Source organism: Ananas comosus, linkage group 2, assembly GCF_001540865.1.
Source record: "Ananas comosus cultivar F153 linkage group 2, ASM154086v1, whole genome shotgun sequence".
NCBI lineage: Eukaryota > Viridiplantae > Streptophyta > Magnoliopsida > Poales > Bromeliaceae > Ananas > Ananas comosus.
The window spans coordinates 763,797-907,975 of NC_033622.1; the positions used below are offsets into that span (position 1 = coordinate 763,797).

The 144,179-nt window shown below is 34.4% G+C and overlaps 16 protein-coding genes and 2 pseudogenes across 17 annotated transcripts in view; 11 read left to right on the forward strand and 7 right to left on the reverse strand.

Moving 5' to 3' along the window:
* LOC109706927 lies at positions 6,524-7,282 on the forward strand. The gene is made up of 2 exons (XM_020227949.1): positions 6,524-6,910; positions 7,061-7,282. The coding sequence occupies exons 1-2, from the start codon at positions 6,621-6,623 to the stop codon at positions 7,230-7,232; spliced, it is 462 nt and encodes a 153-aa protein (XP_020083538.1). The 5' UTR covers positions 6,524-6,620; the 3' UTR covers positions 7,233-7,282.
* Positions 9,958-10,974, forward strand: LOC109706928. The gene is made up of 3 exons (XM_020227950.1): positions 9,958-10,377; positions 10,473-10,594; positions 10,666-10,974. Exons 1-3 carry the CDS (start codon positions 10,231-10,233, stop codon positions 10,760-10,762), a joined length of 366 nt encoding a protein of 121 aa, XP_020083539.1. The 5' UTR covers positions 9,958-10,230; the 3' UTR covers positions 10,763-10,974.
* On the forward strand, positions 10,837-11,896 carry LOC109706926 (putative invertase inhibitor). Its single transcript, XM_020227948.1, has 2 exons — positions 10,837-10,914; positions 11,311-11,896. Exons 1-2 carry the CDS (start codon positions 10,902-10,904, stop codon positions 11,808-11,810), a joined length of 513 nt encoding a protein of 170 aa, XP_020083537.1. The 5' UTR covers positions 10,837-10,901; the 3' UTR covers positions 11,811-11,896.
* LOC109706828 (probable pectinesterase/pectinesterase inhibitor 12) lies at positions 12,598-16,131 on the reverse strand. Its single transcript, XM_020227836.1, has 3 exons — positions 15,702-16,131; positions 14,663-15,016; positions 12,598-13,286 (listed from the first exon to the last, which is right to left on the reverse strand). The coding sequence occupies exons 1-3, from the start codon at positions 16,129-16,131 to the stop codon at positions 12,598-12,600; spliced, it is 1,473 nt and encodes a 490-aa protein (XP_020083425.1).
* On the forward strand, positions 23,963-24,553 carry LOC109706750 (putative invertase inhibitor). The gene has a single exon (XM_020227721.1). The coding sequence runs from the start codon at positions 23,966-23,968 to the stop codon at positions 24,497-24,499; it is 534 nt and encodes a 177-aa protein (XP_020083310.1). The 5' UTR covers positions 23,963-23,965; the 3' UTR covers positions 24,500-24,553.
* On the forward strand, positions 27,030-27,614 carry LOC109706830 (putative invertase inhibitor). Its single transcript, XM_020227838.1, has one exon. It carries the CDS (start codon positions 27,066-27,068, stop codon positions 27,612-27,614), a length of 549 nt encoding a protein of 182 aa, XP_020083427.1. The 5' UTR covers positions 27,030-27,065.
* On the reverse strand, positions 47,274-49,792 carry LOC109724100 (pectinesterase/pectinesterase inhibitor PPE8B-like). Its single transcript, XM_020252783.1, has 2 exons — positions 49,279-49,792; positions 47,274-48,131 (listed from the first exon to the last, which is right to left on the reverse strand). Exons 1-2 carry the CDS (start codon positions 49,775-49,777, stop codon positions 47,416-47,418), a joined length of 1,215 nt encoding a protein of 404 aa, XP_020108372.1. The 5' UTR covers positions 49,778-49,792; the 3' UTR covers positions 47,274-47,415.
* On the forward strand, positions 59,841-64,844 carry LOC109704695 (ubiquitin-conjugating enzyme E2 34-like). 2 transcript variants are annotated; one of them, XM_020225462.1, is made up of 10 exons: positions 59,841-60,000; positions 60,309-60,449; positions 60,925-60,979; positions 61,345-61,383; positions 61,923-61,986; positions 62,083-62,144; positions 62,228-62,267; positions 62,380-62,407; positions 63,076-63,167; positions 64,156-64,844. In XM_020225462.1, exons 2-10 carry the CDS (start codon positions 60,393-60,395, stop codon positions 64,445-64,447), a joined length of 729 nt encoding a protein of 242 aa, XP_020081051.1. In that variant the 5' UTR covers positions 59,841-60,000; positions 60,309-60,392; the 3' UTR covers positions 64,448-64,844. The 2 variants fall into 2 exon arrangements, with proteins under 2 accessions (XP_020081051.1, XP_020081057.1); XM_020225468.1 differs by having other exon boundaries at positions 59,842-60,055; positions 64,156-64,447.
* On the reverse strand, positions 65,097-66,704 carry LOC109704687 (annotated as a pseudogene).
* On the reverse strand, positions 71,284-75,846 carry LOC109706464 (annotated as a pseudogene).
* LOC109706465 (1-(5-phosphoribosyl)-5-[(5-phosphoribosylamino)methylideneamino] imidazole-4-carboxamide isomerase, chloroplastic-like) lies at positions 76,306-80,103 on the reverse strand. Its single transcript, XM_020227285.1, has 7 exons — positions 79,828-80,103; positions 79,535-79,742; positions 78,473-78,558; positions 77,913-78,014; positions 77,603-77,736; positions 77,306-77,354; positions 76,306-76,911 (listed from the first exon to the last, which is right to left on the reverse strand). Exons 1-7 carry the CDS (start codon positions 80,011-80,013, stop codon positions 76,732-76,734), a joined length of 945 nt encoding a protein of 314 aa, XP_020082874.1. The 5' UTR covers positions 80,014-80,103; the 3' UTR covers positions 76,306-76,731.
* Positions 83,424-84,230, reverse strand: LOC109706929 (histone H4). The gene has a single exon (XM_020227951.1). It carries the CDS (start codon positions 84,120-84,122, stop codon positions 83,811-83,813), a length of 312 nt encoding a protein of 103 aa, XP_020083540.1. The 5' UTR covers positions 84,123-84,230; the 3' UTR covers positions 83,424-83,810.
* Positions 84,627-93,325, forward strand: LOC109725634 (DNA repair protein XRCC3 homolog). Its single transcript, XM_020254882.1, is given in 3 exon segments — positions 84,627-85,426; positions 85,428-85,664; positions 93,251-93,325. Coding segments are annotated over 3 exon segments (846 nt in total). The 5' UTR covers positions 84,627-84,866; the 3' UTR covers positions 93,300-93,325.
* Positions 93,328-95,021, forward strand: LOC109725625 (beta-1,3-galactosyltransferase pvg3-like). Its single transcript, XM_020254870.1, has 2 exons — positions 93,328-94,006; positions 94,582-95,021. Exons 1-2 carry the CDS (start codon positions 93,360-93,362, stop codon positions 94,880-94,882), a joined length of 948 nt encoding a protein of 315 aa, XP_020110459.1. The 5' UTR covers positions 93,328-93,359; the 3' UTR covers positions 94,883-95,021.
* LOC109706838 (beta-1,3-galactosyltransferase pvg3-like) lies at positions 101,503-102,884 on the forward strand. Its single transcript, XM_020227849.1, has 2 exons — positions 101,503-101,954; positions 102,196-102,884. The coding sequence occupies exons 1-2, from the start codon at positions 101,503-101,505 to the stop codon at positions 102,788-102,790; spliced, it is 1,047 nt and encodes a 348-aa protein (XP_020083438.1). The 3' UTR covers positions 102,791-102,884.
* On the forward strand, positions 104,527-112,203 carry LOC109724661 (AAA-ATPase At5g57480). The gene is given in 4 exon segments (XM_020253552.1): positions 104,527-104,660; positions 110,383-110,609; positions 110,612-111,707; positions 111,709-112,203. Coding segments are annotated over 3 exon segments (1,509 nt in total). The 5' UTR covers positions 104,527-104,660; positions 110,383-110,389; the 3' UTR covers positions 111,902-112,203.
* LOC109706616 lies at positions 123,845-124,641 on the reverse strand. Its single transcript, XM_020227560.1, has one exon. The coding sequence runs from the start codon at positions 124,509-124,511 to the stop codon at positions 124,104-124,106; it is 408 nt and encodes a 135-aa protein (XP_020083149.1). The 5' UTR covers positions 124,512-124,641; the 3' UTR covers positions 123,845-124,103.
* LOC109706874 (zinc finger protein 2-like) overlaps positions 144,161-144,179 on the forward strand; it is a 687-nt gene continuing 668 nt past the window's right edge. The window contains exon 1 of the mRNA XM_020227889.1: positions 144,161-144,179. This exon is cut by the window's right edge and continues 668 nt beyond it. The gene's annotated coding sequence lies outside the window, so the exon portion shown is untranslated.

Consider the following 144,179-nt stretch of genomic DNA (forward strand, 5'->3'; position numbering starts at 1 on the left):
TTCGCCCCTTATTTCAAAAGGTATGTACAAAAATTGCAACATTTTTTAAGAGAAAAATAGTTTGCTATCCGCTTCGTATATTTGTTTTTAGAACTGAATTTAGCTGAAAATGTAAAGCAATTAGGCTATAAACTTAAGGTCTCGGATACCAACCATGAAACCTTTTTGCCGCTTGCGCTAGGAAAGGCTAGTGAAATGCTAAAATTTATAGTCAATTATATTTGGGTTTAGGTTAAATAAATACAATTTGGAACAAATTAAGATGGTCAAAAAGAGCTAAAAGTGAAAAAGCATGGGGAAATATATGAAATTTCAATGATGCCTCCTCCCTCCTTGGAAACAAGAAGTGACACAGTAGTGATGAATAGGAATAATTCTACTAGTTTTTTACTTTTGAAGAGTGAAATTGCTCTCTTTGACTGAGGCATGATGTGTTCCATGCCTTTGAAAAACAAAAAGAAAATAGAATTTGGGCCTTTGGCATCTCTTTCTTCTCTTTTTTTTCTCTAATTATATTAAGTAAGTTGCTTTTGTAATTCCATTTATTGTTTTAATATATATTTTGGTTCAATTTTCTTTCTAGTTTGCGAATCTGAGAACTAAAAAACTTAAATTAGTCAAATTATAATAGTTGGATACATCATAAAAAGTTACTTATTGATGAAAAAACCATCCCCAAGCGCATTATTTTTGTGCGTGAATTGCAAAACTATGTTTATGAAAACAAACAGAATCGATTAGTGCTAACCTCATGATCTTATATGCAATATAAAATAAAGGTGCTTTAAATTCGGAGCAACCTAAATAAGGCTTAATTTTTAATTAGGCACGCGCATCGGTAGAAAAATAAAGAAGAGTATCAAATAATGCCACGTTTCTCTATACTTATGCTCCCTTCTCTTGTAAGCCCTTTTAGCATTTTAGCTTTTGGAAAAATGAATCTTTAGCTAGGCCACCTCACCTCTCTTCTTTGCTTGTATGTGTTAATTAATTTGATTCTCTAGGCTCAAAGGTTTGGTATGCATGCATCAATAAAGGTTAACAAAGCCCATATATGTCAGTTTTAAGTGGCTCCTAAATTTATTCTATTATATATATATACTATCGATAGCACCAAGCACTTGGTGCTATCGAATTTTTCGCCGTTAGATTTAACCTTTTGATTATTTTCATCCGTTCGATTATACTATTCAACCAACAACTCACTCAACCCTGGAGGGCCTACATCATCCTAACCGTACATTTCTTCATCCAATGGCCGAAAAATTAATAGCACCAACAGCTTGGTGCTATTGATAGCATTCCAGCCTAGTTCTATATATACAGAGAGAGTCCGATTATTATATTCTTATGAGTACGATTATTCTCGTACTCATAAGTCGTTTTCGATGATAGAACTTCCGAATCGACCATCTATACCGTTAAATATTATTTAGAGTATTTAAAACTTCTAAAAATCAAATTTTATTATTTTTCGATATCATTTACTTTACGATCAAAAGCTCATAAAATTGATAATTTTTAACGGCCCGGTATGAAATACTTGCTAGTTTAATGGTGTAAAAAAATCAGAATACGTTGATTTTTTGATAGAAAATTCTATTTACTACCTAAATAAAGAACAATAACTCTAATCTTAAATTGAATGATCCGATCATCCATTTTTAGGATGTTATTCGATTTTGACCGTTCATTTTATGCCTTCTTGATAGACTTTACTATGATTTCGAAAAATTATGAAATTTATTTTTCAGAAGTTTCAAGTGCTTTAAGTCATATTTAATGGAGTAGATCGTCGATTCGGAATCTCCATTATAAAAAATAACTTATGAGTACGAAGGGCTCTATACTCATAAGAGTATAGTAGTCCTACTCTCTCTCTCTCTCTTTTTCTCTCTCTTTCTATATATATATATATATATATATATATATATATATATATATATATATATATATATATGCTGGNATATATATATATATATATATATATATAGTTGAGCTGGAATGCTATCGGTAGCAAACGGACTTTGTTGTCATCGATTTATTTTTTATGATGGAACCTTCAAATCGACGAACGACACCGTTGAACATGATCTATACCATTTGAAGTATTTAGAAATCAAATTTTAAATCTTTTCGACATTATTGACCTACTGGTAAAAGGGTTTTAAAATTTATAATTTTAATAATCGATATGAGGCGCTTTTTCGTTTAACGATGTAAAGCTATCCAAATCAATTGAATTTTGGTTAGAAACTTCTTTAAACTATTTAGAACAAGATCTATACTTTCGATCTTGATTACAAAATTTCTATCATCACTTTTTAGAGGATATTCATTTTCAGTCGTTCATTTTTACACCCACTTGATGAACAAGAAAACAATATTGGAAAAGCGTGAAATTTGATTTTTAGATACTTCCATTGATATAAATTATTTTCAATGATGCCAATCGTCGATTTGGAGGCTCCATCATCAAAAACAAATTGGTGGCAACGGAGCCCGTTTGCTACCGATAGTATTCCAGCTCAACTATATATATATATATATATATATATATAGAGAGTGAGGCTACTATGCTTCTGGAAGCACGGAGCCTTCCGTGCTTCCCAAGCTCCGTTTTCAATGTTTGCGACTATTCCGAATCCTCGACTCCGTCGGGGGGCTCGCCCCGGGTTAAACTTTGATCTAGAGTGAGTTGTGAAGTCCGGCGCGAGACAATCAATTGTCTCATGATTTTCGATACTCATTTTGCCCTAGTGATTGAAGAGGCTGCAAAATCAATAATTCTGTAATGGCCGTAGAATGGCCTTTGCAAGTTTAACGGGTGTAGAAAATCCAATCACATGAAATTGTTTGGAGCTATGAAACTTCTTTAACGATAGTAGAAAGCAAGATCAAATCTCTTTTGATCAGAAAATTTTAATGTTATAATGCTTATCCTGTTTTGTAAGATTTTTATTTCCCAGCCATGACTTTGACATCTTCGTTTTATCGGCAAATAATCATCGAGAAAATCGCAACGCGCATTTATTTTCTAGTACTTCAATATCCTATCATCAACGTTAATGAAGCGATCGACCCGCTTCGTAAAGTCGGCAAACACTGAACACGATCTGGAAGCACATCACAGGTTCGCGTGCTTCTAGACAGTAATATACCGCCCTCACTCTACGTGAGAGAGATGCGAGAGAGAGAGAGAGAGCGAGAACGCCAGCCTTACATCACTGCTAATTAAGAGCATCATATATATATATAATATATAGAGACGAGAGAGACGAGAGAGAGAGAGAAAAGAGAGAGAAGAGAGAGAGAGAGACGAGCACGAGACGAGAGAGGCAGGCTACCTATGCGTCGTGAACATCGGCGCTTCCGATGCTGTGCAGTCTCTTTTCAATGTTGCGAGCTTTCGAATCGTCGATCCGTTCTCCGTTAGAACCCTTGCATCTAGAGTATTGAAAACGTTAGCCTAGAAATAAATTTATGCATTTTCGATAATCTCATTTGCCCTTACGGATGCGAAAGCAGCTCAACAATCAATAATTTTACATGGTCCGTAGTACCGTTTGCAAATTTAACGGTGAGAAATATCCGCAAATCGACATGAATATTTGATCAGACCAAATTGTTACTACTAATAGAAACAAGAATCAAATCTTGCTCTAAAGTTTCTAATTATACATATCTATGTTTTGCTAAGATTTTTATTCAGCCATCTAATTTGAGCCCCTTCGCTTACCTAGCAACATAAATATCGAAAATCGCATAACTTTTTTTCTAGCTAGCTACTCAATACTTCTAGGACAAGTTATGAACTGCGATCGACGATCTCGACAAGTCGCACAATGAACAAACGATCTGGAACGCACATAAGTTCCGTGCTTCTAGAATATATTTAGCCTCACTCCTAGAAGAGAGAGAGAAGAGAAACAGAAGAGAAAGAGGCTTCATGTCTATAAGTAGCATAATATATAGATAGATATATATATATCAGAGAAGACGACGAGAAGAGAGAGAGAGACGAGACGACCGAGACGAACCGAAGAGAGAGACCGCAGGCTACATGCTTCTCGGACAGCACGAGCCTAGTCCGGTGCTTCCGTGCGTTTTCAAATGTTGCACTGGTTCGAATCGTCGCACCTCCGTCTCCGTTCAAACTTGATCTAGAGTATTTGAAGTACCTAGAGAAATAAATTCTATGATTTCGATATCATTGGCCTTAGTGATCGAAGAGGCTCAACATCAATAATTTTAATGGCCCGTAGTTGGCCGTTCGCAATCGTTACACGTGAGAAATATCCAAATCACATGAAATTTTGATAGAAAATTCTTTATACTATATAAAACAAGATCAATATCTTTGATCTAAAATTTTAATGTTATATTATCATGTTTTGTAAGATTTTTATTTTCAGCCATTGATTTTGAGCCCCTTCGTTTACTAGGCAAATAATATCGAAAAATCGCATAATTTATTTTCTAGCTAGGTACTTCAAATATTCTAGATCAAGTTTAATGAAGCGATCGACGATTCGAAAGTCGCAACATGAAAAACGATCTGGAAGCACATAAGGTTCCGTGCTTCTAGAAGTATAGTAGCCTCACTCTAGAGAGAGAGAGAGAGAGAGAGAGAGAGAGAGAGAGGCTACTGTGCTATTAAGAGCATATATATATATATATATATATATATATATATAGAGAGAGAGAGAGAGAGAGAGAGAGAGAGAGAGAGAGAGAGAGAGAGAGAGGGGGTTACTGTGCTATTAAGAGCACAGCAGCTCATATGCTCCTAAATTTCTAACCATCCAACAATTTTGATGGATAGTTATGATGAGAGAAAGATGAAAAATTAACTAAAAATTGGGTGTCTTAATTTTGAGAAAAGAAGTAATAGATAGAACATGTGAAATTGACAGAAAAAAAGAGATGAGAATTGAACCCATTAGTTAGAACATAACATTCGTGAAATAGCAAAAACTTAGCATTAGTTCTGATGCTTGTGTTATCACGAGATCAATCTGATAAAAAATAATCTAAAAATATATTTTTTACACTGGTGAACTAATTTTTGAAATAAAGAAGTGATTTAAAAGCCAGCTCAGTCCACGGAGCGACGCATGTACCTGCTCTGCCTTTTGGGGCATCTCTATTTATAATTGAGGTTCCCTCTTTTCAACACCTTTACATGTGGTGGGTTTTAGTGTTTGGGTAGTACAAAAAATATTCCACTATATATTTGGAAGATGCTCCCCACTCTCAGTGTCCTTTTGTCACTGTCACAATCTTTTCAATCTTAATTAGAGTTTGGAGCCATCTCTGTATATAAGAATAGTGGAGAATAGGGTGATCAATATTGTCCCCTCAACCTATTTATGTATGTAGCATGATCCACCCCATGATAAAAATCTCAAATTTTAACTCAAAATTTTAATTTGTTATAAATTTTTTACTGAAATTTACTAAATTATTACAATTAAGTTCAATAGTCTAGTTTAATTGACTGGATATCGATATTTTAATTATTATGCCATCAATAGCACTACATTAATATATATTATCGCATCGGAGACAATTATTATTTAACCAATTCAATTGGACTATGAGACTTAGTGGTAATATTTTAAAAATTTTAGAAGTGTTTTTGAGGACCAGTAATTAAATTAAGTAAAAAAAATTTCTTTTGCTATTAATTTTATCCTCCTACTTTTGTATCTTATTTACTTTCTTTCTTTCTTTTCTTTTTTTTTTTGAAAAGAAAATATCTCTCTGGCTTTAATGTAATTTCCTTATGTTTGGATTGGGCTAAGCTCAAGCTAAGTCTAGCTAGGTTTTAAATTGTGCTTGACTTGGCCTCAAATAAACCTAAATTCCTTGGATCATAGACTTTTTCATTGCAAACATAAAAGATGTTTGATGCCACTTAAATGAGTGCCTCTCACATAGGCCACAGTAAGTGGTAGCTTCTTGTTGGGAAAAAAAGAAAAAAAAAAGAAAAATATAAAATAATGAGGTGTCACCTTACAGTGAGACGGAGATCACCATTGTCCTTTTACTTTAAAATTTGAGCTGAATGATCGAACTATTTAGGGTTGTGATTTTCCAGCCGTCTCACCGACAGGGCGCTTCATGACGTAAAACTTTTACTTACATAACCTACAACAAATATGATTTATCTGTGCAATCAACTCAGCGCCTAGTCAACATGACGTTATCGTGACTTCTCTGCTCTGAAAAATAAAAGACTGTTTAGCGGACAAAAGACCAAAAACTTTTGATTACCATGTAAATAGACCTTGAAATTTGAAGTATTCTTTAAAACTTTTTTCTCTTATATTATAAATGTAAAACTATTACAAAATTTTTAACAAACAAAAAAAAATTATTAATGCTTTTTCAAATATCTATATATCAAGGTGAGGCCATCAAACATGGCCTACTGGGTCATGCCACATTAAAAAGAAAGATTCTATTAATGTCATGTGTCAATGAAGTGATGGATCCTTTGTGGACACCAAGGGGCTTCAAATATCCATCACTGCTTCACCCTCCACTACTCCACCCTCTATCTCCTTTGCTTTAACTGACTATCCCCACCCCTCTTGACCAATTCCCTCTCTAAGATGCTTCCAAGACCCAAGAGCATCTTCCATCTAGGGGAGGAGGGTGGTGGTGAACATCAGGAACAAAACAAGGGTGGAGTAGTAGCCACTAAAGGGTCGATGAGCCCGTCGAAAGCCTCGAGAGGGCTCGAGGGCCTTCGAATCCTTATACAACATCACGGGCAACGATCGAACATCGTCATAAAGCCGATGTTGAAGTCGCCTAAGGGTTTTCAGGAGCTTGGCTTCCTAAAAGCATGTTTTTGGTGCAAGAAGGAGCTAAGCCCTCATGAGGATGTATACATGTATAGGTATATTTCCTTTAAAGCCCTCTACTAATCTCTCTATATAAGTTATGGCTAGTATTGTGAGTTCTAGTGTACATGGAAATAGTTTTAAGGGTATTGGTAAACATACTGATCACAAGTTGTACTTGATCATTTGTGTGATGTTAAATATAGAGGTGATCAAGGATTTTGTAGCGAGGAGTGTCGGCATCAGCAAATTTCGATAGACGAGAGAAAAGAGTTTGAGGCAACTAAAAAAGATCGGTTAGGGTTGTCTCATCATCGCCGTGTGAGCACGAAGATTCGAGCGGCGGATCGGCCAAAAAAACTACTAGCTGCAGCATAAGAGTCTTCATGCATGATGGAGATAAAAAATATACATATTATATATATATAAATCGAATTTAAATAAGAATTCAAATTCAAATTTGAATTTCCCTAATTCAAAAGTCTCGGATATTACATCTCAACTNTATATTTCTTTTTTTTTTGTTTGTTCATGAAATGTAATATATAGGTATATATATATATGCTGTTTAAAGGTAATGAAATGGTTGAACTTCCTCACAAAGGAAAGTTCATCTTTGAGTTTCTGTTCCTTTCAACTCTTTCTGAAATTTAATTGCTGAAGAAGCCAAAAGCAAATATAAAACAATAGAACAAACTCCACAAGGCACATGCTAAATAGCCCAGCTGATTACATATTCTAAAATAAGACACCAAATTAATTACCTAAAATAGGTTTAATTGATTGCAAAGAACAATTATAGCTCCCTGATACTCCCTACTGATAAACTTCAGTAGATCCATTGCTACATATTAGTTTTGCCTCCATTCAAGAATTCGTCGGGAGTTTTTTTTATTACTAAAATCCAAAAAAAAAAAACAAATTTGAGGGAAAAATTATAATTTTTGGATAGAGGCAAAACTGACACATAATAGCAGATCGGGAATTTCTCAACGAGACGTTGTAGGGAAGCTTCCCACTGAAGTGTGTTCATCCTACATATTTGTGGATTGAATTTAATTTCCTCATTTTAATCATCTTCATATTCCAACTCAATATAAAAAAAAAAGAGTAAAAAAGATAGTCATTTGTACTTGTGATAGCGCATTATTAACCATTAGAAACTTTGGAAATACCCACAAAACATAACATCTCAGCACAAATATCTTCAAATTTCAGTTACATCTATCAGCATGTTACATATTATACTATTGGCTAAATTATATAAAATTTTCGTGTCAAAATTCGATTTTTTATTTTTCCTCCTGTCATTTAAAAATCTACACTTTGTCTCCTTATAAAATAAAAAATGGTCACAGAAAGTACGGTGTAAACTATGATGACAAAATAATTACTTTGAGCATTTTTAGCAACAGAAGAGAAGGTTGAGAGTATTTCTGACATAAAAAAATAATAATAATATTTTATAAACAAAACCCTAACAGATCACTAACGGCTGGGACGAAGTGATTATTTTTCATTTTAAAAGGGGGGCAAAGTGTAGGTATTTAAATGACATGGAGGGAAAAATAAAAAATCAGATTTTGACAAAAAAGTTATCTATAATTTAGCCTATACTATCTCGAGACATTCGAACGGGAGCAATGTAAACTGTTGCAGCTCCTCGTATTGTTACGGTATCTAAGAACCCTTATTAATCGAGGAAATAGTACTTTACATAATTAATCCAAATCGACAAGAATTAAGGAACCATTGGATCAGTTCTCCTGCTATATTAATTCCAAAAACAGAAAAGGAAAAGGGGAAAATGTAGAATCAATATGATCTCGTCACTGTGATTCTTATACTCTTTTTATCAACTAAAAATTTGGCATGCATTTATTTTGAGCACCCAAAAATTAAATGGTGAATATTTTTAAAACCTTGAATCCTATCAAACACACATAACCATTTGACCACTCAATTCACCTTAATAGGCTCACTTTGTAAACTCGTAGTCCTAGCCAAATTTACCTTCTTAATTACTTGATTCATCCTACTTGATCATCTAGTCAACTAAACAATATATTTAGCTCATCTTAGAATTTGTGAATAATGTACCTATGGCTAATTTAAAATTATATACATACAAATTAAATTGCCCCAACTCATGGAAATGCCAAACAAAGCAACTAATGCACCATGTTATCATCATCAATGGTCAAAATTACAATGATCTAAAGATCTAAATCAACCACCCACCTATAAATAAATGTTGAAAAAAGATCCAACCATGTGTCATAATCAAGTTGCATCATAATATACTTTTAATCGAAGCCATTTGTGCACGATACCTACAAGTTATATCTATCCACACAAAAAAGAAAATGAAGGATTTGTCATAAAATATCTAAGTTGATTTGGTCGATCATTTTTAGCTCTTCCTCTTTACATGAAATATTTCAAAGGAATTGCAATCTATATGTTTATTTAGAAAAAAAAAACATTTTCAAAATGATAAATCTTCTAGCTTGATCATAATTAATGAAAAATCACCAATGAATCTTACACCAAGCGACAACTTTCTATTTTTAAATATTTTTCATGTACTAAAATACAACATTTCTTTTTCAGATGGCCCAGCAGTACATAGATTAATATTCCTAAACCATTTTTTTTCGAAATTCTAGTAGGAGAGAAGGTACGAATAATTGTAAACTTCTATACATTGAAATGATCATCAGATAATTAGATAAGTCAGGGTGGTAGGACCGTTATAACTAATCATTAATTCTAAAAACTCGAACTATTAAAAAGATGTAATTAGCTTGCTTAACACATGCAGGCGGAGTGCCCAGCGGATTTCGACTGCCGCATGCCCACAAGCTTTATTGTGACTTGGCTCACCTGACCTCGTAAATAGTAAATTAGCAATAGAACTATGATAGGTCGAAAATAATATAACGAGGTCGTTTGTTGTGACTCGATTCACCTGATCTCGTGAATGATAGGTGGGAAATAATATAATGAGGTGATGCGATAGACTCGCCACCAAATTAACCCAACAGGATGAGACAGTTTAAGTAGACATGCATATCCTTAGGGATTTTAATATGATATCCTCTTTATGGAACCAATAAACAAATAGCTTCATGATTATTTATATTACTCAAAAGTCAAGACACTTTGTCTCTTAATATAATCCTTCCACCATTATATGGCTTGGCTTTGCAACAAGAAAAGAGAGGAGAGAATAAAATACATACAATAAGCAATTCTCTCCTTCAACCCTCATCAGTTCCTCCGGAGCCTCATACATCTCCTCCTCTATCCCTCAATCTTTATCTTCAAGGCCAAAAATAGCTACAAAGTTGCAGAAAATAAAAGGATCAAGTTCATGGCTATCTCATGTTATTCTCCTGTTATCATCATTCCAAAAGTTCACACCAGGAGTTCAATGGCAAGAGCTACCATGCTTCACAATAGCCGCATACAAGTCACGGGATCGTCGATTCCTCTAAGAAAATCCTGCATGATGAACAAGGTCAGATTCTTCTGCATTTCCTATGTATTCTACTATCAATACTGTTTCTGTTGCTTTGGTTTTGGCCAATTTCTTGTCAATGCCCTGTTTCTCAGGTTTCTGAAGATCAGCTGAGGGGAATAGTGTGCTACGAAGACGAAAAGGGAGAAGTCATCTGTGAAGGATACGACGAAGGACCGCGATTTGGTCAGCAATCTCCAGAAACTTATGTTCAAAGGTACACGATCGAATAATATGTTAGTACCTTTATATATTCGCACCATTTATTTCCCTACCATGCATGTGCAGGTGCAGGGAACTTAGCACCACCGATTTCGTCGAGCTAATGAGGCTTCAAGTTGACGAAGATCACGACTTCCACCAATTCATATGGGAGAAGAACTAGAACATGAATACGAATTTTCGTCCCTCCGCGAGCATCAAAGCTGAATGATGATGTCCTTTGCAAAGTTATGTTGTTTGATCTTGTTTGAGTGATAATGAGTAAATAGAAGCTCTACCACATCATAGAGAAGTTCATCTGCATGTGTTCATGTTGTAAGTAAGATGATTAAGATGTATCATATTACTTTTTATGTGGTTTTCCAAAATAGCTTAGGCACATTGTACACAAAACTTCGATATTTATTAGCATCCATTTTGTTTAAAAAAATCTTGGAAATATTAACGAGATAATATACAAAGATCTTTGAACAAACAGGGAAAGAAAAGGGTGCCCTGTATATGGTCACATGACATAGAGGAAACTCATAATTTACTCATTAAAAACAATATCAACCCCTGATATTGCATATATTTTGATTATTCCCTTCCAAATCATCTTCTCTGCGCATATAAATTCATGTCACGCAATTCATAAGAACACAACAATCAAATAGGCCAATTACAGAACAAAGACAATGAAGAGCATAATTCTTTTCGCTTCTGCTCTAGTCCTGATCCTCGGAAACTCCGCTTTCACATCCGGTTCCTTAGAAGACACATGCAAGAAGGTGCAAGCAGGAGACCCCGACTCCAAATACGAATTCTGCGTCACGTCCCTGCAAGTCGTTCCCGAGAGTCGCACCGCCAACCTCTCGCAGCTCACGATCATCACGACGCAGCTGTCGATAAAGAACTTCACGCACGCGCTGGGCGTGATAGCGCAGCTGCTGAAGAACCATAGCCTCTCGCATTTGCAGAGAGAGGTGTTGGAGACTTGCCAAGAGGTGTATAACTATGGGGTGGACGCCAACAAACAAGCCATCGAAGATGTCAAAGCTGGTGATATCTTCAGCGCTTCGTCGAACCTGTCTGCTGCTGCTGACGCGCCTGTCAACTGCGAGGACGCATTTAGCGAGGCCAAGGAGGCATCTTTGCTACCCAGAGAGGATGATTTAGCGTCTAAGATTAGTAATCTTGCGTTAGGTATCTTAGCTTTGTTAAAGTCTTAAGTCATCTACTCCGTGAGGTATTAGCATGTAATGCAAACTGTTTACCTGGTAGTTGGAATGCAGCAATAATTTACCCATTTATCTAATTTTTTTTTGTGATGCGGTCAGGTTTGAAACCAGGCCTGACAATTTCTACCCATGGCTTTTAAATAATTAAAGCCGAAAAATGTGTTACATGACTTTTAAAAGTATAAGTCATTGGTACTAGATTTTTGGTTCTTAGATTAAGAAATATGCGGTTAGAATTATAGCAATTTTTTAAAATTGAATGGGTGGTTAGTTGAATGGTATGATCTAACATGCAGAAATGATCAAAGATGTAGATCTAATGGCGAATTATTTATAAGCAAAAAATGCTTGGTGTTTTCAGCAGCATAGCCAGAGTATAAATATATTCTCAATGCATTCGTTTTGATTTTTTCTGTCTATGCAAACAGTACATTCCAGGTAAATAAATGAAGATTATGCATAAAGCAGGATAGTGATCACTTGCTGAATACTGAGTTACCGCGTTACTTCTTTTGCATGAATATTATTGTGATCTGTACTCCCCTTTTAATCTTTTGTCTCCTTTGCATGAATGGAATTGTATTCTGAAATTTCCTTTTAATCTTACCCAATAGCTAATCATTTATCTAATAAGGAAATCATTTATCTAATAAGAAAACTATGCCAATTTATTTAATTGTTACTCCACATCATATATGACACAAAGCTTCTGTTTTTAATGACAACTCTGGGTCCTGAATAGATATTCTGTAATTCTTATCAACAGACCAAGTACAAATCAAATATTTTTATCATACGGAAAGGATGTCGAATTCAGCCACTCGTCGTCGCGTATGAAATTCGAAACGGAAAAATTCGTGGCATCGCGGTAGTCCATCACATGATGACCAGGCCAAGTGACCCGGGCACCCACCCTTGAGCCTGGGCCTCTATTCTTGTATTCGCCGTAGTACAACTTATCCAGGATCTGGCTCCCAGGCCACTCGGTCCACCCCGCCGGGTCCACGATGTCATCCATGTACGATTTGATGTACACCGTCCTCGAATACGGCTTCCACGGCCTCCCGAGATAGGTTTTGACGCTCAAATTGCTAGAACGTAGCTCATCTGATGCGACGATCGAACAATTCTGAATCGAGATCCCGGTGTCGCGATGCGGATCTTCCCGCGATTGGGCCGTGATGACATTCGACTGGCCCGGGATGGGCTTTCGGACAATGATCCTGCAGCCCTGAAAGACGACCGCCGCATCTCCGAATATAAAGTCGATGGTACCGTAAATATCACACTCGCGGTAGAACTGACGGCCCGAGTGGACATAGAGCGTGTCTTGATACCCTTCGATGACGCAATGGTAGACGGCGACGAGGTCGGCGTTCACTCGGAGGGCCACGGCCTGGCCCTTTGCTGGCCCAGCTGTGTTCCGAAAGGTCATGTCGCGTGCTAAGAAGCCTTGCCCAGAAACCGCTGCAGAATAATTTGGAAAGTATTGTGTAAAAGTATTGTAAAATAAAGTTAGATGTGCGTAATTTCCCTTATAAGAGGTTTACGGTTTACGTGACTAAACCAAGACAAATATAATTCAATTTGACGCAATTTATATATCCACAACTATGTTCCTATTTCGTGTGCATATATTTTTGGATAAAATCGATTAATATAGTATCATCATAATCGCATTTAGCACATAAAGTAAAGTTTATTAAAGTTGATCAAATTTAATTCGTAAATAATTTTTTGGATAATATAGTGTCAAAATTAATTCTAAATCTTTTTAATTATAAAAAAAATCTTGAGCACTTAAACAGAAATAATAAGACTAATCTTCTTAAATTATTTCCTACTAATCAATTTTTTAGATAACATTTTTTGAAATAAAGGGGGTCTCAAAGTTTATATTTTGTTGAAAAGAAATAATAAAATTTCACCTCAAGTTATTTCTTTGCGGAAAGAAATAAAATTGCAATATACGAAAACAATTACATAACTTTATACAAAGAGCAAATATGCTAATTGGAGCAATTAATTCAAATTAGATTAGGACAGTTATTAATTTCTACTAAATGAACACTTGCCAAATTATTAATTATAAAAGAATTATACAGAATTATACAAATTCGTTTACATGTAAATGCTTCTTTTTTTTTTTTGAAAGATAGATAGCACTCTACCCACTTCGTTTATTTCATTTAGAAATAAACTTAGCTAGAAATGTAAATCAACTAGGATTCGAACTTGGGTCTCGGGTACCAACCACCAAGCTCTTTGCCACTTGCTCTAGGGGCGGCCAGTGTTTACACGTAAATGTTTATTTAGTTTTATACAACTTTTTCTTTGGTGATAATTAATGATAGGTGCATATAACAAAATATATGTTATATATATTTATCTATATAGATCGGGTAATCACCTGTTGATCCATAGAGCTAATATTAGCAGTTTCAACGTACAAATCAGTCTCAATGTTTAGTCGATAATTTAAATAACAATATTTGTAATATTTATATTTAAAATATTGTACAATTTTTAGAATATAGTGGGGTTCAGTTCACACGCAAAGCGTACTAGGTTACAAATTAACTACTCCCTACGGATTTTATCTTAATCGTAAATGTCACTTTAAATAAAATTTTTAACCAACTTTACGATAAATAAATTTCCTAATTAATACTTAAGGCTTAGTTTTTTATATTGCTAGTATATATTCTTCTTATTATTTTTTAACCGTGACATTAGCGCAAGCATATATTGCTACCATCTGGTTCACGTAAATCTATGCTGCATGATGCTATATATGTAAACTAATTAGTTAGCCTAAAAATTTAAGCTGCTGAAAAACTGACCTAAGGTGGCTGATCTGAAGGTGGTCCAGTTTTCGCTAGCGCTCCTCTTCCCGGAGATCACCGTCGTGCTGTCTCCGGCCCCGATTAGCATTATATTCGGCTTGTAGCTCGCGACCTCGACGTTCTCCTCGTACACCCCGGCAGCCACCGATATGATCACCCGCTCCTTGCTGTTGTTCGGCGCGAAGGCGATGGCGTTCGCTATCGTCGAAAAGTTCCCGGTCCCATCCTTCGCCACGGTGATCACCTTGTAATCACTGTCATCATTGTTGTTGTTGTTGCCGTTGTCATCGTGGCCGCCGCTCTGCAATAGTAGCCTCCAGTCGCACCGCAGGAGCCACTTTGGAAAACTACCTGCAGGGTGTTAATGTGTATATTTATATATATGTACAGTAATATATATTAATATACGTACGTACCCTCTATATATATATATATATATATAAAGGAAACTAATCTAAGTAATATTATTCTTTTTAGACTAGGATTTTTTTTCTATTAATCCTGTTATGGTATCAGAGCAAACTTGCATTTGCAGTGTTAGCACGCGCATGGCTAATTGTACATGCACCCATGTACTCGCCTAAATTGTTTCACATCAGCTCAAAATAAAAGATTCCGTGTTCCAATCTTATATTGAGAATAAATTAAAAAATTTAAAAACTCAAATGCAACAAAAAATGCCTACGGTAGGAGTTGAGTTTATATGCTTTTAAAAATATAAGAGTATTCCTAATTGCAACTTTCTAGCCACTGAATCATCTTAAAATTCGTACATCACTATTATATTCTCTAAATTTTGGATGGTTCAAAATTATATGCCAAAATATTTTTGTACTTCTAAAAGTACACGGAAGTTTCTGAAAAAAAAAAAAATACGAAAGTTCACTCCTGAAAGAACATACTTTTACTGCAAAAATGATTATTTTGTAAGGCGTTTTGACGATCAATTTATGTACTCTGGTTTGCTGACGGATGCACAAATTAAAGAATCACTGAAATTTCAAAAGAGAGAGGGAAAAAAGAAAAAACTATCTACTTTGGTGCGGTGCTGCGGCGGCGGGGGTGGTGCGGGGGAGGAGGGCGAGGGAGTTGGCGACGAGGGCGTAGGCGGAGGAGAAGGCGTCAGCGAGGACAGGGGCCAGGGGGCCGCGGGCGCCAGCGAGGCCGTCGAGGCAGGTGGCGCGGTTGGCGAGCGCGGCGGCGAGGTGGGCGCGCCCGGTGGGGAGCGCTGACGCGGCGCCGCCGCTGAGGAGGGCGGCGGAGAGGGAGAGGGAGGAGATGGTGGCGGCGTGGAGTTCGGCGCAGTCGGCTAGGGCGCCGCGCTGCGGGGCGGCGACGAGAGCGGGGTTGGCCGAGGCGTAGGCGAGGAGGGAGGAGAGGTCGGCCGCGGCGGAGGCAGCGGCCGAGAGCGAGCGGAGTGCGAGGGAGAAGAGCGCGTGCTGGGGAGCTTTAAGGAGTCGACGCATGGTCCCGGGAATGGGGTGCGTTCGCATATGGTTTCGATAGAGGAGAGGTTGTGTAGTACTACTGCTGCTGTAGTTGTAGTTGTAGTTGTAGTTGCACTACTCGTGGTGGTGGTGGTGGTGGTGGTGGTGTTGTTTGGAGAGGAGGAGGATGTGGGGGTGAGGAAGAAGAAGAGAAGGAGAAGGAGAAGAAGAGATAATGGGGCGAGGAGAGGAGAGAGAGGCGCCATTGTTGTACTCATGTGGAGAGTAGTAATCAAGGAAGAGAGAGAGATGTTGTACATTCTCAATGAATATATATAGAAGAGCACGACTTGGTCCAGGAACGCCTCACTAAAGTTTCATTGAGATCAGTTTGATGAATTTTATGATTCATCAAACACAAAAGTCAAAAAAAAGTTTCTTTTCTTTTTGTACGAATAACGAATTTTTCCTCCAAATCCAAAAAAAAGAGTATTATGCATGGCAGTTTGACTCACGTACGCTTGGCAATACTCAGATATTATATTATATTTTTTACTGAAAATATTTGAATAATTACTATTCAAATCATAGATAGAGAGTTATCACAGAGTATCACAGATTATGAGGTATTTTCATTATAATTAAAAATTATTAGTAGTCTATTAATAAAAATGTATTAATTTTTAACAATTTTTCACCTAAGTGACTAAATAAATTAGTAAGATGTTTGCCATTCCTAATGTAAAATATAAAATATTTTGAAAATATTACAAATGTTGAATCAAACATATTAATATTATTTGTTTTAGGAGTGTAGAGATATTACTTCTTACAATTAACTTGATCCTCCCCTTCTATTTTTTTGAGAAATATTTTAATACACCGGCTCAATTAAACTTAACCATTCATATTTTAAGGGTCAGATTGATTTTACGCAATACTAACTTGCTCAACAGGTTACCAATCAAGATCAATAGTACGTAAGAGTAATATTGAAAAATGAATACTAGCCAATTACCAAATTTGATAAACCCTAAATAAATATTTTTTTATTTAATTTTGTTACTTATCGAATTAAATAGTGACTAATTTTGTGGCTAATATGATAAGTAACAGACCTTCATAAAAAGAATGAACATAGGTTTGGACGAAGATGGAATGCGGTAGATGAAAAATTTACAAAAATGGAAGGAAAAGAAAGAATATTCTATATTTTCAAAAAAAATGTTATGGGAATGAAAATAAAAATTTACAAAAGTGCCCTTAGTGCTGGCTCTAGATGATGAGAAAACTTTTTACTTTTGCTCATAAGGTGACCCGTACCAAAGGCAACAAATGACACCAAAGTCAACAAATGACAGGCACTCTCTGAAATAAAATGCATCCATATCATCTATTTTAGAAAATTTAAGAGTTGAGATTTGTTGGTGTATAGGAGCATTGCGGTTTATAAGAGTTGAGATTTATAGTTATTTATCTAAATGTTAAAATTTAATATTAAAAAAATAATTGATAAGCTAGACTAGTAAAAATATGTCGGTCCTTAATTAGATGGATAAAGTGTAATATTTATATTCTCTTTTTAATATACTAATAGTACTGCTCAATATGTAATAGAAAATATTTTAGTTTGTTCATTTATGATCTCAAAATATTAGTAGTAATGGGATAAGATAAGGTGAAAGAGAGACTAGTGTAGTATTCAACGTATGAATAAGTGGAGGTGGTGGTGTTATTTCTTCTCGGAATTTTTTTTTTCTTTAGTATGGTTAATTTAATGTATGTATAAATGAAGGAGATGGTGTTATTTTTCTCTTGGAATTTTTTTCTTTAATATGGTTAATTTTATTGCACCATTGTCTCTCAACTTTCTCCTGCTTTTCGCTTTTTTCCCATTAGATTTGTAATTTCAACGACTTATTTCGATAAAGTTTTTTTTTAAAATTTTTTTAATATTCAATTTGGACAATTAATAATTTTTATCAAGTATGAAAATGAGAATATCTCATAATTTATGATAATTTAGTATTTGTATTATTTAAAAATTTATACTAATTTTATTGCATCAGTCATATGTTTTACAATGAGTATAGCTACTATACTTTCGAAAGAATAATGTAGTTGATGCTTCTAACTTTTTTGGCCTTTAGATCAATCCCTTTCACCATTTTTGACCTTTCGATTAATTTTATTATCTTAGAGGGATTATTCAATCCTAAGAGGAATTACTATCATCCTCACCCTGTAGTCCTTGATTCAAGGGCCAAAAAGTCACCAACTCTGTTATAGTTTCGATAGCATATATAGTAGTTCTACAATTTACAATTACCCGATTTAAATTGAATTTTAATAATTTAAATATTTTTAATAAAAAATAAAAAATTATCGAAATACTACAAGCTGTCAACCAAACGGACCCCTAAATATAATATAATATAAAAATAGTTAATTTGATTCTATATATAGTTTAAAATTATATATATGTGTCTAATTTGGAGGAATTTTCCCACTTTTATCGAGTGCTCCCCAAAGAGAATTGAAGACCACGTTAATATTAGCTCGGATTGGTATTTGACACGTCAGTAAAGTGTTCTTCCAAACCCCAGGAATTAATGCATTCTATACAACCCGGGCTGAAAGAATCTCGACATTGGGATTATTAACGGCGAAATTAATCTGTACTATATATTATAATATATATATATATATATATATATATATATATATATATATATATATATATTTAGGCTACTATACTATCGGTAGCACGGACGCTCCGTGCTACCAAGTTGTTTTCGATGATGCGGCTTCCAAATTGACGATCGGCTCCGTTAGACTTGATCTACACTATTGAAAGTATTTAGAAACTAAATTCATAATTTTTCAATATCATTTACCTATCAAACAAGTAGTCTAAAATGAACGGCTGAAAATGAAAATCTCATAAAAAATGATGATTAAAGATTTAAATTCAAGATCAAATATACTGATCTTACTCTAAATAGTGAAAAAAATTTTCTATATTTTCATCGCATTTGATTGTTTTACACCGTTAAACTCACAAATACACCACATCGGCCATTAAAATTGTCAATTTTGAGATCTTTTGATCACTAGTCAAATGATATCGAAAAAATCTAAAATTTAGTCCAAATACTTTCAATAGTGTAGATCAAGTTTAACGGAGCCGATCGTCGATTTGGAAGCCACATCATCGAGAACAACTTGGTAGCACGGAGCGCTCCGTGCTACCGATAGCATAGTAGCCGACTCTATATATTATATATAATATATATATATATATAGAGCTAGGTTGGTATACTATGGATAGCACGGAGCCTCCGGGCTACCAAGTTGTTTTCAATGATGCAGCTTTCAAATCGACGATCGGCTCCGTTAGACTTTATCTACACTATTAAAGTATTTGGAAACTAAATTTCATAATTTTTCGACATCATTTGGCTAGTGATCAAAAAGTTCCAAAATTAACAATTTTAATAATAGATATATATGATGCGTTTTTAAGTTCAACGGTGTAGAAATATCCAAATTAGATGAAAATTTATAGAAAATTCTACTTAACATCAATAGCAATACCAATACTTCCGATTTGAAATTTGAATTTTATTCATTATTTTTTATGAGATTTTTATTTTCAGCTGTTCATTTTTAGACTACTCGTTTGATAGGTAAATAATCCGAAAAATTATGAATTTAGTTTTCAAATACTTTCAATAGTGTAAATCAAGTCTAACGGAGCTGATCGTCAATTTAGAAGCCGCATCATTGAAAACAATTTGGTAGCACGGAGGCCTCCGTGCTACCGATAGTATACCAGCCTAGCTCCATATATATATATATATATATATATATATATATATATAATATATATATAATATATATATATATATAAATAGTAGGACTACTATATTTTTATGAGTGTAGAATTTTTCATATTTATAAGATATTTTCAATGATGACTTTTTCAAAACGACAATTTACATTGTTAAATATGATCTAAAACTTTTAGAAATAAATTTTACAATTTTTTAAGATTATAATAAAAGCTATTAAATGGATATAAAATAAACGGTTAAAATCGAACGACATTTTAAAAATAGATGATGATACGTGTAGGTATTATATAAACCTCATAGTATGTTTTTAAAAATTTTATATTGGACAATTACTAATTAATTATAAGTATTCTATTACTAAAGCAAAATATAAAATTATTGGCTATTTCCCAATTTTGATCTCCTCTGCAAATTTCGATCATCCACATGCATGCTAGCTTAGTAAGTAGCATACTAGCATGATCCAAATATAACTTTTCTATTTTAATTGAGAGAGACATCATACTTTACATAGAGTTTTCTATTGACTAACAACAACAACAACAACAATAACAACACCAAAAAAAAAAAAAAAAAAAAAAAAAAAAAAAAAAGGCCGACCGTCCTTAGCACAAGTCGTAAAGGGCTTGATGGTTGGTATCCAAGATCTCTTGTTCGAATTATAATTGATTCACATTTTTAACTGAATTTATTCTAAAAAAATAAATGAAGCATAAATTAAGGTAGCTTCAGTTATGGCCTTGTTTGAAAAAGATCATGCATTTTTTTGAAACCATGCAATAAATGATGAGTGAGATTAAGTGCACGCATCAGCTCTACACAAAAGTTAAAAGGGAAAACTTAAAATACTTCTTTTGTGGTTTCACTTTTTTTTATTTTACTACCTTGTGATTTAAAATGTATCAATTTAGTATTCTGTGCTGCTTTCGCACTTTCTCACTTTATAGTACCATATGATTTAAAGTGTATCAAGTTAGTATCCTGTGGTTTAATATTTTATTAAGAAAAAAATAAAACCATATGATACTAACTTGATACGAAAATAAAATCACAGAGTACTAACTTGATACAAAAATAAAACGACAGAATACTAACTTGATATACTTTAAACCACATGATACTAAAATGAGAAAGTGCGAAAATACAGGATACTAATTTGATATAATTTAAACCATAGGGTACTATAATGAAAAAGTGCAAAACTACAGGAGCGATTTTTGAAGTTTTTCCAAAGTTAAATCCAATGATAGAAGTGAAAATTAATTCTTCAGTGGGAAGCTTTCTAAAAAAGGTCTCGTTCAGGACCCTTGGATTTATTGTTAAGTGTTAGTTTTTTTTTCATATACAAAAATTATAATTTTTTATTTATTTTTTAATTTTAGTATTAAAAAATATTTAATAATTTTTTAATGAATTACAAAATTGACACGTGATAGCACATTAGAAACTCTAGAATAAGATGTTATTTGAAAACTCCCCACCGAAATTTTATCCTATACAGATGGTGATACATTTATGAGGGGATGAAGAATTTAAAATAATAAAAATAAAATCAGAAAAAGTCTACATGTACACCCCGTCTTAGGATATATACAATATACACCCATTCATTGGATGGATAAAATTCTTTTATTTATCACATAATGTGACAAGTAAAAGAATTCCATCTATTGAATAAATGAGTGTAAATCATTCAACACTGGTATATAAATAGTACTGCTCTAAAATCAGATAGTTTTATTTATTTATTTATTTAATCAATTAAAATTTATATTTTTCTTACTTTTAGCATCTAGTAACATGACGAGACAAAAATATTGCACTTGACTTTGATCTCCTCCTCGCACGTACGCGTGTCGAGCTCCAGCAGACTAAATAAATTAAAGGAGAAAAAAAAACAAAAATATTCAAAGACTCCATTAACTTTCGCTCTTTTACAATTTGGCCTTCACACATTTAATTTTAGTAATTAATTTTTAAAATTTTATCAAATAGATTTTTTTTCTAGAGAAAATTTACTAATTGAATGATATTTTGACCGTATGTCTTACGAATAATTTTATATAACTTCAAAATATAAAAGCTTAATTTTTAGTTATAATAATTAAATATCAGGATTGAAGATATTATGAATCTATCTTTAGTTTTATTTTTTATATATTGATATAAAAAAATAATTTTTTATGTTTCGAAAACTTTATACATTTATATGCAATACAACCAACTAAAATAATTGTATAATTGATAATTCCGATGAGAAGAGCAACTTATTGAACTACTTTAAAACGTCCTAAAGTTCAGGAGTTTTTATTTTTTTTATATATATTCTAAATTAATTACTTGAGTTGGATTAGTTTCTTTCCCATTTTAACTCTGCAAAATGGATCACGATATGATTTGTTGGAGGACACGTGGCGTTTAAAGAGATGGTCCTTGGTTCAATGCATGCACTTTTGTCATTGTGCCTGGGTGATAATTAATGGTGGTGTTTATATTGTTAATAAATGATTAAAAATATTTAAGTCAAATGAAGGTAAATATAAATTTAATTTATCACATAAATTAAATTTATACTAGTGCGACGGGTAGATATATTATAATGTTTTACAATTTAAACCCTAAATTTTAGATCTTTATATTTCAATAAATTATTTTGTAGAGAGTAGAATATATTTATTTTAATAATTTTAATAATTTTAAAGTGTATTTAAAAGTATGAAAAATAATTTTTTTTGAATATTTTAATTTTTAACACTGAAGTATCATGATAGATATCAAACTACATTTATTTCCGACAACTTTATACTGATGTCTTATTATATAGGTAATGATGTGTAGATTTAATCATAAATAATAGAAAATAGCTACAAAGTTGCAGAAAATAAAAGGATCCAGTTCATGGCTATCTTATGTTATTCTCCTGTTATCATCATTCCAAAAGTTCACACCAGGAGTTCAATGGCAAGAGCTACCATGCTTCACAATAGCCGCATACAAGTCACGGGATCGTCGATTCCTCTAAGAAAATCCTGCATGATGAACAAGGTCAGATTCTTCTGCATTTCCTATGTATTCCTCTAAGAAAACCTGCAAGATGAACAAGGTCAGATTCTTCTGCATTTCCTATGTATTCTACTATCAATACTGTTTTAGTTGCTTTAGTTGGCCAATTTCTTGTCAATGCCCTGTTTCTCAGGTTTCTAAAGATCAGCTGAGAGGAACAGTGTGCCACGAAGACGAAAAGGGAGAGATCATCTGTGAAGGATACAACGAAGGACCGCCATTCGGTCAACAATCTCCAGAAACTTATGTTCAAAGGTACACGATTGAATAATATGTTAGTAACATTTATATATTCGCCCCATTTATTTCCCTACCATGCATGTGCAGGTGAAGGGACTTAGCACCACCGATTTCATCGAACTAATGAGGCTTCAAGTTGACGAAGATCACGACTTCCACCAATTCATATGGGAGAAGAACTAGAACACAAGCATGAATACGAATTTTCGCCCCACCGCAAGCATCAAGGCTAAATGATGATGTCCTTTGCAAAGCTATGTTGTTTGATCTTGTTTGAGTGATAGTGAGTAAATAGAAGCTCTACCACAACATTGAGAAGTTCATCTGCATGTATTCAAGCTGTAGCAAGTAAGGTGATTAAGATGTACCATATTACTTAACTTTTATTATGTATTTGAAAATAGCTTGAGCACATTGTGCACAAAACTTCGATATTTATTAGCATTCATCTTGTTTATAAAAAAATACTTGGAAATATTATCGAGATAATATACAAAGATCTTTGAACAAACAGGGAAAGAAAAGGGTGGCCTGTACATGGTCACATGACAAAGAGGAAACTCACAATTTACTCATTAAAAACAATATCAACAACCCGATATGCATATATTTTGATTATTCCCTTCCAAATCATCTTCTCTGCGCATATAAATTCATGTCACGCAATTCATAAGAACACAACAATCAACTAGGCCAATTACAGAACAAAGACAATGAAGAGCATAATTCTTTTCGCTTCCGCTCTAGTCCTGATCCTCGGAAACTCCGCTTTCGCATCTGCTTCCTTAGAAGACACATGCAAGAAGGTGCAAGCAGAAGACCCCGACGCCAAATACGAATTCTGCGTCACGTCCCTGCAAGTCGTTCCCGAGAGTCGCACCGCCAACCTCTCGCAGCTCACGATCATCACGACGCAGCTGTCGATAAAGAACTACACGCACGCACTGGGCGTGATAGCGCAGCTGCTGAAGAACCACAGCCTCTCGCATTTGCAGAGAGAGGTGTTGGAGACTTGCCAAGAGGAGTATAACTTGGGGGTGGACGCCAACAAACAAGCAATCGAAGATGTCAAAGCTGGTGATATCTTCAGCGCTTTGTCTAGCCTCTCTGCTGCTTCTGTCGCGCCTGTCGACTGCGAGGACGCGTTTAGCGAGGGCAAGGAGGCATCTTTGCTACCCAGAGAGGATGATTTAGCGTCTAAGATTAGTAATCTTGCGTTAGGTATCTTAGCTTTGTTAAAGTCTTAAGTCATCTATTCCGTGAGGTATTAGCATGTAATGCAAACAGTTCCAATCCCTTTAGTTGGTAAATGCTTATTTAGTTATGTACAACTTTTTCAGGGTAATGGAATGTACATAGAATGAAAATACATGCTATGTATAAATAGATATCTGGTATTTAAATGTTGATCTATAGACCTGTGCCGGCCGGGAGGGCGCGCGGACTCGCACAGGTCTGGCAGCGTATGGCGCGCGTCCCCGCGCCAGCCGGGGAAGGCCCAGCGCCCGCGCTGCGGTACGCAGGCCAGTGCAGGCCGGACCGCGTCCAGCGAGACGCGGGTCGTAGGCCCGGAACAGCGGGGCTGGGCCCTGCCGGCACGCCCACCAGCGACGGGCTGGTCCACCCCCGCGCTCGCAACGGGTTGGGCTGGGCCCGCCTGCCCAACCGCGGTGCGCAGGTCCACCCGCGCGCGCGCGGCGGGTTGGGCCTCACACGGCCGCCCCTGTCAGCAATATGTCATTATTTATTTATTTATTTATTTTATTTATTTGTTTGACCAATTTTCATAAAAAATTCACTAGTTTTGAATTTTGCAAAAATAATCCACATTTCGAATTTTGCAGATTCGGACTAGAGTTTCAAAAAATCTACCAAAATATTCTTATTGCCTTTCCAATTTTTCTTTTTTTTCTCGCTTTTTTTCCTTTCTCTTCCCAGAGGGCAGCAGCGGCGGAGGCGGAGGCCACCAGCGACCGCTCACTCCTCGTCTTCCCTACCTTTCTCGTCTTCGACCCTGCACACCCACCAGCGATGCGCAAGTCCACCTCTGCGCTCGCGGTGGGTTGGGCCGAGCCCGCCTGCCCACCCACAGCGCGAGGGTCCACCCGGGCGCTCGCCGCGGGCTTAGCCTCGCATGGCCGCACCTCGCCGCAATATATTATTCATTTATTTATTATTATGCACGAAGCAAAAAAAATGCAACCTATTTTAAAAAAAATTTCACATATTTTATGATCAACTTATGAGAAAATAAAACTAATTTAGTTTTTTTCTTTTTTTTAATCGATTTCATATAGAAAACGAAAAAATTGTAAAACTAATCTACATAAAAAAATTGATTAACGAAGTATGCGATAAAAAAGAAAAAATTGCATCACAGGCATGATTAATTATAAGGCGAAAACAAGCATAAAGGTATGGTACCAATTATTGAAATTAGAGGGTAGTGGAAATATACAAACTGAATAGCCAATATATCCAGGAACAAATTAAATTTGTATTTTAAATTTAAATATTAAAATGGATAAAAATTAAATTTTAATTTTTAAATTAAACATTAATTTTATTGTGAAAATGTCTCTCTCTTTTTAATTAATTTTTTCATATTCAGAAATTTTGAACCACTCATCTCAAATAATCTATTAAATTTTGAATTCGTCAGAAACATATAATATCTCCACTACCCTCGCATTTGAATTTAAATTTTAAAGTGGATTAAAATTAAATTTTGAATTTTAAATTAAACATAAATTTTTTTCGAAAATGTCTCTATCTTTTTTTACTAATTTTTTCATGGCCAGAAATTTTGAACTATTCATTTTAAATAATTCATTAATTTTTTGATTTCTCAAAAATATATAATATCTTCACTCTTTTTATAATTTTTCACCTAAGTGACTGGATAAATTAGTAAGATGTTTGCTATTCCTAATATAAAGTATAAAATATTTTGGAAATATTACAAATGTTGAACCAAACACATTAATATTATTTGTTTTTGGAGCTTAGAGATATATATTACTTCTTACAACTTGATCCTCCCCTTCTTTTCTTTTCTTTTTTTTACTTTAGTATAATTCTTTAAAAATATAATTGACAAGAGTAATAAAACATCAGTCTTTAATTAGATGGATAAATTGTAATATTTATATTCTCTTTTTAATATACTATATGTTGAATTATGTAAAATCATGTTCTGAGTCAATATGTAGAGTTTGACTCTAATTGAATCTAATCTTCTTCCAAAAAATTAGGAATAGTCCAAAATTGCTTTAAAGAATATTGCTAAAAGAATATTGATAACTATATGTGAATTAGAGTTGGCTGAAAGGCGAAAATTATTTTCTATAAGATGCAACTAGCTTACTAAAAACATACAGATTTAGCGCCCAGCGGGTTTTGACTGTGATTCTACCCACCTCGACCTTCACCATGCAACCTGCAGTCTTTTATTATGCCTTGGCACCACCAATTTTGTCGAGCTGATTAATGAGGCTTCAAGTTGACGAAGATCACGACTTCCACCAATTCATATGGGAGAAGAACTAGAACACAAGCATGAATACTTGGAACTATCAATGAGATAATATACAAAGATCTTTGAACAAAGAGGGAAAGAAAATGGTGCCCTGTACATGGTCACATGACATAGAGGAAACTTATAATTTTCGCATTAAAAACAATATAAACAACCTGATATGCAAATATTCTTATTATTCCCTTCCAATAAGCTTCACTGCTGCACATATAAATTCATGTCACGCAATTCATAAGAACACAACAATCAACTAGGCCAATTACAAAACGAAAACAATGAAGAGCATAATTCTTTTCGCTTCTGCTCTGGTCCTGATCCTCCGAAACTCCGCTTTCGCATCCGCTTCCTTAGAAGACACATGCAAGAAGGTGCAAGCGTCTGACCCCAACGACAAATACGAATTCTGCATCACGTCCCTGCAAGTCGTTCCCGAGAGTCGCACCGCCAACCTCTCGCAGCTCACCATCATCGCGACACAACTGTCGATCAAGAACTACACGCACACGTTGGGCGTGATAGCGCAGCTGCTGAAGAACCATAGCCTCTCGCATTGGCAGAAAGAGGCGTTGGAGACCTGCCAAGAGTCGTATAACTCGGGGGTGGACGACAGCAAAGACGCAATCAAAGATGTCAAAGCTGGTGATATCTTCGGCGCTTCGGCTAGCCTCTCTGCTGCTGCTGGCGCGCCTGGCGACTGTGAGGACGCGTTTAGCGAGGGAGAAGAGGCATCTTTGCTACCCAGAGAGGATGATTTAGCGTCTAAGATTAGTGCTCTTGCCATTGATATCGTTGCTTTGTTAAAGTCTAAGTCATCTATTCCGTGAGCAATAGCATGTAATGCAAACTGTTTAGCTGGGGGTTGGAATGCAGTAATAATTTTCTTTTTTCTTTTTGTGATATGGTCACGTTTGAAAGTAGACCTGACAATCTCCATCCGTATTAAAGTCGAAAATATGTTACCAAACTTGAATAATCTTAGTGTCTAATCCTATAATTTATATATATCTTTTTAAGGCATCTTTTGATTATGCATTGTCACAGATCAGCTTTTTTGCCTTGAAAAATTCCCGCACAGCGCTCAAGTATCGCACACCTAATTAAGCTAGCCTTCCCGAGTCCTTAACACAGATGCGTCTTAAAACTTCACAGCGAAATACCAATTCAAGCATTCTGCCAAGCTTACTTCTCTGCAAGCATTACAGTCTAACGTCACGCTTACAATCAAACCCCTCGTCGGACTCTCAAGTTCCCAACGAGAAACCCCAGTATCGAGGTTGGTCACCAAGCTAGGTGTATCCCGTTTCGTCAAACAAACTCTCCTCAAGAATGCTCCGTAGCCGAATGCCTTGTTGCCTTCACCGCTAGTCACGAGGACACCACAAATTCTCTCCCAACTTAGTCCAATATGACTTTAGCCAAGCGTTCACTTCTGCGGCTTGACCCGCACGCCACTGCTGTCGAGGCCCGGGCTTCGCAACATCGCATGCCACGAAGGGTACTCAGGATACTAACTGAATACACTGACACTGGGTCATCAATTATTTGAATGGGTTGCTTCTTTTGCATTAATGTTTTTGTGATCTGTACTTCCTTTTTAATCTTTTGTCTCTTTTGCATGAATGGAATTGTGATCTTTTTAATCTTTTGTCTCTTTTGCATGAATGGAATTGTGTGATCTGTAGTTTCCTTCTAATCTTACCCAACCAAATTTTTTGATACCTAGCTAATAATTTGCCTAATGAGGAAACTATGTCAGTTTATCTAATTGTTATTCCACATCATATATGGCACAAAGCTTTGGTTTTTGAATGATAAGCAAAATGAGTAAATAGTATTTTAATTTTTTACTGAAAATGACTAACACTGGGTCCTGAATGAGATACCGTATTAATTCTCAGCAACTACATCTAGGTTAAACAAACAACAATATAACCAAGTCGAGATCAAATATCATCATCATACGGCAACGAAGTCAAATCCAGCCACTTATCGCCATATATGAAGTTCGAAACAGAAAATTTCGTCGCATCGTGGTAGTCCATCACATGTTAACCAGGCCAAGTGACCCGGGTACCCACCCCTGAGCCTGGGCCACTATCATGTACTCGCCGTAGTACAGCGTATCTTGGCCCTAGTTCCCGAGCCACTCGGTCCACCAGGCCGGATCCACGAGGCTATCGATGTATGATTCAATGTACACCATCCTCGAATATGGTCCCTACGGCCTTTCGAGATAAGTCCTGGTGCTCACATTGCTCGAACGTAGGTCATCTGATACAATTTGTCTTGACTTTTGAGTAATTTAATTAATCATGAAGCTATTTGTTTATATTAAAATCCTTAAGAATATGCATGTCTACTTAAACTGTCTCATCATGTTGTGTTAATTGGGTGGTGAGTCTATTGCATCACTTCATTATATTTTTCCCTTCTATCATAATTCTATTTCTATTCACCCTTCTTATCCTAGAAAAACAAGCATCGTGCCCTGTGGAGGAGGTCAGGATGGGCCAGGTCATAATAAAAAACTGCAGACTGTGTGGCGAAGGTCGAGGTAGGTAGAATCACAGCCAAAACCCGTTGGGCACTATATATGTATGTTTTAAGTAAGTTAGTTGCATCTTATTAACAGTTCGAGTTTTTGAAATTAATGATTAGTTACAATGATCCTACAACCCTGGCTTATATAATTATTTGATGATCGTCTCAATAGATGGATGTTTTCAATTAGTCACACCTTCTCTCCTACTAGAATTTTGAAAACAATGGTTTGGAAATTTTAATCTCTGTACAGCTGTGGCACCTGAAAAGAAATGTTCTGATTTAGTGCATGAAAAATATCTAAAAATAGAAAGTGGTCTCTAGGTGTAACATTCATTGGTGATTTTTCATTAATAATGATCATGTTAGAAGATTTATCATGTTGAAAATGTTTTTTTTTTTAATGCACATAAAGATTGCAACTCCTTTGAAATATTAATTTCATGCAAAGAGAAAGAGCTAAAAATCATTAACCAAATCAAATTAGAAATTTCATGACAAATCCTTCATTTTCTTTTTTGTGTGGATATATGTAACTTGCAGGTATCGCGCACAAATGGCTTCGATTGAAAGTATATTATGATGCAACTTGATTATGACACATGGTTGGATCTTTTTTCAACATGTATATATAGGTGGGTGGTGGATTTAGATCTTTAGATCATTGTAATCTTGACCTAGATGATGATAATATGGTGCATTAGTTGCTTTGTTTGGCATTTCCATGACTTGGAGCTATTTAATTTGTATGTAGATAATTTTAAATTAGCCGTATGTTATTTACAAATATTAAAAACATTCACCATATAATTTTTGGGTGCTCAAAATAAACACATGCCAAATTTCTAGTTAATTGTGACAAGATCATATTGACTCTTTATACTTTCCCATTCTCTTTTTCTGTTGTTGGAATCAGTATAGTAGTATGGTTTCTTAATTTTATTTTAAAATATAAAACATAAAATTAAAGATAGATTTGTAATATTTTTTAATCCTGATACTTAATTATCATAACTAAAGAAAATAATTTTTTATATTTTTTCAGTTATATAAATAAATTATGTCGGGCCATAATTTGCATGAAAAAATTCGTACAAAAAATAAAATTATTTTAAATTTTTATCTCAAATAAAAAAAAAAAAACATGTACCACCTCCTTCATTTATTCATACATTGAATACTACACAATTCTCTCCTTCTCCTTATCTAATTCCATTACTACTATAATATTTTGAGATAATAAATGAATAAGTTAAAATAAATTTTTATTACATATTGAGCAGTACTATTTGCACATTAAAAAATATATAAATATTATACCTTGACCAACATGCTTACATTAGTCTTATCAATTATTTTTTTAGCATTAATATTTAAATTTTTAGATAAATGAATATAAGATTTATATTAAAAGAAAAAAAAAGTTGAGGATTAAATTGTAAGAAATAATATTGTCTCCATTCTCCAAAAACAAATAATACTTAGAAGCAGTTTGATTCAAAGTTTGTAATATTTCAAACATATTATATATTTTGTTATTAGGAATGAAACAAATTTTACTAATTTATACAAACATTTAAGTTAATTTTTTTAAAAAAATTATTATATTTTTTTATAAATAGATGACTAATAACTTTTATAATGAGAACGTTTTAAAACTATAATAATTTAATATTTCTATCACTACAAAATTAAAAACGATTCTGCTATTTTTTTAATACTTTTTACAATTCGATCTAACGTTGAATATTGTAAATTGTAAATCAAATGGGCCATAATTTGTATGAAAAAATTCGTACAAAAAAATGAATCTATTTAAATTTTTTGTGTCAAATCCAAAAAAAAATAACACCACCTCCATTTATTCATACATTGATTACTACACTACTCTTTCTTTCTCCTTATTTTATTTCATTACTGTGATAATATTTTATGATCACAAATGAATAAGTTAAAATAATTTTTTATTACATATTGAGCACTACTATTTGTACATTAAAAAAATTATAAATATTATACATTGACCAACATATTATTACATTAGTCTTATCAATTATTTTTTTAACATTAATATTTAAATTTTTGGATAATAAATATAAATTTTATATTAAAATAAAAAAAGAAAAAGTTGCTGATAAAGTTGTAAAAAGTAATGTCTCCACGCTCCAAAAACAAGTAATACTTAGAAGCAGTTGGATTCAAAGTCTGTAATATTTCAAACATATTATATATTTTTTTATTAGGAATGACACGTATTTTACTAATTTATTCAAACATTTGAGTGATTTTTTTAAAAAAATTATTATATTTTTTATAAATAAATAACTAATGATTTTTATAATGAGAATATTTTAAAACTATAATAATTTAGTATTTTTATCGCTAAAAAATTTAAAGTAATTATGTAATTTGTTTAACACTTTTTACAATTCTAATGTTGAATATTGCAAATTGTCAATCAAATAGGTCATAATTTGCACGAAAAAATTCGTACAAAAAAAAACTATTTTGAATTTTTATTTCAAATAAAAAAAAATATAACACCACCACATTCATTTATTCATACATTTGAATACTACACTATTCTCTCTTCCATTACTGCTATAATATTTTGAGATAATAAATGAATAAATTAAAATAATTTTTTATTACCTATTGAGCAGTAATATTTGTACATTAAAAAATATAAATATTATATCTTGACCAACATATTTACATTAGTTTTATCAATTATTTTTTTAGCAATAATATTTAAATTTTTGGATAAATAAATATAATATTTATATCAAAATAAAAAAAGAAAATGTTGAGAATCAAGTTGTAAGAAATAATGTTTCCACGCTCCAAAAATAAATAATACTGATAAATAAAAAATAAATAATACTGATAAATAATACTGAAGAATAGTTTGATTCAAAGTTTGTAATATTTCAAACATATTATATATTTTGTTATTAGGAATGACACGTATTTTACTAATTTATCCAAACATATGAGTGAATTTTTTTAAAAAAATTATTATATTTTTTTATGAATAGATGACTAATGATTTTTATAATGAGAATATTTTAAAACTATAATAATTTAATATTTTTATCACTATAAAATTTAAAGTGGATTATGCTATTTTTTTAACACTTTTTATAATTGCAACATTAAATATTGCAAATTGTGAATCAAACGGGTCATAATTTGCGCAAAAAAATTTGTGCAAAAAAATAAAGCTATTTTTAATTTTTGTGTACTATGAATCATAAAGTCTCTTAAACTAGTCTCAATTAGTTTTGGCACTCTTCTTCGTATATATTATATATCTCAATTGAGGAATATCATCATCATACTTAACGAGGTTGAATCCAATCACTCATCGCCATATATGAAGTTCGAAACCGAAAAATTCGTCGCGTCGTTGTAGCCCATCACATGATAACCATGCCAAGTGACCCGGGCACCTACCCCTGAGCCTGGACCACTATTCATGTACTCGCGGTAGTACAGCGTATCCTGGCCCTGGTTCCTGGGCCACTCGGTCCACCCGGCCGGGTCCACGAGGCTATCGATGTATGATTCGATGTACACCGTCCTCGAATACGGCCTCCACGGCCTCCCGAGATAAGTCCTGGTGCTCACATTGCTCGAACGTAGGTCATCTGATGCGATGATCGAACAATTTTGAATTGATATCCCGGTGTCCTCACTCGGGTCGTCCCGCGATTGGGTTGTGACGACACTCGACTGGCCCGGGATGGGTTTTCGGGCTATGATGCTGCAGCCCTGGAAGAGAACCGCTGCATTTCCAAATATAAAGTCAATGGTACCATAAATGTCGCACTCGTGGAAGAACTGACGAAACGAGTGGACATAGAGTGTGTCCTGATAACCGTCGATGATGCAACCGTAGACGGCGACGTGGTCAGCGTTCACTCAGAGAGCCACGGCCTGGCCCTTTGCTGGCCCAGCTGTGTTTCGAAAGGTTATGTCGCGCCCTAAAAAGCCTTGCCCAGAAACAGCTGCGGAATAGTTTGTAAAGTATTGTAAAATAAAGTTAGATGTAATTTACATTTTATTTTTGATTACACAAAATTTAATTAGCCAAATAGCAAAAGATACTCACAAGCAGCTACCCCTTCCTGTTCCCAACTACACGAATTTTTATTTCATATGTATATATTTTTAGGTAAAGTCGATAATATAATATAATCATAATTGTATTTAGCACATAAAGTTTATTAAATTTAATCTAATTTAATTAGTAAATAGTTAAAGCCTATTAATTTGTTTGTATCAGAATTAATTTTAAATTTTTTAATTTTAAAATATCCTGAGCACTTAAACAAAAATAATAAGACTAATCATAGATTATTTCCTACAAATCGATTTTTTACGTAACATTTATTCTTGGATCTGTACTATAGATTTTTATAAAAAATGATTAAATTTCACTTCACAAGTTGAGTTATTTCTTTGTGATAAAAAATAAATTGTGATATACCAAAAAGTTTACAAAACTTTATAAAAACACAAATTATGCTAATTGGAGCAATTCAAATTAGATTAGGATAGTTATTCCTACTAAATAAATTAATTAATAAGATACAACACTTAATTGCCAAATTACCCGTTATAAAAGAGTTATATAACTTCATATATATGTAAGCGTAATTTAGTTATACACAACTTCTTCTGGGTGATAATGGTATGTCCATAGAACAAAATATATGCTGTATATGCATAGATCTGGTACTTACATATTGATCTATATAGCTAATATTAAGACTTAATTTGGACTGTCAAATTGATCCAAATACCATATTTAGTCGACAATTGACGGTGTTGTGGATAAAGGATCAAAACATATCTATACAATACATGAATTCTCTACCTAAAAGAACGCTTCTCCTTATTTTGGGGGACCGTGGGATCTACAAATATTTTTTATTAGGAATCTATATCTATATGGATTTTCAATCTAAAAGAACCCTTCTCCTTATTTTGTAGGGATTGTGGGGCCCACAAATATTTTTTATTATGGATTAATTGCATACATGAATTCTCTATCTAAAAGAACGCTTCTCCTTATTTTGGGGGACCGTGGGATCTACAAATATTTTTTATTAGGAATCTATATCTATATTGATTTTCAATCTAAAAGAACCCTTCTCCTTATTTTGTAGGGATTGTGGGGCCCACAAATATTTTTTATTATGGATTAATTGCACCATTGCTCATCAAGCCTTACACCATCTTTCACGTTTGTCCCTAACATTTTTTTTTTTACAATTAAGTTTCCACCTCTTGATTTTATTATGATTATATCCCAACTGTTAAAACAAGATGTTAAAATTAACGAAATTATCATATCAGTATCTGCTTAGATTTTTTTTTTCATGTCAATTTTGGCTTCCAAACTTTGTATGTTTTTTACTTTAATTTTCAAAAATAAAAACTTAAATTTTTAAAATTAAATTTGGAATTAAAAGTTTAAATTTGAATTGAAATTCAAATTTTAAATTGAATCTAAAGTTTAATGCAGTTGGATCTAAAGTCTAAAATTAAATCGAAATTAAATTTTGAATTTGAATTTAAAGTTTAAATTTGAATTGAAATTCAAATTTTAAATTGAATCTAACTTTTGATTTCAAACTTAAATTTTTTATTTTGAGCTATCAAGTTGCTTTATTATTTTTTAAATCATCTCAGAAAGTTTTGCTCCATAGAGAAAATGTAAGATAATGAGCCACAAATTAGTTGCATCTAATACATATATTCTTCTACTTTTAATAAGAATTATAATAAGACCTTTAGCAATATAATTATATTTTGTATATTAAAATGTTCATTCATAGAAATGATATACAAATATGAATTAAGATTTTTAAAATAGTGACTATTGATGAATGGTGCTTGATTGATAATGTGAATAGTTTTTTTAAAAAAATTTTGAAATTAACAAATTGCTATCATGGAATGAAAAATATTCAACTTTTAGATTTCTTTTTCTCTTGGATGATTTTTTTCATATTAGTTTTTCCTCTAGTTAAATAATACTAGTGAAGGCACCCGCACGTTGCGGCGGGTCGATTTCACAAAAATAAATAAATAACTCTAAAGCAAGAAATAGCAGCAAAAGAAAAAAAAAAAAGTCAAAAAGTAAAAAAGAATAAAAACAAAAAAAACTGAAAAAGAAGCAGCAGCCGATGCAGTAGAAGCATAAGAATAAAAATATAAAAAAAATAAAAAAGAAATAAGAATAAACCATAAGAATAATAAATTATATTTATAGTATCAGTAAATGTTGAAAACTAAAATGTCACATTTCTCATACAACTTTTTTTAAACAATGAACCATTTTGAATTAGCTATCCAACCTTTCAAAATTCATTTTTACTATTCAATCTTTCAATATGTTAAATTTGAATCACTAAATGATATTGTGACGTCAAAATTCGAATGCGTCGTTTAATTTTACAAATTTAATTAGTATACTTTCTACAATTTTCACATACAATTTTACAAAATTCGAATGCAGTAGGTTTTCCCTTTTCTTGTAATAGCGAAGAGAGGTGTAGAGAGGGTTGGAGAAGGAGCTCTCTTGTTCTTCTTGCTTGATTCAAAACCTTCCAAGGTAGATTGGAGAAATTCTAAAAGGTATTCCGAAACGGGATTCGCGGAATCGGAAGGTGCTTCAAAGAAGGTGTAGCAAGAAGGGATTTCTATTGGAAGATTGTAAGCTCATTAAAATAGAGTGGTAATCTCTAACTAAATCTTGTAATCTCCTTATTTGATAGTGGATTTGATCTCTCCGTGCCCATGGATGTAGCCCGGTTTGGATGAACTACGTAAATCTTGTGTTGTTGTTGTGGTTGTGCTTGGATTTTTCTCTTTCAACTTCATTTACTCCAATCTTGCATATCTTGGTTGTGAATAATTTAGATACATCACATTTGTTTACTAATGTGATTAGTATCTTGATAGTGAGGGTTCCGTCATTAGCTCACTACAGGGCGGCGGAGAGGGAGAGGGAGGAGATGGTGGCGGCGTGGAGTTCGACGCAGTCGACTAGGGCGCCGCGCTGCGGGGCGGCGACGAGAGTGGGGTTGGCCGAGACGTAGGCAAGGAGGGAGGAGAGGTCGGCCGCTGCGGAGGCGGTGGAGGAGAGCGAGCATTCGCATATGCTTGCGAAGGAGGAGAGGTTTGCAGTAGTTGCACTACTCGTGGTGGTGGTGGTGGTGGTGTTTGGGGAGGAGGAGGAGGAGGAGGTTGTGGGGATGAGGAAGAAGAAGAGGAGGAGAAGGGTGAGGAGATGCGCCATTGGAGTAATGAAGAGTGGGATTATGTTATACAGTCTCAATGGATCGATACATATATATAGACTGGAGCTGTTAGACTCTTTCATGTGTACGCACTTCATGGATATCTATACAATACACTATTTGACACTCCTAAAAGTGCCACGTGGCGCGTTGAGGATAATTCTCTCTCTACCCTACTCTCCATGCTTCTCTCACTACCCTTTCTCTCTCTAAGTGCCACGAGAAGCGCTGAGCACAATCCTCTCTCTACCTCTACTCTCCATGCTCTCTCTCACTACCCTTCTCTATCTCCTTCATCTCTGTACCCCAAGCCCCTTCTCCCTCCTCTCTCTACCTTTTCTCTCTCTCTCTCTCTCCTCCCCTTCTTTATCTCCTTCATCTCTGTACCCCCTTCCCCTTCTCCCTCCTCTCTCTACCTTTTCTCTCTCTCCTCCCCTTCTCTATCTTTTTTCTATCTCTACCCCTCTCTCTTCCCTCAATGGCAATAAAAAACAAGTAGGACAAAATCAAGGGATCCCGAAAAATCCGGAATCACAATCTGTTGGTCATCTCTCTACCCCCTTCCCCCTCTCCCTCCTCTCTCTACCCTTTCTCTCTCTCTCCTCCCCTTCTCTATCTCTCTCCTATCTCTACCCCTCTCTCACCCCTCAATGGCAAAATCAAGGGATCCCGAAAAATCCGGGATCACAATCTGTTGGTGATTTTTTTTTTAAAAGGCCTTTGGATTCATGAAGAGCCAGGGGCTCTATAAATAGAGCATTTGAATTGCGGGTATGCACTGGGTGTGTACGCCGCCCTCCCGTCATACGATGCCTCCGCGGTATATCCCATACTCTGTTAAATAAAAAAAATAAAAAAAAAGAAATAGATTGCACTAAGAGGAGAAAGTTAAAAAAAAAAAAGAAGGGTGTGAAGGAGAAGAAGAAATGGGTTTTCAAAAACAATATATATATATATATATATATATATATATATATATATATATATATATATATATATATATATATATATATATATAATATATGCTAGTAAAATGTACGTGCAAATGCACGTAATAACTATTAGAAAAAGTTATAATTTTTTAAATTATTTTCATTTTAGCCATATTTTATATGATTGCCAAATATGTATCTAAAAATTTAAAATAATAAATCACGCTATTAAGAAAGATATACTTTAAATGATAAATAATTAACAATAATCTCTAATGCAAAAATTACTTTTGAAATTTAATAGAAAAATAACAATCTGTTAGAAAATAAATTTTTGAAATTAAATAGAAAAATAAAATCCGTTATCTTAAAAAGAAAATATATTTTGAAATTAAATAGATAATATCTAAAAAAGATATTTTAAAATAAAATAGGAAAATATCTTTTATAGGATTTTCACACCCGTAATCTGTTATAGAAACTTACTTTTGAAATTAAATAGAAAAATTTATATTTTAGGATTTTCACATCAGTAATCTGTTATAGAGAACTTACGTATTCATTGCTGTTTCTATTTCTATTTTTATTCTTATATTTAAAATTTTTCGTGCGGAAAGAGAAAAATTGGCGCTAATTTTTCGTTGAAAAATGGGTCTGTCAACAGATCCAAATTTGAATATACATGCTTATATATACGTGCTTATATATATATATATACTAGTTAAGTGCACGTGCAATGCACGTCACACAAATACTAAAAAAAAAATTTATAAATAAATATTATAGATTCCATAAATAATATTTAATCATTACTAAAATAAAATGATAGAAATAAAAAATAGAATTATAATATCATAAAAGAAAGAACACAAAATCTATCATGGTATCATTAAAAAAAAATACAAAATTCGTCACTAAACTAATTGAAAATGTCACCATTAGTTCCCCTTCCGTACAAATTGCATTGTAAGTAAGAAAAACAATAAAATAAATATTAGTAAATCATCAGAATAGATAAAATTAAAAAAAATGTAAATTTAATAAGAATTCATATAAGTAAAAAATTTAGCTTAATTTTATTTCTTGAGTTTTTGGAATAGGTGGATTAAGCACAATTTTACTTATAAAATTTTGCTAAATTGATCCTGATAAATAAATTTAAAATACCACAAAAAAATAAAATATTAAAAAGTACATTTATCCTAATTATCGATATTAAAGTGCACTATTTTTATACAACAACTGAATTGTTTACAATAGTGTCTCTCCAAATGCCAATGTGTGTTATAGCACTATCTTGTTCTAGAGTATGAATCTAATTCGATTCATGCTTCAATCCATCCAAATAATTAGTTATTAATAATTTTTTCATGCCAATGTGTGTTAGCATTATCTTGTCCTAGAAAATCAATCTAATTCAATTCATACTTCAATCCATCCAAATAATTAGTTCTTAATAATTTTATTCATGTGAAATGATAAAAAGAGAAATATTTTAAATTAAAATTCAAATTATCAAATTCGCGGGTATTAAATTTTGGCGGGCATTACAAATTTAAAATTTAATTTTGGTACTTAGATTGGTAGGTATTACGTTTGAGAAAAAAAATATTTGAGAAAATGTTTGGATATGTAATAAATTTAATTTTACATATTACGTGATTAGTGGAGATATTACGTGATTGGCGGGTAGGACGTTAGATAAGAGATAAATTTAGTTTTACGTATTACATGATTGTTGGGTAGAAAAAAATATTTGAAAAAAAGGATATTTTTGTCAACAAAAATAACAGATACTTTTATTTTTATTCGTTGGATGAGATCCAATGGCGAAAACTTAAGATCTATATTTGAGAATAAATTATTATTTGAAGATTTATTTAAAATAGATAAAATATATTTTATATTTGAGAACACGGAGAATATTTTGGTGTTGAATATTTTGGTAAAAATATTTAAAATTATATTTAATTAACGATTTTGTTTTGATTGGGCGGGTATTAATTTTTTAAAAAAATATTCTATGCTTTTACGACGCATTATTTAAATATTGAATATTTTGTTAAAAATATTTAAAATTATATTTAATTAACGATTTAGTTTTGATTTGGGGTATTAAAATATTTTTAACAATATTTAACGCTTTTATGGCGCGCCAAATTTTAATACTCGTCAAAATTAAATCTACTATTTTATTTAAGGAAAAACCTACTATCATAAATTAAAATTCAAATTATCAAATTCGCGGGTATTAAATTTATGCGGGCATTACAAATTTTAATTTTAATTTTGAATACTACATGTTGGCAGCAAATAAATTTAATTTTACGTATTACGTGATTAGCGAAGGTATTGCATGATTGGCGGGTATTACGTTAGATAAGAGATAAATTTAGTTTTACGTATGGTGGGTAGAAAAAAAAATATATGAGAAACGCGGCGTAGATAGGAGATAACGGATATAGAGGGTATTTTTGTCAACAAAAATGACAGATACTTTTATTTTTATTCGTTGGATGAGATCTAATGGCGAAAACTTAATATCTATATTTAAGAATAAATTATTATTTAAAGATTTATTTAAAATGAGTTGTTGAAATTTACTGGACATGACAATATTAGTAAAAAAGATAGAGACATTTTTGGAAAGAAAAAAATTTCAAAACTCATGCTTTTATAAGTAGTATATATATATATATATATATATATATGAACTAGGCTAATATACTATTAATAGTACTAAGTTATTTGTGCTACCAAGTTTTTAGCCATTGGATTAAGAGATGTACGGTTAGGATAATGTGGGCCCCCTAGGGTTGAGTGGGTGGTTGGTTGAATAGTATGATCTAACGGGTGAAAATAATTAAAATGGTAGATCTAACTGCGAAAAACTTGGTAGCACCAAGTGCTCCATGCTATTAATAGCATAGTAGCCGGACTCTATATATATATAGAACTAGGCTACTATGCTATTAATAGCACCAAGTCGTTGATGCTACCAAGTTTTTGGCCATTGGATTAAGAGATGTGTGGTTAGGATGATGTGGGCTCTCTAGGGTTGAGTGGGTGGTTTGTTGAATAGTATGATCTAATGGGTGAAAATGATCCAAAGGGTAGATCTGACGGCGAAAAACTTGGTAGCATCAAGTGCTTCGTGCTATTAACAGCATAGTAGCCGGACTCTATATATATAGTTTGATAGAGGAAACCATTGCTGTCGCCGTCGAGGGCGACCCTACCGACGCTGCTGCTGTCGCGTCCCCCAAGCCACAATCGCTGCTGTATACGCTGCAGACTACGCCCAAACCGTCGCACCTGTCCAAGTCGTTGTCGCACCAAAGTGACGCCGTCCCTGCTGCGTCCTTGGCCGTCGCCACCCAACGCGCCTCGAATCGTCGCCGCCCGAACCTCTGTTTGCGTTAAAGTCAAAGTTGAAGCTAACAGCCCATTGCCTCGGAAGCAAGGACCAAAACAAAGGGGTGGAGTATTTTATTTGCTTACATCAAAGTGTACCCCATGACTGTTTTTTTTTTGTTTTAAATTATCATATTTTATGTCAAATAAAATGAACAAAGAACGAAAAAACGAGAGCCCCATTTTATGTCAAATAAAGAAAAGGGGAAAGTAAAAAAATTTACTACAACTATGTGAGTGTGAAGTAAAAAAAAAAAAAAAGAAAAAAGTAAAAGAGGAAAATAGAAGAAGAAAAGAAAGGTACAAAAAACAAAAAATAAACAAAATAAAAAAAATTAAATTAGAAAAAAAGACTGCGCTTCTCCTCCCTTTTCATATTTAGTTAAATTAAAATGACCAAAAATAGTTAAAATTATTAAATCCGGTGAACCTACTAATGAATTTAATAGATTTATAAAATTTTTGATAAATTTTGTTTAATCAATTAAATATTTAGGAAGCCTCTATACATTTTCACCATAAAAAATTTTGATAAAAAAAGGTGTACAGACCTCCTCAACTATTAAACGCTTTGAAATAGACAACTCCAAATTATTTTTTAACTAATTTTAATAATTTTTAATTTTTATGCTTAATTCTAATTAATTAAATAAAAATTGTTAATATTTATATAAATTAAAATATTTAAATTATCTGAAATACTACCTACCCGCCGCGAAGCGCGGGCCCTACACTAGTATATATTAATATATATAGACACAGCTAATTAAACACTTCTTCATGCGTGCACGTCATGGATATACACATATAGACACAGATATTATTCTCTTAAACGCATACAGTAGCCGTATATTCATAGCTTTTTAACCGTCAGATCTGCTTCAAGGTTCGTGTAGTTTTGCTGGTCAATTTATTATAGTTAATTTCTCCCAACCAATTTTTCTGTCCCAGATTCCAAATTAATTATTGTAGAGCATGCATCCGCCTCCTCCTTCCCTCTGGCCGCCGCCCACCACCACCACCTCCTTTCTCCCCCAACTACCCCTTGCCTTCGGGATGGGGCCGAGGGTGCTCCGACTCCGGCATTCTCGTCACATTTAACGTCGCTGTTGTCGGCAGGTCGACATCGTCTCCCTCGGCGCCGGCAGCACCATCGTGCCCTACCACCTCGACGCCATCGCCGTGGATGCCTTCTCCGCTGCTGAGAAAGTTGTTCTTCGTCTCCGCCTCTGTCGGGAACAGCGGCCCCGATGAGCTCATTGTCACCAATGTTGCCTCGTGGGTCGCCATCCTCAGGGTTTGGGGTGGCGACAGTGGTCGAGGTGGGTGCTACCGGTGCCGGAGGATGAGGATGAGGAGGGGTGCTGTACGAGGATTAATTGATAATTAGCCAGAGAAGTTAATTAGAAAAGTTAATTAGGGTGCAGAAGTTAATTATCTAAAATTAATTGGGATAAATTAGTCATTATATATGCACAGACCTTAAAGCAGATCTAATGGCCAAAAATAGTTACGAGAACAATAACTATTTAAAATTTAAAATTTATAATTTATAATTTAAATTTAAAATTTAAAATTTAAAAAATTAAAGTTTAAAATTTTTAAATTTAAATTAAAAATTAAAAATTTAAATTTTAAAATTTTAAAATTTAAAAGTTGACAATTTAAAATTTTAAATTAAATTTTTTAATATGACGTACTGAAAGGGTTTCAAGAGCTAGAGGGATAAAATTGTTATTTTACATAATATGCAGTATTACTGACTTTCAGTAATCCAAGATACACATCACCTCTCGTTAATATTTTTTGTGTAATTCTGCATAATTTGTAATGCTATATTACCAACCTGATTATATATCGAATGAACCAAATACGATAATTCTCACAGGATTGCATGTAATCCTGCCAGGATAACCCGAACCAAACGCATCCTAAGAGTATAGTAGTAGCTGCACTAGATATATAGAGAGAGAGAGTTGGACTAAAATACTATTAATAGTGTTTGCCCATTTTGATCATTTATAGCCATTGGATTAAATATTATAACCCAGTGAGTACCACTCAACTTTAAGAGAATAATATCATACAAACCCTACAATTTCTCATCCAAGGGTTATATAGTTAAGCGGAAATACTATCGGTAACAATATGCTATGTTGCTATCTATTTATTTTTTATGACAGAGCCTCTAAATCGACGATCTGCACCGTTGAGCATAATCTATAGCATTTAAAATATCTAAAAATCAGATTTCACACTTTTTCGATATTGCTCTCTTATCCATCAAGTGGACACAAAAATAAACGACTGGAAATGAATATCCTCTAAAAAATGATGATAGGAGTTTTGTAATCAAGATCGAACGTATAGATCTTGTTCTAAACAATTTAAAAAATTTTCTAACAAAAATTCAATTAATTTGGATATTGCTATACTATTAAACGAGAAAACTCCTTATATCGGTAATTAAAATTATAAATTTTGAAACTCTTTGATCAATAGATCAATAATGTCGAAATAATTTAAAATTTGGTTTCTAAATACTTCAAGTGGCATAGATCATGTTCAATAGTACCGTTCATCGATGTGGAGGTCCCATCATCAAAAATAAATGGGGGACAATGAAACCCGTTTGCTACCGATAGCATTTCAGCTCGAACCCAAAATTATATATTTAATATCCAAAGTCCGGCCCAAACGTGGTCTATCGGACTAGGCCATATTTAGGCCCGGGCCCAATTCCACCCCTAGTTTTGATGGCGAGCGGTGCACGGCCCGGGATGGCGAGGGTTTTGAAGAATCCGAAGTTTTAATGGTGAGCAGTGCGTGGCTCCACGGTGGCTTCTGATCGCCAGTGGCCGGTCTGGAGGGGGGCGAGGAGGAGAGGAGTAAAGAGGGCTAGGGCATACTTTGAGCGAGAGTAGAGGCGAGTGTTTTTTGCACGAGTTTTTTTTTTATCTTTTTAACGGAGCATGCTTTTTTTTTGGCAAATAATACAGAATTTACGAATTATTCGTCAATAATAGCTTTAAACTAAAAAAATATAATTTATTTCGAATTTTTGAGAAAAAAAAATAAATACGAACTGTTTAATTCAATTACCAATAATTTGCGAATTAACTAACTAAATTCTAGCTTCTCTTATTTTGTTTTTCTTAACTGTGAGAGAAAAACTAATACATATAGCCTAATAAATTCCACATCAGAATATCATGCTTACTTATCATATAAAACTCATAGTATGTTTTTAATAATTGTATATTGGACAATTACTAAGTATTCTATTACTAAAGCAAAATATAAAATTATTGGCTATTTTCCAATTTTGATCGCCTCTGCAAATTTCGATCATCCCGTATATGTGTCCTGCCTTAGTAAGCATCCAAATATAACATTACCTTTTTAATTGAGAGAGAGAATATACTTTACATAGATTTTTCTACTGATTAACAACAACAAAATAGAAGTTTTTTTTTTTTTGGTAAATATCTATGGATCTATGAAGTTTGAAACCGAAAACTTCCTCACATTAGTCCATCACCTAATAACCAGCCCAAGTGACTCCGGCATCCACCCTTGCGTTGGCCTCTATTCATGTACTCGTAGTACAGCTTATCCTGGTCCCGGTTCCCAGGCCACTCAGTCTGCCCGGCCGGATCCACGAGGCCATCGATGTACACCATCCTCGAATACAGCTTAATTCCGCGGCCTCCCGAGATAAATCCTGGTGCTCATGGCCTCTCGAGATAAGTTCTTGTGCTCACATTGCTTGAACGACTATCGAACAATTTCGACTGCCCGGGATGGGCTTCCGGGCTATGATGCTGCAGCGCTGGAAACAACACCGGGTTTCCAAATATGAAGTCGATGGTGCCGTAAATGTCGCACTCGCGGTAAAACTTGTCAAATATAAAAATGTTTAAATACCGTTCTTTAACAGTTTAAACTTTTAGAGGACAACGGTTGTTCACATAGTATCAGAGCAGGAAGTAATTCAAACCCATGTCATGATCCGACCAAAAAATTCCAAGCTCAGATGTGAAAGAGAGTGTTAAATATAAAAATATTTAAATACCGTTTTATAAAAATGTGAGAGGGAGTATAACGATTGTTTCACAAAACTCCCGTTGACTCAGAGGGCCAGGCCGACGAGGCCGCGTTCACTCGGAGGGCCATAGCCTGGCCGGCCCTTTGCTGGCCCAGCTGTGTTTCGAGAGCTAAGAAGCCTTGCCCAGAAACTGCTGCGCAATAGTTGCTAACGTATTATAAAGTATGAAGTTAATTATATGTAATTTACTTCTAACTGCTATCAAAACGCGTAGTTAGCAAAATAGCAAAACGCGTAGCAAAATAGCAAAACAAGAAACGTTATATGTAACTTACTTCTAACTGCTATCAAAACGCGTAGTTAGCAAATAGCAAAACAAGAAGCTATTAATCTGAGGTTCACGTGACTAAACTAGATCAGATATATTTCTATTTATTTATTTAACTACATTAAAGGTGGTTTGTTTAATTTTTAATGTAATATATATATATATATATAAAATTTAAAATTTTGATACTTTCAAATTTTAAAGTTTTAAATTTAAAATTTTATATTTAAATTTTAAATTTTAATTTTAACTTATAATATTTATTTTTAAGTTTTAAACATCCAAATTTAAAATTTTAAATCTCTAAACTCTATAAAATTAATTAATTAATTAATTATATTAATAATTAATTATATATAGTATAATTAAAAAAATTTATTTGTAAGTATAGTTTTCGTTTTGTCATGTGGGTGCCAGCACGGTGGGGAGGAAAAAAAAAGTGAAAATAGTGAATGGTCACCGCATTCGTCAAATTATTTACGACTTATAAAAGTGGTAAGTGGTTCATCACTTTTAAAAATAGCATACAATGACAGAATGGGAGAGAGAATGAGAGTAAAAATTAATAAAGGTGGTGAACAGACCACTGTCTTTAAAATAATTTTTTGATTTTAAGATGTGCTATAAAAGCGATTAATGATTCGTCGCATTTAAGAGGCCGTTAGGTTGGATATAGTTACAAAAAGTGTAATTGTTGGAAGTATATGCTGTTGCAAATGCTGTAACCATAATTACGTCTAATCTGTTTGGTTTTATGTATTTACAACTGTTGCAGTTACATTTCTTCTGTTTGGTAGGTTGTAAATTGAGATTTGAATTTGTAAATTCTGTTAATTTTTAAATAGAAAGATGAGATTATCTCTTCTGAATATAACGTAATCATGTTTTAATTATTAATTAAGAATTTTATATCTATATATAATTTATATATTATAAAATTATATATGAATTTAATAAATTTTAAATGCAAACATATTATAGATTTCGTCAAGACAAAAATTAAAATATTATTAAACTATGAAAAAAAAATCACACTTTATTTTTTTTTAATAGGCGAGTCGATTCAAGTCCAACAACTGCAGTTGGTTTGGCTGCAGTACCAACTGCAGCAATTGGGCTTTTTCTTGTAAATGCAACTGCAATAGTTGGACCTAATTATACCAAACCAAATAAAAATTTAATAGATGCATATATTTTCAACTGCAGTTGAAAATGTATGTAATAAAACAGCCCCAAAACGCGGTAATTCATTTATTGTTTATATTATTTATTTTTAAAAAAATTTAATATAGCATATTAGAGGTATATTTTTATAATTACTTTTTTACAAAAATTATTTTTGTAATCCTAAAAATTGGTAGGATCATTTCTAAAAAAAAAAAATAGTTTATTTTGCCTTTCCTTTCCAGCTTTGTTACATTTATTAATGTACCTTTATGTCCTTTCTCTTGAATGTTTAACAGATACTTCTGTTGGGTCTTGGTTTCTTTTGGCTTTCATTTCACTTTTCTTGCTATCTTGCCTCTCTCTATAGTTTTGAAATACAATTGCCCATAATTGTTCATCTTTTCTTTTTCCTTTTATTTTAGATTTTGCTGGAACTTTATTTACCTGTTTCTCTTATATATATTTTTTCAGTTTTTTTTTCAGTTATTAAAATTTTACTTTAGCTGGAATTGCCTATAAAGTTTTATGCTTTCACTTATATGTTTCAATAATTACTCTCGTAATTTTTCATGTTTTTCATTTCATCGAACTTTGTTACGTAATGCTTCTCAGTTTCTACTACCATTTGTAATCGGTTCTGGATCTTATCTTATTTGGCATCTCTTTTTTTCCCCCTCCCTTTGTGAAACTATTGCAAGGTAATTAATCCCCACATATAATAAAGCTTAAGATGAATCACATGAACCATTATAAGGACCCAAAATTGGCATGTAATTACCAGGATAATATATATGGTGAAGAATACACACAAAAAAAAGAAAAACCAATTTCACAAACCTTCACAGTTAACCATCTTTTCTAACATTTGTAGTCATAAACATCTTATACCATTAAACCTGCTGTGTACTTCACACCAGTAGAGGGTAACCACAAGTTGCCGTCGATAAACTGCGCCACCGTGAAGTTGACGGCCTGAGCCGAGCTGTTCATCGCGTGGTAACCTGGCCACTTGACCCGGCCGCCCAAACCTGAGCCTGGTCCAAAGTTCATGTACTCGCCATAAAACAACGTGTCGAGCCCGAATGTTCCATTCCATTCGAGCCACCCTTCGGGTCTGATCACGTTACCGATGTACGACTGCATTATTACCGTTCTCGAGTACTCCTTCCACGGTCGACCCAAGTACGTGTAGGTCTGGTTCGTCGTCGCATTCGCTAGGAATGTAGCAGACAAGTCCGAGTCGGCTGACACGTTGCAGAATTGGAGGGCAAATCCGGTGTTTTGGTTCGGGTCCTTACGGCCGTGGGCTGTGACGGAGTTCTTCTGATCCGGGAGGGGTCGACGCACGAAGATCTGGCAGTTTTGGAAGACGGCAGCAGCATTGCCGAAGATGAAGTCGACGGTGCCAGAAATCCGACAGTCGCGGTAGAATTGGCGCAGGGAGTGCGCGTAGAGAGTGTCCTGATAGCCTTCGAAACTGCAACGGTAGAACGCTGAGAGGTCCGAGTCCGACCGCAGCGCCACCGCCTGGTGCTTCGTCGGTCCTGCGGTGTTCTCGATCGTCAGGTCGCGAGCAATGAAGCCTTTGCCAGATACGGCTGCACATAGCAAATCAGAAACAAGTAAACAAAACATTTTAAATATTAAATTTTTATCCAACTGCATTAAATCTGATCAGTAATTTTAAAATTTTAAATTTACTTTGCGCGTCAAAATTTTAGTACACCAACCAACAATTACTTCAAAAGGAAATGCGTGTGCATGTGAGGTTGTACATGTCTGTACAATCACTGGATTTTTTTTATGGCATTAAAATCGATCCCATCCGTCCATCAGACAAACAGTGAGGATGTACAGTGTATAAATTATTATCTATTTACACGGTGTTACGGTGCTCCATATCGTCGGTGAATATATTATTATATATTTAGTTGGGAACAATATGGACACAAAAATTAAAAAATCCAAACCCAAAAAAAATTAAAAAGAAAGAGAGAAAAAAAAATCCGGTGAGAAAAGACGAGATAATGCGAGTCCCAAGGAATCCGTAAAGCCACTGTGGTCCCCACGCGTACTGCTATTTTTGGATACTTTAAATTTGACCCATAGGATTCACGGGGACCAAGTTTTACCTATTAAAATACTTTACAAAATTACTATTATTTATTTATTGATTAATTTATTTATTGATTTATTTATTTTATAAGTTGTTTTTGAAGGTCTCATTCCAAATATCCCTTCCATATATAGTTATTATTAAGTTTTTTTTCTAAGTGTTAAATTAGTTACTAAAATGACAATCATTAGACTAAAAACATAGAATTATAATCTTACTAATGATTGCTGACTTAAACAGGTCATTTTGCCATATGGCGAAATGTCAAGATGGACTGAATCACGTTCCAAATAATGTGAGATTGGTCAAGTCAAGTCATATTTCAAGTGATATAAAATTGGTTGGATCAAATTACAATCGAGATTCGTAGGTATTGAATTGATTGTCTATTTTGAGTAGGTCAAGTTTTTAGAATTAATGATTAGCATCAACTAACAGACAGTGATGTCTAATAATTCTAACCAAATTACACTAAGTTGATGTATAAATGTAAACTTAGACAAAATTTTGACTAATCAAAATTTTAATATAAAAATGAAAAAAAGTACTGTAATCAATGAATTATTTATGATCAGAAGAATCTTAGTTGAAAGAGACAGAGAGAGAGAGAGAGAGAGAGAGTGACTGACCGACAGTGGCGCTCCTGAAAGTCGTCCAGCCGTCGATGAAATTGCGACTGCCGGTGATGACCGTCTGCCCCATGCCATCGCCCACCAGCATTAAGTTCCACTTCTTCTTCTTCACGTCCACATTCTCTCTGTACACCCCCTTCTTCACGTAGATCACGTACCTCTTCTCGCTCTCCAGCGGCGCCGCCTCCACCGCCGCCGTCACGGTCGTGTAGTTCCCGCTCCCGTCCTGCGCTACCACCGCATCAGGCGCGAACGCTGAACTAGCAGATTGGAGAATTCTCCGCCGCGCCCCCGGTGTCACCCAATTCGGAAATCCTTCCACTAGTTTTCGACCGTTGCCGCCGCCGCCGCCACCGCCGGATGCGGCTGCAGCGATTTCGGACAAGCCTTCGCCGACGAGGGACGTGATCAGCTGGAGCCCGCCGGAGACCAGCGAGCCCAGGATGGAATCAGTGCCGTCGAAGCCCTCAGTGCATGTGTCCTGATCACGCCGCATTAAAAAATATAAATATATATATATTAAAATACTGTTTTATGGCAACTTAAACAACGGCCTAGATAGTAAGTATTGAGTTATATGAAATAACTATTTTTTTAAAAATTTAAATTATCAAAAAATAATACTTTTAATATTTAATAGAGGTAAGATATGAATTTAAATTATATAAAAAAATTAAATAATACTAAAAATCTGATTTTAAGATCTTCTATTTTAATATCACATATAAAATAAATATAAAATAATTTAAAAAAAAAAAAAAAGATTAAGCTATCACGTACTGCATTTTTAGTATTATTTAATTTTTTTATATATATTTATATATAAAGTATTTTAACACAAGATTATCGATCGATCGGGTACAGGAGTATTTATATGTATGTACTATGTAAGGTGACTCTATCGTGTCGTCTGACCCAAACCGTGTTTTTTCGTGGTCGTCGAGGTATTTCGAAGGATATATTTGTGGGTTGAGGGGGATGGTAGGAGAGGAATTAATATGTATTGTAATATAGTACCGAGGAGGTGGGGGAGAACAACATTAATAAGAGGACGAATGAGAGAAGGAATAAGAGAGGGGTCGGGATAGGGAGGGTCGACGAGGGAGAAGAAGAAGAAGGAGGCGGAAGCTTGGCCTTAAGCACGACAGCAGCAGCGACGACAGCTGCGAGGCTAGGTGCCGCCTGCTCTAGCCCTCCCACCGCAGCTACCACAGCAGCAAGAGGCCGTACTAGCCGCCGCCGCTGGAGGCGGAGAGGAGGCGGCAGAGGCTGACGGAGCTGGAGGAGCTGGAGAGGAGGCTGCTCGAGAGGACCTGGTAGAGGCGGAGGGTCTCGTGGTCGTCGTCGTCGTCGTCGTTGTGGTTGTCGCCTCCGCCTCCGCCTCCACCTCCGCCGTGGCCCTTGGCGGCGAGGCTGGAGGCGAGGACCGAGTCGCGGCGGGAGCCGTTGGTCCACGCACGGGTGTTATTGGCAATGAGAGATTTTCGAATTCGTCGGTAGAGGATAGGAATCGCGTTTATCGCTTTTTGAATCATCAACTATAAGCTCTAAGGTTTAAAGTTAAGAACAACTAAATATAAAAGTTGATTCAAATAAAAACTTTTTTTTATCTGCTTCGTCATCGATGAGAGATAAAGTCAAAGCGCCCGTTTTTATGGAAGGCACGTCATTGTTTTTTTTCACTAATTTTTATATATATTATTCTATTTTAAAAAACACTAGGGCGGTTTTTAGCTTTTTGGAAAGAGTATCACAATCCATCAAAAGCGATAGGTTATTTGAAATAAGTTGTAAAAAAACAATGNCATAATCAAAAATTTGATTTTTATAAGGGACCATTTGATTAAGATATAATTACAAATACAGTTAAAAATGTAGCAGTTATAATTATATATATCTTATTTGATTTGATGTAGTAGAAAGTGTTGTAGCTATAAATAATTTATTTCGCTGAATGCAGTTTGATAAATAAATTTTAAAATTTTATCATTGTATATATATAATGGTAAGATTAATTACTCTAATATTGAAAAAATATATTTTTATTTAAAAAATAATTAAGAATATAAGTTTATCTTTAATTTGCTTAAAGTTACGCTCTCCAATTGTTGCAGTTGAGCTTCCTTCTGCAGTTTCTACTACAGCAGTTTGAGTTAAATATATCAAATCAAACAACAAATTTGCATTTACATATAATTATAACTGCAGTACAGTTGTAATTATATGCAACCAAACAGTCTCTAAGAATTGTGTTAGCATACATTATTTGATAATACATGAGTAATATTTATTATCAATATTTCTATCATTAAATTATTGTTATTTCATCTGCCTCCACTAAATTTTAGATATTTAATTGCCAACTTTTTGATAATGAATATTATTTCATACCTTATTCTATCTTGACTATTTTTATAATTATCTTATATTTCTGTATTTGGTTTAATATAGTAATATAATAGGCAAGTCATTGCTGAGCTAAGAACGAAGAATTAGTTGAGTGCAGGATGGAGATCTCTCTGATTGAAATGAAGTAGTGAGAAAATATTTTTGAGAGAAACTAATCCTCTAAGCTATTAATAATTCTGTATTGCCGAAAATACTACATGTGAATAAACAAAATATAATAATTTTAAAAATTTTCTGCAGTATATAACATAAACAGAGTATGCCTTAAGATTCTAAGGTTTTGTGGAAAAGCTTTTCATACAATTTTTTCTTTCCATTTTTATGTATTTGTATTTTAATTTTTTTTGTGAGAAAATTATCAAATTCTTAATCAATTAAGTTCGCTAGGTGTCGTAGGTACTAATTATTATTGAAGGCTTTTAATATATATATATAGAGTGAGGCTACTATGCTATCGGAAGCACGGAGCCTTCCGTGCTTCCAACTCGTTTTCGATGTTGCGACTTTCGAATCGTCGATCGGCTCCGTTAAACTTGATCTAGAGTATTTGAAGTACCTAGAAAATAAATTTTATTATTTTTTGATATCATTTGCCTAGTGATCGAATGAGCTCAAAATCAACAAATTTTAATGGCCGTAGTGAGCTGTTTGCAAGTTTAACGGTGTAGAAATATCCAAATCACGTGAAATTTTGATAGAAAATTCTTTATACTATATAAAACAAGATCAATATCTTTGATTTAAAATTTTAATTTCATAATTATTACATTTTGTAAGATTTTTATTTTCAGCGTTGATTTAGCCCCTTCGTTCACTAGGCAAATGATATCGTAAAATCATAAAATTTATTTTCTAGGTATTTCAAAATCTCTAGATCAAGTTTAACGGAGCCATTGACGATTCGAAAGTCGCAACATCGAAAACGAGCTGGAAGCACGGAAGGTCCGTACTTCCGGATAGCATAGTAGCCTCACTATACTAGATATATATATTATTATATATATATATATATATATATTATATAATATATATTATATATATATTATAATATATATATGCTTTATTAGAGATCATGGTTTTGGCATGTTATATTTGCATTATTAGTTGATAATAGTTACCCAATTATTATTTTTTTTATGAACCTAGCTATCTATTTACGCGAACACTCTACAAAATAATCATATCATGGATTTCTCTATTTAATTATGAGGATTATTCATCTGATCAAAAATATTCAATTTTTTTTTCTATTTTCCACATTGAGTTCTAACTATTTTCTTTTTTATATTGAATCTTTAATAGCTATTTGGTTTGTGTGTTTCAATAGAGTTTTTTCTATCAAAATATATATACGTATTAATTCAAACAAATATTAGAAACTACTTATTGCCAAAAGGATCCAAACCTATTAATTAATTCTTTATTTTTTATTTTTTTTTTATTTTTTTCTTTATTGGATGAATGGAAATTGTTAGCTGTGACGCAGAGATATCTTATTTATCTTTTTCCCTAAAATATACCTTCAAAGAAAGCGACATTTCATATTAATATTGTGGTACTTAACAATTTATCGAATTATAGGCCACAAAAAAGTTTGACACTAAATGATGTCTCAATTATTTTATCTTTTAACATTTTTTATAATTTATTCTTTAGAGAAAAAGAACGTGCTATTTATTTTATTTATTTTTTAAAAATTAAACTAAATTATGAAATAAAGTAATTAGTCTTCAAACTTCGTTAAATATTTTACCACTTGCGCTATGACCAATCAATATATTTTAATATCTTATTGTATCTTTTAATCAATCTGATTAGTTGTTGGTGTTGTTCGTCAGTGAAAATGTTTCCTTAATTTTTGGCTAATTAAAAAGCCAGAGATTGTTTTAATTGTTCGGCGAAATCATATTCAAGGTATGGAAAAGTTTAATTAGTCGCAAGCAAAATTTTTGTAAACTACTAATTAAAATGTTATGTCACATTCGAACTATAGATTCAAAGTATGGGTTTAGGATTTAGGAGTTAAAATTTAGAAAGGATTAATTAATTACATTAATCATGAGATACGTACACATTATTTATTATGATGTTGTACGAGAGAGGGTTGTGGGATCTACCCCTTGTGGGAGACAAAATCACATGTAATGTTGCAAATTTGGTGGCTTGTCACCCTTATTTATTTGACCAGTTCAAATTAGATTTTGCACATGAAATTTTTAGAATTTAATTTGAAAATCTCAAAAATAACCTCCATATGATTTGTAATGTTCAAATTCAAATCAATTAAAACAATGGATTGCTATTATGCATTCTATATTTTGCGTACTGAGTTGTGAAAAAGAGCGTCCATATAAATCGATATTGTATGCTTATAAAAAAATAAAAAATTAAAAAATAATTGTTATTTTTCAAAAGTTTGAGCCGTTCGAATGATTCTCTTTCTCACGTCTCATGCCAATATGCGGAATAATAAAATAGGATAAAATTAAATAAAGTTAAAATCTAATGGGATTCATTGAAATCTTATACTATATACAAAAAAAATAAATTAAACATTTATTTGTTCTAAAATTTTAAACTGTCAAAAAATATGTCTAAATCTTATAATCTAGTCTTTGAAAGACTAAAATTTAATCACTTGTCTTATTATTTTTTTTAATACTAAAATTTGAATGAGAATTTTAAATCTTTAAGTTATTGTGTACATTGTTTTTCATTCAAAGGAGCAGGAACTCCAAGCTCCACACATTCAAATCAATATTTTCATGCAGTAATAAAAGACACATTCAAATCAATATTTTCATGCGGTAATGAAAGAGAGAGAAATGATGAAGATTTGCTCAGTATCTAATCTAGTTACCGCAAAAATAGATAGAAATTATTTTAAAAAAAGAAAAAACTTTTATTTGGGAGAAAATTTGGCTCGCAGAGGACGGAAAATCATATCATAATTAAAACCAAGATAAAATTAAGCAACATTATATATATATAGAGAGAGAGAGAGAGAGAGTAATTAATGCTACTATCCTCTTATGAATATAGAATTCTTCGTACTCGTAAGTTATTTTTAATGATATAACGATTTAGAATATTTGAACTTCTAAAAAATAAATTTCGTAATTTTTTGAAATCATAATGAAATCCATCAATTGGGCATAAAATGAACGGTCAAAATTGAATGACGTTCTAAAATAAATGATCGGATCCTTCAATTTAAGATCGGAGTTATTTATCATTATCTAGGTAATGAATAAAATTTTTTATAAAAAATTCAACTAATTCCGATTCTTTTGTACTGTTAAACTAATAAGTATTTCATACCGGCCGTTAAAAATTGTCAATTTTGAAGTATTTTGATCGCAAGATAAATAATATCAAAAACTATAAAATTTAATTTTTAAAAATTTTAAATGCTCTAGATAACATTTAGGGCCCGTTTGGTTCGAGTTATGTAATATTATAAAGTATCTCGACATATCCAGGTATCTTGGATTTCGGCGTGAGATTACTACTGATGCTGCATTAGAGTGTTTGGTTTAATACAGTAATGTAATACTAGATTATAGTGTTTATAGTATTAATATGTTTGGTTTAGTTTATAAAATTTAGAAATCCTGACATAAAAGTATAGTTTTTTTCAAAATTGCCCTTGTTGTGGTCATTTGAATATTATTTTTTGCGAAAATGACGAATGGAGGGAAGGAGATCGTGATGATTACTTGGGAGGACGACGCAATAGAAGATGATAGGTGTACGTGCGCGCGCGCGAGAGAGAGAGAGAGAGAGAGAGAGAGACGTCGAGAGAGAGAGAGAGCGAGAGAAAGCGGCGTGCAAGAGAGAGGGCCGGGGGGAAGGCGAGAGAGATGAAAATAATGCTGTTAATTAGATTTGGGGTTGTTGGAGGGTAAAATTGTCATTTTACATAATAGGTAGTATTAACGGATTTCAGTAATGCAAGATACACGATCCCCCTCTCGTTAATATTTTCGATGTAATCCTACTCGATTTGTAATGCTATATTAACGACTAGATTATATAGCGGATTAACCAAACACAGTTATCCTGGCAGGATTGCCTGTAATCCTGCTAGGATAACTCCAACCAAACGCATCCTTAACGATATGGATCGTTAATTTCGAAGCTCTATTATTGAAAACAACTTATGAGTAGGAAAGCGATCGTACTCGTAAAGTATAGTATAGCGGGACTCTCTCTCTCTCTATATATATATATATGTTACGAAAATTCAAATATGTTACGTACCCTTACGAGCCGTAATATAATGATACGTTAACTAACATACTATTCCCATGTATTGTTGATTTATTTATACAATAGAGGGGCACCCAAAGCATGACCCTTGTTTAAACAGATAATACTATAATTAGCATATTTATTCAAGGAAATGGTTACTTTTACTCAAAAAAATTGTATAAATAATAATTAAATAAATATATGTAAATATATCATGGAACGCGTAATGCATGCACTTTTAAGCTGGACCGTGTGGGGCCATTTAATTTGTGGTAGGGGTTTTGGCTTTTACTTCATTAAATTGTGATCATGTGTCTCTTTGTATCATACCATAAAGTTAGGGTTGGGAATGGTGTGACAATGAACCATTTTTTTGCCCACCATGCATGGCTTTGCCCTAGCTTAGCAAATGAAGATTTTTTCTAGTAATGGACACACACTTTGCTTTCTTGAGGACCTTCCCCATGTGATGAGAGGGGCTTTCCACTTGTCGCACTGCTTTTGCTTTCAGCAATAATTTTTATTAGAACTGAGATTAAGTATATCTAAAAGTGTAACGCTTTTGCTGCATGAGAAACTAAAGTGAGACAGTTTAAATGGCAGAAACTTCGATTTAGTGGTCGGTTGTGGTTCAATTATTTAGAACGGTTGTTAAAAAGATTTTAATATAGTGGTTTCACAGCTAGGATAGTTCTTTTTCAAACGATATTGTTTAGTGATGAGAGAAAAACTCGACATATTTACCAACGTCGCAACTGCATAAGAAGTGATAGCTATTATAGAAATTTATGGATTATAACTTCGATTTTGTTTCTTCTTTTCATCTTTTGAATCTTTTTTAAGATTATATGTAAAATATATGACTAAAATAGATATATAATTAGGGATTTCAATTGAAGAGAGCGAGAGATGCCTATTAACTATTTTATTAAGGGATTTAATTGACAAAATTGAAAGTTTAGGCTAAACAATTGGGGGAATTCTATACATCTTTTCCTTATTTTAAGAGACGGTTGTCAAAGTTTATGCAATGAAAGCTTATTCTAAATAGCAGAAACTACAATATAATTAATACATCTGAAAATTTAGAAAGTGAAGTATGAGAAAGGCGTAGGCTAATTGAGTCATAGTATAGTATACCGTTGATATTTAGAACAGTTCACTGGTAACCTCATCTTTAGATGTTAAGTATTGAGGTTTCATTCTGTTATATGCGAAAAGAGTGCATGCGTGTACCCTTCGAAAAGAGGTCAAGTATAATACATTTGAAAATTCAGAAAGTAAAGTACGAGAAACATATAGGATATATAATTAAGTCACTGTATCGAATATCATCGATATTTAGAGCAGTTTACCGACAGCCTTCTCTTTAGATATATATTAGGTCTCGAGTTTTTATTCTGTTACGTGTGAAAAGAGTGTGAGTATGTGCACCTCGAAAAGGAGGTCAAATGCCTTGAACTGGAAAGTGAGAATAGCTATTCTCTCTTGCCCACTATTCCACATTTCTAATTCTATGCTTATCTTCTACTCTGCTCCATATATAGAGAATAACTTATTCTTATGCAAGATCTCATTTTAGTAAGAAACAAAACAAATTAAACCCAGGAGATCGAATCACGTACATTGTCCCACACAATCAATGAGGCTAATTAATTTGTTGTAACTTGATGCTCGAACTTTTAAAATTATTGTAATTAAGTTCTGCAGTCTAATTTAATTGACTAGATATTAATATATTATTAATACAATAGTAATGTAATATCTTAATTATTATAACATCGTCAACTATATATAGCGTTACTTCCTCAGAACAAAAGCGTCACGTTCCTCATAGTGTGAGAACCAAAAATATAATTTAGCCAAATTAATGATGATGATTAATATTTAACACTCTACCTTGAGATATATCCCTATTAACTCGCCATTAATTGCTTATGTTCCTTCATTATTATTATTATTATTATTACTTAAAGAATAAAACTCCAACACCTCACCTTATCCATGAACGCGTGGAATAAATCTCCCTTGTTCATTTTTTTTTTGGTTTTTAACACCTTGCATTAAATTCCTCACAGCTTGATCTGTCTCCCCAACCAACCATCTTAAATGGCTCGAACCCAAGCTCGTGGTAGGGTCACATCAACACGATTTATTTTTTTTTGAAACAATAGAATAATTTGTTTCTCTTATTAAATGATATTTTGTCCATTGGGATTATACTTGAATCTAATTTTGGATTGAGCCAAGTGGGAGTTGTTGTTCCCTTTATTGATGTGTCTAGTTGATTTGATAGTACACTTGAGATTTCATAAAGGGGGAGAGATTTGCTTCATAATTGCGTGATTTATAGAAGACTTAATTAATTCTCACCAACATTAGATATAGTAGTTAATTTGATCAGATGCTATTTAAGAGCAAAAGAAAAATGAAAAAGATATTGACATATATATATTTTTAATTGAAATTAATCAAATTTACAAATTAGAAACTCATTGAAGTGGTGAAATGCCCTAGTTAGTAAATTCACGAATTATTCTCGAATTATTGAAAATTCAAATTAAACGGTCCGTTTACGAATTTTTTCGAAAGAAAGAGAATTATTCACGAATTTTTGGGCCAGCCGAATTATTCGCGAATTATTGCGAAATTTTTAAAAATATGAATAAAAAACTTATAATTTTATTTTTAAATATAAATTATTTTATATTTTATATCTTATATTTTATATTTTATACCAAATTCATTTTTTAAGTCGAATTTTTCAACAAATTTAAAAATTAGAAAATAAATTTTATACGTATTATATCTGTACCGAATTTTTGCCGAATTCGAATTAACTAACTATTATGTTTTACCTTGTGAATTGTGAAAAGCATTTTGAGCCATAAATGAGCCTCAAAAGAACACCCTTTTAGGGCACTCTTTCATCTGAATTAATAATTAATTTGAGTGGGAATCCATGCATGCACTATCATTGTATTGATAAATTACGTCGCTCGAGGAATGAGATGCTTTTCACGAAATTTGATGCTCAATCCTTTTGAGAGAGGAATTAATATTAATAGGATTTTCTTTTCTTTTTTTTTTTTTTTTGTATATTGTTGATGACTCAGCAATTCTATTCATCAGAATTTGATAAAATCTTTCGGGTATCCAAAGTATTATTACAAAAAGTGAAAACGGTGGCTTTATTTTGTTGATACGTGAAAATAAACAACCGTTAAAATATCTGATCGGCATTCAGTGACGGGCTTTAAAAGGTTCCGTGATCAAACTCAAAACCTTTTACTGTACTTAGGCTATAGCATCGTTTGAGATTGTGAGAAGATTAGATTACAAGTGGTGAGAAAATTCGATAACAAAATACTCTGCTGTTCTTGTACACAATACCGTGTTCTGCATATTGCAGTGAGTCAGTTAAAATATAATTTTACTATCCCACCGTAGAATATAGAAGCATATTTTTATATATTTTTGCGTTAACTTTATTTTATCTAGTGTTAGATGAACCTTAATACCGAACGGGCCCTTAATCCAGGATTTGGAATCAGTTTTCTGATGGGCCATTGGACTTGTTTTAAAACAAATTTCAGATGTTTTGGATATGAGTGGCCCGTTTGGGCCCATTAGGCTTGGCCCATTCACATAATTGTTGAGCAAATATGGGTGGTTTCAAATTAACTAAAACGTTAGGGGCTTATGTGAAAACTTGGTAGGTCTAGAATGTCGTACGGTATATACACTTGTACCTGTAACTCGCTGTACGCTGTGCGTCGGAAGACTCTGGATCCTTCCATCAAATCCATCTAAGGCGCTCGATCTACCGTCCGATCGTAAATGGACGGTCACGAACGCGTCAATATTGTCACATAGCACCACCCCTTCCTCCTCCCCTTCACAATTAACAACTCTCTCTCTCTCTCTCTCTCTCTCGTCTTTCTCGCTCTTCACCCACCCCCCCAAATCCCGAGAAGCGTCCGATCCCGATCGCTCCTCCGCCCTCGGATCGATCACCGCCGTCCAAGGCCCCTCCTCGTCGGAGATCGGCGACAGGTTCCCCCTCTATTTGCGATCTCGATTCGTTGTTAGCGTTATCATCTGAATCCATGTGAGGACAATTTCTTGAATCGGCTTTGCCCTAGATTCTTATACCTCTCGTTCGTTTCATTTTCTCTTTTGAATCGCATGTGTAATGCGTAAACTTTGGAAAAATTGTATTTAGAGTGGGAATTGTGTGCTTCTGTTAGGGTTTCTTCAAGCAATTTGTGTTCTTTTTGATTACTACGAAGGATATACTCTTAAAACTCTGCGAATTTGGGTCTAAATGAGGTTCGATGTTTAAAATTTAGTCTATTTTGCAGAAAAATTGAGATCAAATAGGGGTTTTGAGGGGTTACTTGGAGGGTTAAAGTTGTGGCTTTTGTTCACGGGACCGGATATTGTCAATGGCGGAGAGGGGTTGTGTTAAGCGCCTTCAAAGGGAGTATCATGCCCTATGTAAGGTATGATCAACTCTTTTTCCATGCGATTACTTTTGATTATTTTAAGGCTTTACAGTTTTATTTTGCAAACCCTAGATGGAATCTCGACCAATGACCATAACGTGGGTCGGACTCTCTGAACTCTGTGGAAAGCAGGGTTTTACAAGCTTTACTTTTATAAATTTATGCACTTCTGCTTGTTTTAGTTGCAATTCACCACCTTTTTGATAGGGATCGGTAATTTTTTAGTTATAGCCTTCCGTTTTGGCGTAAGGTTGTGCTTTTCTTTTGCGAAATGTTCATGGAATTTGACAAACGAACCCTAACGTGCATCACACTTTCTGAAATTTGCGGAAAACTGAATTGTACAAGTTTTATGCTTATAAGTTTTTGCACTCATGCCTTGTTTTAGTAGTAGTGCAGTACCTTTTGATGAGGTGCTATGCTTTATGCTTCTATTTGAATAATGTTACTTCATCATTTGCAATATTTGCAGGAGCCGCCACCTCAAATTGTTGCTCGTCCTTCTCCTAGTGATATTCTTGATTGGCGTACGTATGCTCTTTCATGATTCCCCATATGCTTTCCATCATTGTTCTTGCCATTCAGATATGTATTTGTAGTTTTGAAATTATATACACATCAAGATTCAAGTATCCTTATTTGAGATTTTAGAGGTTCGAGTTCTAAGATTGCTTGTGTAAAGTTTGATATGACGGTTGGTTGTAAGCTTGGTATTGCAAATATTTTTTTTTGTGTGAAACTCAGTATAGTTTTACCTGTGCTTTTATTCTTAGAAGCCTTCAGACAGAAATACTGCTTAGATATTCTTGTCACCTTTCAAATTGGTGCATCTTGAGCTGTTCTTTAATTTTAAGTGGAACTCATTATTCCTTCTTCTCTCTCTCTCTCTCAGATTTTGTTCTTGAAGGAAGTGAGGGCACACCATTTGCAGGTAAAATAGGGAACATATGTCAAGTCCAAGGTCTAAATCATTGGTTTCAATTTTTTCTCCACATTGATGCTTCCTTTCGACAAATTTGTGAACTCTCGATTTGGTTTAACCTGTTGACGAGAAGAGTCTTAAGGTTTTCTTCAAAGGAAATCACATTTTCAACCTAATTATTGTATTTGATTGAAAAGGATGCTTTTTGGTCAAAATTTATGGAAACCGGCTGAAAGTGGGCAAAGATGGCTCAAACCGTGAATTTCGAAATGCTAAATGTCCCAAAATTTTACATTAGTTTTGCTTGGAACTATCAAATTTCAGCTGAAACTTAAATCCTTTTAGTATATTGCAGTAAATGGTTGTGAATTTTCAGATTATTGCCATTTTTCTTACTTGGTGTTATGTGTTATTTATTGGTGTCCTCGCGGTAGCTTTTTTTAATTAAATTTGTTGTTAGCAGAAATACATACTTTCATTTTGCTTTGTTTTGAAAGTTCACATGCTTGACTGTATATATATGTATTTTTTGTTGATTGGCAATGAAGGTGGGTATTACTATGGAAAACTTAAATTTCCACCCGATTATCCATTCAAACCTCCCAGTATCAGGTAATATTCCGTACACCTGTTTTATTGTAAATAATGTTATTTTAAGTTCTTCCACTTTTCTAATATAATTTTTCTTGGCATTTCTCTCTGGGTTAGTATGATTACTCCCAATGGACGATTTGCCCCTCACAAGAAAATATGTTTATCAATGAGTGATTGTAAGTATGAACAGTATTGCATGTTTGTTAATCTGGTGTGTTATGGAACTTGTAGACCTAATTTTGTTTCTCCTTTCATTCAGTTCATCCGGAGTCTTGGAATCCAATGTGGTCTGTATCAAGGTAAGAGTAACTAATGAAGTTTGTGTATATGTATCTCGATATGTGTAAAGTTTTGCTTTTTACAATCACAAATATCTTGTCTCATGATTCTGACTTCTATTTGTTGATGCAGCATTCTCACGGGACTTCTGTCCTTCATGGTGAGTTTCTTTTCTCATCACCTCTGTTGGCTTTAACCAGACCAACATCTTTAAAGCATGGGTACATGTATATTATACCTTTCCATCTTGATTTATTATGTATTGGTAAGAGTGTGTTATCTTTGGCCGGGATGTAAAACTTGTGTCATTTTATTCCTACCTTTATCCTTTCATTCTGTTTGCAGCATCTGAAATGATAATAGTTACGATTTTTCAGCTACTTACATTTAGAGCCCTGATTTGTATAAAGGCTGCTGTGACATGCACCGTAGCTCCAAAAAGTTGGGAGTTGGAACAGATCTTAGAGGAGTTCTAAGCAGAGGTTCTTGTACAGAGTTTTTCATTCAAGTCTGAGATGTTTGGTTAGAACGTTTCCGTGGTTTGAGAAATCTATTGTGGTTCTGTTGGCAGAGTTAAGGACTGAAAGACTTGGGACATAATTTTTTGAATTCTTTGTCAAGACAATCATTACTCCCTGAAAGAAACCCTGGATTGAATTGAAGTGTCTTCAAGTCTAGCATCATAGAACCACAGCCAATGCTTTTTATTGAAAATCTGTTTCTTTCAGTACTATTAATACAGATGAAATATGAAGAACCTGCTCTCTATCTTTCTCTGTATCAAATTATTGATTTCCTGACTTTTCATTCTGATGCTTGTGCATATAGATGGATGATGGTCAGACCACTGGTAGCATTAGGACATCAGATGATGAGAAGCGGCGATTAGCTAAGGATTCACTTGCTTACAACTGTGAGAGGTAAATTCTTTCATCTTAATATTTATTTGTTCCATGATGTGTCTTGATACTTTCATAGCTCTCTATGGCTTTTCTTCCTATTATTACCTAAACATGTAATGTACATGTTTCTGAGAGGTCAATTTCATTTAATGCTGTCTCCTTGCATATTCATGCTAATATATGCACCATGACATGCCTTGATATTTGTACTTCTGTACAAGTTTTCCTTCAGGTAATTGTCACGCACTAAATAATAAGTATAAGAAGAATATTTCATTTTAATATGCGTGAGATTGTAGGTCTTTAGAAAGGCAATCACATTTTTAATGCTGTATCTTGCTTTATTAAACCATCATAATTATGCTACTTGCAGAATATTATAGTGGCTAGGAGAAATTTGAGGTTTGTTTATTCTCTTTGATGGGTGTTATTCTACCCCATAGGTAGCACTTTCTCGCATGCAATCAATTTAGTTTTGTTTCATTTTCAAACATTTTCAGTATTTGATTGAACTAAAAGTAAAGTGGCAAAAAGGCAAAAATTGTTGATTTCAGCTGAGGATGAAATAATATTCGGTGAGATAAAATCGTAATCTGGGTGATGCTATTCGAATAAAATTGCAGTTTAGCCATGGCATAAAGGGTGCCTTGCCTTTCTTTCTTGGCCTAAGTTACTCTGTATTAAAGGAAATATAAGTTGGTAACGAACACCCCCTGTCGGAAGAAGTGAGTCAATGAATCTTCCTTAATGAATCTTCCTTTCTTTACACAATAGGTGAAGTGCATATGATGATGCATTAAGCTTGGTTGAGTTATGTATTTTTAAGCGTCCAATTCAACCTATAAATTGTGGATAATTGATTGATTGCAATGTATCATCCGATGCATCACATTCTGTGTAATATCTCTCTATCATAGAAGCGCCTAGCAGACTGACGTTTCTATGTGCCATAACTTATCTTGCAACTAAAATGTTAACGTAACCTTTCACCTGTCGGAATCAACAGCAAAAACTGCCCGAACTTCAAGAAGCTGTTCCCGGAATACGTAGAGAAGTACAGAGAACAACAGGTGCCAGATCACCATCCCATGCCACCGCCGGTGCTTCCGGAGAATGCGGCACCCCCTCCTCCCCCCGCAGTCGTGCGAGCTCCGGTGGTTGCGGACGAAGATAGGCGAGTACTAAACAACAATAACGCTGGCAAGAGGAGGCAGAAAACGCAAGTGCCCTTTTGGCTTCTGCTTCTGTTGATATCGGTGTTCGGCGTGGTAATGGCCTTGCCCCTGCTGCAACTCTGATAATGCCCTCTGCCCTCCGCCCTCCGGATAGTAATATCTTAACGGCGGGGAGAACGTTTTTCAGTACAAAATTACGGATCCCTAGATTTGTCTACCTGCAGAATTTTGTATAGTTAGTTCGTTCTGGAGTGGTCGAACCTTGTGCTCGCCTTCGTTGGGTTTGTATCTCATCTTGACGAACTCAGATGAAATATGTCAACCGCCTTCCTTAATCTTTCGTCTCTCCGATTAGCTGCATGATGGAACTGCTTTTTTGTCGACTTTTCTTCGAGTATCGTTACTAGTGCCTTCATATTGAGTTGTCAAGATCTATCAACTACCTCATTAAGAATGCTGTAATTCAAATTTGTTCAGATTGGGTAATTATGAATTGCGGAGTGCGAAGCCCTTGCAGTTATTCACGGTGAACGCAAACATTTGAATTGTGTGTGGCGTGTTATCAGGGAATCCGTAAATAAAAATTTGGACCTGCAATGTTGAGGTATCTCCACAAACACATCCTGGGCATAAGAACTTAAAAAGTTGCAGCGCGATAAATGGCGGATCGATCGGCGTTACGAAGGAGACCGACCATTTTCATCAAATTTTTATCAAAATTAAATTTTGTGTGGTAAACAGTGATAGATCATCCATTACGGAATAAATTTAAAACAAATTATGCGCAATAATACAAGCTTATAATAGGAAGCCAAAAGAAGGAAATAAATAAAAGAAAACCTAGCTGTACAATTTTGCATCGACTGCTGCTACTACTGCTACATCTCTCGCAGTCGATTCCTCCTCTTTTTGAATCAAAATAATCGACCAAAAAAACCAAAAAAAAATTTCAAAAAAAAAAAAAAATGAAAATAAAAGAAAATAAAAAATTCTGGCGATCGGCGAGCAACCAATCCGTCTCAGAACCCCCTCATCAACATGCACATACTAATAGTAATATTATTATGTTTTTCCGGAATAAAAATCCCATCTTTTTCCCCCGAACCTCTCCCTTCCTCCTCCCCGGAAACCCTAATCCTAACCCTAACCCTAGCTCGTCGGCGTCCTCGGCGTCCTCGGCGTGGCCGCTCCTCCGACGGTACCCTGCTCGATGTCGCCCCCTCTAGGGCTACACGACGACCCCATCGCCTGTTTCCCACGGCTCAGCAGCCTCCTCAGCGACCTCAGCCTCGCCGAGCTCGGCGGCGGCGGCGGCGGCGACTTCATCTCCTCCGCCGACATCCGGCTCACGGGCAATGGCGAGATCGGCGAGGGCGGCCCCCCCATGGCGCGCCTCGGGATCTCGATCACGAGCTCCCTAGTCCTCGACGACGAGGGCTCGGACGAGCTCGGCGAGTTCCCCGCGTTGATCCGATCCTGCGTGCCCCAGAAGAGCACGTTGGTGGGGAAAATCGGCGGCTCCGCGGGCTCCGGCGCCGGGGCTCGGGCGGATTCGGCGCCGGCCTCGGCGGGGCTCGGCGAGGACTCGNTTGGGCAGGAGCCGCGCCTCCTCCCCCTCCGCCACCTCGCACAGGCACACGGCGCACTCCAGCGCCTCCTCCTCCTCCTTCCCCGCCCCCGCGCCTCCGCCCCCGCGGCGCCCGACGACGACGACCGGGAGCGCGGCGAGGGCGGCGGGGTCGAGGCCGCGGCGCGCGGGCGCGCCCCCCCCGAGGTCGGCTGCGAAGACGAGGCGCGTCCCGGAGCGGCCGCGGCGGAGGGGGTTGGGGCCGAGGTAGCGCCTCGCGTAGAGGTAGAGGAAGAAGACGAACACCACGACCATGAACAGGAACACGATCGCCGCCACCAGGATCTCGCTGCTTATCGTCACCGCCGGGGACGGCTCTCCCGCCATCTCCGGCACCGTCGGCACCGTCGGCATCGTCGGCACCGTCCTCATCGTCGGCATCGTCGGCATCGTCGGCCGCGGGATTACCATCGCCTGCCGCGACATCGCCGGTGCTTCGCTCAAGCCAAAAAAGGTGCGATTTTTACCGACCCCTTCCCCTTCAAAATTGGATTTTTGTGATCGATCTCACTCAAAAGGCTCGTAAAAAATTTGGATTTTGAGACGTTGGTTACTCGAAAGATTGGATTTTTGGGTGCGGGTCTCTCACCAAATCGATCGATCTATCACAATTTGTCGAGATCTCGTATTGCATACCTCGAATTATGCTGCAAAAAAGCTTCGTGTTTTTACGCAATGGAGAGAGAGAGAGAGAGAGAGAGAGAGAGAGAGAGTACCCCTCGCTCTTTTAGTTGGGGAATTTTATAGCCTAAAAAGAAGGGGATTTTAGAGAGAGAGGGAGAGAGAGAGAGAGAGAGAGAGAGAGAGTTAGAGGGAGCAGGAGAGAGGAAGGTGAGCAAACCAAACTGAGAGAGTGACGTTGATAATGATCGGATGGGAGTGATCAAATGCGTCAACAAAGATGACTTTTTTTGGGTTTGGTTTTGTTTTTGGTTTTGGTTTTTCATTTTCTTTTTTCTTTTTTCTTTTTTGTGGAACTTAAGAAGCGTTCAAAGGGGCTGCGGAGACCAGTGAGAAACGAAAGGGGAGAGAAGTTCATAGTTTGAATTGTTTTATGCTAATATTACTAAAAGTACTTCTCAAAATAAATAAATAAAAAGTATACAAAGTATGCTTTGGTTGCTTCTTCTTTCCTCTTTTTGTTCTTAATGTATGTTTTCTCTGTGGACTCGGTATTTGACACGGCTCCAAAATCTATAATTTGAAAGAGATATTCTAATTTTTGACTGGGGAATGTTTTGTATACTAGGCACCGTTTGATTTGGACATAAACAAGAATTATTATAGAGATAGATACAAATATGGGATAAAAAAAATAACGTTTGGATAAAAATTGAATTATTTCCGGAGATAAAAAAAAAATAGCATTTGGATAGATAGTATGAAATAAAAAAAATAATAAATAATTATATATAGAAAATAGAGGTGTTGGTAAGAATAGTTATACCAATTTATTTCAGGTATCCGATAATTACTATTCTCAGATAAAAAATTAGCGTTAGGGTTACGTTTTGTTCACCGTAAATTAAACTGAAAAATTATTTTCACTATAAAAAGTATTTTCGCTTGTTTGATTTTGAAAAAAGGTTAATTTTTTTATTTTTTTGCTGTTTTTGGACGAAAACGAGAACTCAGACTGTGTAAAATTTTTTATTTATTTTTCTGTTGAATCAAATAAATATGATTTTTTTTTCCAATCAAACAAATATCAATGCAAATTTATTTTTTTCCCTATAAATCAGACATTACAAAATATAAAATTTTTGTTTCACGAAAAATTATTTTTCACGATTTTACGTTAAACCAAACAGATCATTACATGGATTAAAAACAACATCATCTACGCATCCTAAATTTCATAAAAGTTTAATTTTATTATTTTTAGCATTATTTATTTAGTAATAAGGTGATTTTAAATATATCTTACACATATAGTTGAAATTTATAAATTTTGAGATAATAATAGCAATAGAATCATATTGAAATAGTACGAAATTTAATTTTTCAATTCGTATTTAATCGTGTCGATCGTCGATTCGCATGACCCTTCATTAGATGCAATAAAAAAAGTATCAAAAAGTTGGTACTTCTAAAAATATTTTAGCATATAGCTATATATATTATTTTATTTTATTATTAAAAAATATTAGATTTAATGTATGAACTTATTGTAGATTTATTAAACTTGTTAATTCTCTTCTATGAAAAGCTAATCGAACTCATCTGATATATTCTATCATTAACAATTATAACACTGCCAATATGGTTACACTAACAAGTTACAAAATAAGATCAAATATTTTGTTTATTTATTATGTATCATATTTTAGAAGTTCGTGCAATATATCTACGTATTTCATATGTATTTATCTTTACTTAATACCCCATCAACATCTTTTAGTTTTTTACTATTAAATGTTTTCCAACTTTACATCAAAGCCCAAAACAATAAATAAATAAAATATACTACTACCATTTTGTATAGTTGAGTGTTACCATGCATGCTCATCTAAGCAAAATATGCATGTCATTTATATTAATTAATTAATTATACTCCACAACACAAGGGATAAAAAGTAGGTCGTTATAGGTGGTAGTTTGTTTGTTGGTGTGATAGGTTTTCTTTTTAATTCATAAAGATCGAAGTATAAAAATCTAGTGACTGATATTTTTTTAAAATTTTTTTATACTAACCATAAAGCCATTTTCAAATATTTTAAAATCACCAAAAATAAACTAGATTCATACATTTTCCTCTGCTTCGTGTACAGCAATATAGTACTCTTTTTATTAGATTAGAATCATGTTGTTTATTTGATTACAATAACTATTATTATATTTTAAATATCTTGTCAGATTAGGAGTATGTTTAATATTTAATTTTTAATCATAATATGATTACTATCCTACAATTATAGAAATTCTTTTGGTTTATTATTGTTGTTTTTTTGTCCTTTCCTCCTCAAAGCATGGCTCCAATTTTCAGAGGATTTTGACCTTGTGGATCCATTTCTCACGTACAGTCCCCGTGAATGGTGGTGGTAACTATTCTTCAATTATGTCATATTATTATCATGAGATTATTTTAAGTGGTGATTGGACCTATATTTTCACCAAATTTCGTACGTGCTAATACCCCTACTTTTCTTTAGCAAAATGCTTTAGATTCCACAAAAGATTCTATACAACATTACTAACATGTTAACACACTCGCGCACTATATTTGACGCACTTTTAAAATCTTATATAAGTATTTCAAGATCAGGATTTAATTTATTATATATGTTTTACTATGTTGAAAAGATAACACATACCAAAAAAATTAAATCGTATACTCCTATTTCTTACGATGTGAATGGAATTATTATTTGTTTTCCGTATCATTAATTTTTAGAATTGTTCGATGCTGAGGTAATAGATCTTAAAGCCGTATAATTAATTATCTGTAAAGTCACATAATCGTGTCAACCAGTGGGGTCTAAATCTGGGACTTAATGAAAAAAAAAAAGAAAAAAGAAAGAGAGACAAAAAAAAAAAAAAAAGAAAGAAGAAGAAAAGACAAGAAAGGCACTGCCAGCCAATAAGGAGACCGACGACCACAAAAGGCGCGGAGCCGAGCAGGACCAAAACCAAAACATGTTGACTCTTTTTCGGGTATTATTAGTCACACAAATATTCAATAATTGTACCGGTGCTCATTTAAGTTACCCTTCCGTTTCCTAATTTCAAAGCATGGGTTAGAATAGTACTCAGAGAGAGAGAGAGAGAGAGAGAGGGAGAGAGAGAGAGAGAGATGCATCACATGCAGATAAATATTATTGAAAACACAGTTGTTTGTAAAAAGCAATATTTTCCATGATGGTACTATTATAAGGAACTAGGCTACTATACTATTAACAGCACAAAATCATTAGTACTATCAAATTTTTGGCCATTAGGTTAAGAAATATGCGGTTAAGATGATGTGAGCTCTCTAGGGTTGAGTAGGTGGTTTGTTGAATAATATGATCTAACGGATGAAAATGATCAAAAGGATAGATCTAACGGCGAAAAATTTGGTAGCACCAAGTGCTTCGTGCTATTAATAGCATAGTAGCCGGACTCCTATTATAAGACTAGGGCTACTATACTTTTATAAGTATAGACACTTTTATACTCATAAATTTTCGACCGTTGGGTGAAAAAATGTACGGTTAGGATAATAATGACCCGTAATTAAGATGATAGTAATCGGGTAGGATTGAGTGGGTGATTGTTTGAACAGAATGATCTAACGATTGAAGATGATCAAAATGATAGATCTAATAGCTAAAAGTACAAAGAAAATCTATACTCGTAAGAGTATTATAGCAGCCGGACTCCTATTATAGATCAAAGGGCTAAACATTGAAGAGCATACACTATTCGTATGCTTCTCAGAGCATCCGAGAGGGAATAGGCTTTCACTAGATAAATTCTGGGAGCACTTGAAGAAAATAAGATTTGTGTTGTAGTGCCTACAAGACAGGATTTGGCTTTCAGTATGACCAAAGGCAAACAGATCAAATGTGAAAATATGCTCAAGTGCTTTTCAGTGGAACTACAAAAATCATATTATGTAAACTGAACTCTTATCCTGAACTAATCAGGAAAGATACATGAATCAAGCTCAGAACCTCATAAAACAGAAGGGAATGAAGAATGACTCAAAAGCGTACGGTATTATTCAAGAACTAATCTGGACAATGGTTGAAGCTGCAACTTCTTTGTGTATGAAGGCATAGTCATCTTCCCACTTAATTCATACTTTTGCCGTGCGTGGTTTCCTTCTTGGGTCTCTGAAAGCAAGCAGAAAAGCTTCAAAGCTTGGGAAACAAGTTAGTAGACTAATCCCGAAGACTTTGAATATAATTTAACAATAGACTTGTACTACTCTCACTACTAATTAAGGCGACACATCTAACACGGTTTCTTTATAAAAGCCTCGAATTGAAAAGGAACTTAATATGAAGCAACACCGGTGGACGAAAATAGTAAGTCTGATACTTCTGCTGCATCGGAAAGCTAAATTAGCTTCTAAAACAAAAGTTGCTACCACAACAAGAACATAATTGCCGAATACTGCAACTAAAATGAACATGTGGATTTCTTTTCACCTTTGCCGTAAATTCTCATAAACAACACCTTCATTCATGCATCTACGATGGACAAATCAAATATGCCTCTGGAAAATTAAACAGCAAGCAGAGAAAATAAGGGCGTGACAATCTAAATTAGATGACAAACAAAAAAAAAATAGAATAGGTATTCAATAGTTGAGCTAGGACTGTTAAGTGATGCATGTAAATTTGAGTTTAGAAACACAAATAGCGAGACATATATATATAATTCAGTTCCTCAGGAAAGAATAAAACTAGTAACGAGAAATGTTTCTCGATAACCATTTGTTTAACTTGCAACCAGATGACCGCCTGAATTCTGCAGAAGTATACCGTAGAAATAAAAATAACTAACAGATCAATCGGCATCCTATCATCTTTCTGACATAAACACAAACAAACAAACAGGAGAACATAAACCATGGCAAATACTGGGATCTTTCATCAAGATAAAGAATCATCCAATTTCTGAAAAGAGCCACTACTTTTTCTCGCTCAAGCACACCATAGTCTAAATCTATGGATGAGAAAAGAAAAGGCATTGGTCACTGGGAATTTGGGATCCTGCTTGTATAAAGATGCATATTACCAGGTAGAAAATCATATGCCAACATTACGGTGATATTTCCTTCCGAGATATGAGTAACCGGAGCTGTGCTGTTAGTTGTAGACCATGTATTTGGGCGTTGCGCTGAACTTCTGATAACCCTTAATAACCTTATTCACTGCATCAAGAAAGTCCTTTTCGGTTACCGTCTTCCTGCGTGCCCGGATTGCATACATCCCGGCTTCGGTGCACACACTCCTTATGTCCGCCCCTAATATAAAGAAATACAGGAAATAGTTAGAAACTTGTGAAGAACAAATAGAGCAATTTTGATGTTTGTCCAAGTAAAATAGACCGTAGAAAAACATATAACACCAAGCATCTAAGTTCCAAGCATTCAGACCGGCTTTTACTTTTAAAGAAAAGGAGAAAAAAATGTGTAGCGGAGCATAGTAACTTGTAAAGTAAAAAAGTACAGAGCTACATCAGTTATAGCACATTTTAAAGTAGGTGCCTGAACTTCTAAAATTTTGACATAAACTATCAAAGAACTTTCCGACTTCAAAGAACTTTTCGACTTCAGAAAATTCTACCTGAGTTTTGTCAAAACTTAAAAAAGGATTTTGTCAAATTGGTTATAGAATATTTTATCAAGTAAGAAATTATCCCATTAGATTATAAAATACCCACCAAGTTTTGAACAAGAGGTACTCACATCAAAAGAACTACAAGTTTAGATGGTAAATTAACAACTTTAAGTTCAGGTAGGTAAGATCTGTTCAATTTTGCTTAATTGTTAGATGGAGTATTATCAAGACAAACCCCTTATACTATTGAAATGAGGTAAAGAAACACTTCAGTAAATGCTCACCAGTGGAGTTAGGGCAGAGGCGAGCAAGAAGCTCAAATCTGATGTCCCTTTCGCAATTCATTGTTTTTGTGTGGATCTTGAATATCTTTGTGCGACCTTCCAAGTCTGGCAGACCAAACTCAACCTTACGATCCAATCTTCCCGGACGGAGTAAAGCTGGGTCCAAAGTGTCAGGCCTGAAAAGTTTTGGAAAGAGAGGGAGATGAATTCATATGTTCTAAGGGCATGGTTAAGAGTTGACTTGAAGCACAGCTATAAACTAGAAAACATCAAGCTGTCGAACCTATTGGTTGCCATTAGAACTTTGATGTTTCCTCTAGCATCAAAACCATCAAGCTGATTGACGATTTCAAGCATAGTACGTTGAACTTCATTGTCCCCACCAACGCCATCATCAAAACGAGCACCGCCAATAGCATCAACTTCATCAAAAAAAACAATGCATGCCTTCTTTGAACGGGCCATCTAAATGACAAGACTAGTTGTTAGACAAACAGCGAAAGTAACTAAGAAAGTAAGGAAATCCAAGAACAATAATCAAATAAGTTCGCCATTGAATCGCCGGAAACCAAACAACCTGGAAAAGTTCGCGGACCATTCGAGCTCCCTCCTACATACTTCTGAACCAGCTCACTTCCAATGACACGAATAAAGCAGGCATCAGTTCTGTTGGCCACGGCTCTAGCAAGGAGAGTTTTTCCTGTTCCAGGAGGACCATAACAAAGGACACCTTTAGGAGGATCAATTCCAAGCTTCACAAATTTCTCTGGATGAAGCATTGGAAGCTCCACAACCTGAGGAACAATAATAAGAGAAAACAAAAATGATGCGCTCTGGTTTAATTCACCAACTTGCAGGTACCCGCCATATGTATAATCATTTTACACTGCTGTCAAACCTGAATGAGCGATAACAACATGATATTTTTATTTTTAATCACAAAGAAAAGGCATACCTCTCGCATCTTTTCAATCTGCTCCTTACACCCACCAACATCATTATATGTGACATCAGGCTTCTCCTCCACCGTCATCATCGTAACACTTGGATCAATTTTTGGTGGCAAGGGAATCTGGATTTGATACATATTTCGATCAACTCTGCAAATGAAAGATTATTAGATCAAACCATGATGTCCAACCAACACCAATTGAGATTTTCAATAAAAGTCTCAGTCCTAGTAAAATTATTTGATTACAACTTTGCGGATAACTAACTGCACCATGCCACAAATGCTTATAGATACAAGAAGTGCTGAAGCGCTACAGATGGTTTGACGCGATATAATGTAAGGTCATCTAAACTGAATATTGCCAGTTGCACAACAAAACATACAGTCCAGGTAAGATTGATTCCAACATCCACCTCTGTAGTAATTATGAATGTCACAGGAACTTTGATGGCCTACAAGTATTATAATTCTCATGCAAATACCAGATTAAAGGACTCAAAAGACAGTACCAAGGAGATAGCGATGTATAATTCCTTATAGATAGTATGTTGTCACAACCAGCAACTAGGTGCCAAGGCCATCCATCACTGTGATTATGTAACTCAAGTCTGTTTTGCCAATTAGTTGCTTCAGAAATAATCTTGCACTAACAAATTATTGTACTCTATTTGTTTTACTTTTATTATTCTACAATTGCTTTTGTAATATATTAGACACTAGCTTTAGCGCGGATGGGGGAATGGGAGAGAGGGTGGGAAAGACAATTATTGCTATTATAATGGAAAACGTCAATAACGACACACTAGCTAGTTAGAAAAACTAATACACCTCAAATGAAGCAGTCATTGAAGAGAAATTGAGACAACTAATCAAGTGAATGGTATTGTAGCCTTACCCAACTCGCATGGCTTCTTCAATATCAGTTGGAGAGACTTTGTCGCCCAACCCGACCACAAACTGCATAAGTCCAATAGAAGAAAGAGAATTTAAGTTGGGACGACCATGTTGTTGTCCATTTGTCCAGACAAGTAAACATAGTAGGAAGAGCATTACATGCTCAAAAAGTATACCTTGGCAATTTGCTTAACATTTATCACATATTTAGCATCTTCTGTGTTCGGGCTAATAATCTTCGTACACCTAGCAACCTTTTGATGAAACAACAATCTAGTCAGACACCAAATATGTAAGACGTAAAACAAGTTTACTAATAAACTCCCAGATATCACAGAATAAAACAAGCACGAATACCTAAAATTCATGCAAATTTGAGACAAAAATACCTGCAGAGGTTGTTCCTCTTGCATCATTTGCTTGTCAGAAACCAAATCCCACTGGCTAGGTGTAGCTAAACCAGTGTCTGACTCTTTGATTCCTGGCATTTCATAACAAAAAATGTCTCAAAGGTTCCAAGAATATAATAGCAACAGATTTTAATAACAAAAACTACCTATCACTACATTATGCTAGTTTAAATAAGCTGTGGAATCAACTTATTCCAAATACTCTTTCGGAAATCTAAAGAAAAGAAAGAAAGCATTTTTATATCTAAATTAGCTCTTCATGAGTAACGACAACCGACTCCAGTCACAAAAGACGCCACCTTTGAAAAGCGCACCTCTATTTCAAGCATCTTAGTACATACCCATTTGTAATGTCCATTGTATGCTTGATTTTGCTACATAATAGAACCGGACTATAATAAGATAAACTCAATTCTTCAAGGAACTATAACTTAAAACATCAATCATATGCATCGGGAGCTTAAATACACAAAATTTGAGTCAAAACAATGACTCTTTACGTATCACTTGAGAAAGTAGAGTCACATTATTTCATTACAAGAAAAATATAAGCAAAACAAGTTCCAGTTTACATATTTGTACATCCATTTCTTCGTATGTATCTATAGAGATACATATATTTAGGCATATGATGATATTAACACACTACTTACCACATAGATCATTGATCTTCTTCACCATCTCCTTAATCTCCTTCTCCGCCTTCTTTATGCTCTCAGAATAAGGTCCCAGACCCTGCCATATGACACAATTCTCATCTTATCATCATAAATGTACTTAAACAAAATAAGAGGAACATCAAATAGTTTCCACACAAACCCTTACTATACAATCGATCCAAACAACAAAGGTATTAATAACTCACCACTCTAGATCGCATTCACCAACAATAAAACTAGATCTAGCGGAATCTGATGCGCAAACAAAGTAACCTAACCTAACCTAGCCCTAAATCGAGGCGAACCAAAGAAGTGAAGAGATTAGGGGATGCGTACGTAGGTTTTGAGGAGGGCGATATCGTCTTCGTCGAGGGGGCAGGCGCAGGTTCTTCTCGTTCAACTCGTCTTCGGGCTACAGAACCATGGCGAGGTCGAGGGAAGGTAGCGAAAATGGCGAGTGCAAAATTACAAAATAGGTCGATTTCTTATTCACGGCAACATGTTATAGTGGTCGGACAAATTTTAGTCCGACACGCCTAGATCAATGCCACGTGTCAGCGGAATGGGATATGTAGGAGTAGGACGATTTTTGATTCGGCGCCTGTATGTGTGTTGACACGTGTCACCTGATTCTTGAACGTTCGACATCTAAATCCTACCCATTTTCTCCTCTTTTAATACAAATTTATTTTATTTGATTGGGTATGTAACTTATTATTATTATTATTATCATTATTTTTATACGAATCCGATATGATTAGATGAACTTCTTAAAACAACAACAACAACAACTAAAATTCATTTACATCAATTTTGAAAAACAAAGAGGGAATAACAATATTTCAATCAAAACCATCAAAGTACAGCACACACAATCTGCAAATTCTGAAACAAACTTTAAATGCTGCAAAGGCAGTGAAAAACAACAATTTGGCATTTAAGATCTATTAGCAATAAATTAGAAGAAATAAGATTGCATGAATACCAAGGTCTTGCTTGTCCTCAAAAATATCAAAAACTTTCTCACTAAAACTGGAATAGGTTCTGCAAAATGTCTATTAATATGTTCCTCCTTACAAAATACAACAAACACTATTCCTACTGGTTATACAGTTAAGACAGATACACATGAAATTATATCGGAGATGCCGCCGCCTTGGAATAAGTTTCGAGTTTCTTAACATTAAAGCATTAGAAATATATAGCAAAAGTAGTTTGTAGAAAATATTGCGGAACGAATTTGCGGCGCAGGTTCAAAATTTTTTTTGTCAGTTGATTCAATATAACGTAATTGCCGACTTCTTTAGGGTTATTGGGTAACCATAAGTTGTTGATTGTTATGCCAAGCCACGACATCCTCGTATTGTAGATTGCCCCCAAATATATCGAGAGAACTTCCAACTGTAACATCAACGTGGCCCTTGCCAGCGGTTTTTATCCTATCCAGCTCTTCCATTGTTGAGACCCCGCCAGCATAAGTTACCGGAATCTACAGTGTGAAAATGTTGAAATATATGTATGAGTTTTTATCGACATCCGCCGATCATATTGAGCACAAACAAAGCTAAAATCTTTCATGCTCAAAACAAATTAATATATACTGTAAACAGGAGTACTAATTTTATAAAGAGGCAATGTAAAGTTGAGTTCATCAGTGATGCAATGTTGCATTTGAGGTTGGGCCAAAAGACACTACACCTGTAAGGTACTAGATTTTAGAAACACAAAAGCTAATATTAAAAATGAAAGTATACAATAAATAGCGCCTTTAATGATGGCCTTTAGTGACAAATTAGCAAAACCAGAGCTCGTTCTTGGGTTAGGGGAACCAAGTCATAAACATGTGGAGAAAACTAAATAACAGAAAGTAAGGTATTACGTACAGGTGAGTAGCATCCAAGCAGTGTCACAAGCTCCTCATCAATTCCTAGCCTGCCATAGCACCAAGAACATTAATTAGAAACCGAGATAATATAGTTACCGAATCAGTTCTTGTTGGAGCCTATATTTGACCGAGTCCATCAGAATACTAAAATGCTAACCATTCGCAATGTGATAGAGGTGAAAGAAGAAACCAGCGATATATTACGAAAAACCAAATGGCATGCCAAAGGTAGAGCGGTAAGAAGCTCCGGGTTGCTTTGAAAAGAATCGAGTAGAAATACTGTAGAGTAAGTCACCTTTTCCCCTCCACGTCAACTCCATGAACCAAAAACTCATCTGCATAGGTCGCAAGAAATTCCAATGTCTGCTCTTCTAGAATGACATCACTGAATTTCTGCCATCTGTCAGTAACAATGGCGTATTTACCATTCTACACCAAAATCATAAAGTCTACAATCAAATAATACTACCATTGAAAAGAAACATAATTTGCTATCAACTCGGTATGCACAAAAAAAAGTCTAATTGTAAATGTCAATAGCATGTAGCTAGAGAATGTAACAAGTGAATAAGTAAAACCAACAATATCAAGAAAATTTCCCGTACCTTCTTTCTACAACTAAGATCCAAGACAAGCCTTTGCTTTCCAATCATACCAACAAGATGTTTAAGCCGTTCAAGGTTCATTTGTCCATTACTGAAAACATACTGCAAGTCAAATATTTAAATAGTTACTATGAACTCAATAAAAAAGGTCAGCATTGAATTGACATATAAACTTACTATATATTAGTGGCGGGCAAAGCATTAAATATGTGTAGAGAACCTGTGCTCCCCGAGTAATGTGTTTTACACTTTGAAATGCAGGGACTTGTGAGATTAACATTAGTACATTAGCTTTCATTAGAACTTTGGAATTTTAAGTTCTTCTAAATTTTCAACTACAAAGCAGAAAAAATTTCAATTATGAAACTATTTGTTATGTGAAAGTTATTGAGTACAGGAGAGAAACATACAAAACAATGATTATGATCATTCCAAAGATTGATATGAGCAAATGCAAACCAGAAGTATTTTGTGTATAATAAAAAAAAAGGGACATGATAACTATGCTGTTGCTCAATCAAGCAAACAATGTCTGTGAAATAAATAAATAAATCACATACTGATGTAACAATCACGTGGCTTGCACCTTCCTTGATATAAGTCATGGCATTGTCCGAATTGATCCCACCTCCAAGTTGCATGCCACCTAAAGTCAGGACAATTTATGGTCATATTGGCATGGAATTACTATGTCTAAATTGTGATGTCATATAGCAGACAAAGCTTCCATACTGAGAGAAAAATGCTAGAGAAAATACATCAAAACCTATTAAGAGCATCATTGTAACATTATTTTACCACGGATATACAAAAATCATAGGCTATAACAGAGCAACACAATAGAAAAGGCTACCATCATTGTAGGGTCTAGGAGGAGTCTATAGTTGTCTCTAGGGAGGTTGTTTGCATGATTCAAATCCACACAGCTGAGAATGAAAGGTTGACTACAGAAAAATAATAAAATAAATTAAAATTATCCTTCTCCTATTACAGATAGCTTCTTAATGCTGGAAATAGTAGCTTGTTCAACTAAACGAATTAGGTCTTCATGTCATTCGCACAGTAACACTCCACTACCATTCCAATTCCTGCACATAGTCAGAATTCTGACAAACTACAATTCATTACATCTTTAATCCGGATTGAGAGAACAGAAAATTTTTCTACTTTACACCTGCTCAAGCGAGGACTTTTACTTTCAGAAGTTCAAGCAAGAAGAACCCAAAGTTTCCTCACAGGATGCAAATTATAAGCCATTTGATTGCGTGCAACTACAGTTAACTAATAATAAGAACTATGCATTTACAAAATCAGGTAAACTAGTCTAGTTAAATCTCGATATTGTGAATTTGACAGCTTACTATCTTCCACATCAACTACCATTAATGCAGGGTTCAGTTACTATGAATCTTACAGTTAATTGACCATTAAGCAACATAAGAAAATCAATGGCACAGTATAGTGGATTCTTTGGACCTAGAGCAAGTAACAATCATGCAAAATCATGGCCGAACATTTCAAACCCCCACATTTCATCGAAAAAAAAATAAAAAATCCTTCTTTGAAGGAAACAAGTTAAGGATATGAAACCCTAATTCCAACCAAAGAAGAGATGATCTCACCAGGATAAGCATGCAATGCCTCCAATGCCGCGACTCGGCTCGCATCATCGGCCCCGAGCATTATAACATGGCCCCCCGTGAGCCCATCCTCCTTGTATAGATTCGCGAACTCCGCCGGAGACTTATCCGATTCAAAATTCGTCACAAGAGCCGTACCATCCACCACCGTATCCCTTAGCGTGGATCCCACGATCTGCTTCACTTTCCCCTACCAACCCACAGCAAATTCGATCAAAAACTAGGGTTTAAACAAAGGAAACGAGCGCGGGGGCGATCTCGAATCTAGGGTTTACCTTGTGGATGTCGATGCAGGGTCTGAATCGAACGGCGCATGCAACGAGGGAGACGCGATCTACGCCGTTGGATCGACGAGTTGGGAGAGAGAGGGGTTTACCGTTAGGGTTTCTCCGATCAGGGATGGGGTTGAGGGGAGAGGGAGGGACCCTCGCTCTCGCGCCAAAAATCGTGCGCGTCGCCATTGTTGAGGGGCGGAGTTAGAGGGAAGAGAGAGAGAGGAGAACGATCCTCTCAAAAAAAGAAAGAAAAAAAAGTTTAAGAAATAAAAGTAAAAAAAGAAAAAATAATCCGATCCTAATGGCCTTTATCCCAATGGAGTGCAACATACATATTTTTTTGGCCCTTTTTTTTTAAAAAAATATATTCGAGATTTTTATTAGAGTACATGTTATTATAGAATAACTTGTATTTATTTTCTACTATAGTTTTTATATTATTCTATTTGAATTTTTTGATGCATTTGAATAGAATGAATTTTTTTAAAATATTTTTTAATTTTTTATTCTCAAAATAATATAAAAATTATACTAATATTTGTTTCATTTTTTAAAATTAAAACAATTTTACCTTTCTCTCAAAATAATAGTATGACTCATTTCTTTTAAACTGTATTCAAGTCATATATTTTGAATGTTTTTTCATTTTAATACTTAAATAAAAAATAAAGCAGTTAAACAAAATTTTTAAACTTTAATTTTTTAACTTTTATTCATAGAAGTGCACTACTATACATTAGAAAAGTGCACTACTATACAATATTCAAATTTTTTTTAAATTTTTCTTTTTTTGCATTTATTCTTTAATTTTTTTTTTCTCTTACCTTACTATTTCTAAGGGTAGAAATTGTAATATGAATTGACACAATTATAATTCGGCCGAGTATTAATTTAGTGAGGGTATATTTAAGATCCAACATTTAATTATCAACAAAATTTAGAATCTTCTTTTAAAACATGGCTTCAAACTATTTCAAAAAAAATTTATTTTTGAGAATTTAAGTTTATAACTACATACTGAATTTTTTGAACTTCTATTCTTAATAAACTTGATCAACACGCAAATCAAATCTAAATACCTACGTGGGTAGGATACTGGCCTATTTAGAAACAAAATGAATATACATTTTTCACTATTTTTATTTTGAAAGTAATTTAGCAATTGTAAAGAGGGCCCTTTCAATGCAAGAAAAGAATAAATCCAACCACCCACCACCCACGATTTTAAAGCCAAAGCTGACACTTCTAGAAACCCTTTTCTCCTTTTTTTTTTTTTTTTTTTTTTCAGCAACATAGAAATGACAAAGTTACAAAGAGAGGAGAAAAAAAAAAACTCTAGAAGATTTTTAAGTCATTAGTCATTAAAAATATAAAAGGAAATTGCAGAGCCTCCAACATATAAAACTGCATATAGATCCCTTCAACAATATCAATTTCGAATTGTCTGATCTGATTTATTCTCTAAAATTCATTAAAAATTAATGGGTTTGTTAAATTTTACATATTAAAATTGGACAAAATTGATAGTTTTATTAGCTAAAACAATGAAAAACTTATCATTAATTTAAGTTAAAAAAGTGTTAATTAGAAAAATAATAATAATAATAGTCGTTTAAGGGTCGATTTTAAAACGTTCTCATCTTAGAGGGGTTTCCTGCAAATGTTCACACTTAGGCGCTTTTCCCCCTCCCTTTAAAAACACTTCTTTCTCCTGCAGCGTATCTCCAACGATGAAGCAACAACCACTCTCCTCTTCCTCCTCCTAGAATACCCCTCCTCTTCCCAAAATGGCCCCGACACTTCTCCCTCCTTCCACCACCACCGAGCTCGACAATGGCGACTCCCTCACCCTCTGCTACCTCCCTGTTTCCTCGAACTCCTCCGACCAGTCTCCGTTGACCCCTCCGCCGGATCCCTCCCACTTCTCCTTCTCCTTCTCCAGCTTCTCCCCCGACATACGCTACGCAGACGAGCTCTTTGGCAATGGGAGGCTCCTCCCCTACAAGCCCCGACACCAATCGGCACCATCTACGGCAGAGATGAGCAATACCCACGACGCAAAACGCCTGCTTTTTCCCCACCGCCGCTCGGCATCACTTGACGGGGGCATTCTCCACCACACCGAGCGCCCGAGGCTTCGGAGGGCAACATCGGACTCCGACCCATTAACAACGGTGCCGCCGCGGCCAAGGTGGTACGAGGTGTTCATGCTCGGGCCGAGGAGGTTCTCAGGCACGGTGGAGATGAGGGAGGTAAGGAGTCGGCAGAGGCGGAGAGTGTCGCCACCGTCGACTCCTCCAATGCACAATTCAGCATCGCTGCCGTGGAAGCTCCTGCAGTCGCTGAGCTGCAGGGGCATGGAAAGCGCCGCCACAATCTCAGCAGGGGCGCCGCAGCCGCCGCCGCAACAAGTCTAAACCTTACTATATATCTGTTACCTGACAACTAGTTGGATTTTAAAAAAACCTTCTATGTTATTCCAACAATTATATAAGCTTTATAGAGAATCTATTGATTTTTACTGTCATATTAATATTTTCAAGTATATAAAATGTGTTCTAATCGATTAGTTATCTCGACTTCTTTATCAGTCATTTTCTGGGATTTAATTGGTGAACCAAAGGCCAGTTGGAGAGAACAAATAAAAGAGTTCACGAGGAGCCCGAGATTTGCATTTATGAGAGGCTCTTTAGGAGATCCAAGAGTTCAAAAATCATAAACAGAAAAACCATTGTATTTCGCATTGTTGAGACCTCAACTTTCATTTATTTTATTTCATTTTTTGTTTGTAACTGAATGATTTTGTTAGTAACTACATTAAAAAAATTCACCAAACTCATTTAAATCATAGAGCAAAATAATTAACTAATAGATGACCAATAGATCTATGAAATTTAAAAAATTCAGCTTAATTTAGCATATTGTTCTACTTTTACCTTTGGAATGTGAAGTTCAAACCACAATATGAACATTACTAGAGACCTTTCCTCAGAACACTTGATAAAAACAAATCCAGAACAAAGTTATGAAATTAATACTAAGAAAACAGCAAATGTACTTTCATAACTTTGCAACAAACAAAATATTCTTAGTAACACCCTCTAATCTAATGTTTCTCATCCTCAAATCAGAAAGATCTAGAACCTTATCTAGCAAGAGATGAACAAAGACACAATGGAGTTTTAATGATTCAAAACACACATTAGGCACTTAGATTTAGCACTCATCATGAACTAAAGATGCAACTTAGAGCAAAGCTATTTACAAAACCCCATTAAAAGTGTTTTTCATTATTTGAGCAACTTCTATTATGGCATAAAAACTTGTCAACTCCACTCCACCAATAAAGGCACAAGCCAGTTTAGATTCTGAGCATTACTCTTCAAATGATCAAACCAAATTTTGCACCAATATGTAGCGCATGTTCAGAGAATTTGACTGATATTATGGTATCTATTCACCATTCAAACACAATTTTTACAACAACCAAATTACATGTAACTCAATTGACAAGTTACATCTCACACACAACAACAAAAAAAAGAGAAACCACAAATAAATCAAAGATAATATCCACTCAGTTGAAACACTAGAGAGATCCAAAACAAATCTAAACAGAAACTTAGCATTCCATCCTAACACGGTTCAATTGAGATACAACAATAAGACCCAAAAACAAACCAAATCAGAGGGCTCACCAACGTAAATTACACTTTACTGTCTATCCCATCCGGCCCAATGAGAAGCACATAAAACATCAAATAAATAAGAAAATATCTCATTGTAAGGTAAAAGTCCTTGTTCACATTTGAGAGCACAACCACATCCATTCATATCAAACACCTAGCCACATCCCACAAAAAAAAAAAAAACCCTAAAATCGGAAGCTAACTACGATCCATATTAGATCCATCCTTTTCCAATCTCACGTACACTAACACAACGATCAAAATGGCAAAGGGAAAGAGAGAGAGGGAGAGCGTTCAACCACCGAAGCCATAGAGGGTGCGGCCCTGGCGCTTGAGGGCGTAGACGACGTCCATGGCGGTGACGGTCTTGCGGCGGGCGTGCTCAGTGTAGGTGACGGCGTCGCGGATGACGTTCTCGAGGAAGATCTTGAGCACGCCGCGCGTCTCCTCATAGATGAGGCCGCTGATGCGCTTCACGCCGCCGCGCCGCGCCAGGCGCCGGATCGCCGGCTTCGTGATCCCCTGGATGTTGTCCCGGAGAACCTTGCGGTGGCGCTTCGCCCCTCCCTTTCCCAACCCCTTCCCCCCTTTCCCCCTCCCCGACATGGCCGATCCCTCGAGCTCTCTCTCTCTTTCTCTCTAACGCTATCTCTCTCTCTCTCTCTCTCTCTCAACTTTGATGAGGGGATTTGGGGGTAATGGTAGGGAACAAGGGGAAGAGGAGGATGAGGGGTATATATAGGGAAGAGAGGTGTGAGATTAGCCGTTGGATGAGATGGCGATCCGAGGGAGATCGTAACGCTTGCCGTAGTCCGTTCGATTGGAGTAACTCGTTGTTGATTGGTGGGAATTGGGAGTAGCGGATTAAGGTCGTAGAGTGGGCCGTTTCTATGTCTTTGTAATTTGGGCTCGCGGAGAAGTTATCTCGGGCCTCGGCCCACTAAAAACCCCTCACCTATTAAAACCTTTGAACTAGGCCCCTTAAGTATAATATTTTTAAAAAATTATTAAATTAAATTTGATGAGATATTGATAAAGTTAATAAAATTTTTAATTCATTGGACGAAACTCGCTCGATTCTATAGAACTAAAAATTTAAAACATCAATTGAAAAGAAATATTGATTAGCTATCTGATAATTACCTATAGTTAAGGGGATCGCCATGCAATTTTACCCAAATTAATCCCTCCCAATGAAAGAGAGGGAAACCCCAAACAAACTGCTGAGTTTCATTTTTAAAAAACCAAAAACAGCTCCGCGCCATCATTTCTCTTCATTTTCAGATCAAAACTGCGCGGAAAAAACCCAAAAAAATCCCCAAAAAAAACAAAAACAATACCCCCGCCCAAATGCTCCACCACGACGACGAGGACGAAGACGAGGATGAAGCCATGGCCATGACGATGCTCCGACCCCAAAACCCTCTCCACCTCCCAACCGAAAAGCTCTCCCTCGGTTGCCCCGTCCTCGACCGCCTCCTCCATGGCGGCCTCCCCTGCGGCTCCCTCACCGAGCTCGTCGGCGAATCTAGCTCCGGTAAAACCCAGCTCTCCCTCCAACTCCTCCTCTCCTCCCCCTCCACCTCCCTCTTCATCCACTCCCCCTTCCCCTTCCCCCTCCGTCGCCTCCTCTCCCTCCCCCATCCCCACGCCATTAACGACCCCAACTCCCTCGATCGCATCCTCCTCGCTCCCGCTCACTCCCCCTCCCACCTTCTCTCCCTCCTCTCCCGCGCCCCCCGCTTCCGCCTCCTCGTCGTCGACTCCCTCGCCTCACTCTTCCGCTCCGAGTTCGATCCCACCCCGATCGCCATGGCCCGCCGCACCTCCCTCCTCTTTGAAGTAGCCTCCATGCTCAAATCCCTCGCCCTCCGCTTCGGCGCCGCCGCTGTCGTCACCAACCACGTCGTTGTGGTCGTCGGGGCGCAGGGTGGCCCCTGCGCTCGGGATCTCGTGGGCGAATTGCGTGAACACGAGGATCTTCTTGTCGAGGAGCGAGGAGGTTGTTGAGGGTTCGGGGGACGATGGGGTTACGATGAGGACGAGGACGAGGAGGAGGCTGCAAGTGGTGTTTGCGCCGCACTTGCCGGAGTCATCGTGCGAGTTCGTGATCCGGAAGGAAGGGGTCTTCGGCATAGAACCGCACAGGTAAAGCCGCTTTCGATTTCCCTTTCCCGATCTCAGTTTTTGTAATGTTTAAATTAATGCAATGTTCCTTTTCCATGAATATATTGCTTTCAATTGTGTTTGTTTTGGTGGTTGTGAATGTGAGTAGTTTCCTCTGTTTTAGTGTGACGCATCAAACATGTTCGTAGAAATGTTTCAGTGACCTATCTTCCACTGGATGGCCAAATTTGAACCCATTTTACACATCGTAGTACCGTGCATTTTTTAGAGTCGTATGAATAGGCCGGTCATTGACAAGCTAGACAGGTGTGACTGTGAAAAGGAAAATCACTGATGCATTTTATCGATCAGTGTGAGCTCTTATAAGGTACAAATCGAAGAAGTCTAGGCAAATCATGGTAAGGACCAGCCCTGAAACCTAGCATGCAATTTGAATGTAGAGGTTTATGTGCTTCGTTTACTTGTAAATCCATAAATACTGGACTAAAAGATGAACTCGTAAGTAATTAGACGGGTAGGAAATTCTTGATTTAAGGAGCTATAGTCAGTTATGCGATTATCTTATACTTGCTGTCCTATTTAACTATATTACATTGCTGAGCATTTATAAGCAGGTTATTGTTTCTCGCGACAGCAGTGAATGTTCTAAAGTGTTTTAGTCTTCTCATCCCTGATTAAATTTCTTGATTAGCAAGAGGAAGGTACGCCATTGCCACTTTTTTCCATCATCTCTTCCGAGAGGATATTTCTCTTCTTGCTTTTGGTATGCCTTTTTTTTTGTGACTTTGTGAATCCTGTCGAATTTGCATCATTATGCTGCCAAATTTAGTAGATATTGCATAGTTCTGGAAGAATACTATCCGGATATAAAATCATCTTTACTCAGTGAAATATGTAGCCCTTTTTAAGGATACAGGAGATCTTTATAAGGAGACACATCCTATTGCATTCCAAGGATTAGAATTATTATCTTCTTTGGACTTGAGTAATTAAGTTTCCCAAGCACAAGTTCCTCAAACTAAGGATAGGATTTGTGCAGAACTGTAACCTTGCATTAGCTGTATTGCTTCTTTCCTAAGGATTGGACTTGAATAATTAAGTTTCATAAGCGCAAATACCTCAAACTAAGGACTGGAGTTATGCAGAACTTTAACCTTGTATTAGCTTATATTGTTCTTTCCTATGTAGGCAATTACCAGTTTGAGTGTCCTTTCCAAGTCGGCCGTTGATAACATTAATTTTCACTTTTCAGTCACCCTCCTGATTAACCTAACTACTTGTAGGTGCATCTGGCACTATGAATGCATTCCTTGGTTACCTAATCAGGCTACTTAAGTTTCTATTCATCTCTCATCTACTGCTATTTATTCATTACTCATTTCTCGAGGGCCATTCTATTCAGTCTTTGAATTCTCTTTATGAAAAATCGGCTTTACCTTAGCAGATACATCGATAAATTTTCAAGTGAGACATGCAATTCTTAAGTAGCTTTGTTCCGCATCCATATATGTTACGAGTTGATGTGTGATTTCATGAGTCATCTAACCTACTGTTGATCGGAGGTCCTTACAGCACAGTAAAAAAGTAACCACTCGCGTCTTAGATTTAATAACTAGAACTCTTTATGAAAGTTAAGTGTAATTTGAAGGCCCAGCAAGTTCTTTTACTAGCTACAAAATGGATGTTCAGACCTACAACTGGAGAAAGTGATTAGCACAAGATTAGTTTCAGAGGCTAGGTCACAATTAGGGTTGCTAAAGGGCCTGGGCTGAACCTGCAGAGGCTAAGGAAGGGCCTACATAGAACACTTAATGGGCCTAGATCAATGATTGTATTAGACTACAGGCCTCAACCTGTCTCTTTTAAGACCCTTATATGAATTTATCTGTTACAAGGTAATGTCAACTGCAACTGCTAATTATTCAGCGTGTAACTTTTCCTACAAATATAAAGTGAGCACTGCTTTATATATATGATGTATCTCAAGCTCTACTAGAATATAGAAATATACACATAATAACTAGTGGTTTGTTTTAGTGCTTTAGAGTTGGTTTCTTACGCGGTGTTGTATTTGCAATGTATAAAGATCAAATCAATTACTAACTAATCGTATAGTACTAAATCATCAATAATATCATCATGATATGAATACTCAGTAATGCTACCTGCACATCTATATATAGGTGTTAATCTTAAACCATAGGATTTTATGGTTTAGATTTATTCATTTGTCTTATCAAAAAAAGATTAACAATGAAAACTTAAAAGAGGTTTTTGAACCCTAGAACCATAGAGTGTAAGATTTACATCTTACAATGGCATGCACATAATATTATATTAAGTATATCGCAATGAGCCAGTTATAATATAATTTTTATGATTTCGCTGTAAAATGGAGATGCATATTTCTTTATGCTTTTTATCCTAATTCTATTTTGCTTAATGACTTCAGATAACCCCTGATACCAAATTGACTCTAAGAATAGAGTAGGGATAGGAGAAGCATTTTGTATACTTTTACTCCAATTTTTTTTACCTAATGACTTTTAGGTTAGAGATGTAGAGAGAGAAAGAGAGAGAAAGTGCTTAGCTTAGAGATAGAGAAGCTGAGATTAGAGAAAGGGGGAGAAAGAGAGTATAATTAGAGAAATAGAGAGAGAGAGAGAAAGGGTGAGAGAGTTAAGATTAGTAAAAAGAGATCAAGAGATGGGATTAAAGAGAGTAAGAGAGTTTATGTTTAGAGAAAGATGAGGTTAGAGAGTAAACGGGAAAAGTAGGTGATGGAGTGGAGAGAGAGAAAAATAGAGGGTGGAATTACGAATTTAATGATTATTATAATTCATTAATATAAAGGTACATACCTTCTCCCAATGGAATAATATTATTACTTTAGTGTGAATCTCATTTCCAAATGAATCTAATATTATCAATCAAATTACTTGATATATTTAGCCAAATGTCATCATTTTATTTTGTTTCTGTTAGATTAGCGAAAATTGTAAAAAAATAACACAAACTAAATACAGCTGTAGAACTAAAATTCTCATTTAGAATATTTCTTACTATTTCTTCTATAGAAGTTTCCAAGACCAAACTTTGCCTAGATTAATCTAATTTACCCACGATTTGTATTTCGAAAGATTTTGGGTGAAATCCGAATCCATATTTTGTTGGCTTATAGAATTTCAATATGGATCCAAGAAGGACTAATATCAGGCTTATGATCGATTCTCCAAAAATTCAAACTAGAGTTAGGCAAATATGAAAGAAAAACAAATTTTTACATCTCAGATGTTTGTATCCTCATTATGTATGTTAATCCAAAAAAAAAGAATAATGGGTACAAATTATTTGATAATAGTCCAATATTAATTAGATATATTTCCAATCCAAATGTGTACCCTAGTAAGTCACATGTAGTCCTATTCAATGATGGTTGTCAAATAAATGCTCTTTAATTATCTCATGAGGAGATCATATATTGTTTATAATAACTTCTATTAGGAAATTGATTTTTCTTTTAAGGGAAAAGGGTATTTCTATATTTTTCAATTTTTTATTCATTTTCATCTTTATATAATATATAATGAAATATATTGATCTGTATTATTAATATATATAAATGTCAGTATACATATATGTAAACCACTTCAATTAAAGGCCATTTATAACCTTTTTTTGTTGACATAAATTGTACTATGTACAAAAGAAAATTAGTATTTTTTCACATGAAATAATAATTAGAGGAATAAAAGGTTGATATATTTTATTACGTCCAAATGTGCAAAATTGAAATCATAGATTACTTTTCTAATTAATACAGTGTGACTAATTTGGTTACTCTTATTAAATACATTAAAGCAACATCAGATTCTTAAGTCATGCAGATTTAAATGGAGCAGATTCTCCCTTACATCCCTTATATATTATTTTTATATTTAAATTTATTTTAATTTAGTTATTTAAAACATATTCTAAAATTAGATAAATTAAACATAAAAATAACAACATTTATCAAAATATTATACTTATTAAATGGATGAACTCCTATACTATATTTTCAAAAAAGAGAACGAGCAATTTAGGAGAAGAGTCCCTTTCCCCTCAACAACCACATAACGTAATAAGCTACATAAACATATTATCTTACATTATTATTTTACTATTTTTGCAGGTTCAAATATTATTTTACTATTTTTAATAGAGCAAGTACAATTTCAATGAAAATGACTAAGAGCTAATTAAGCTTTCGCCTGATCGAGGTGTTAGCCTCGGATTAAAAATGAAAGTCCACACGACTTTCTCACCAGGTGTACACTGTTCGTATTAAGAAAATATTAATTAAACTAATTGCAATGAGGAATGATTAGGCTTTGACTCAAGGGATTAGTAGCCAATGGTTATACTTTGCTTCTCCTTCCCCATCAAAAGATGTAAGCCATTATTTTCACAAATTATTGCCTACACTTAGTACATCCGTATGTACATTCGTGTCCGTTCAATAGCTTTTGATCGTGTATTATATACAGTGCTTGAATCTTAAAGCAGATAATTTATTGCCAGTTGGACGGTCCTGTTATGAATAGCGTATGAGGAGTTTTTATGTATATAATTAGATTTAAATATTTCAAACCGGCGGTTTGGATTCAGTAAGCTGTTAATATTAATAGGTTAATTCTTTACTTTTGATATCAGAACCACTCACAAATCAGAGTTACTTAAGCTTAAATATTTTGGGCTACTGATTTGAATACAATAGATTGCTAATTTTAGCGCGGTAAGCTGACTATAGGAAAAAAGATATCTTATTTTAATCTCGTATATTGATTATACAGCAAAGATTATTTTAGTTTTTGTTTTGTACTTTATTTCTGTTTTAAGTGGGCTTAAAAATTTATAATGATAGTTGAATTTAAGAGAAAAGCATTATGAAATGCGTTGACATTTGATTTTGTTATACGTTTGTTTAGCACAATAGTATAAATTGAATGTATTATGTAATAATAATAAATTGTAAATTTTGGAAGCTGCGTAAAATGGGATCTGTTTATCTAGTTATGTATCTATTAATTAATTTACAACCCGAAAATATGTTCAAATAGAGAACTGATGTAGCATGCTAATTATTAATTCCAGAAAAAAAAAATTGCATGTGAATTCAATAATAATTCTAAATTTTTAGATTTATTTAGGAAAGTAATTAAAACACAACCTAAATTGTAGATTAATTTTTATGTCTAACCTTTTTAATTAGGTTTGTTATAGAGGCATAGCATGTGTCTTTGAAATTATTAATAAGAAATATGTATATTAAATCAACTTATCGTGGGAATGTTAATATCATCATTCTCTAATTGAGAGAACGAATATAAGTTACATGCTGGATCTTTTAACATGACAAATAATTTAATCAATCGTTTTATTATTGATCACAGCTTTAAAAGTTGTGCGTACAATGTTTTCATTGAGCTGGTGCAAGCAATAAACTTTTTTCTTTCTTTCTTTCTTTCTTTCTTTTTTTCTTCCTCCATGTGAAAGAAGATTCCCATTTGGGGACTACATCTTTAGTCAACTTCATTGAATCAAAACACGTGAGAGGAAAAGTAAAACAGAGTATGAGAGGTGAAATATTCAAAGTAAATTATTCAATACTCTGCCCCACCTCATTCCATATTAGGGATAATATATTTCCAAATAGTTATTTCTTTACCAAACCTCATTCCAAAACCATGGCCATAGTAACATACATACCCTAATTTTATATGAAGCAACTAACTGCAATTGGAACATTTATATATTATTTTATCAAGGCCAACTTTAAAAAAAAAAAAAAAACCCCAAACACCCCTTGTACTTAACAAGAAATTGTTGTCTACATTTGGTGTATCTATACGTCTTGTGCATTGCAAATAATATTTGATGATCGGTATCTTAAAATTTAGATTAGCAGGTGTAATCCATAAAATGTAAAGAGTTTATCTTGTGATGGTAAGTTTTGAAAACCGGTTGTATAGGCATCAGGTAATAGAACAGAATAGGGGTGGCAATCCAGCTCGCTGTTCGCGAGCCAGCTCGTGTTCGGCTCGAAATGAGCTCGAGATCGAATCGCTCTTTTAGTAAACGAGCCGAACATGAGCTGAATTTTTCAGCTCGTTTAATAAACGAGCCGAACACGAGCTGGGGTTAGCTCGCTCGTGTTCGGTTCGATAACAGCTCGAATACATATATTTTATACTTATATAATTTATTTAATTTATATTTTTATATATAAATAAATAATTATATATAATATATTTTTATTATTTAATTTTTAGCGAAATAAAAATATAAATGCGAGCTTAATTATAAAAAGACTCATTTATATGTAAAATTTTAATTATTAGATCAAAATCTAATAGATAAGATTTTATAAATTTATTTTTTATATATATTTAATCTAATCCTTTTTAATTTATTGTTCGTTGGCCAGCTCGTGAGCCAGCTCGTGTTCGGCTCGTTAATAAACGAGTTGAATACGAGCTGAATTTTTCGGCTCGATATTTTAACGAGCCAACCCCAGCTCGCTCGTGTTCGGTTCATTTACACCCCTAGAACAGAATAGTGCTCAAGTCATAAAAAGTTTTTTGCCTATTTTAATCCTTTAGAAATGGATTTAAAGTAATTGAGTTTCAAACTTAAGACGTTAGGTACCCATTATTAAGTTTGTAGCCAATTATGTAAGATGAGGTTGGTGCTCGATTAATAAAAAGATGATGTGTGAAATTTATGATTCTTAACATGTAAGGCTTATGAATGGCGTTGAATACATCCACTGAATTAGATTCTAATTTTAGGTTCTCCATAATAGAATTTTAGCAATACAGTATACGAGAGTTAGGTCCTAATGTTGAAATAACTTATTCAATGATAACTTGCATGATATGAGAATCTTCTTTTCAAGTTTGAAATTAGGAGTCTGAATTTTGCTCAGTGAAAGATTTGTTGTCCGTAATTTAATACAATAGCATATTTTATCTATAAGATAATTTATTTTATTTCGAAGAAAATAACTTACAAGCTGAATATCATCTGTTAGAGAGTACAAAATTTTTAAACAAGTTAAAAAGCTATGCTGAACAAAAAACTTATGTATTCAAATAGGGCCTAAGTGCACGTATTATTCTAATAAGGAAAAACTTCAAATATCATTCCTGTGGTTTCACATTTTTTCACTTTAGTATTTTGTGATGTAAAGTGTATTAATTTAGTGCCATGTAGTTTCATTTTTATCTTTTTATTATTAATTTCACCAATTTTTTTGTTAAATCAGTGACAAAGTTAAAACTAAATAGTACTAAAGTGAATATTCGATAAACTTAGATGGAGTATTTGAAATTTTTTGTATGTAATTTAACGAAATCTTAACGGAAAAACTGACGAAAAGATAAAAATGAAATCACATGATATTAATTTGATACACTTTAAACCACAGGATAATAAAATGAGAAAGTGGAAAACCACAGGTGTGGTATCTGAAGTTCATCCTTCTAATAATACTAATACACTTGGTTCACGCAATAATTTGTTTCTTCTAACCACCGTATGTGCTCTGCTATGTCCTTGGTCAGAATCCTCGTTCCACCACACGTATATAGACATATACATGTAAACTCCTGAGTCATGGGTTTATTGTAACACACAACACACATTCCTCTTCTCCAATCCAACATTCCAACTATGGGGTTCATCACCCCAAGAACATCATCTCCTTACACCATAACTCTCCTCCTCATCCCCCCAGCTTTGCTTGCCCTGACTTATCTCATCCCCCTCCCCGACTTCTTCGCCCCCTGCGCCGCTCCGCTGCTGTTGTCGTCGTCGTCGTCGACCCCGTCCCCTCCCCCCGACCCCGAATTCCGCCTCCTCATCGGCATCCTCACCCTCCCCAACCGCTACGCCCGCCGCCACCTCCTCCGCCACGTCTACTCCCTCCAGCAACCGACGAGCCCCTCCTCCGTCGCCCGCGTCGACGTCCGCTTCGTCTTCTGCAACGTCACCGACGAGGTCGACGCCACGCTCGTCGCCCTCGAGGCCGCGCGCTACGGCGACGTCGTCGTCCTCGGCTGCGACGAGAGCATGAACACCGGAAAGACGTACACGTTCTTCGCGAGCCTCCCCGACATGCTCGACGGCGACGGCGGCGACGGCAGCACGACGAGTCGGCGGGCGCCGTATGATTACGTGATGAAGACGGACGACGACACGTACTTCCGTCTGGACCGATTGGTGACGTCACTGCGCGGCCAGCCGACGGAGGACTTCTACTACGGCGCCGGCCTCCCCTTCGCCGACCCCAAATTCCCCCCCTTCATGCTCGGCATGGGGTGCGTAATTTCCCATCTTTTAAATACTCCCAAATTTAAATTTAAACTTTAAAATTTGAATCCAATTCACCAATGTATGGTCGTTGTTCCCTTTTTTTTTTTTTTTTTGTAATCATTTACTAAGGAGGAGGTGTTTGGTTTATCAAAAATACTTTGGACTTTTAACCAAAAAAAAAAAAAAAATCGTCTATTTCATTCTCAGAAAAAACAGTTTTATTCTGGAAAAATATTTTATGTTTATTTGAATTTTCAAAAAAATAGTTTTCTTCAAAAAAAATTTAAGAGATCTTATAGAAAAGTCTCCTTTTCGTTAACGTAAAATGAGCTATCTAGTTATTCTAACATTTGACTTAATTAACAAATTCAACGAGTTTTTACAGTGATTAATTAGTACCCAAAGTATTATTATTGACTTTTCCATGAAAACTACCTAAATTTTGCATAATGATTTTGTAATTTTACATATATTAATGTTTTATAAAAAAAATAATCAAATCATAAATACGTGACACCGTTGACGCGTACTTATTTATTATCAAAAAAAAGTAATATGTTAATGTTTTAATATTCAACAGGTATATATTATCGTGGGATTTGGTGGAATGGATTGCCACGTCGGATATTCCACGTAAGAACGCGGTGGGGCCCGAGGACATGTTAACGGGGAAATGGTTAAATACGGGGAATAAGGCGAGGAATAGGTATAATACGGTCCCGTATATGTACGATTACAAGGGCCCTACTTCGGGGGACTTTTTGGTGGACACCATAGCGGTGCACCAGCTCAAGGAGAATTCGAGGTGGGCCCACACGTTGAAGCACTTTAACGTTACCAAGGGATTAGAAAAACCCTCTAAATTTTACCATTTTTCTTAATTTTTTTTTTCCCTTTTTGTGGGGGTTTTATTTTTTGTGTTTTGGGGGGGAATTGGTTTAATTGTAATAGATTTTTTTTTTTTACATATAATTTACGTGATTTAATTTGTTAGAAGAGGAACAAAAGTTTACAAATTTCAGTATTTGTTTGTGAATTAAAGTTTGGATTTTTTTTTTTTTTTTTTTTACTGATGTTTACTAAAAATTTTTATATTAGTATACAAGAAGGTGAAAGCATTTAAAGCAACTAATTTTTTTTAGTTTTTTTTAATCTCTTTTTTTATGTAATTTGTTTCGTTGTCAATTTGAGCAAAGTTAATTATGGCGTTTTGAAAAGGTTGAGTTAAGATCGAAATTAGTTTATAACAAATCAAATAGCGAAAGTATGTATTTACTAAAACAAATTGGGTCATAGGTGCTATTGAGTCTTTTAATTTTAGTGTTTTTTTTTTCCCTAATTTTTTAGACTAATTGAGGTTTCTCTTGTTAAATATATCCCCAACTAATTAAAAATTGATAGGAAATATGCTTTGAATGCTTAGTCATTTATTAAAGAGTACTGAGAAAAAAATTCTAGGCACCAAAATGATATTAATGTATATTTAATCTTTTTTTCAATACTTTAATTACATTGTAATATTTCTTAAATTAACACTACGATTATAGTAAGAAGCGCACGAACAAAATAAATTTTAAATTTAAGTTGCAATGGATGCGTAAAACAGTTTTGCCTCGTTAAGAAGGATTTTCGAAGGGATAAATTTTGATCATGAATATATAGCATTTTAAAGGGATAAATTTTAACCATAACCAGAACCCGCGATTTATAGCTTAAAGATGAGACCAATTATTATGTATAAAACATGGACTCGAAAACTCTATCATCAGAAATAATATGAGTATGATATTCATAGAAATATAATAACTTGTGTGCAAACATATATACACAAGCACGCAAAATAGGCATACATAAACATGCAAACATGCATAAACACGCAAAAATTACGTACATATTTAATAAAAGGGATAATATTTTCTTCAAAATTTTAAAAATATCTAGTTTACTCGTGGTCGACTAAAATGCCTTTGTTTATTTAAAAAAAATCAAATATACCTCTGCCCTCTAGGGTTCACTAATAAGATTGGGGTTTTTAGAAGGATATTTTAGGAAATATGGAGTAAATTTAAAAATTTTGAATAATAGGAAGGGATATAAAAGCAAAAAATCCCAATTTATATTTATGCATGCAATATATATAAAGAGATTTTCATAATAAATTTTTTAGAAATAAATAATGATTCTGGATTAGTTTATGTGATCGAATCATCGAGAGAGGTCCATTAACTCTTATAATTATTTTTTGCAAAATAAGCATGGTGTATATATATNCAACCAGACTCTATATATATATATATATAGAGAGAGAGAGAAAGAGAGAGAGAGTTCTATTACTATATATATTATCGATAGTGATCAAACGTTTTGTGCTATCGAATTTTTTGTTATTAAATTTATCTCTTTGACTAATTTTATCCATTATATTATACTATTAAACTAACCATTCACTCAATTTTAGATAATCACTATTATTCTAAACGCGCATCTTTTCATCTAAGAATCAAAAATCGCTTAGTACTATAATAGTATAGTAGTCTAATTTTATATATATATATAAAATTAAAATTAATGCTACAAATGCTTCGTAGAACATGCCAAGTTGCACCATGCACGTTGATGAAATTAAAGAGGGGGAATTAATTAATTACTAAATATTATCCTATATATTCTTTTTGGTAGGTAAATAATTTTGGTTTGTTATATTTCGAGAGCATTAAAAAAGAGAACAATTGAAAAAAAAAAAATAATACTGCAAAATACATTCTCATATACATGACATATCTCTTACAACGTGCCATGAATTGCGTGCATAATTTGGGACCTTATAAAATTAATTAAATGAATACATTTTAAGTTTTATAGATATATTTATTTTAAGCCTGAAATAAATCGAGTCACGCATGTTAAATTAGATCTGATTTTCTTATGTGATTTTGTTTTGGTTTTTGCAACTACACTAGTAATTAACTAATAAGTTGAGTTCGAAATCGAAACTGAAACCAACGAAAAATAATATATATGTGTACGTACATGAATTTATAGAATTATATACCAACACTTCATCAAAATATACCCTATTATTTTGAATTTTGTTGATAATTTTTTCACTATTGTAGAGTCATTAAGATAAAATTGTGTTTGGATTTCCATTTGATTGGTTAAATTAATTAATTTGGGAGTTATTTTCCCAAAAAAACCAAATAGAATTCGTACATTGACATTCTTAGGTACGTAGAACCTCACATCTCAGATCCATTATTATATAAATTTAATGTCCATGAAGATGCAAATTTTATACCCTATTATATTAAATTCAATCATCGTGTGGAAATAGATAAGTTTTTTTATTTTTTAATTAATTGATCATACTAGAGATTAGTGGCGATTACGTATGGTAAAGCTCAACCAGAAAAGGACTTCAAAAAATTAATTTACGTGTTGATTTACAAGAAAATGAAAGAAACTGATAAAACAAATTGGTCAAGGAGTGAGCGAAAACAGGTTTTAGATATGAGTGATCATAATGCAAGGTTTAATTTACAATGAGTTTAAATGAGTGCTCAATTATTTAATTTCATACATAGTGAAATAATCAGAGTCGTATTTCAAGTAGGGATATATAATTTATTTTTTATTTATAAATACTCACTTTAATTCTTATCCCATCTTACCTAATTAAACGCTATTTTTCTTATTCTCAGGAATACTCAATTTTCATCCAAACGCAAAATTCATCAAATCCCTGCTTATACCTCAATTTATACCTATTTTCGGAATATCCACTTTTTGCTTATTTCCGAACCAAACGATACCTTAGAGATGAGCAGGATTTTATCCCTACAAGTAAGGGTGTAATGTGAGCCGTATTGGGTCGGGCACGGTCCACATTCATCCGGGCCAAACCGGGCCACAGGTCAGCCCGTCCCGGCCCGGATAAAATTCGGCCGGGCCGTTCCGGGCTGAATTTTATGGATTCCCCGCCCGACATGGCCCTCTGGCCCCGATGGCACAGGTCGTGCCGGACCAGACCGGGTTCCGTACCAGCCATTTAATTTTTTAATATTTTAAAAATATTTAAAATATTAAAAAATAAAAAAGTAAAATGGTTCTTCTTCCGGTTAATATGTTAAATCAAAAAATAAAATTTAGTAATTTATAAAGTAATAAAATTTTTAAATAATTTTAAAAAGTTATGAAACTTTGAAATTTTTTTAAAAAATCTTTTTCTCCAAAGGTTTCTGAACAATAAACCTTTGGAATAAATGTTCATCCCCCAAGAAGGGCCTTGGGCCGTGCCGGGCCACGGGCCAAGCTATCGGCCCGGCATGGCCCAGGCCCATAGCGGGCCTAGCGGGAGCGGCCCAGCACGGTCCGGCACGGGATCTACATGGCTAACTCAGAAAGTCAGAAACTTTTCAAGAATATATAAGTAATTGACCCAATATTTGAAATATATTTAGTTTTTAGAATAATATTTAATTGCTATATATTTAGTAAATTGATCAATCATACTTACTAATTTGACATATGAACAAAAAAAAATGGAGTGATAAATTGACAATAATAAATCAAAATTGGAATTAGGGTTTGGCTACATTTGTGTTAAATCCCAAGTGGTCCGGCCTAAACCGGCCCAAACCGGCCCAAGATATGGGCCGGGCAGAACCCTTGCAAAATAACCTGGGCTCGACCTAGGCCCAGCATTCTCCTGAACCATTGATTCTAGATCCAAGTCTCCCTTTTTTGAACTTTTGTTTTTTGTTTTTTTTTTTAATTTAAGGACAAACTTCAATTTATCCTACTGCAGTTTAACAATTTTTTTTATTTTGTTATTCCGCGGTTTTAAAAGTTACACTTAACCTATGATTCAAAAAATTTCACTTTAAACAATTTCACTTTCTACCCTATCGGCGACATGTTTTTTTTAGTGAAACAGAATTAAAACCCCATTCATATTTTAAGAAAAGTTTCAAATTCAAAAAGGATATGCAAATTACCTGCAGGTGTTTGGGATAAGATAGGACACATGAAATGCTTCTTCTCCATCTAGTAATTTGATTAGAAATTCGAAGAAAAAGTTCACGTCTTGGGTCTAAAAAATTTGGTTGATTTCGTTTGGCGTATGTAATGTTGATAGTATGGTTAGAAAAATTGAGTAAGATCAAGGCGATCAAACATAGGATCTCCTGCTTTAATACCAGATCAAATTATACTGAAATAATTTTTTTTTTTTCCAAACACTAAATCTATCAAAAAAAATAGTAATGTAATTTTTTAATATTCATTAATTTTATTTCTCAACTCATCATGGTCCCTAGAAGTAGAAGAAAAATTTACATTAATAACAAAAAGAGATCATGAATTTGAAATATAGGTAGCAATTAAATCCAACAGCTCTATGTATTGTAATTAATACCTACTCATATCATGATCATTAAATATTTTTCTACGAAAAGTACATAAATACTTTGTACTTCATTAATTATTATTCAATTACAATTTACGCCAACTATGCAATATATTCAACTCTCTTAATTAATTCAGAAANAAAAAAAAAAAAAAAAAAAACCCATGACTTATTTTAGTAGTTAATAATTAATTATATTATTTGTACTTTGTTAACTTTTCACTTTACTCATCTTAATTAGGGACCCCCCCACTGTGTGTTTTCATATGCCTAGCCCTACATAGATGATACGGAATTAATTGTTTAATTTGATATATTTTTATAAATTCAAAGTACATTAATTCATCTTATTTTTTTAAAAAAAACTAAAAACATTATTGTGATAAGTGTTAATTTTGTAGCTAATTAAAGAGGTTTACATGTGGTCAATAACAATTATTCGCGTGCTTCGATCAAACTGATATATAAACCTTTTTTTTATTTTTTTAATTTATTTTTTTGGTCAATGAGACTATAATTAATTAAACATTTTGATCCACATGCACCGATCTCTACGTCTCACGTGAAAAAAGTGGACACGGCCAAATCCTTTTGCTTGATCATGAAGTCAACTCGCACGTATTATTATTTTACATCAATTTTCGTGCTCCATGGTTTCATGCAATTCTCGTCAACTCTGCATGCGCCTCGAGATGAGACCTAGATTCTCGTGTCAATCTCGAGTTACGAAATTATTGCGTGCACCAGGTGTATTCTTTAATTATAAACACCGCATCTTAAAATCTGATTATTATTATTTTAAAATCAATATTCAATTTGATAAGAGATCAGAGAATCATATCACTATATTTACGAGGATGGTGCATGGTGCACTAGATGAAGAAATAATTCTTTAAATTTTTATTTGTATTTTTTTCCCCCTTTTGAATATGAACAAGCAATAAGTACTCCTCTATAAGACTCAACATCAACTTCGCCTTTTATGCCGCTTCCTCTCACATGCTTTGTTGGTCTTGGTTTTCCCCTCACATGCTTTGTTATATTAGTTCTACTAAATTCATTATATTATTATTATGTATTAAAAAAGAAATACTAACATTAATATTGTGGTCCTTCACCACCATAAACCATCTCCAAAATACTTTGCGTAAAAAGCAAACTTCTTAAATTGAGCATTCAAATTTTAATTACTATGATAGCAGTCCCAAGGACCATGTAACTTTGATAGTTTTTTTTTTTTTTTTTTTTTTCGTTTTTGGTCGGGTTTTTTTTTTTTTTTTTTTTTTTTTTTTTTTTTTTTTTTTTTTTTTTTTTTTTTTGGGGCAACTCAATATGCGCAAAGAAATTTTTTACACACTATTTGTTTGATCATCAATCATTTGGGCCTTTTTATTTTAGAATAATTAAATAGATTTATGCTATGTTGCAACCATGTAAAAAATTTCTGCACACTAATTAATTTCTAGAGATTTGAAAATTTGTCTATTATATTGCATCAATCTTATCAATATATAGTAAATATGTTAGAACTAGTCAAGGCTATAACAAATAAACAAATTATTTTAATTATTAAATAAAAAATTAATGGCGACAATTTCTAACAAGTGATCATGTAATTCTTCGCTCTCTCCACTTTGAATCAGAGTAGATCATGATAGACCATAATCACGTAGTCTTGCGTCAGAAACTGTTTCCAATAAATTTTTATCCCTAATTATTTTAAAAAATAATACTATAAATAGAAGGAAAATTGTAATGTATCTTAAGCTTACATAAAATTAAAATGTTGTTTATTAACTAAAACAAAACAAGAACCCGCACCACATAAAAATTACTATGACAACTTCTTAAATTATTACGAATGCTATAATTTTACATGCACGTGGAGAGCGTAGCAAAATTCAAAAGGGCAAAACTAGCTCTGGTCAATGAATGATCTATGATGTGGAAGTACAAGTCCACACCAAATCAAAATAATCTCCTCTCTCAAAAGCCCCTCCTCCATAAGTATCTCTCCCATAGTTACATAGGAGTGGTGCAACTCTACCTCCATTGGACTCAACAAGGAGCAAAGTTGCACCAAAAGTCTCAGCCATGGTGGTGCATAAAACCCAAGTGCTCCCTCTCTCCTCCGACGTCCCCGTCAGCGCCGCCGTGACGAAGAAGCCGCTGTCCGTGTTCCCCAAACCCTCTTTCGCCGCCGGCGTCCTCCTCCTCCTCCCCTTCTTCCTCCTCGCCTTCATCTACCTCTTCCTCTTCCCCCAGGAGTTCCAGCTCCAGTCCTTCATTGCCTCCTGCAACCCCATCGCCGCCTCCTCCTACGTCGGCTCCTCCGACGCCCTGACCACTCGCGTCACTCGCGAGCCCGACTTCCGCCTCCTTATCGGTGTCCTCACCCGCGCCGACCTCTACGAGCGGCGCCACCTCCTCCGCCTCGTCTACGCCCTCCAGATGGCCAACCTCACCGCGCACGTCGACGTCCGCTACGTCTTCTGCCGGCTCTACAAGGACGACCAGCGCATCCTCGTCCCTCTCGAGATCATGCAGTACGTACTGTTAAAATAGCCAGCCGAAGTCCTGTCGGGATGCATAAATATCTTGTTCGGTATATATTTAGAGCGTGGTCAAATACATAGAATGAAATGATATGTATATTCAGCCTTTTAACTCATTTTTTTAAAAAATAAATCACTTTATAGATGAAATATGCTATATATATCTTACTAAAAAGTCTTCGGATAACTTAATTTTGACATCCAAATAATTCTATAACTTTGTATTCAAAAGGCACGACGACATCATTATCCTCGACTGCGAGGAGAACCTCAACGACGGGAAGACCTACACCTACTTCTCGAGCATCGCGAAGCTCTACGGCGGCGGCAGCGGGGCCGAGGGCGGCCGACGGCCGCCGTACGACTACGTCATGAAGGCGGACGACGACCTATTCGTGCGGCTCCTGACGCTGATCGAGTCGCTGCGGCCGATGCCGCGGGACGACATGTACTACGGCGCCGTGATCCCCTGCGATAGCATGGACCCGTTCCGAGACTACATGTCGGGGATGGGGTACATCCTGTCGTGGGACCTGGTGGAGTGGATCGGGTCATCGGAGGCGGTGCGGAACAAGTCGGCGGGCGTCGAGGACATGCTCACCGGAGAGTGGCTGCGCACGGCGGGGAAGGGGAAGAACCGGTTCAACGCGAAGCCGGCCATGTACGACTTCCCTATACCAGTGCCGATCGACGCGTGCTCGCACGGCTTCGTCCCCGACACCGTCGCCGTCCACCGGCTCAAGGACAACCCCAAATGGGCCACCACCTTGAAGTACTTCAACTTCACCCAGGGTTTGAAACCATCCAAGTTTTATCGTATAGATTAATTGAACGTTTTTTTCTCTTAATTTCTAAGGAGTTTGTAGTTTGTAACTTGTATACGTACGTTACTTGGACAGATAATGTGGACACACAATGCTAGCGCCACTTTGTTGAGTAGCTTCTAAAATTTAATTTTAATTTAAGAATTTTTTATTTAAATTTTAATACTGTATTAATTAAACAGTGAATTTAGATAGAGTCCAGTGAAGGGGAAAAAAAAAACAAAAAAGAGTTCGCATATGGCGTATATATCAAATGTTTCAAACAAAATATGAAGGAGCTCCTCAATGAAGTCACTCATAAAATGCATAAATTATACTTCAATTTATTTATTCATAAACATTGACCTTGCTTAACTCCTATATAATAAATAATATGATAAGACGAGAGGTCGTTAATATAGAAAGAGGTTTTAAAAACTCAGAGGCCTCAATAGATCTGTTTAAATGCAATTATATTTCATTTTGGAGCAGTCCCTTATGTCAGATATTAATCATGAATATAAAAAAATATGTATTAGTCTAGACCGGGGATACCTATACTCTTATAAGTATGACCCTTTTATAATCATAAATTTTCGGCTATTGGATAAAGAGATATGCGATTAGGATAATAATGGTCTCAGTTAAGATGATTATGTTCTCCTAGGAGCTGTTTGGCTCGGGTATAAAAGAGGAAATAAAGAGAATATTCCCTCTTTATACCCAAATAAAAAAAGAGGGGGGTGGGAATTATTGTTCCCATCTTACCGGGGTAAGGTGGGAACAATAGTTCCCACCCGGTTGGAAACAAGCTTGTTCCCACCCACGAGAGAGAGAGATATTGATTCTGATTTTAAATTTAAATTTTTAAAATTTATAATTTAAAATTATAAATTTTAAAATTTAAATTTTAAATTTGATATTTTTAAATTTAAATTTTAAATTTGATATTTTTAATTTTTAAATTTAAAATTTGCTATTATATTTTTTTGAAATTTAAATTTGGTCTTAAATTTAAAATATGATATTTAAAATTATAATTTTAAATTTTAATTTTAAATTTTAAAATTTAAAAGTTAAAATTTTTAATTTTCAATTTAAAATTATAAGTTTAAAATTTAAAAATTTAAATTTAATTATAGGGATAATATTATTATTATCTATTTATAACTGATAACTATTCCTCTTATTCTCAATAACCATCTAAACGCAATTTTTTTAGTTCCAACTTATACTCATATTTACATCCAAACAAAAAAATATTCTTGTTCTTATAAAAATTCATATTTGTATCTATTCCTGGTATAACTAGTTCCTACTAATTCCGGAACCAAATCTCTTTATACTTAAGTTTTCGACCGTTAGATCTATGTTTTTGAACAATTTCACCTGTTAGATTATACTATTCAACCAACCATTCATTCAACCCTAGATAAGAGTATAGTAGCCGGACTCATTAATCTAATTAACTAGTTAGGGAGGTAATTATTATTATCTTTAGACTAAAAATTTTCAACATAAAATTAATTGTACTTCTTGTATCTTATTTTCAGTGGTTTAAAAAGATTTAAACTGAACCGACTGAATAATCTCGCTACAGTGATGCTTTAAATCCGGTTCGGCTCGGTTTAATAAAAAAAAAATATACGAAAAATCGCACCGAACCGGCCTATGTTAACGGGCCGGGCTCAGCCCCGAACTCTAAACCTCCGAGCCCAACTCAGGCCCGGGCTTAAATCCTTTTGCTCCCTCTCCCCGACCCCACCTTCTCCCTCTTCTCGCCGGCGCCGGCGACGCGGTGCCACCGCGACGGCGGCGGCGCCGCCGTGCTCCGCCGCCTCGGTATCTTCCTCGGCCTCTCCTTTCATTCGTCGGAGTTCCTCCCATTAACAATGTATGGATGGAAACGAAACCCTAACGATCTCAATCGCTTACACTGGTGCATTTTGATCCCTTTTTTGTGAACTGTTCCTTTGATTTGATATCTCTGCTGAGTAGCAATAGTTGATGAATTATCGAGTGAATTGTGCAGATTAATCGATCCTCATTTGATAATGAGTTCTTCAGATTGGGATAGTTTAGGAAAATATGTGCAAAATGATGTATTTTACATTGTTCTAGATTAGGTTGATACCTTAACAATATTAAACATACCAAATTTGTTCTTGAATCTTAGGGTATGCTCATACCAAGTAGGGTTTAATCCTGCGTCTAGCTTGAGAATGATTCAACTGTAGATAAGTAAACTAGAATACAGATCAAGCTCAAATTCTGTTTAATTTTAGCCTGAGTATATGGTTCATTGCTTAATTCAAGCAAATATAACTCTTGTGATGTCGTGTTTAGACTTGCACTGGCATATATTTTTGCCCTTTGATCTATGTCATGAATATGTTTTGGTGATATAGATTTGAGTTTGATCCAGTTAGAGTTTGTCTCAAGTTGCAGCTCGGAACAAATCTCAATCATAAATAGAAAGATTGGGACTGGTTGTTTGTTTTTGAACCCGGGATTTAGCCGGCACAAGTCATTCATGATTCACTTGAACTGTTTGGCATATGCAGGAACTGGACATAGAAATTTAGATGTTTCTTAAGTAGTCTTTCATTACTATTATTTATTTATTTGTTATTATTTGAGACTTGAGTAATTATTTAGATACTTGAAATTTAGGATCATATAATGAACTTTAGGATCACTGATAACTACATTACTGGGCTTGGCTTCAAAGAGAAAACTACGATAACTTATCGTCCACCGGTGTCTCTCGAACAATCAACAAAGCCACTGACTCAGACTCCTCTCTTCCTGCTTGGAAATTGGGGTCTTTCGGAGATACAATTAAGTCATTATCTTGCAACCCTCTATTAGAAACCAATATAATCAAATTTTTTATTTTTTAAGATGTTTATAGATCACACATACACACTCTTTTTCACATGTGTATAATTCGAATTCTAGATCTACATATGAGAAAGCGGATACATATCACCTACTCTAAAATGTGGCTTTTTGTATTATATTAGTCATTAGAGGAGAGTCTCTACCTTGCTGGAACTAGTCCAACAACATTAGTGTTACAAGAGTACTGTTTGATTGGATATGCATTTGTGGGCATTCAAGTGTGTCACTGTGTATGTCTTGCGTGCTTATCACTCTGCTTGTACTCCCTACAACATGCTCTCCAGTTCAGCTACAAGGACCAAAACAAAGGCGCCTCCATTTTCAACCCACTTGCATTGAGATTGGTGCTGCACGGGGCAGGCTGTGTCTGTGTTTGTTTGAAGTTGGTACTATCCGATTAGATTGATTGAAGCTTTATGGCGAACTCTAATAAGGTGAAGTTGATTAGTCAATTTTCGCCTCCTGCGTATAATAGTAGCTAGTTCGACAACCTTTTAGGCTTCAAGTTCATCTCGAATGCTATGTCTAATTTGAATCTAACAATTCAATTGCGCCTGATTTACAATTTAAGTAATGAACTTGATATAATGCTTCACGGAATAGAAGGTCTCTTAGCTTTTCTTCTTATATATGTTTACGAGTTAGTATTTGAAACACTCGGTAGTTGTGATTTAAAATTCTCTAACATGTACACCGCTAATTCATCAGTAACATTTCGAGAAAGTTTAAGAAAATGTAGTGGTATTTGTGACGATATTTATGTTCAAATTTTGACTTATAAGTTCTACTTTGAATATATTTTTGTTATATTAGTACCAGCATTGAAACCCTATGCCTCATCCCATGTGCTAGGGAACACTACTAACCTATCCAGGTGGGGCATTGGGCACTAGGCAATCCAGTACAGGGTGGAGAAAGAACCAAAAGATAAGATTAAGAAAGAGAGTGGGGGGAAGAGTGAGGGAATATATGCCTTCGATCTCAGTAGCACCAGGTCCACATGTGAGAGTCCTTTTATATTTTATTCATTTATTGATCACTGTAGTTGTTTTAGAAACCTTATGAACCTTTGGATTCTACTGCCCCATCAGACCTTTTCACCCTCTGCTCCCTCTGATTCGATTCTCTGTATAGAGACCAATTAAATACGGGCTCTATAGTACGTTACACTCTAGAGAAAATGTTATATATGTTCTTTGTTTAATCCATCCTATGACCTCGTTGGATTGATCTCTTTTGAGTAGTTAAATACATGGTCCAATAGGTGGCAAGAGATTGTATAAAATTTTGTAATAAGGGAATAGGGGATAGGGATTTGCATCACTAATCGAGGGGGTTTAGACCAATTATGAGCCTCTTGTTTGCTGCTTCTTTGTTTCTGCAGGTTCTCCAAGGATGTTGGGAAGTGGGTCAAAGCTGGTTCTTTGCTGAAATTAATGGTTGTGGAGGTTTCTCCAATGCTTCAGTTTTTTTTTTTTTTTTTTTTTTACCCAGGAGATCGAGATCATTTGGCAACATAGTATTACTATTGCAGATTTAATCTATTTTAGAGTAAACTTTTATTAGAATTTAATTTATAAAATGTTAGAGGTGAGGATTGAGTTCACCATGATGCGGAAGTGGAGGAGTTTAAATTTCATTCTAGGGTTAATTTCTTCAATGCACTCCTCAAAAGTGATAATTTCATGAATATCCCTTCAAAGGGTAAAATATTATTGGTGCTCTTTTATATATAAAGGAAAAACTTCAAAAACGCCTCATGTGGTTTTGTACTTTTTTATTGTAATACCCTGTGATTTAAAGTGTATTAAGTTAGTAACCTGTGGTTTCTCACTTTATCACTTTAGTACCCTGTGGTTTAAAGTGTATCAAATTAGTACTTTATGATTTATTTTTGTATCAACTTAGTACCCTGTGGTTTTATTTTTGTATCAAGTTAGTATCCCGTGGTTTAAAAACCACAGGGTACTAAAATAATAAAGTGCGAAACCACATGATACTAAAGTGATAAAGTGCGAAACCATATGGTATTAACTTGATACACTTTAAACCACAGGGTACTAAAGTGATAAAGTGCAAAACCACATAGTACTAACTTGATACATTTTAAACCACAGGGTACTAAAGTGAGAAAAAGTGAAACCACAATGGGGGTATTTGAAGTTTTCCCATATATAAAAGAGTTTAGGGTTTAGAGGAAGGGCCTAGGGTTTAGTGGAGTATTTGTGATAGATTTATATATTTAGAAGAGTATTTATAATAGATTTATGTGTTTAGAGGAGTATCAATGATTTAGATTTTGAAACAGCATTTATAATATTTTTTGGAGTTTTAGAGAGCTATGTTTGAAACTGTCTCTTCATTCTAATAATATAATATATCAAGTCACTCAAAAGTACAATCTTTTTTGTAACAATTTTGCATGTTGCTATGATAGATTGCTTATAAATTGATAAATATATGTGGCATCTTTGAAGCATTTATATAAGTAATCGAAAGCCTCTACAGGATTTGTAGAGACATATTAATAATCTGTAAGGATAATATTTTAGAGTACATAAGCAAACTAATAGTTTATCTGCCTCTGAGGAGTAGAAGAGGGTCAAATGCATGGTCGAATGTAGTTCTTTTTAACAGGATATGAATAAATTGTTTTGTGATATGTGCAAGTTAATTATACAACTTCAAATTTTATTCATGTGAACTTTTGTATAAATGGGCATACAGTAAGTATTACTCAACCTAAACACAAGTGCCCTTTTCTCTCTCTCTCTCTCTCTCTCTCTCTCTCTCTCTCTCTCTCTCAATGCCTGTGCCAATATATTGTATTAGAATTTTTCTTGGGTTAACCACATATATATCCTTGTTTTAATAGGTCTTAAATTTCTCAACCACCCTTCTTTTAGTCCCAGAAGCCACTTCTCTTTCACCCTCTCTCTCTCTCTCTCTCTCTCTCTCTCTCTCTAGGTTCCTTGTAGACCAAGGCTTGCTTGTATTGTTTGGCTATGATGATCTCAGCACATCAGATTGATTTGAAAGGCCCAAGTTGCTAACAGCTAAGATCATTATTCATATGAACTTGGTGAATTATGATGAACCTGAAAAGAGTAAAATGGATTGGAGATTTCCACAACACAAAAGTGGGCTTCTCCATATTATAGTCATATTACTATAAACTGCTTAGTTTTAGAGTATCTTTCGTCTTGTGGCAGAGATCTTAGCCTTCTCAGCTGAATCTATGGGGTCCCATTTGTGCAATGTGGTTTTTTAGACCAAATTCTCTGTGGTGCTCTGTTTCCAAACATAATGACAACATATGAGGAATTTGCTTTTAATGAATACAATTAATAATTAACAACTCTTCATTATTTTACATTCATATCCTTATTCCTGCAAAGTAATCTACTAAAATGAGGGGTAAAATTAGAGAGTAATATGTCAGTAGATAATTGGAGTAATAGAGTATGTTAGAGAAGGAAAGGACTGGGGGAAGTTTTTGGAAAGTGCATTAATGTTGGGGATTTACACATAATCTCTTGCAAATCTTTGAGTATTAATTGTTTCCAAAACCCTCCGTATAAGATAAGACCCACTATAAAATGTTGGGAGGGAGAAAGATTTAAACATGATCTCTAGTAGATCTTTGTGTATCAATTGTTTCCAAGGCCAAATTGCATGTATAAAAATCTCTCCGATATCTATCTACATGTCAGGTAAAAATCATGCACCAGGTGTGTACCATGTAGGCCATGCACGACCCAACGTATTTCATATGCGCCAATCCACGTTGGATGATGTGTTTTAGTCATTTTCTTGCTTTAGAATTACTTTTAATTAATTTTAAGATTGAGTTGAAAGTATAAAAGCTTTTTTTATTTTACTTTTGTTTCTATTTCCAACAATTGTTACCTTATTATAATGTTTGGTAGTCAATAAAAGTCACATAAATCTTACTATACTTGAAAACAAAAAATTAGAGCTTTCTTTTTTCTTTTTTTTTTTTTTTTTGCGCATAAGAGTTGTCGCAATGTTTCTTCTAATAATTTTGTTTTGTTAAGCGTGATGCACCAAGTGCATCAAATGATGCTTGGAAGGAGAGTAGGGAGGGTTAGGACAAAGAACGATTTTTCTCCTCCCTTTTTTTTTNTTTTGACAAAGAATCCACAAGGGCGTGTAGGAAACTGGGAGGCGCTTCAAGGCTCAAGCTACAGGGTACAGCACCTGCTCTGCATGCTTCTATATATATATATATATATATATATATATATATATATATATATAGATATTCCCCTGCCTCCTTTCATTGTCTCTAACGTTTCTTCTTTGCAGTCCCCACATGCATACATCCCCATCGCCACCCTCTACATCTTAATTTCTTAAACCCCCCTCCATTTTTCTACAAACCAAAGTTTTTTTTTTTTGAAAAAAGTAAGAATCACATCCTTATTTACCTACAGGTATGCCATCTTACTAAATCTTTTCTGTCTCTCTCTTCTTTTTTTTTGTTTTTCAAAAAGACAGATTCGAGAGTAACCCTAAACAGAGAGAGGCCCGCTATAAATACCCTCCCCACCTTCTTGTAGGGAGCATAACATGCAATAGAAAACAGAGTCTTTCTTTCTTTCTCTTTTTCCACTACTCTGTTTTTTCAGTTAAAAACAGAGTTTTCTTTTTCTCTCGGCTTCTTTTGCGATACTTCCTCCTGTTTACAGCAGCAGGATGAAGGAGTATTGGTGGACTTCGTTGGCGTCCCTGCTGGGCGCCCTGGCCTTCGTGCAGAGCCTCCTCCACGCCGTCTTCCCCGCGGAGCTGCGCGTCGCCTTCGCCACGCTCCTCCGCCGCCTCTCCGGCGCCTTCTCCCCCTACTGCTACTTCGAAATCCCCGAGATCGACGGCGTCAACACCAACGAATTATACAATGCCGTGCACCTCTACCTGAGCCGCGCCGCCGCCGCCTGTGCCGCGGGCTGAACTCGTCGGCGCTGACGTTCGGGCTGTCGAGCAGCGACCGCGTGGCGGACGCGTTCCGCGGCGCGGGGGCGGCGTGGGAGCACGTGGCGACCCCGCGCGCGGCGGCGGGGTTCTCGTGGCGCCCCTTCCCGGAGGAGCGGCGCGCCTTCACGCTCCGCATCCGGCGCCGCGACGCGCCGCTGCTCGTCCCCTCCTACCTCGACCACATCATGGACAGCGCCGCCGACATCCGGCGCCGGAGCCAGGAGCGCCTCCTCTACACCAACGCCCGCGGCGGCGCCGGCGCCGTCGTGGTCGGCGCCGTGGACGCGGCCCACCGCGGCGGGCACCCCTGGGAGCCGGTCCCCTTCAAGCACCCGAGCACCTTCGACACCCTCGCCCTCGACCCCCGCCGCAAGGCCGAGATCATGGCCGACCTCCGCGACTTCGCCGAGGGCCGCGACTTCTACAGCAAGACCGGGCGCGCCTGGAAGCGCGGGTACCTCCTCTACGGCCCCCCCGGCACCGGCAAGTCCAGCATGATCGCCGCCATGGCCAATTTCCTCCGCTACGACGTCTACGACCTCGAGCTCGCTGAGGTCCACACCAACTCCGAGCTCCGCAAGCTCCTCATGAAGACCACCTCCAAGTCCATCATCGTCATCGAGGACATCGACTGCTCCGTCAACCTCGCCAACCGCGGGACGGCCAAGCGCCCGCCGGCCGCCGCCGACCCCGCGGCCGACATGATCGGCGGGGACGACGCGCGGACGGTGACGCTGTCGGGGCTGCTGAACTTCACCGACGGCCTCTGGTCGTGCTGCGGGAGCGAGCGGATCTTCGTGTTCACCACCAACCACGTCGAGAAGCTCGACCCCGCGCTGCTGCGGTCGGGGAGGATGGACGTGCACGTGTTCATGAGCTACTGCACCTTCCCGGCCCTGCGAATTCTCATGAAGAATTACTTGGGGATCGACGACGCGGGCGCGGGCGAAGAGAAGGATGGGCTGTGGAGGGAATTGGAGGAGGCGGTCGGCGAGGCGGAGATGACGCCGGCCGACGTGAGCGAGGTGCTGATCAAGGGTCGACGAATGTGGGGGTGCGGCGGAGTTGAGGAAGAAGAGGATGATGGAAGGGACCGAGGAGGAAGAGGAAGAGGAGGAGGAGGAGGAGCAGGAGAAGCGGGCATTGGAGAGCCCGAAGGAAGGAGGAGGAGGAGGAGGAGGAGGAGGAGCCATGGGTGATGAAGCTAATGAAAAGGAGGAGAAGGGTGGGGAGTAAACTGTTGAGAGGGTTGGGACTTGGGAGGGAACTTTAGGAGCTTTGAATTTTTCTTTTTCTTTTTCTTTTTCTTTTTCTTTTTTTTCCTTTGCTTGAGTTTGTTGTCCTTCTCTCTTTCTCTGAAAGAAGATTAAAAAAAAAAAAAAGGAAAAAAGAAAAATATGCGCAAGGGTCCTCTGGTGTTTCTTTCGCATTTGTTGAGTGTCCCGAGTTATACATCTTGTTGTTGATCTGGGTCATACATACGCTGCACTGTTGTTCCCTGGTTCTTTAGAGGAGGTTTTTATTAGTGTCTGTTTGGTTCGGCATTTCGCGCATTGCAACTCTTGCCGCAAATTGTATCTGTTGCAGCTCACTCCGCTTCGCACCGCTGGGCTAAACAGAGTCTTAGTTTTATTCGATCTCGATTACTTACATAACATATCTACATAATTGGCATATAATGAATTGACAAAATGGCTACTTTGCGCGCACTCTCTACTCACAAAAATATCCTTGGTGCAATTTACACTCTTGATTTGCAAACACTATCATCTTCAGATGGTGTGAAATTCGCAGATAAGAGGTCTAAATCATACGAAAGTGTTTTATTCATTCTTATGGTTATGCAATATTATGTGATCTTAATTAGCTTATACAAAGAGAGAGAATGTAAAGTTTGATAGGAGACACTAATAGAAAAGGTAAAAATAGAAAATAAGATAGAAATTTATGTCATAAAATGAAGAATTCGAAAATTTAAATCTAGAAACTCTTGGAGCAGAGAGAGTTTTGAACTGACTTTGGCCATTCTACATAGTCTATGAATAAGATCAATCTGATAGTTCTTTGATCTCCAATCGGATTAACGCGTTTGTAATTTGGATTAAAGCGTATGAAATCGCTAATTAGTCTTAAAAAATGGCCCCTGTGAGTACTTTTAGGTATGTGAAAAATTTGTTCCTTTCAAGCTTAACTATGCGAGGATATATAGCATAGGGAAAAGGCCTAGAGATCGATCCATCTTATTTTTCCACAAAAGGTGACACGTTACCTGGGGGGATTATTGATCAATGTCTCACCCCATATTGCAAAAGAATCACTAATCTTTTTTAAGTCGAAAGTTGATGTGTCCTATGCATTTATTAACCTCACACTAAGATTGGTCAAAGATGTGAATGTTGGTTAAGATTCTTCTGTTTGAAGTTTATTTAGCCCAGTATTTTATAGTTTGTTGCCAAGGATGTTTTTTGCAGCTTTTTTGTGTTTTATTAATGGAGAGTGTCAATGGTTGGTGTATCTGGTTCTTTTCATTTTTAGTACATGCATGAAGATCCCTAAAATAAATAAATAAATAAATAAATAATTCTCTTTCCATTTTTTGGTGGATTTGAAATTTGGTTTGTGGTAACTGCACTAATTTTTATCCTCTACACCCTCTTTGGCTGGGGAACACAAGGGGGGATAAGGATAAGGGGTTATCCCCCACTTGTTCCCCAACCACCCCTAATTTTATTTTTAAAATTTAAAATTTAAAAAATTAAATTAGAATTTCAAATTTTTAAAATTTATAATTTGTAATCACAAAATTAAAGTTTATAACTCCAAATTCTAAATTTTAAATTTTACATTTGATATTTTAAATTTTTCAAATTTAAATTTGATCTTAAATTTATAATTTGAGATTTAAAATTTTAAATTTTAAAATTTTTAATTTTCAATTTTAAATTTTAAATTTAGTTTTTAGATTGTGAAATTTAAAAGTCAAAATTTTAAAATTTTAAAATATAAATATAAAATTTAAAAATTCAAATTAAAATATAATGATAGCGGCAATATCATTATTTTCTATGTATAACTACCCACTATTTTTCTTATTTCATCTTATACTTCCAACTGCTATTTTTTCTTAATCCTAAGAACAACCTAATTTTCGTTAAAATATAAAATTGGTTTAGTTCTTGCTTATAGCTGAACTTGTATCAATCCCTGTAATATACAGTTCTTACTTATACCCGAACCAAACGAAGCCTTAATAATATGCTTAACTCGTAGGGGCGAGTGGTCCAATTTTTAAACCATAAACATCTTTTTCGCTTTTGCATATAATAAAGGTTAAAACAAACATAATTTATTTAAATTATGAACCATCTTGAGTCGACCACCTAACCTTTCAAGATTTTGATTCCATTAACTAACCTTTTAACAAATTAAATTTGAATCAATTTTTACTGCATTTTGACTTCACAATTGAATGCGTCGTTTATCTTTACAATTTTAGCTAATATATTTCAAACAATTTTTAAACCATAAATTTATTAAATTAAATAGATTAAAATATTGAATAATAAATTAAAATTTCGAAACATGGGATAATTAACTCAAAATAATCTATATATTTTGTGACATTGAGAGTTTGGTGAGCATACTTAGTATGATATTTACACAAATGTGGAGCAATGATTGGTTTCGTAGACGACGGTTGTGGGTGGGAGTTAAAGGAGGATTGCGGAAGGCTGCAGGTTCCCAGCCACCAGCAAAAGTGGGGCGGACAGCTTAGATATGGTTTTGATGGTTTCAAAGGACTGATTGATGATGGAATATAATTTTTCTGATCAGGCAGAGCCAGACTCTGCAGAATCCCTGCTAAACCAAGACAAACTGGTCCTTGATACTTTATTCTCTCTCTCTCTTTCTCATACACACACCATGACAAGTGATTCGAAATAACAACACGTCGCGCAGATCGCACTTATTTGGACCGGAAGATCGATCTTTTTAGCTTCTGGCTCGGGTATGATATTACAAAAATAGTACGGTGCGCACTACAACAGAATTAGGTTATAGAGATACATGTTTGGGACACTTTTAAGTAAGTGTCCCATTTATGCTAAAACTTGAAAAAACATCTATTTATGCCTAAATATAAAGTTCAATCCAATCAGAAATAAAAGATTACTCTACTCAACCCACCACACCCAGTCCATTGTACCCGATTACAAACAGAAAAGAAAAAAAAGAAAAATCAATTACCATCTTTTCTTCTCTCTTCACTCAATCCACTGAAATTCTAGACGAAGAGCTTTTCCTGTCGTCCTCCTCCGCCACCGCAGCCAACGAGATAAAGTTTCGGCGGTTGCTAAATACTTAAATAAGTGTTGGTAAATTAGCAGCACTCTTTTAGATTATAGCGACACACTTTAACTGTTACTATATACCTAGCGACCCCACATATAGCAACACTTTTTAAAAGTGTCAGTAATTTTAGCTAGCAGCACTTTTTTGACATATACCTATATTTAAAAGTGTCGCTATAGACCGCTTTTGTTGTAGTGGCGTTGCATCTGAATGTGCAATAATGAGAGTAGTTCTATTTGCTTTTGTTTGTGATCGCACAGCGGTGAAATATCATGAGTTTTACAGTTCTTCTGATAAAAGCTAAATTTATCCATTTCCATCTTAAGTACTTTTGCTTATCCAATATTATTAGATCATTTTGATACCAAACGGTCCCGAGTTTCATTTTAGCCTTCGAATTTTTAATAAGCGTGTTAGTTGTACTCAGAATAACTATGCGGACAAATATGTTAGTTGTACTCGAAATTTTGAATCTTAAAGAAAAAATTTGTTAGCTGTATTCACTATAATGAGCCTTTTCATGAGGAAAAAAAAAAAAAAAAAAAAACAGAGAGAAAAAAAATATGCATGGATATGCAGATGAATATTTCTGGGTACGGACGAAAGTGAAATACTTTAAAAAATTTAAGATATTTAGTTGTAAAATTATAATGGACAAAAAGTTAGGATCTAACAAGCAAATTTTACCTTGCTGGAAAAATAGCTAGTACGTTCAGCAGCCTCTTTTTTTTTTTTTTTTCTTTTTTTTTTGAGAGATAGATAGCACATTACCCGCTTCGTTTATTTCATTTAGAATTTAGAAATAAACTTAGCTGGATATGTGAATCAACTAGGATTCAAACTTGAGACCTCGGATACCAATCGTTAAATTTTTTGCCACTTGCTCCAGGGACAGTCAGTCAGCAGCCAAATTATTAGACTGACAAAACGGCTACTGCTTCTCTGAACAGCAAATTAATCACACACCACCGTCTCTCAAAGTGGACACCCATCACAATGATTCAAGTGAAACCTATCATTTCCCTTTTCACAAAGCTTTTGATTAAGAGGTTGAGCGGATCTTGAGCTGTAATCAATTTGCCCCCCAGGCCCATATCCAGCCTGTTAGTGTAGGGGCCCAATTTTCTCACCCAAAAAGCGCGGCTTTGACGAGAAGCGCCTCTCAACTAGATCTCATTGAGACAGTCCGGCGAGCCGTATGATACAGTGCATATTTTTTGCGTAAATAATAGAATTAAAATTCCACATTTTAATCGATCGTTCCTAAAGCAAGTGGCAAAGGACTTGATGGTTGGTACTCGAGACTCAAGTTCGAATCCTAATTGATTCCCATTTCTTACTAAGTTTATTGCTAAATGACATAAAACGATGCGGGTAGCGTGCTACCTATCTCTCAAAAAAAAAAAAAAACTAGCGCAAGTTGCAAAGGGCTTAGTGATTGGTATCCAAGGTCCCCAAGTTCGAATCTTAGTTAATTCACATTTTTAGCTAAGTTTATTTTTAAATGAAATAAATGAAGCAGGTAGTCTTTTACCTATCTCTCTCAAAAAAAAAAAAAAATTCCACATTTAAGAATGAGACGCTTCTCATTCGAGTTTTTTTTTTTTCTTCCCTCCTGAACAGGGGCCAAACAAAAGCAAGCAAAACGGAGAAAATACTAATCATTTGGTTCTATATATCCTATTTATTACGACGCGACTATAAGCCCAGCATGTCCGTGTCGGACACGTGCTTGTCCGTATAGAACTCGTGTCTGATGCGGGCGCCCCATAATTAAGCACGTGTTCATATATGGTGCATCCCATTAATTTTTTTTAAATTTATTTTGTTATCCGTATATAATATAAGATGATACATATTTTGATTTTGTGATGAATGCATATAAATTTTTTTTAGACAATATAAAAAATTATATAAAGTGGGGAATTTTTTTTCTTAAAATATACGAGAAATATAGCAATATTTTACAAAATTAACATTTTATATATAACAAATATATATTATTGAGTTGGGCTAGAATATTGATAGCAAAAGGCCTTTTTTGCTATCAAATTTTTAACCTTTAGATCAATTATTTTCATCATTTATAATTATTGGATTAAATATTATAGCACAGTGGGGACCACTCAATTCTAGGAGGGTCACTCAACTCTAAGGGACTAATATCATTCTAATTCTATAATTTTTCATCCAAAGATTAAAAATTTGATAGTAAAAAGGATCTTTTGCTATCAACAGTATACCAGCCTAGCTCATATATTATTATATTAATAATATTATACTTTATTAGTGGTGTTTAAATCATGTATATGTTTTAATTTTTGAAACTATTGAGTCACCGTATCAGAATCGTGTTACATTCTGTATCTCGTGCTTGCCTCCATAAAGCCTAGATTCTATCCCTTTGGACCATATCTATTCATGGCCAATGTCATGATTCCTCTTTGTTTGTTATGTCACTTTTTTGTTTTGTTCAAATTGTTTATGGATTACTCATGCTGTCAAGCAGAGGATCCAACGTTTGTTACATTCATTATTAGAGGATTATGCAACAAAGAATGTGAAGTGCACCAAAGTTTTTTACACTAAAATTTTCACCCAGTTAACTTTGCGTTACCATAAAAGAGGGTATTTGTTACACGGATCGGATCCATTGGTAACCAAAATCCGGGACCGATAAACCAGGTACCCCTACTCTAGTTGTAATATATATATATAGAGTTGAGGTAGAATACTATCAGTATTAAGCGAGCCATTTTACTACCGATTTGTTTTTGATGATAGAGCTTCCAAATTGACGATCGGCTTCGTTAAATATGATCTAAACCATTTAAACTACCTAGAAATCAAATTTCATGCACTTTCGATATTGTTCTTTTATTCATCAAGTGAACAAAAAAATGAGTGGCTGAAAATGAATACTCTTTAAAAAATGATGGTAGGAGTCTTGTAATCAAGATCAAGAGTATAGATCTTGTTTTAAATAGTTTAAAGAATTTTTTTAACAAAAATTCAATTGATTTGGATATCTTTACGCCGTTAAACGAGAAAACGCTTCTTATCGACCATTAAAATTACAAATTTTGAAACTCTTTGATCATTATTGCAAACAATGTAAGTAATAATCTCCTAATACGTTGTTTCTTACACTTCACGTGGTTTCAAAAAATGTGATTTTAAAAGTGGGTCAATTGAAACGCAATGGTATTTTCTCCCATAAACAATGTGCCTAGCCTAGGTAACCATTGGTTTTAGGCCCTGGCTATTTGGTCCATGGGGATGAGATCAACATTATATATATATATATATCTCAACTCCATCTTATGATAGTCATAATTCGCTCGGTAAAATGATGGCTAAACAAAAACTACTATCTCGAAGGTTTAACTGCTAGCCGAAGCAATTTATACTAGATTTGGTAAATTTGATGGATCTTTAGTTTAAAGTACGTGAAAGCTATAACAAGAAAATAAGTAGTTCACTTGTTTTTTTACTCACCGACTTTTACTTATGAGAAATTTTTTACTACCATCCTCAGAACATTAGTTCTAGTTCTCATATCTAGAACAAAATTTATCAAATTTCTTAAAAGATTGTTTTTAAGTTAACTAAACCTATAGAAATGCGGCAATTTGCTCTTTTGCGGAGAATAGCTGGTAATTTTAATGTTTAAAACTTTGGGAAACTAGTAATCCGTTTACTACAGCTTTTCTAAATTTTAAACTAAAGATTTGTGAAGTTCACCATATCTAGTACAAGTTGCCTCGGCTAGCAGTAAACCTTCAAGATAGTAGCTTTTGTTTAGCCATCATTTTGCCGAGCAAATGATGGCTATCGTAAGATCGAGTTGAGATATATATATATATATATATATATATATATATATATATCTCAGGCCGATGATAGGATAATTATCCTAACCCTGGGAACAGGATAGTTCAGCTAGACTAATTAGCCTTGAAGTTTAACTATTAGCCGTGGCAACTTTAACTAGATGTTTTAATCTTTACAAATCTTTGGTTTAAAACATTTTAAATTTTTGGTAATAGTTCAAGTAGAATTCTCAACTTTTTACTTGCCAGTATTTACTTATTGGAAGAATTTTATCTCCAATCTGAAAGAGTTAAGTATTAGTCTCAATAGTTTGTAATAGATTTATCATATTTTTTAAAAGATAGTTTTTAAGTTCGTTAAACCTAATGAGATGTGGCAATTTGTTCGTTTACCGAGTATATCCGGCAGTTTTTAACAGCTAAAATGCTGTGAAACTAGTGGTACATTTATTAAAAATCTTAAATACTTTAAATCAAAGATCTACAAAGTTTATGAGATCTAGTTGAAGTTGCCGAGGCTAGTAGCTAAGCCTTAGAGTTAGTAGTTTTTGTTAAACTATCCTGTTCACGAGGATAGGATAATTATCCTATCATCGGGATCGGATATATATATCTCTCTCTCTCTCTCTCTCTCTCTCTCGGGCCGATGATACGATAATTATCGTGCTTCGTGAACCACGATGGTTCAAAAGGCAGCAATCTAGGTGGGAAGACTAGTAAAAGTGGACAATCTAGTATGATAAGTTGGTTGGTGGGTGAGTTGGGATCCCCCGGTTGTAGTAGGATTGGTGTGTAGAGAATTAGGTTACCGGTTTTTGAACCATCGTGGTTACTGAACCACGATAATTATCATATAATCGGGTCAAGATATATATATATCTCTCAACTCGACCTTATGATAGCCATCGTTTGCCCGAGGCAACGGTGGGTAAACAAAAGCTACTACCTCGAAAGTTTAGCTACTAGCCGTGGCAACTTATACTAGATATAGTGAACTTCATAAATCTTTAATTTTAAGTTTAGAAAAGCTGTAGTAAATGGNTATATATATATATATATAGTTCGGCTACTATACTCTTATGAGTACGATTACTTTTGTACTCATAAGTTATTTTCGATGATAGAGCTTCCGAATCGATGATCCATACTGTTAAACATTATCTAGAGTATTCGAAACTTCTAAAAATCAAATTTTATAATTTTTCGATATCATTTACCTTACGATCAAAAGCTTACAAAATTGACAATTTTTAACGGCCGGTATGAGATATTTGCTAGTTTAACGGTGTAAAAGAATCAGAATAGGTTGAATTTTTGATAGAAAATTCTATTCACTATCTAAATAAAGATCAATAACTCTGATCTTAAATTAAAGGATCCGATCATCCATTTTTAATGTCGTTCGATTTTGACCCCTCATTTTATTCCCGCTTGATGGACTTTTTAATAATTTCGAAAAATTACAAAAGTTATTTTCTAAAAGTTTCAAATACTCTAGATCATGTTTAACGGTGTGGATCGTCGATTCGAAAACCCAACATCAAAAACAACTTATGAGTACGAAGGGCTCTATACTCATAAGAGTATAGTAGCCCTACTCTCTCTCTCTCTCTCTCTCTCTCTCTCTCTCTATANGAGAGAGAGAGAGAGAGAGAGAGAGAGAGAGAGCGCTACTATGCTATCGGAAGCATAGAGGATCTGGTGCTTCAGAATTTTTTGGCCCTTAAATCAGCATCTTTAATCATTTTTAATTTTTAGATTAATACTATTATTCTGTAGGGACCACTCAATTCTAGAGGTACTACTCAACCCTGAAAGAACCGCAATCATCTCAACCGTACAATTCTTAATTTAAGGGTTAAAAAATCGAAAGCACCAGATCCTCTATACTTTCAATAACATAGTAGCTCTACACACACACACACACACACACACACATATATATATATATATAGAGAGAGAGAAAGAGAGAGAGTAGATCTTGTGTGTTATTAGGAGCACGAAGGCCTCTGTGCTCCTAATAGCGGCCTCCGCGCTTCTAATAGTACACAAGATTCCATGGTCCTAAGTCCTTTTCGATGATGGAGTTTTCGAATCGACGATCGGCTCCGTTAAACTTGATGTAGCATATTTGAAGTATATAGAAAATAAATTTTGCGATTTTTCGATATCATTTACCTATCGATAGAAAGGGTTCAAAATTAATAATTTTTAATGGTTGATATATATTGTTTGCAAGTTTAACGGTGTAGAAATATTCAAATCAGATGAAATTTTGATAGAAAATTCTTTACACTATTTGCTGCAAGATTAATATCTCTAATAAAAAATTTTAATGCTATATCACTACTTTTTGTGAGATTTTTATTTTTAGCCGTTGATTTTGAACCCTTTCAATCGTTAGGTAAATGATATTGAAAATCACAAATTTCATTTTCTAGATACTTCAAATACGCTAGATCAAGTCTAACGGAGCCGATTGTCAATTCAGAAGCTCCATCATCAAAAACGGCTTAGGAGCACGGAGGCCTCCATGCTCCTACTAACACACAAGACCTACTCTATATATATATATATATATATATATATATATATATAAGAGAGAGAGAGAGAGAGAGAGAGAGAGAAGAGAGAGAGAGAAGAGATAGATAGGCGCTACTATACTCTTGATATAAACTTTTGTATCATAATTGTTTTTCATTGATGATTGAGTCTCCGAATCGAGCGACTCCACTCTATAACATTATGATGTAGAGTATTTGAAATTATCTAAAAAATAATTTTGTAATTTTTAACATAAATATTATAAAGTCCATCCAAGCGGGATACAAATGAACAGCAAAATCGAAAGATATTCTAAAAATGGATATCTGGATTCCTCTAAATTAAAATTGGAGTTATTGATCTTTATCTAGATAGTGAATAGAATTTTTAATCATATTAAAAATTCAATCGTTTCCAGTTATTTTACACTGTTAAACTAGCAAATATCTTATACCGGCTGTTAAAATTTGTCAATTTTGTGATATTTTGATCGTCAGGTAAATGATGTTGAAAAATTATGAAATTTGATTTCTAGAAGTTTAAATGCTGATAATTTTTAACGATATGGATCGTTAATTCGGAATCTCTATCATAAAAAATAACTTATGAGTATGAGAACGATTGTACTCATAAGAGTATAGTAACCAGACTATGTATATATATAGTTGAGCTGGACTGCTATCGGTAGCAAACGAGCTCCGTTGTCACCTATATTTTTTCAATGATGGAGCCTCCAAATCGACGATCAGCACCGTTGAATATGATCTATACCACTTGAAGCATTTAGAAATCAAATTACATATTTTTCTTATATTGTTCTTGTCTATCAGGTGGACACAAAAATGAACGACTGAGAATGAATATCTTTTAAAAAATGATGATAGAAATTTTGTAATCAAAATCGAGAATATATATCTAGTTCTAAATAGTTTTAAAAATTTTCTAACTAAAATTCAATTAATTTGGATATTTTTACAACGTTAAACGAGAAAACGCCTCATATCGATCATTAAAATTATAAATTTTGAAACTCTTTGATTATTAGGTTAATGATGTCAAAAAGATTTGAAATTTAGTTTTTACATGCTTTAAGTGCCGATTGTCGATTTGGAGGCTCTATCATCGAAAATAAATGGATGACAACAAAGCCAATTTATTACCTATAGCAAATGGCTCCATCATCAAAATCTCTCTCTCTCTCTCTCTCTCTCTCTCTCTCAAGTTTCTGAAACAGTTTCTCATCTTCGAAAAGTAGGAAGTAAAGTGTTTGACAAATAAGCAATGTAAAGATTTTGTTCTAAAGAAAGTTAAAGTGTAAATCCTTTCAGTTTTTCCGCTCAGTTAAACTAAAAATTCTATCCAATATATATAGCAACTCTATATGTTATTAACTATTAATCGTACTAATTTTATTCACTAAAAAGTGTGCGAAATTACTAAATTTGGTGAAATCATTGATAATTTAAAATCTCAAATTTTTTTTGGCTATTTCCAAAAGAAAACAAAAGTGAAAGGTTCTGAATTAAAATTTCAAAATGGCATATATATTATTTCGAGCGGGTGTATATACATTTTACCTTACATTTTTACCTTTTTATGGTCTACATTTAGTTCAAGAGGGCCTGCTAATTTGAAATTTAGAAATTTTAGCCTACTAGTGGTGATGGGCCGAACTTGTTTGTCACTTTCGTTAATGGCTCCATATATATATTAAACTCATTTTGGTACAACATAATATTATTATTATTATTATTATTATTATTATTATTATTATTATTATCAATCTCGTAGGTTATTGGCCGTAGATGCACCCTTCTGGTTTTCTTACTTCGTCCAGTATTCGATTATGAAATCATGTGATATCATCGAAAGCTCAAACCTAATAAAACTATATATGGATGTCAGAATAAGTTATTCAAAAATAACTTATTCGGTATGAAAATTTTTTAGCATATAAGATTGTGATTAAGGCGTTTGATTTTTGTTTTTTCAAAAGTTGTGTTGTTCATGATTTATTATATAATAGTATATTTCAACTATGATGTAGTTTATTTTATTTTTAAAAAATAATTTTAATGCCAAATATGATATTTCATTTTAAATATTTGATCTTACTCATTATCTACTAAATGTATAAAATTTTTCAGTAAATCAAGAGAATATACTGAAGAAAATATTCATACATCGAGACAAGTCCTATGTAATTTTAAGTTACTTTGATATGAAGTATTAGAATTACTAAATTAAAATTTTACGAGAGGGAACACGCATTCTGTTTACTTCAGAAACACGATTAAATGTTCATGAAATACTTTCGTAAACGGCTCAACAATTCCTCAAAAAGTACAGTTTGATTAGTCAACACTAACCAATCCGAAATTTAGTAATATATATGTAATTAACAATGCTAACGTATACGTAATTTATGATTACATAAAAGGCTAAATCATAGAGCTTGAGTGGATAACAACTTTACCCAAAAGCCCAAAACAAATTTATTGCATAATTACAAACAAATGAAAATAAATCAACCAACAAAAACAAATCGAAGAATCAAAATTCTCTTCTTCTTCTCCTCCTCTTTTCCCCTCTCCAATTACTTACAAACTTGTAATATTGGAAAAATAACCACTCAAATAATATTGGTTACTTCCCCATTAATCGAACACATCTAATTACAAGGATCATTGAATTTTCTCCATACTTATCTAATCCGATCGGGTCCTCTCCAGGCTCTTCTCCCTTTCGCTGTATCGGAGCTCGAGCGACACCTCCCTCTCCATCCGAATATGTTGATAAAAATTCGCGATAAAAACATCCGCCCTCGCGTCGATATCGTCGCCCCCGGGCGTCGACAGCAAGCTACTCGTCCGCGACACTGCACCAGTACTGGAGCTCGAAAAAGAAGATGCGCCCGTGTCGACGTATACGCCGTCAGTGGCGTCGGCTAGGCTCGGTCGGGGGCTAAAGCTCGCCAGTTGTGGCCCGGGCGACGAACCGATGATCGAAAACATGACCCACCTGGTGGGGTTGAACGATAGCAAAAATTTCACCTTGTGAATTGCCCTTCTCAGGCGACTAAGGAGTTGAAACGTCTTAGTATTAGTGATTGCCATGAGTGCTTTCGTTATATTGGTGTGAAAGAGCTTCGAATAGAGTTTGTTAGGGTAAATGTAGGTGTGTGTTCCTCCAAATGAGAGAGATTGATGTATATATACATAGGGAGAGAGAAATAGATAATGTGGAATGGTCTCATGGGAAACAAATTAGAGAGGAAGCTACATGGCTTTAAGAGATTGCTGGGAAGGTAAGGAAAGAGACGTGTGGGAGACTAAGTCCACGTATGCGGCCACAACGCGTGGGGGGGAAGCTATTGCACGCGTGCATGCACCATGCATGCATGGCCTGTAGACCGGGTCTTCAGAACTCAAAAATAGATGCACCAAGGGTTAAATATGATTTATATAATGCTAGAAAGAGCTTGAGTGAAGTTGACCTGGGTACCCTGGTTTATTGAAGCTGATTAAATTTAACTATCGTTAGTAATTTTCATATTTTATTATTTAGACATCAAATAGTTGCAAAAACCAATAGTTTTAAAATATTTGAAGTTAATTTGCTACGAACATGAGAAATGATGTTAATTAATTAATATATTCTTATATTCTGATGTCTTAAATTTTTTGATCTGATTATAGTGATCTATATATATTTCATGTAGGCTTTTTATTTCTCGTATCATGTTATATTATTTGCCGTCTAGTAAATTCATAGAAATTCAAATTACAGAGATTTTTAAGATAGAAAAGAGAAACTTCGATTAGTCTCCGGAAGGCAAAGTGAAAAATGAACTAATCATCAGATATCTAAGAGTAATATTTTGAACCTCAACATACGAGTAATAGTCTATCTGAATTAGTCGCGTGTTGGTGGGTCACTTGGAAGGTTAGAAACGAGTTTATTTTTAGAAAGATCCATCCTGACCCAGTGTTGGCCGTCCACAAGCTTAAGGTAATGCTAAAGTTCTGGGACTACCTCCGCCAACCGAAGTAGAAGAGAGTATTGGCCTTCCACGAGTTTTTTCTTTTTCTTTTTTCTTTTTTTTTTTGCTCTCTCAAGGCTCCGGATGCCTCACCCCTGTATCCTAATTCATCGTTCCAATGAATAAAGCCGGTAGCGTACTACCTTTTTCTCAAAAAAAAAAAAAAAATTGAACCACATGTTGTTCATTTTTTAAAAATAAATTCAGCTAGAAATATATATTAACTGCGCCAGGTATACAGTCAATTACAGTAGATTAAACTTAATCCTCTAGATTTATGTTTTGAAGGCTTTGGTGTATAGACCACGGTCCATGGAATAATTTCTCCGAGTAGGGACACACGTAGAGCAAGTCAAAGTGTTTCCACGTAATCAAATAAGTTGTAACTTGTACGTGTTGGGAAACCAAAACACTTTTGCTTTGTGGTGAAGTTCAATGCACGTTGCAGGTTTACGCGCGGTGGATTGATTGATGATGAGAAAATCTCCACCGTACGATGGATTGAACATGTCACGAGACATACTAAGTGCGAAGTTCATTGCATTACCAGTCAACGGTCAACAGTTTTTTTTTGTATCTTGTACATGTGGCTTAATTGTATAGGATGAGTGTGCTAATGTGTGCATGTTTGACTCGGTATCTAAGCAAAGTTGAAAATCTACAGATACTTCCCTCTCCGCCTCTCTAAGAAATATATATTTCACTTACAAACTTGATTAATTTATACTTTTTTAACCAAAAAAAAAGAAGATAAATTTGATTAATTGTTCAAAATTTACACTTAATTTGCAATGCCATCAATACTTCATCTTTTCGGATAACAAACGAAAGGGAGAAAAAGAAAAGAAAACAAAAGAAAATGCATGTTTAATTAGCCTACTTAAGGGTATAGGGTCGAAACTTACGTGCTTAAGCTCTTGGAGTCCGAACGTTCTAGTCGAAGTTTCGAATATTTGGACGGATGTAGGTAGGCCTAGGTTAAGTCAGAAAATTCTAACAATGGTATTTGATAATAAGAGAATTCTGGGCTAATCATTTAAGCAATGTACATTGTGCTCTCGAGTACCGTTAGTGCATGGATCAAATAAAACCTGCAATCTTAAGCTTGTAAATAGTGAACTTAAATGCTTTCGTGTGATCGGTTTATGTGTGATCGGCTTATTAGTTTACTGTTGGAGAAGACCTTCAAAAGAACAAATTGATTAGGTGAAGGGCATCTAAACTTTTCTTATACACTCTTTTACAGAAAGCTAGAATTTTTGTGTTCATCAACAACTGTTCAAGAACTAATCAAGTGGATCAATATAACTAATGTTATTAAAGTGAAATTTGTATTCTTACATACAATTGTAGATATCCATCATGCATAATATTAAGCCATCTCAGCTGTAATTAATATGCTTTGTTCACAATGTTCCTAAGGCAAGTTTACGACCGGGGCTTTGGGAAATGGTTTGCATGAATCGACATTGACTCGAATCAAATCCATTTATATTAGAAGTACTAACATTAATTAACTAGAGCCAATTCCACCACACAACTAAGAAGGAAAATTGCTAGAGATCTAGGGGTAAAATGTGCCGGGACCATCTCAAATATGGGCTATTAATTTACTTTGAAATTTATGTCCTTTAACTTTTCATCTCATATATGGACATTTTTGACTTTCATTTATTTTGATTTTTGTTATTTTAGTCTTATGTATATAATGGGTATATATTTCGGGTATATATTTAATTAAATTAATCAGTAGTTTAGCCAAATTTCATGCCTTTAACTATTTTTTTGCTGAAGGAAAAATAAAATTTTATCTAATTAATTATTAACGATATATATATNTAGAATACTATCGATAGTAAACGGGCTCCGTTGCCACCCATTTGTTTTCGATGATGGAGCCTCCAAATCGACGATCGGCACCTTTAAACATGATCTATACCACTTGAAGTGTTTAGAAATCAAATTTCATACATTTTCGATATTGTTCTCTTATCCATCGAGTAGACACAAAAATGAACGGCTGAAAATGAATATTCTTTAAAAAATGATGATAGGAGTCTTGTAATCAAGATCAAGAGTATAGATTTTGTTTTAAATAGTTTAAAAAATTTTCTAAAAAAATTCAATTAATTTGGATATCTTTACGCTGTTAAACGAGAAAACGCCTCATATCGATCATTAAAATTACAAATTTTGAAACCCTTTGATCATTAGGTAAATGATGTCGAAAAGATTTGAAATTTAATTTCTAAACCCTCAAGTGGTATAGATCACGTTCAATGGTGCCGATTGTCAATTTGGAAGCTCTATCATCGAAAACAAATGGGTGGCAACGGAACCCGTTTGCTATCGATAGTATTCTAGCTCAACTCTATATATATATATATATATATATATATATATATATATAGACCATCTACTATTCTATTAATAGGATTGAGAACATTGTCCTATCAAATTGTTTTGAATGATCGGAGCTTCAAATTCATAATCGGTACCGCTGAAATTGATCTACACAATTAGAAATATTTAGAAACCAAATTTTGTAATATTTAAAAATCATTATCAAGTTCATCGAAGATTTTGAAAAATGAACGGTTATAAATGAATAACCTTCTTAAAATAGAGGTTAAACTTTTTCAATTCATAATCAGAGTTATCAAACATTATCTAAATAGTATAAAAAATTTTCTATCAAAAATTTAAGTAATTTGGATTGCTCTACACCGTTAAACAAGCAAACGGCTCATATAGGCCATAAAAAATTGTCGATTTTACGACACTTTGATCACGATGTAAATAATTTTTAAAATTTATGAAATTTAGTTTCTAGATATTTCAAATACTCTAGATCAACTTCAACGGCTCCGATCATCGATTTGGAATCTCTATCATCAAGAACAAGTTGATAGGACAAGTACTACTATCCTCTTATAGTAGCCCTAGCATATATATATATATATATATAGTCCAGCTATAGTGCTTGTAAAAGTATCAAGTATTTGGTACTTGTAAATTTTTTACCATTAGATCTACTTCTCAGATTATTTTCAACCATTAGATTATACTATTCAACCAACCACCCACTCAACCCTAGGGGGCCCACATCATCCTAACTGCATATCTCTTAATCCAATGGCTAAAAATCTACAAGCACTAATAACTTGGTACTTTTAAAAGCATAGGAGCTCAATTCTATATAGTACGTCTTCTGTGCTTTCAAAAGTACGAAGGCCTTCGTATTTGTAAGTTGTTTTCGATTATAGAGTATCCGATTTGATGATCGCTTCATTAAGCATAATTTATGCTTTTGGAACTATCTAAAAATCAAATTTCATAATTTTTTGATATCATTTACCAAGTAATCAAAATGTCTCAAAAATAACTATTTTAACAGTCAATGTGACACATTTTTAAATTCAACGGTGTAGAACAATCCAAATTATATAAAACTTTAATAGAAAATTTCACTTAACATAAATAGCAAGATTAATACTTCTGATTTAAAATTTGAGTCTTTTATCATTATTTTTTATGAGAATTTTATTTTCAACCGTTTATTTTGATGTTACTCGTTCGCTAGGCAAATGAAGTCAAAAAATTATAAAATTTTAGTTTCTAGATAGTTCTAATAGTGTAAATTATGTTTAATGGAACCGATCGCCGAATTGAATATCTCATAATCGAAAACAACTTATAAGCATAGAGACCTTCGTATTTTCGTAAGCATAAGACACTCACTCTCTCTCTCTCTCTCTCTCTCTCTCTCTCTCTCTCTCTCTCTCTATATATATATATATATATAGGTGATGAAGATGTTAATTTTAATCAAATTTCTAAACCAATTAATTACTTGACCAGCAAAGCTCAACTGTAATATAAGAAAGTGTTAGTCCCAAAAGTGGTAGGTAAAGGGTCTATTTCAAAATCGCCTATCCGTCCATTTTATTATTGGTGATTTGTCTTTTTTCCCCCTTAAACAGTGAGGAAGATGTGGCGGCTAATTAGAAAAATATATATAGTTTTAGCACTATTTATCGTTGATCGACAATGACTTAAAGTTCTAGTCTTTTAATCTTTTTGCGCTTCATTTATTGCTTAGCACACCCACATTTTCTTAATGCAATTTGGTCTTACAAACATTTAATATGCATTAGTTTTAACATTTAATATGCAATTTGGACCAAGATCTTGGGAGTTGACTTGGAAGAAATGCAAGTACTGATACCGAACCTCTCGGAGCTAGTGGAATGGCTATCCCGTTACACCGTTGAGAGCAGTCAGGATGAAATTCAGTGGCGATGGAATAATGATGGACACTTCTCGGTTAAATCGACCTATTCCGCTTTGACGGACGGTGGGACGAGGGATGCCCGAGCCGCCGCCATTTGGAGTCTCAAAATTCCTCTCAAGGTTAAAGTATTCAGCTGGCTGGTGCTCAAGAAAAGAATTCTCACACGGGATAAGCTAGTTAAGCGGGGGTGGATTAACGATCCTATTTGTGTGCTCTGCGGGGCGGATGAAGAAACCGTGGATCACCTATTCACTTGCTGCGTATTTTACAAGTTTGTGTTAGTGACAGTTGTGGACGACATCCAGGCCCAAGATTTGGGGGATGACGTACATCTCGTGTGGGATAGGTGGATGTGCTTAAAGGACCATTGAAAAAAGAGGAACAGACTTACAGACCTAGTTGGCTGCTGGTGGAACATCTGGAATGTCTAAAACGATTGTATCTTTCGGAACATCCCGCCAAACCCCGGTTTAGCGACCCAGAGACTCTTCCTGCTGCTGAAAGAGTGGGATCTTCTTCTAGACACGTAGCAAGTTTGGACCCAACATTTTTTTTTTTTTTTTTTTTTTTTTTTTTTTGGAAAGNGGGTGGATTAACGATCCTTGTTGTGTGCTTTGCGGGGCGGAAGAAGAAAGTGTGGATCATCTATTCACCCGTTGTGTATTCTGCAAGTTTATGATAGTATCAGGGGTGGACGACATTCAGGCTCAAGATTTGGGGGATGACGTCCATCGAGTGTGGGATAAGTGGAGGTGCTTGAAGGACCACCAAAAGAAGCGAAACAGACTTACAGACCTAGTAGGCTGCTGGTGGAGCATCTGGAAGGTCAGAAATGACTGTATCTTTCGGAACATCTTGCCGAACCCCGGTTTAGCGACCCAGAGACTCATCCTGCTGCTAAAAGAGTGGGATCTCCTTCTAGACACGTAGCAGTTTTGGACCCAACATTTTTTTTTTTTTTTCGGCTTGTTTTCTCTCGGGGCCGTGCTGCCCCACTCTTGTAGCTTAATTTATCTGTTTAATGAATAAAGCGGGTAGCGTGCTACATTTTTCTCGAAAAAAAAAAACATTTAATATGCATTAATTGCATCCTTAATTACTATGATTTTTGGACTTAATCATTTGGAAGAAGCCTAATTTGCACCTTTGAAGAAGCATGAGCAAATGCAGGCTCCCATGAAGAGTGATTGTTTCCGTTGCCTCATAAATACTATTGTAATTAATAACTATTATCTACAAGAATAATTTTCTGCAACAAACAAGAATTATTGTAAATCGTTGCTATAAATCTTGTGATAATAGACAACTAAACCGAATAATTTATATTATCACAACGGTACAAACTGTTGCAATAAATATATATTGTAATAATGTAATTCTCAATACAATTAAACTGATGTAACAGAATAAAATTGTTGTAGCACAGCCCCTCTTCACTCAGTAAATTGATTCAATTATTATAATAATTAAAATTGAAACATAGTATCTTAATTAACTAAAATTATAATTTTATTATTATGCTGCAATTTAGTATTGTTATTATTTTGTAGTAGAACCTATTTAATTAACTTGCCACCTCTCCATATGCTATGGTGTGCAAACTTTGAATATTTGTCAATTATTGATTTAAAAGCTGTAGTAAAATTTTCTCAGTTTATCGATAAAATTAATCACGAACTTACTGTATCTTAATTAATGGTTGATTTAAAGATTGTGAGAATCATATATTGATAAAATATATGTTAAAGGGGAGGTTGTTCATGCACTTGTACCCAGAAACTTGTTTCCTCAAAATTAATAGATTACATGGGACTGTTTTCGATATTTACAAATGGTTGGTTCTTTGTTTCGTAATGTAGACAAGTAGAAAATGACTTGGCACCTGCAATTTAGGAACACAACAAAACAATAGTCTCATCAAACCAAAGATAAAAACTCAAAGAGTGCACAAAATTAATAATCACGTACATAGTTTTTAACTAAGAAGCGTAAAGCGTCCTCTAAGCATTAGAACTCCTGTTTGTACCTTTTCTTCTTAGTTGTGCGTTTGTATTAGTAATCAAAATAGAAATTATTGCCTACACAAAGCGCGTATGCATCTCTCGATCAATCGTTCGATTCATACGTATGCATGTATAGTGACCTAAAACTATGTATAATCTGAGATGCTGGGACCTTGAATCTTTCTTTCTTTTTTCTTTTTACTTTTTACTTTTTTGAAATGCAAAATTGGTTATTCGAATTGTAATTGACAACCGGCAAATTTACGTTGTACGTAGAGAATAGAATATATAAACACTGTTCTCTGCTGACTTAAACTTAAGATTTCAGAAAAAAATAATTATTTTATATTATTTAACATAGGATGAGGATAAGAGGTTGTAAGTTCGAATCTCACTAGCTCGTAGTCTCATTTAATTCTTTCTATTAATTCAAGTTCACGTTTCAGATGAGGGCCTGAAAGGGAGTGTTGAGAATGAAATATAAAAACAATTATTTTATATAATTCAATAAAGGTGGTGGTTGCTAAAATTGAAGTTAGAATTTACTTGTGTAACTTTAAAAACTTCATTAATTAACTACATATTCATATTGTCATGGACATTTGTGCATAAACTTATTTATCTAAATGCTGTTGATTTTTGCATAAATACTTAAGCTATTTTTACGTGTATCAGGGCACTGACACAAATACGTAGGATTTTACATGCTTTTTTTTTTTTTTTTTGAGAGATAGGTAGCACGCTACCCGTTTCGTTTATTTCATTTAGAAATAAATTTAGCTAGAAATGTGAATCAACTATGTAGGATTTTACATGCTTGAATAGTAAATTTATAGGGTTAATTCTGATCGAGATAATGTCTCATAGTTGTAGAGGTATCTATTGTACCAAAAAACAATAAATATTGCTTGCCGTACAAAGTATTCGAAACATATATTTAATTTGGGTCCCCAACACTATTCTTATAGGTTGTTAATATGTCCATAAATACATCTGATAACTTAAACTTCGTGCACGCATATGCCATCCAATAATACTAACAGTGTTTTGAAAGATTGTAAAGGCCTGTTTGGTTTACAGTTTTAAATATTTCGATAATTCTTCGTATTTTTTATTAAAAATATTCAAATTATTACGATTCAACTCAAGTTTGGTAGCTATAAAAGATGTTAGGAAATCAGTAAAATTAATAATTGTAAATCTCTAGATGGTAAAAATTCATCGATTATGCATGAGCCATTCTTATTATCATACTCGATGGTAATCATTAGTAATCCATTTATATATAAAAATATATATATTCGTTCTTAATAACTTTCTGATCCGAATTAATGGCTTGGTAAATTAATAAGAAACTTATCTTTCCCAATATAAAATATATAATATTCTTGATGAAATATGACAAACTTTGAACAATAATTGAGATATTATTCTTTGTATCTTGTACTTCCCATAATCCTAGTAGAGTCCAAAAATGTGCCTCTCACGAGGGGAGTGGTAATATTGCAGGATATTAATTAGTGATCTAGGAATTCCGCAGCCAAGTTGCTACTGCATGTGGAAAGCTCCTCGAACCACAACTATGTTTGCGACAGGTGCGTTTTTAATTTGAACACGAGTGGGGAGTAGAAGCATATATCACCGTTTCGAGTTGTCCTTCTCTAGATATAAGACAAAAGAAGTCTCCCCCACAATCCGTATAAGTTTTTTTTTTTTTTTTTTTTTTTGAGAGATAGGTAGCACGCTACCCGTTTCGTTTATTTCATTTAGAAATAAACTTAGCTGGAAATATGAATCAACTAGGATTCGAACTTGGATCTCGGGTACCAACCACTAAGCCCTTTGCCACTTGCTCTAGGGCGGTCGGTAATCCGTACAAGTATCGATATGACCATCTATGAGTGCTTCAAACTTACATAATAAATATTAAATATCTAAATCTAAATTTATTGATGTACTGTCACATAAATTAGTGCAAGCAAATATGGAGGTGAAAAAAAATCTAAAATGTATCGAATATATTGCTGACGTTGTGTTTCTAATTAATAAAATTATTTTTTTGAATTGATATATATATAGGGATGTCAACGGATCGGGTTTGGGTCGAATTTTTAAAAACCTGAGCCCGAACCCGAAAACCAAATTAAAATCTGTATCCGGACCCAAACCCGGCGGGTTTTAAAAATCCATACCCATATCTGTACCCGACCAAAAACCCGAAACCCGAACCCGGACCCGGACCCAGACCGGCCGGTTTTAAAAATTCATACCGTTAAATGAAGATCTAAGAGATAAAAATTATTAAATATTTTATATATTATATAAATAAATAAAAATAAAATGTGTATATATATATATAATTTATTCGGGTTCGGGTTCGGATTCGGGTCGGGTTCGGGTTCAGGTCGGGTAAATACAAAATCTATATCCGTATACATATCCGTCGGGTTTTTATTTTCTATACCCATAATCAAATCCATACCCGTTTAGCTCGGATAAATCTGCCCTGTTCGGATTCGGGTTCGGGTAATATTTCGGGTATTCATGCCCATTGACATCCCTAGATATATCCCATTATAATAAATAAAAAATATTTTTGTTGTAATTTTTTTTTCAAATGAAAATATATGATTGACTTGTTATTGATGATGTGGTGCAAATGTGATATAATAGACTTCCTCGTACGAAAATTTGTTGATGCATCAACAACTCACAAAGCCGATAATATTAACGTTGGAGCGCGATATTCTAAACACTAAAATATTCTAATTTAAACAGTTAGAATATGATGTATAACTTTTAAATTATTAACAAATAAGCATTAAAAGTTAGATGGTCACAAAATCACTTGATTAGAAAATTTATTCTTTGTTAAACAACAAAATCGGTGTCAACATACTTATGATTTTTATGATTGTGGAGCACATCGATTATCTAACTGTTTATATTTAGATTAATGATTTTGAGATGAATTGCAGAACTAAATATTTTTGACCAACTAGAAAGTCGATCTACTCTTCGAAAATAGTTACTTCCAAAGTTTATTTTTTATTATTAAAATTTTAATCTTGTTAGTAACAAAATTTAAAACAACTAAAAGATTATAAAAAAAAAAAGAATAAAAATTTCTTCCATGCGCAATTGAATGTATCCATCACTACAAAATATCTTACAGCATTTTAGCACATGTATTTTACGATTCAGGCAGTTTATATATGAAAATAACAGAGAGATAGTGATGGAGATAGAGAGAGAAAGAGAGATGAAAAAAAAAGTGATTTTTTGCGATTCAGGCAGTTTATGTATGAAAATAACAGAAGATAGAGATGGAGATAAAGAGAGAAAAAGAGAGATGGAAAAAATGTGATTTTTGGATTGAGAGAGAATAATAAAATATATATAGGCAACTCTTAATTAATTTCCACATTAAAATTAAATAATTCGAGAATTATAACCCACGTATTTACATGAAACTTCCAACCAAATCACCATTTATTCAACATTAAGGCTTCGTTTGGTTCGGGTATAACCAAGAACTAGTTATACCGGGGATAGGTACAAGTATGGATTTTCGTAGGAATAAGGATGAAAATGTGAGTATAAGCTGGAATTAGAATAATTGTGTTTGGATTAAAATATGAGTATAAGGTGTAATAGTTGGTAGTTATAAATAGAAAATAATGATATTACCCCTATAGTTGAATTTAAAATTTTAAACCAAAAATTTTAAATTAAAAATTTTAACTTTTACATTTTAAATTTTGAAATTAAATTTAAAATTTTAATTTTCAAAAATTTTAATTTTAAATATCTAATTTTTAATTTAAGACCAAATTTAAATTTGAAAGATATAAAATATCAAATTTAAAATTTAAAAACTAAAAATATCATATTTAAAATTTAAAATTTAAAAATATCAAATTTAAAATTTAAACTTTAAAATTTATAATTTAAAATTATAAATTATAAATTTTAGAAATTTAAATTTAAAATAAAAATCTCTCTCTCTCTCCTCTCTCCTCTCTCTCTCTCTCATACCGGGGGGTGGAACAAGTTATTCCACCACTGGGTGGGAACACTTGTTCCCACCTACCAAAAATGTTGTTTGGGTACAAGAGGGGGGATAACCTCCTTATCTCTCCTCTTGTACCCAATCCAAACACAGCCTAAAGATATTAATTGTCATTAATTCTAGTTTTTATTTTGTTATTGAAAGTGGCCTTAAATTCATGGTGAAAGTAAAACAACGAAAAGTTTCATAACTGAAAAAGAAGATTGGGGTGAATTGCGAGCTTTTGCTTCCAAAATACTATTTGTTATATGTTAGGATTTGGTTAGATTTGTAGTTAAATCCTATTTGGATAAGAATTAATATTTAAATCTGTTTGAGATAAATTAAGATTTAAATATTAATTAGAGAATGAATCTAACTAGATTAGGATAAATATTTAAATCTATTGGAGATAAATCAATTAAGATTTAAATATTTATTGGAGTAGGAATCCTAAATATATTAGGATTGGCTACATTCTTGATGAAGCATTATATATAATGCATTAGAGTCTCTTTTTGGGGAGAGTACGGCAAAGAGAAAAAAGTGCTCTTGGGGTGTCGTACCAGAGAGAGAAAAAGAGAGAGAGTTATTTTGTGCACCTAGTGCACGTGTGCACGTAGATGGATTGTCTTTTAGGTTTATAAAAGACGAGAGAAGGGTAGAAGAGATTCAAAAAGAGGGCTCGAGTTGTAGCTACTCTGTTACAGAAGAGGAGTCAGGTGTAATCTTCTCTTATTTAATGAATCTTATTTTATCTGCATATTTTTCTCTTTTACGATTGTATCAGCTTTTGCTGAGGAGACGGGTTTATGATAAAAAATCCGATTTGATGTTTCCGTTGCGGAATCCCAACAATCGATACCAGATCCACAGCAGTCGGTATCGGAGTGGGTTGTGGATTCACGAGATCCGGTACCGGGGCGAGTATCGAATTCCCAACACTTGCTGCAAAGATACGAGCATGTACTGAGGCGGTTAAGTGGCTTCTAAATAATTAATCGGCCTAATATCAAGTGCTCAATTTACACGAATCTTCTAAATAATCGTTCCTGTTTGTTTAAGGACCAGCATAACCCGTTGTCACTACAAGAATTAGAGCGTATTGCTTCACTTCAACGCCTTTTGGACTCCAATAATAATATTCTTATAGGGTGGTCGTCTAGATATAGTTCTTTTTCACAACGTGTTGATAAATTAGCTAAATAGGGCCTTGGTTCCCAGGTAGCTTCTAGTTGGTCTTCTTTCGTAGAGTTTGAGAAGTCTGTAACTCCTTATCATATGGAATAAATGCCTTATGGTGTTCTTTTCCAAAAAAAAAAAAAAGAAAAAAAGAAAAAAAAATCAGCTAAATTGATTTTAAGCCTTTAGAATTTAATATGACTTGATGAAAAAAATCCGTACGTACGTACTCCTTGGAAAATACACCTTTGTCATAAAAGAATAAATAAAATAAATAATTTAAATGACCTTAGTAGACTTAAAAATAAGTAATTAAACATCTATTGGTAGATTGGATGTTTTTTTTTTATTAATATAAATCGTGAGTTTGAAAAAAAAAAAAAAAATTGTTTAATTGGGGGATCCTGATATATATAAAACAGTTAATTTACAACGATATTTTTTCGGTTAGTCAGTTGTTGTTGTTTGCCACATACGGCCATTATATATATTTTCCTAGCAAACCTACAATGTAAGTAAGAACGTCTTTTTAATACAAAATCAAAAGTAAAACTTTTTAATTTATGGATTTTCTTATTGAAAGCTGTGATTTTTCTCAGTATACATGTCTAACGTACGCGAAAAATATCTAAACGCTGGTAAACTGATGACAATCATTGAATATCTATAACCACACGGATCGACCTTACGAAAATTATCATGTATTTATTATATACGATAGTTAAAAAATTGTGAACAAGCCGAAGCAAACCAAGCCACAATTCATTCTTGATTTAAAACGCAAACTTACTTTTAATTCAACAGGGTCCTTATTTTTTTTATTGCAAATTTAAACCTATCTATTCTACCTTATTCTTCTTATTGAAATTCTAATATTTAAAAAATTTAAATTTTTTAAATTTTAAAATTAAAATTAAATTTTTAATTTATGCCCACCCAATCGATTAGGGTGGGGATAAGGTTTTCCTCTCACCCCAATCGATTGGGGTGGGAATTGCTCAATAGGTTTCACAGACCCCTAATTTCCCCCTATCGGGGAATAGGGGGGTTAATTGGAGGTTGGTTTGTGGTGGGATCCCAAATCAACCTTATCCATCTTATCATAAACTAAATTTCCGATGTTTTCAATCATCGTGCGTGGTAAGTACAGAGTAATCTTCGTGACCTGAGACCTATCTCCATTAATTAATATTTTTTTTTGAATCTTAAAACCACCATTTATATTTTTAAAATTTCATATTCACTGATGTATGTTTACCTACATTGATAATACATGTCCGTTATGATAAGTATGTAAGGTACTAATTTTAATATTTAAGTATGGCTGGCAGAGATCTCGTTCACTGTTTCCCGAACCACCAACCATGGGCTCTGGGTTCAAACTTAGGATCAACTAAGTGTAAAGAACAATTTTGCTTCGCCTATCGCACGATGGATAGAGAGTTTTTTTTTTTTTAATATTTAAGTAGAGATAATATTCAAAATTAATAGTGTTATATAAGGAAATTTCGAAGTTTTATACGTTTAAATAGAATTGATGGCAAACAATTGCCAATTCAAAAACGGCAAACCTGACAATATAGAAACCTTTTTTTATTTAAAAATTTTAGAAAAAGTCCTACATAATAAATACTAAAATCATCTTACTATGCATTCAATATTATTTTTATTAAATTTTATTATTTATTATAATTTATATTAATTTTCATGTATAACTTCCTATCTTACCAATAAAATAAAATGTATTTTTCCAGTCGTGATTAGACAGTTGATTATATCTTTCCATATATAATTCGTGATAATACGATTAAACCTCTTTATATAAACTATTGACTTCGAAATATACTTTTTTATATATATATTAAAAGAACAAAGTATCCCTATGTGAATAATATAAATAGTTATTAAATTTTTAGCCCTAACTGGCAGGGATCAAGTTCACCGTTTTCCGGACGAACAACTATGGGCTCTAGGGGCCAAGCTTCAGATCAATAAAGTATAAAGATTGATTCAAATAATAAAGATTTTACTTTATTTGCTTTACCTATCGTACAATGGAAGGAGAGTTTTTTTTTTTTAAATTTTTAGCCCTGCTTAGACGGCCAAGCTGGCAAATCTGACATTGGATCAAATGTTTCATCAAGCCAAGTTGTGAAACTCGATCTATTCAATTTTTTGGCGAAACTTGACACTTAGCCAAACCAAAATAAGTTTAGCTANTTTATGATAAAAAATCCGATTTGATGTTTCCGTTGCGGAATCCCAACAATCGATACCAGATCCACAGCAGTCGGTATCGGAGTGGGTTGTGGATTCACGAGATCCGGTACCGGGGCGAGTACCGGATTCCCAACAGTTATATACGATAGATATGATTAATTTGTTAATTTTACCTTCGCAATCGCAGATGTTTTAATGAATTAGCTTGATACATATGTTACAACGAAGACATTCTTGGTGTCATATATAGACTGCAGAACAATTAACGCAACAATTTCTTGTAAGCTTAGTACTCATCAATAGGGCCCCTTCTATTCAACTAGTTCCCAACAAGTAACACCATTATTCCATAAGGTTCTGTTTAGATATTAGAAAAGGTTTAGGGTTTATGGCTTAGGATTATCCTTGAATAACTTGTCGCATGAAGTTTTCCTTATGTGATTGGAGGCAAAGATTTGATTTTTGCTCCTTAAAAATATCTCTTCATTCGTAATTTATCAGAATAACGTATTTCACCCGCAAGATGATTTTTCTTATTCCAAAAAATTGACTAGAAAGTGAAATATAACATTCTATTCTAGACGTTTAATTATATCTCTCATCTACTAAAAGCTATAACTTTTTGAATAAGATTAAGATCTTCATTAATCCAAATATATATGGTTTAAAGAAAAATGCTACTTGTACACCCATATATAAGTGTAGATCTTTATATCCTTCAAATTTTAGGTTTACAAAATCCAAATGGATCTTTAATTAGTTAACGAATAAAAAGATGATATGACTAGTGAGGGAATAAGGGCCCTTAGATGAGTAGGGTGTAAGGTTTACCCCATAGCTAGAGGTGTATGTTTAAGTGTATTTAATTTCACTATGATTCTTAATATCGGAAAGTCTTCAATACAGAACGGCTCTTAACTCTTTGGTCACCCAAACAATTAACTACAAGAATATTTAGATTTAGTGGCATTTATAAATATTGCTAAATAAGCTAGAAATGCTACTAAATCTTTTAGCAACATTTAAATTTTAGTATTGCCTATGCCAATATTATTGAATCTTTTAGCAACATATAGAGAGACGGTTGCCGATGCTGAGGAATTAGTAATAGTTAACAAATGTTGCTGTATGAAAATTTTAAAAGTACATTTACTAAATGGTGGTGCATATTATTTAATTAATTCTCGCATTAATATAGCTTTTATTTTCTAAATTTAAAAAATATTTCATTAATTATAGCAATAATTATAGCTTTTGATATTAAATAAATTAAATTATTATTAGTTTTTGATTAATTATTATAATTATAGCCAATAATAATCAAATGTTACTAAACAATCAGTATAATAGTATTTCGAATTATTGGTAAAAGTGTTCTTTATATTAACATTAATTAATTATTATTTAGAGAATTTTATGATTATGTGGTAATAATAGAGTATATTTATTTTAATTAAAAAAATAATAACAACTATAACAAGAATATTCTATCAGTTCTATATTACTCACAATTTTTTACCCAATTGATAGTCACAAGTAGAAAACAACCTTAAACACCAAAGGTCTCATATATAGCATAAATAATAAAATTTGTAATATATTACAAATCAAATAACATATTTGAATATAAAAATAATTGAGCTTTCTCATAATTACAAATATGGTCATGATAAAATAAAAAAATAGTTGCTCCTTATTCGTCGTAGAAGTCTCCAAAATGCTTGAATAAAATAATTTTATAACCTTTATTTGCTTACCCTGTAAAAAGGATAAGGTTAATAATTAAACTTTCATACAATTTGTCATAAGATATAGGATACTATAAACTACTAAAAGAAAAAAATATACCGCCCTTACTAAATCATATAAGATCACTATACTTGCCTTAACATCTTCAAAATTAATTATACTCCCTAAAAGAAAACAAGAAAAGGTACCAAATTAGAATAATAGCAATATAATAACTACAAATTAAGATCTAAAAGTAAAACGTAAAAAAGCTGATGAAAATTAAGAAATAAAAAACCTTATATCATATTATATAATGCAATAAATTAATGCGATGACAAATGAAAACGTGGAAGGGTAATCCTATTCTAGCCATAGTAAACTTTGTTAGTTAAGAAAAATAGAAAAAAGAATTTTTAATCTATGATTTTTACTAGAAATTAAGAGGAAATTGCTTTACCTAAGAAGAAAGGGATATTTATTCATTTTTAGAACTAAAATTAATATCCCGATACTAATATTTTTTCTCCATTCTCACAAGTTGAAAAAAATGGTGGGCATGATTTTGTTGGACTATGGACTAGAAGAAGAAATCATAAGAGTGAAAAATCTCTTTAAGAGTTTAAAGTGAAGAGACAAAGAAAAAGAAAAGTGAGAGATAGAAGTGAAAAACATTAAAAGGAGGGAAAAGATAAAAAATTTAAAAATTAAGCGGATTTTTAAAAATTTGAAAAATTCATTATCATTTATCACCAAAATATTGCTAAATATTGCAACATTTAATAATTAGTGTTGGTATTTTTTATATTTAGCAATATTTGTGTCTAAATATTGATAAATAAATACATTTAGTTAGCAACATGAATAAAAATATATTGCTAAATTTTATAATCAGTGTTACTTACTGAAATATTGCTAGTTAAATGTTGCATATTCTTGTTCTTAGTCGTGAATTGTACTCTAGCTCTGATGGTGGTTGTGTGGCATGCAAGATCACATTAGCTCACCGTTTTTCTAACTAATTAATAAATTTTACAGAAAAATCATTCTAGATCGTACAGTTAGAAAAAGAACTGAAATGTAATAATCTACTTTTGGTCCCCTCCTACGTGTTAGTCGACAACTGAATGATCATTACAGTGCATGTGTCCACATTGAGATATTGAAAGGTATTTGATGTTTTTGGAAATTATGGGATGGTAACATATTTCGCCTACGAGATAATTCATATTATTTTTAAAAAATTGACCAGAAAGCGGATTATGTCATTTCATTCTCAAATATTTTGTTATATTTTCGATCTATCAAATATTATAATTTTTTGAGCAAATTAAAGGGTACATCCAAGATAAAATATTCATGCATTCAAACATGGCCTAAAAAATTGCTACATGTACATCAATATATAAGTGCGTAAATCTTATATCCTTCAAATCTTGGGTTCACAAAATCCAAATGGATCTTTAATGAACAAAATAATAATAATAATAACAGTGAGGGAATTATAATGTCCCTCAGATGAGTAAGGTATAAAATATACGCCTAAGCTAGAGCTGTATGTTTAAGTGTATTTATTTTCACTATGATTCTTAATATCTTCAATACAAAAGGGTCCTTAACTCTAAATCTATAAAATTTTATTCGGTCACCCAAACAATATTTGAACTCTAGCTCCGACGGTGGTCGTGTAGGATGCTAACTCACATTATCTCACCTTTTTTCTAACTAATAAATTTTACGGAAAAATCATTCTACATCATACAGTTAGAAAAGAAAGTGAACTCACATTATCTCAATTTCTTTTCCAATTAATAAATTTTACAGAAAAAATCATTCTACATCGTACAGTTAGAAAAGGAACTGAACTCACATTATCTCACTTTTTTTTTCCAATTAATAAATTTTACAGAAAAAATCATTCTACATCGTACAGTTAGAAAAGGAACTGAACTCACGTTATCTCACTTCTTTTTTTCCAATTAATAAATTTTACAGAAAAAAACATTCTGCATCGTACAGTTAGAAAAGGAACGAAAATATAATACTCTACTTTTGGTCCCCTCGTGTTAATCAACAACAAATTAAACACAAAACATGTGAGAGTGAGAGAGAGAGAGAGATCTAGAGAGAGAGAGAGAGGCTGAGGAACAAATGCGGGGTAAAACACTTTGTTCCTTTCTAGGTTAAAGTACACTTTTACTTCGTAAACTATAAGGCATATAATATTTTAGTCTTCAAATTTTAATTTATTGTTGTCTCTTGCTTGAGTTTTCTTAGAATTATTGCAGATGAACCACACAATCTAATTTAGCAGACAAGATGTTAATATATTGCTAATTAATATAATATTATAGTTATTGTCATATCATCGTACTACGAAATCAGCAATGAATCAGTATCTAACTAGTTAACTTAATCCAGAGTTAAAATATAATAACAATCATCCTAAAAATTTAAATTAAAATGTATAATAAATTAAAATTTAAAAACTAAAATATCACGCATCATTTTGTCTTAGAACCATATGTATAATTTACTATAGAGATGAATAGAAAATGCCCACTTAACGCCGCAGTTTTGCCCCCCCTCTCTCTCTCTCTCTCTCTCTCTCTCTCTCTCTCTCTCTCTCTCTCTCTCTTTAATTAATTCTCCCTTTATCAAATATCAACTTGCTCCAAAGGAGCACCATATATATACACAAGCTTCTCGGCCATAATTCGAAGAAAACTACATGCTTAATTAATCCACCTGCAAAATTCTGCATAACAACAACTTTTTATTAGTTCTTTTAAAATTAGCATATATAATTATCATTCTACGAACCTATAAATTAATTATACCACTTTTTTAGTGAACTGTACTAACTACCCAATTAAAGTTTTCCAACTTGGCATAATGGTAAATTTTTGTAGAATATGTAGGTTATCATAATAATTGGTTTAAATGGCTAGATTTATTTTGTAACTTCGTGAATCATGAACACCCACCGAAAAGATGTTTTTTTATATCAAAGAAAATTTAGAAAATACTTATAAAATTGTTCGTTAGTGTTACTCCCAAATTATTGTATGTGGTCATGCTACAGCTTTCATAGTTCAAATCTAAAAGTTTTAAAAGATAAATATAAACCATTATATGTGGCCAATACCTCATAGAAAGGTCAACCTTTCTCTCTTATATAATGGATAATATATATAATAAATATTTGAGGAATACTAGATCTCTAACCTACTTTGGATTGTAATCCTATAATTAGTATTTCTC

What these genes read in the sequence shown, in the direction of transcription:
- LOC109706830 (XM_020227838.1), top strand. Translation starts at nt 27,066, where the DNA reads ATGAAGAGCATAATTCTTTTCGCTTCTGCTCTGGTCCTGATCCTCCGA.
- LOC109706838 (XM_020227849.1), top strand. Translation starts at nt 101,503, where the DNA reads ATGGTGGTGCATAAAACCCAAGTGCTCCCTCTCTCCTCCGACGTCCCC. An exon ending in GTCCCTCTCGAGATCATGCA is followed by an intron (nt 101,955 to 102,195) that starts GTACGTACTGTT and finishes TGTATTCAAAAG; the next exon opens with GCACGACGACATCATTATCC.
- LOC109724100 (XM_020252783.1), bottom strand. Translation starts at nt 49,777, where the DNA reads ATGCGGCGTGATCAGGACACATGCACTGAGGGCTTCGACGGCACTGAT. An exon ending in TTTCAGGAGCGCCACTGTCG is followed by an intron (nt 48,132 to 49,278) that starts GTCAGTCACTCT and finishes TGCTATGTGCAG; the next exon opens with CCGTATCTGGCAAAGGCTTC.
- LOC109706928 (XM_020227950.1), top strand. Translation starts at nt 10,231, where the DNA reads ATGGCTATCTCATGTTATTCTCCTGTTATCATCATTCCAAAAGTTCAC. An exon ending in AATCCTGCATGATGAACAAG is followed by an intron (nt 10,378 to 10,472) that starts GTCAGATTCTTC and finishes CCTGTTTCTCAG; the next exon opens with GTTTCTGAAGATCAGCTGAG. An exon ending in CCAGAAACTTATGTTCAAAG is followed by an intron (nt 10,595 to 10,665) that starts GTACACGATCGA and finishes ATGCATGTGCAG; the next exon opens with GTGCAGGGAACTTAGCACCA.
- LOC109706927 (XM_020227949.1), top strand. Translation starts at nt 6,621, where the DNA reads ATGCTTCCAAGACCCAAGAGCATCTTCCATCTAGGGGAGGAGGGTGGT. An exon ending in GAGGATGTATACATGTATAG is followed by an intron (nt 6,911 to 7,060) that starts GTATATTTCCTT and finishes TGTTAAATATAG; the next exon opens with AGGTGATCAAGGATTTTGTA.
- LOC109706929 (XM_020227951.1), bottom strand. Translation starts at nt 84,122, where the DNA reads ATGTCGGGGAGGGGGAAAGGGGGGAAGGGGTTGGGAAAGGGAGGGGCG.
- LOC109704695 (XM_020225462.1), top strand. Translation starts at nt 60,393, where the DNA reads ATGGCGGAGAGGGGTTGTGTTAAGCGCCTTCAAAGGGAGTATCATGCC. An exon ending in TGAGGGCACACCATTTGCAG is followed by an intron (nt 61,384 to 61,922) that starts GTAAAATAGGGA and finishes TTGGCAATGAAG; the next exon opens with GTGGGTATTACTATGGAAAA. An exon ending in TTCAAACCTCCCAGTATCAG is followed by an intron (nt 61,987 to 62,082) that starts GTAATATTCCGT and finishes TCTCTGGGTTAG; the next exon opens with TATGATTACTCCCAATGGAC.
- LOC109725625 (XM_020254870.1), top strand. Translation starts at nt 93,360, where the DNA reads ATGGGGTTCATCACCCCAAGAACATCATCTCCTTACACCATAACTCTC. An exon ending in CCCTTCATGCTCGGCATGGG is followed by an intron (nt 94,007 to 94,581) that starts GTGCGTAATTTC and finishes AATATTCAACAG; the next exon opens with GTATATATTATCGTGGGATT.
- LOC109706465 (XM_020227285.1), bottom strand. Translation starts at nt 80,013, where the DNA reads ATGGCGACGCGCACGATTTTTGGCGCGAGAGCGAGGGTCCCTCCCTCT. An exon ending in CCTGCATCGACATCCACAAG is followed by an intron (nt 79,743 to 79,827) that starts GTAAACCCTAGA and finishes GTGGGTTGGTAG; the next exon opens with GGGAAAGTGAAGCAGATCGT. An exon ending in ATCTTAGTTGTAGAAAGAAG is followed by an intron (nt 77,737 to 77,912) that starts GTACGGGAAATT and finishes ATTTTGGTGTAG; the next exon opens with AATGGTAAATACGCCATTGT.
- LOC109706750 (XM_020227721.1), top strand. Translation starts at nt 23,966, where the DNA reads ATGAAGAGCATAATTCTTTTCGCTTCCGCTCTAGTCCTGATCCTCGGA.
- LOC109706828 (XM_020227836.1), bottom strand. Translation starts at nt 16,131, where the DNA reads ATGCGTCGACTCCTTAAAGCTCCCCAGCACGCGCTCTTCTCCCTCGCA. An exon ending in CGCCGCAGCACCGCACCAAA is followed by an intron (nt 15,017 to 15,701) that starts GTAGATAGTTTT and finishes AACACCCTGCAG; the next exon opens with GTAGTTTTCCAAAGTGGCTC. An exon ending in CTTCAGATCAGCCACCTTAG is followed by an intron (nt 13,287 to 14,662) that starts GTCAGTTTTTCA and finishes ATTATTCTGCAG; the next exon opens with CGGTTTCTGGGCAAGGCTTC.
- LOC109706616 (XM_020227560.1), bottom strand. Translation starts at nt 124,511, where the DNA reads ATGGCAATCACTAATACTAAGACGTTTCAACTCCTTAGTCGCCTGAGA.